Source organism: Argopecten irradians, chromosome 15 (genome assembly GCF_041381155.1).
Source record: "Argopecten irradians isolate NY chromosome 15, Ai_NY, whole genome shotgun sequence".
Taxonomy (NCBI): domain Eukaryota; kingdom Metazoa; phylum Mollusca; class Bivalvia; order Pectinida; family Pectinidae; genus Argopecten; species Argopecten irradians.
In genome coordinates this window covers 16580809-16724987 of record NC_091148.1, presented here as the reverse complement: position 1 = coordinate 16724987, position 144179 = coordinate 16580809, and the positions used below count along the sequence as shown (strand labels likewise).

General features: G+C 35.2%; 4 protein-coding genes across 5 annotated transcripts in view; 2 read left to right on the top strand and 2 right to left on the bottom strand.

Annotated features, from left to right (window-relative positions):
- LOC138308630 (uncharacterized) overlaps positions 1 to 6904 on the top strand; it is an 8224-nt gene extending 1320 nt beyond the window's left edge. The window contains exons 1-12 of the mRNA XM_069249670.1: positions 1 to 1682; positions 1966 to 2301; positions 2509 to 2671; positions 2790 to 2974; positions 3090 to 3243; positions 3477 to 3535; positions 3697 to 3831; positions 4474 to 4594; positions 4853 to 5061; positions 5285 to 5633; positions 6003 to 6202; positions 6501 to 6904. The exon at positions 1 to 1682 is cut by the window's left edge and continues 1320 nt beyond it. Coding sequence (XP_069105771.1) covers positions 1 to 1682; positions 1966 to 2301; positions 2509 to 2671; positions 2790 to 2974; positions 3090 to 3243; positions 3477 to 3535; positions 3697 to 3831; positions 4474 to 4594; positions 4853 to 5061; positions 5285 to 5633; positions 6003 to 6202; positions 6501 to 6791 — 3884 coding nt within the window. The 3' untranslated portion in view covers positions 6792 to 6904. The remainder of the gene's footprint in view (positions 1683 to 1965; positions 2302 to 2508; positions 2672 to 2789; positions 2975 to 3089; positions 3244 to 3476; positions 3536 to 3696; positions 3832 to 4473; positions 4595 to 4852; positions 5062 to 5284; positions 5634 to 6002; positions 6203 to 6500) is intronic.
- Positions 6905 to 25097: 18193 nt separating this feature from the next.
- On the bottom strand, positions 25098 to 43806 carry LOC138309531 (uncharacterized). Its single transcript, XM_069250758.1, has 6 exons — positions 42727 to 43806; positions 32633 to 32787; positions 30194 to 30309; positions 29058 to 29204; positions 28663 to 28724; positions 25098 to 27310 (listed from the first exon to the last, which is right to left on the bottom strand). Exons 1-6 carry the CDS (start codon positions 43506 to 43508, stop codon positions 26569 to 26571), a joined length of 2004 nt encoding a protein of 667 aa, XP_069106859.1. The 5' UTR covers positions 43509 to 43806; the 3' UTR covers positions 25098 to 26568.
- Positions 43807 to 49616: 5810 nt separating this feature from the next.
- On the bottom strand, positions 49617 to 83420 carry LOC138309206 (adenosine deaminase-like). Its single transcript, XM_069250357.1, has 10 exons — positions 83368 to 83420; positions 72563 to 72677; positions 64951 to 65012; positions 59576 to 59728; positions 58879 to 59135; positions 58188 to 58318; positions 57384 to 57455; positions 56506 to 56675; positions 55590 to 55716; positions 49617 to 54822 (listed from the first exon to the last, which is right to left on the bottom strand). Exons 2-10 carry the CDS (start codon positions 72596 to 72598, stop codon positions 54733 to 54735), a joined length of 1098 nt encoding a protein of 365 aa, XP_069106458.1. The 5' UTR covers positions 72599 to 72677; positions 83368 to 83420; the 3' UTR covers positions 49617 to 54732.
- A 14-nt stretch (positions 83421 to 83434) lies between these two features.
- LOC138309205 (uncharacterized) lies at positions 83435 to 124009 on the top strand. 2 transcript variants are annotated; one of them, XM_069250356.1, is made up of 9 exons: positions 83435 to 83501; positions 96906 to 96995; positions 97890 to 98002; positions 98652 to 98741; positions 99526 to 99621; positions 101929 to 101961; positions 103291 to 103343; positions 105427 to 105557; positions 123877 to 124009. In XM_069250356.1, the coding sequence occupies exons 2-8, from the start codon at positions 96929 to 96931 to the stop codon at positions 105524 to 105526; spliced, it is 552 nt and encodes a 183-aa protein (XP_069106457.1). In that variant the 5' UTR covers positions 83435 to 83501; positions 96906 to 96928; the 3' UTR covers positions 105527 to 105557; positions 123877 to 124009. The 2 variants fall into 2 exon arrangements, with proteins under 2 accessions (XP_069106457.1, XP_069106456.1); XM_069250355.1 differs by lacking the exon at positions 123877 to 124009 and adding an exon at positions 106638 to 107998.
- The last annotated feature ends 20170 nt before the right edge of the window (positions 124010 to 144179 follow it).

Sequence of the window (144179 nt, the reverse complement as noted above, 5' to 3'; positions counted from 1 at the left end):
CATTTAGTCACCAAGGACCGATCAACAACTTCAGAACAAACCTAAAGAATAATTTTAACGGCCGTAAATCAGCCTTGAGCGTATCATTCAGAAATGCAGCCTCCATTGATGGATCAATTGTTTTGAAGACACCTTTCAAATCTATCAAAAATGTCGCAGCAACGCTCCAGCACTCCGGAGATCTAAACCAGTTCTCCACCATTGCCAATATGCAACTTACGCCAACCAAAGTAATAGCAGCAAAGGTAGATTTCTTCAAGCACCGTCTTCGTCGTATCAACGCTAATATTGAACTCACCACACCATTTGAAGGTTTGGAATTGACAAAGATCGCATACAGACATACAGTGTCATCTAATGATGTCAAAGTCTTCAGTGATGTGACATACGGATCAAGTAAAGTGAGCGGTTCATTGAAGACATCCAAGTCTCCGTTGTCTTTTGATGTTTCTCTTCAGACACCTTTCACTGATTTCGAAGACGTCGGAGTGAAAGCAAAGTATGCCAGACAAGGTCTCAGTCACGACATCAACATGAATGTAAGATATAACACTGGAAAGGACATTTCTTTCAAGTCGTCGGTCGATCTCGCCGCCAATCCCATTACCCTGACAGCAGATCTCGCAACTCCATTTGCTGGTTACGAACTGACCGAATTAAGGTACACACACACTGGACGTTTCCCCGACTTCAGATGTACCGCTGACTTTTCAGCCTCGTATGTCTCCCCAATCAATGGAGAGTTGGCACTGAGGTTTGGATCTATCAGCGATATGGACATCCTTGTTACGTTTACAAGTCCATTCTTTGAGAACGCCGAAGCAATGAAATTTGTGCTTCGTAATCAGAAAGGAACAAACGATTACCAGTCACACACTGAAGTTGCTTGGTCGCAGACCGATGTCATCGCAGTTGACGGCAGCTTTGCCCACAGTGAAACATGGAATGGAAACACAGGAAATATTGGTCTCAGAATTGCAACTCCATTTTCTTCCCTTCGTTCAGTTGTTGTAACTGTCGGTCATGATTTGGTTTCATCCAAATACACGGAAACAGTCTCCACAGAGTTGAACGGCAACAAAATCCTTGACATGGATGTTGTAATTGGAAAGGACACAGCATACGTAGCAGAATTAACGATGCGGGCACCACGGACAGTTGCATTTTCATCTAATGGTGAAATATCAGACTCTGTCCTCAGAGGAGACGTGAACATGAACTGGGACACGAAAAGCCAGGACAGCAATGTTAGAATGTCAGCTGTTCTCAATGACGGCAGTGACAGATTTACCAAGAGGAAGGATATGTCCGTCACAGTCACACTACCAAGAAAGACAGTCGCCGTCTCCGGTTCCCTCAGTAAGTCATCTGTAGCCGTAAGCTCCAGTGGAAACGTAATAGTTGACGGTGTTACCAAATTTGGAATTGACTATGAAACATCCGCTAAAAATAAGCGCAATAACAAAGAACGACGCAACTCCTTGGCTATTCGACTTCCATCCAGAACTCTTAAAACAACCGGTCTCTTCAGTAACAGCTACGGTACCAAGACCACTGAGGGCGCTATCTTTTGGGATGCCGACAGAGACGAAACAAAGAAAATTGGAGTGAGAACCAGCCTTATTCCTCAGGGACGATCAACAAAGGCTGACTTCTCTGTTAGCTTCCCGAGTATCGGAAAGGTTAGTACTATGCTATATAAATGGTTATAACAATAAGCACATCGCATTTCTTCATCAATGTCATCATTCATTAATGTCAATTTTCGTAATGTCCTTTCATCTGGATAAAGATTCATTTATTAACAAATAGATGAGATTGGATAATTTGTTTTATGGATTGCTAAGATCACAAGGTACTTCAATAAACAAACATGTGTATATCGTATATACATAAACAATAATAAAAGTGTTTGTACCTTCTAATATGTTGTTGCCCTAACCTGTTTCATTTTCACATCTATAGAATGTCAAGCTGGACTCTGAAATGACACTGAACAGCGGAAATATCATCTTTGATGGCAAAACTGAACTCAGCTACTCAGGCGATGCTAGCAAAAACCTCGTGATCCATTCCCGAGTAGAAGACCTATCGTCCGGATTTAGAAAGAACTACAGTTTTATTGTTGGTGTCACTCACCCCGCCACTACCATTGACGTTCAACTCTCATCTCATCTCGGTCACGTGGACAACAAGTTTACCGCCGACGTGGGTCTGGAATACCTAACAGCCCAGCGAAACAGGAAGAACTTCGCCCTAATGGGAGAAATCGATAGCATGAGGAAGCAGATGAAAGTTGAGGTAAAACAAAAATTGTATTTTATATAGCGTTGTTTTAGTATAATTTGTCCATATTTGTCCATGAAAGCCAGTTCTTTACATCAAATGGAGGAATCGATACTATAAGGAAACAGATAAAAGTAGAGGTAAATTTATTTTGTATTTCACTGCGTATTTTGAATAGAACCCGTTCATATAGCATTCAAATTAAACACTGATTTATTTCAGATGGTATCTCCAGTGAAATCTATCATGGTGTCAGGTCAGGTCAGTACCAGTGTTCCATACAGACTTTCAATCAACAACCTGTATGACGAAAGGCCAATAGACGCAGAATTGACCATTGATCCCAGCAATCTCAGCATGGGATTCCATATGAACTACGACATTGGTACGTAATTCTCTGCTTTCATTTAAGTTTTTCATTTCGATTTGTTTCTGTTTTAAGTGTGTAGTTTTTCTTGTGATTTAGGTATCTGTTGTATTAATATTAGTTATTTTGTCTACAGACAACTCAGCCAAGATGCTACATGCTGAGGCTAAATACGTGAATAGTACCGCTATCAGAGCTGAAGTTTTCCGAGAGGAGAATTCACAGAGGATTACCGACACCTTGTTCGCTATGCGCCTTAATAGCTCCAGACTTCTTCACTCCAGGTTACATTGGCGTCCAACCATTGTCCAGGATCTCAAGGTGAGTCTAATCATCTACAGTTCCTATGTTTATGTTCAAGCACGTGCATCCCCAATTGAAGCTCTCTATTGGTAGTTTTAACTTATTTTAAACGCTGATGTTGTTTGTTTCACAGTCATATGGACTCCGACGTATGGCTCGTAACAACAGAGATCTTGTGGAACTCTATGATGAAGTAACATCAGCTGTCAACGAGGAGGTGAACTCCAAGTACAATAACATCAGATCTGCCATTCTGGAAGAATTGAAGACTTTGATAAGAATTTGCTGTCACTAATGTTAAGGGTCTCAGACAGGACGTCTCATCTCTCTCGGAAACAGTTGACTGTGCCATGTTTAATGTCGAGGATTGCTCGTAAGTAGTTCATACTTATACAAATAATTGTAAATAATAAGTAATTATCGCAAACCAATCAGTAAATAGGGGAAATAATTATTCACATTTGGTAATATTCACAACATGTTTAACCAAGTAGTATACAGGGGAAAATATTATTCACAGTTACCAGTATTCGCATTATGCTTCAACCAATCATGATATCTGTGAAATATTTATTCAAGGTTAGTGTTATTCGGAACATTCTAAGACCTAGTATTATAAGGTGAAAACATTATTAAAATAAAAGTGATCAATTGCAATCTGCGCAGCATGGGACAATACCTGTTATCATGAATGTTATTATGTATACATGTTATTTTGTACCTATTGTATTCTTTCACAGACAATACCTCACAGCTGCTCTCCAAATCTCCGAAGCCTTGACCAGTGGATGGAGGCTGCCATCTCTACGCCCGTGTCCTATCCTATGAAGGAGTCTGTAGATGTTTATGTTGTTGGAGGACGCTCACTCTTACAGGTATCTATCGCCCTGATACTGCCAATTATCTACACCAAAACATAAGATTATTCTCACCAAAACACAAGATTCTTCTCACCAAAACATAAAATTATTCTCACCAAAACATAAGATTCTTCTTACCAAAACATAAGATTCTTCTCACCAAAACATAAGATTCTTCTCACCGAAACATAAGATTCTTCTCACCAAAAATAAGATTCATTTCACCAAAACATAAGATTATTCTCACCAAAACATAAGATTCTTCTCATCAAAACATAAGATCCATCTCACCGAAACATAAGATTATTCTCACCAAAAGATAATATTCTTCTCACCAAAACAAACGATTCTTCTCACCGAAACATAAGATTCTTCTCTTCGAAACATGAGATTATTCTCTTCGAAACATCGTACCATTTTCACCGAAATCGTTACATGTTAATGATCGCGATCTATTGACAGTGTTGGGATAATTTGAAAGTACAGTGTTAGCTGTAAAAACCGGTCCATGTATAATTAAACAGTATGTTCCGGTCATATACATTGGAAAACAGAGTTTTCATACATTTATTCACACACGACATTTTTAAGATTTGAAAATATTGTTTAAATAATTTGATGCTAGTGGATTAATTATTATTGTATATCTCTCTTTAGTTAGGAGGACAAGAATCGATGACGAATTACGCTGTCATGATGGATGTCTTGGATGAGAAACTTGGAGAACTTTCGACAGCAGTGCTGAGGACATTCAAAGCCTACCACGATCATTTCACTGGTAAGGTTAAAAATTTCAGGTTTAAATTTGGAATATTTTCTTCGTATTAATACGTTTGTTTGTTCCTGATCCCTTGTAATCACGAATATGTGAACAGTAATAGTTTTAGGCAAATAAGAAGTTCTGGTAAGCAAGATCTTGAAATTGTATCTGTTTCAAATTTTCAACACTTTTTGCTTTCCAAATATAGAAACGACAATGCATATTATTATGTATCAATAGCCTGTTTTATATAACTTAAGTATGTTTATTTTCCAGCTGCTATCGCCCAGCCACTAAACACAGACGCTGTACGTGTCGCTAAAGCCAAGTACAATGAATACCTCACCAAACTGACCAGCCAACTGCCTTCTGTCAGAAACATGGCCCAGCGGTACACGTCATCGATGTACAACACCAGGGAACAGGTCAACTCCGCGCTGTACGGACTGTTGGACAGACCGGAAGTTACGTACGCGAGGTCACAGGTAAGATATCGTAGCTTTTAAGCAGAGATCAGAACAAATGTATGTGAAATAGATATGTTGTACAATTAATAACTGTTGCGTCATTTAGAATGTTATTGGTTATATGAATGTATGATTAACTTGTGTATTTCTATACATTCAATTGCTTCCTTTCATGTCTTGAAGCGAACTTTTGTTTGTACAAAGAAAGTAATTAACCAGCATTATAATTTCTATGCAACAGGCTGCTGCAGCTTACAAATTCTGGGAAGTTGAAAAGAACACAAAAGCCGCCATCCACAGTGTATACAATTACATCATTGAGATAATCGAGGAAGAAATCGAGTCCCTGAAATCTGTGATTACTGACCTTGAGAAGACAAAGATAACAGTATTTGACCCCGTGAACGGCGAGGTTCAGACCGACACCTACCTGATTGTGCCAATGAAATCTCTAAAGTCACTACCCGGCATTGATATGGTCCAACACTACAACAAGATCCGCTCCTACCTACCGGACACCACTCAGTGGACATCCATCTTCGATTATGTCCCCTCCTCAGATGTAGACACCTGGATGCCACCATTTGATGGTAGGTGTAAAAATGGAATCATGCGTGGCATGGAATTTCTTTCCGCTCAGCCTTATTTTGTTTAAATCCTAAATTGTCTTCGATGTAATTAATATCTTTCTCCACGGCGTTCAAATCATAAAAAAATTTTTTTAAATGATAATGGTTCATCATTTTCTTTCATTTAAATATGTGGGAAAATGTTATCAAACGTGTATTCGTAAGTAAGACATCCATGGAAGGTTCTGACTGACCAGCATTCCAAAAATCTCGAAAAGATTTTCCAAGTGGGCTGAGTTCGCCATAGATTCTGCACAGATGCTTATTAGATTATACATGTAATCCAGTTTATGAATGATTATAACTCGTGTTGATTTATTGTCTTTCCAGCTTTCGCCACAGTAGAGGGTAACACATTCACAACATTTGACGGTAAAACCTACCAGTTTGACGGCCGATGTAGCTATGTTTTGGCTGGTGACTATATGGACGGTAACTTCTCTATCATCCTCGATAATATGAGCAAACAGAAGAGGAGGGTTATTATCTCTACCACACAACACACTGTACAACTCCTACCAAAGAACAAGGTGATTATTACACATCTCTGACATTCACTGTAACATTGTTTATCCCCATAGATTGTAATATTTAAATGTGTTGGACCTTTGCATCTTTAATCTTTGAGAGTTATGTATGCTTATAACGTAATTTTACGCACAATCCAGAGACAACAAAATCAGTTGAAAATGGCTATCGCAAGGAGACATAATCATCATAATAAGATAAATCTCATATCAAAGTAATATAACAAATTGACATATACTTCTGTGTTATAAAATCATTCTTAGGGAAACACTAATTAATCCTTTGCTTGTATGTTTACAGCTGAGAATTGATGGAGCCATTGTTGAAATGCCATTCCACGCTCAGGATATATCTGTAATCAATGATGGTGATGACGTCACAGTTAGTGGGCATGGCTTCACCGTTCGCCATAATGTACCACGTGATATGTATGAGATCGGACTGAATGGTTGGTACTACGGCAAAACTGGAGGTTTATTGGGAACCTACGATAATGAACGTCATAACGACATGATGATGTCATCGCGACAAATCACCAGTGACGTCACCACTTTCGCCGACACATGGGAAGTTAAGGACAGATGTCGTTAAAGGACCTTGTGTTGAATTGGAATCTTTTAATCAATATGTGATAATTAAAACATTCGGACTTTGTTCAAAATTGTTGAATGTTTAAATACAATAAAATGATTTATAGCATGCAATATTTGCGTTAGTGTTTCTGTAATGAAAACCGATGTACATTTCACATTTATGAAAATGTTCGTTCAGGCAAGAACGCCGATGCAAAGTCATTATGATTATGAAGAGAAATATAGTTCAGTAGGCCTAATTAACATAATGACGTAAACTTATGAGCTATACAGCTAGCAATATTACTCAAATTAAAATTTATCACATTATCCGCCTGATATCCAGTGATTTCGCCCGTGTAATATTTTTGCATATGTCACTAGTGTAATATGACCGGGAGCGATTTTGATCGGCTGGAAATTCATTGTGACGTCAGACAGAAACAATAAAACGTCAGGGTTACGAGGACGGCGGGACAAAATGGCAGCCTCTGCTGGATTTTTGGAATACATTTTGACGTGAAATTTTTTGTTATGTAGGTATTTGTAGTTAGGTGATAAAAAGTATCTTAAATGTGTTCATTTCATATCAGATTTTATGAAACTCTTCTCGAAGTTTTAGTGTTTGCTCGCCAAGGCTCGCAAAAAATAAAAACTTCTTAGACTCGTTTCATAAAACCTCATATGAAATGAACACTCATGTAAGCTACCATATGAATTTAGTACGTCAATGTTTCCTACTCTTGTGGGTATTACGTCATATAGTCTGTATTTAAGTATGACAGCGTTGCTTGCCCTTACGTGGAGTTACTCATTTTAACGTCATCATCATATGAGTGTAACGTCATATTTTTTTTCAGATAATATCGAAGTATCAAAAAGTAATTACACCACAACCATTACCTACTCGGAAGGGAAAAAACTCTTTAATAAACAAAGACGGTTTTTTGTTGTGTTTTCTTTTTAACAAAATTTAGGTATTTTTCTTACATAATAATTAACGATATAAGGATTAATGCGTGCCCTCAAGCGTAAATAACTCAATTATATGTAATATGCCACGATTGAATAAATATAGGTATGTTAAGGGAATACCGTAAAATAGATATACTGCAGATATTTTGAAATAAAACCTATTTAAGAGATCATCACCATAAAATGTGATAATGCTAATTCTCACACCACCAAAATCTTAGATCTTAATATCAATATTTCTAGCAACAAATAATGACACTGTGGTGTGGTAATTAATGTTTTATTTTATTATTATTATTTTTTTTTTCAATTTCAAATAATCGCATATCTTATTGATGTTAAGCTGTAAAGTTAGTTCAAATGTGTTGTAAATATCTTAATGACAAGTCAAGGTTAAATTAGAACGAATATACATACCCGGCCTACTATACCTTTCGGCCGGGTACGAAATGGTACCTATGTGTCCTAGTGCACGTGGAGAACTACCTCAGGAAATTTCTAGGGCACAATTTTCTATACTTTTGTTTATGTTTCTAATTATTTCATGCGTATACATGCATTTATCTATTATTTTTATCCAGAAGAAACATAACTACCATTCTTAATATCCACCGTACCGCTCACAAGACGTTAAGTTCGCAATTTGTAGACTTGCCATATAATTGCCCTTCGAAAAGACCTCCAAATATATGTGTCAAAATGATGTCTTGTTGCTAATTTTAATATTTCATACGGTTCAGTTTTATTGCCTAGTAGGTAAGCGATATACCATAAGTACGATAAAAAGCATAGAAATGTTTTTTTTAATAATTATTTGCCTAATTATAAGTTCCTGCAGCAGTAATAGGCACCAATTGTAGCTATAAAGACGACACCATTATCTGTATAAAAGTCTTTTGGGCTACAATGATACAGCTTATGTTAAATATGTTATTCGCAAAGAAAACATATCTACACTTTAAGAATAAAAAATACTTAATATGATGATTTCTAAACTTTTTTTTTGTAATTTTAAAAACTCAAATGGGATCTTAAAATACATTTTAGCAGCACTGTCAAACATTTCCATTAGCACCCTCCCTAACTGAGACAAACAGATCCGTTGTAAAGTTAAGATTATGTTTAAAATTAGTGATCTTTCATGTCTAGCATCACTTCTCACGTGAATTTGACGTGAAATAGATAAAAAATGTTCGTGCATTCGTCCTAACCTTAGATACATGTATTACTGTTGACTCGTAGTTTTGTATGTTGTTGGTATATTTTGGTTAAATATGCAAAAAATATATATGCATTTCAGTTCTGCAAGTCCACCAGTTTCACTCTCTATTTCTCTCACCAAAAAACCATGTCATTGCGTTTACTAGTGTGTATAACATGTAGCAACTTGAGCGATGGTTTGACCGGAATTGACTTTTCAAAAGCATACACATCGAGTCTTTTTGACCATGTAAGGAAAATGGTAATGTCGGGAAAAACGGGGTCTTAAACTTTAACATTCTTAGCTTCCTTACCATTGTTAACATTAATATAGTGTTAAGATAATGTTGTCCATTGTCATTCCTTGTCAGTATTGACATTCCATACTGAGGGTACAGGAATCTGCTATATAACTGGTGACTTACGTCGTACGAACACGGCATAAGGGAGGTAACTCGTATTAAATTTACGTAAAATCGACCATTTTTAGCTCGTCTATTCGAAGAATAGGGGGAGCTAATGTTGTCACCCCGGCGTCGGCGTCAGCGTTGGCGTCCCATTTCACGTTAAAGTTTTTGAGCAAGTTTCTGTTTCGTCAATTGTTTAAGCTTAAGTCATCATAAATGTTTATGATTTTATTTTCCTAATACAACCAATTTGGGGCCCTTTAGGGATTTTTTGAGTCTGTTAATTTGTCATATTTCCATGTTAAAGTTTTTGAGCAAGTTTCTATTTTGTCTATTGTTTAAGCTTAAGTCATCATAAATGTTTATGATTTTATTTTCCTAATGTGTATGGATGCTGAACGTGATAATACAACCAATTTGGGGCCCTTTAGGGGGTTTTTGAGTCTGTTAATTTGTCATATTTCCATGTTTAAATAGTAAATACTTGAATATCAACTTCTTCTGAATAGGCGTGCTTTGCTGTTCTCCAATAGCTCTTGTTTAAGCATTAAACTGCCGTCTTTTGCAATTTCTGGTTCTATAATTCTACCAGGATTGCAGACAAATTGAATAGCGTGCGATATATGTCATTATGTTATGACACCGATGGTCAGAACGACGACGTGAAATATGTTCTACTTATTATACACCAACACGAGCATAACAGGAGAATTATGGTCTGATAAATTTTGTTTGGTAAGGTTATTTAGTGTCGGCCCCGAACAAATGGAAATGTTTAACCCATTTTCGATGAAAATACTATATTTATTTGTTGTTTGAATAGGGTTTTCATACCACAAAGAATGATTGTACTATGTTTGTTGTAACAGAAGATTGTTGGTGCAGTTGCATAGCAAATACATTGTGGACAACACACATAATATTTAAACGCTATTCTGATAATATATGCCTGAAACAATATTTTAATTAGTACATATAGTGTCGTATGGTCTTCTCTACGTAACTACAATAGTACAAATGTAGTAAAGAATTTTGTGGAAGGACTTCAAAGGACGATTAGACACTACACAGAAGATTGGGGTATCCTGTTATTTGAAAAAAATTCTGCAGTAATGGGTTCTTCGAAAACCGCGTCTGTTAGTTTGTTTGTTTGTTTGTTTGATTTATTTACGTCCTATTAACAGCTATGGTCATGTAAGGACGGCCTCCCATGTATGCGGTGTGTTGCGTGTATGTTGTGCGAGGTGAGTGTACTGGGAGACTGCGGTATGTTCGTGTTGTGTCTTCTTGTATAGTGGAACTGTTGCCCTTTTTATAGTGCTATATCACTGAAGCATGCCGCCGAAGACACCAAGCAACACACCCCACCCGGTCACATTATACTGACAACGGGCGAACCAGTCGTCCCACTCCCTGTATGCTGAATGCTAAGCAGGAGCAGAAACTACCACTTTTATAGACTTTGGTGTGTCTCGGCCAGGGGACAGAACCCAGAGCCTTCCTCACAGGGGCGAACGCTCAACTCAAGGCCAAAAGTGAGGCGGTGCCAAGGGAGGCATTAGGAAAGATAAAGTCAGTTAGGAAGAAGAGAAAAGATAAGATCCTAAATTTAGTCGCCTTTTACGATCATGCAATAGGGGCAGCAGGTACAATTCTAACGCCCTACCTGCAGGGCCAAACTCGAAGGTTTTGAATGTACTTGAAAACTGCGTGATATATTTAAGGCAAATCCGGTTAGTTCTTTTCCTTACAGCGAAACAAGTCTTAGATGGCTGTTTATAGGACATTAAGACCGATCAATCAAATCGAATGTATCTTAGCCACGATTTCCCCGTTACTATGGTGCACACCCTACGACTAGCATCCTCGATACTTCAGGGGTTACATTTACTGTCGTTATGTCCACCCTGGACTATCTCATTGTAAAACTGACAACAAATAAACGGATATCAAAATAATCAAATAATGGTTCACTGTTGTTGACTGTGTGGCTTTGAAATTGGCATCTTCAAAAGAATCCTCTACAGGCCTGTGATTGGTCAGGTGTTTATCTACTGAACTACCTCCTTTTTCACTGTGACATAGTCCAGTGGTGGTTATAACGACAGTGATAGGAACCCCTTGAGTATCGAGGATGGGCGACTTGGTTACTGTGTGGGACCATTATTTCTCCCATACTTGACAGGGTTATCCCGCGGTTGTTAGGGGAAAGATTTCTCTGTCTTTCAACGGCGCTTTGGAAATATTTCTATATTTCTGTATTTTCATCATATTTAAGTATGAGAGAAAAATAATCAAACATGGGTCTGTCAGGTGGACAGGGATATCTCAAGCCTCGTGAAAGATTTTGACCATCAACCCTCGACAAGCCTCGGGTTGACCAGCCAAAATCTTTCATTCGGTTTGAGATATTCCTGCCCACCTGACAGACCAATGCAAAATTCTTTTACAACTATATTACCTATACATAGGCAGATGTATAAGCGGATATGACTTTCAAATGTGTAATAAATATAGACACTAATAAAGCAGTAAATCCCGCCGTCTCTAAGTTTTTTCTCTCTTCCACCTGTTATTTGACATTACATGTCGTATTTTAAGACAATTTGATATGTGGTAAGGAGGGATAGGTATATTCTATATAAGGAAGCCGGGCCATTCCTACATTGATATGATTTTACAAAATGAAAGCAAAAATATCTTAGATTTTTATGTTTTGATTGCATTTAAGAAAAAAAAAGCATCGACAAATCAAAATGGTCTGCTTGATGATCTTCAAATACTTACAAAACGTAATAATTAGATGTAGAATATTTCTATCATGTGATATATAGTTGTTTTGGGGTTAAAGATTGTCATATCTGGCAAAACTCATGGAATAACAAAATTATTTTTGAAAAATAAAAAATAGAAAATAAATAACATGATTATCAAGATTACTTTTAACTGTCTTGCACCACTTCGCTATATTTGTAGATGACTTAAAAGTCCCGCTACCTTTCAGAAACTTATTTCAGCTTATTCTGTTCAGATATAAATTCTCCAAACATTGTGATCTTCTTGTTGTATTCATTAAGGGACAGGAATTGAAACCTCTTTTGATACGTATAGGTACAGAGACCTGACAGAAGTATCTCTGTATGTAGATATCCATTAAGGCCAAAATTTAAGGGGTATTAGAAAAGCAAATCGGTCATATTTTGAAAAATAATGCGGTGAGGTACATTTTATTGGCTTTTCTTATTGCAAATAGGTCATTCTTCATGGAAATTCCGAAAAATCGATTTTCCTTGAGATCATTTTTCAGGGAAAAAAAACATGACTATTTTAATGCAATTTTTCACTAAAATTGGGTTCGGAATTACTTTTAAAATAACGTTAATTCGTTTTATTGTGGAAAACCCAGCTTATTTGATAGTGTTATGAATTATATATCACCTACTGAAGGTATGAAGATGTTACAAGCATATTCTTTATATGATAACTAATGTTACAAGGAGAAAATATTATTTATTTAAAAATCCTTAAAATCTGGATTATTAAGTCGTTAATACATATATTTAACAACCCTGGAAGAAAAATTAACCCGGTAACATATAATGTTTTTTATGTGGTTTTTGTGATCAGGGTATACCTAAAATCAAAATATCAAGAAATGAACGAAATCTCTGAGAGGAAACTAGAAGGGACGGTCTACCTTAATTTGTCAAATATAAAATTAATATAATTAATGTTTACTATAACATAATATTAACCAAATTAAAATGTCATACTATCTGTTAGATCAACTTAAAATCAATATTTGATTGTGTTTGATGTAAAAATTAATATGTTACTGAACCTCTGAAGAAATGTCCCGATTGTAGAATTTATTTTCCATTAGTTTTCTTTAAAAATATACCAGTTTTGATTTATAAAGACAAAATTTTTTTCTCAGAATAACAACATATGCTACACCTACACCTTAATTTTGAGCTACAAAATGGTCCATTGTCAGCCATTTTTCCAAATTTACCCCATTACAGAAAAAGTTCTGGTATAAACTTTTGTTAATATTTTGCATATAAATTGTATAATTGTTTCTAAATATAAGATATTTTGAAAAGGTGAATTTTTTTTATTACTCTGATTTCATTATATTTCTGAATAAATCGTTTTCTTAACTCTAGAAATTTATAACATTTAAAGGTGCTACATATTTTTTCTCTATAAAAACAGGAGCAGACAAATTGCTATTTCTATTCAATTACAAAAGTTGCTTAAAATTGCGTCCCGAAAAATTACACGGCACTGTGCCCTAAATGAAATGAATTATTCATTGCACATCCTCTAAAAGCTAAATAAATCATTTTTGTACCCTTTGTGTGTTAATTAGATATACATCTATATGAGAAAACACCAATTATTGTTCAAAGTATGATTATCATTTTTGCTATTGAACATGGTTTAATATCAAATGAGAGACATTACACTTCAGGTGATATGATACACCAATCTAATTAAAATTAGACTCCCACTACCGTCGATACTCTACGTTACGCTCCAATATCTAAGCCTAAGGTAGTATTGGAGCGTAACGTTGAGTATCGTAGTGGGAGCGGAATTACAAGTCTAATTTTAATTAGATTGAGTGATATACCTACTCAACACTGAAAAGCTAACATGCACACAGCAAAATAATAATAATAGTAATAATAAACCTTAATTTCACAAGGATTACATATTTATTACAGTACTAATCTTGCATATGGCCCTAACAACAATACAAAGAAACAAACAGTACATTCATTTGGACAGAAATACACATTAAATATTGTAATCTTTAATAAACTATGTTAATTCATATTAAACATACCTGGTATATCACAAAGTGAACATATATATACATAACAATAACTTATCAATCATTTACAAAAAAAACAACAACAGGATAGTACATCTACTAGGGGGCGGTAGCAAGTATGGTGTTAATATATACTAAATGTAAATACTAGTTATGCAAAGAAAATTATGTTTCGTAGTTGTTTGTAAGGTTTCGTTTCACTTCCTTTGGTTACGGTGTAATGTTTATATAACATTTTAAAATAGTGCACTGTAACTCCCGCGGTCGTTTGTTACTTAAGCTCAGTTTAGTGTTTTGAAATGTTTCGTTTCACTTCCTTTGGTTACCGTGTAATGCTTATATAACGTTTTAAAATAGTACACCATAACTCCCGCGGTCGTTTGTTACTTAAGCTCAGTTTTGTTGTATGAAAGGTTTCGTTTCACTCACGTTGGTTGCAGTGTCATGCTTATATAACGTTTTAATTAAAAGTACACCTTGATTTCCTCATTTTGTTTACATATTGTCTTTCAACAAATTATTAATTGAATATTTTACAGAGGGAGATAATTTTACGGACATATATAACTGTTGAATAACAGCTGCCAGCCGTGAATCACAGAAAACGAGTACCATGTAACCATGCCAACACAATATAAATGTACGTACTTCAAATATTGGTATAATTAATTTAACTCCTCTAACAACCAGGGTCATTTACGGAAATGCTAGGTACAGACAGTGTAGGAAAGCTGGAATGTACATCGGGAAAACCCATCGTCTGTCAACTACCTCACATTGTATTCTAACTCGCGAGGTGGAGGAATTATGGCGATATGTCACAACATCTTTTTCCACTCCGCCAATGCTTCATTTTTTCTTTCCATTTTACATATTTCGCTGTTTTCATATATCAACACGGTACAAACCACGGTACCAGTTTCAAAATCTTGAATCATTTATAACGGCACCACAGGAGAACGAGGGCGGGACAGCGAAGTTTGGAATAATATCATCGACAACACAACTTTTCTTCAAACAACTTCTGCAAACATGTGTGTTATCGGTACCTCTTCAGTCCATTGTAAAGCAACTCTAAATCAACAGAAATAGACCCTATGGTGACCTAGTACGATAGTCTTAAATTGTCCTTCGTCGTGCGTCGTCCGTCGTCCGTTAACATTTCCTTATGAACGCGATAACTTGAGTAAATATAAATCGAGCTTAATGAAACTTTGTGTGTGTACTAACATTCGACAGATCTCGAACGACGTCTAGTTTTATCTGTACGGACATTTTAATTAATAGACTAAACAATTATGATCACAAAAAGGGTTCAACCTGTTTACACCTGTATCTATATTTGCGTTGGTTAATTCACGTTAAGATCCGACTGATGTAAAAAAAAAAAACCCAGACCAACCTCGCTCCTACGCAGCTTGCTTGAGGAAATTATGTAGGGAGCGATGACCAAGTCATCCTCGATACTCCAGGGGTTCCGATCACTTACGATCTCTATACCCCTCGACTATATCATAGTTAAACTGGAGGCAACAGAATAGAACAGGTAATTTAATCATTTGATGTATATCAAAAGAGCCGCATAACGGATGGTTGACTGTGTGACTTTGATATTAGGCGTCGCTCTCTCTGTAGTCTTCAAAGGAAGTCTTTGCTAGCCTGTGATTGGTCAAATGTTTTCCGCTGAGCTGCCTTCAATTTCACTATGAGATAGTCCAGGGGTGTAGAGATCGTAAGTGATCGGAAGCCATGGACCAACACAGTCAACCATAATGTACCGTTAGTCGATTCTATTCATCACAAGCTTGTCTCAACTGTTGTCACACACAAAGCCTTTCTGTTTTGCTTTCAGACAGTCTGCAGTTATTTACTTTACACAATTACCATCATCGAAAAGTTGGAGCTTCTTATTTAACTGCAGAATAAATGTATTCAAACTAATTAATTAAATCCCGAAAAATCTCATGACAGTATACCCTAAATGGATTGAGGTACTGAACAAAAAACAAATTATTTATTATGTAATGTTGTGTTAGAAATCAAATATACACGATTAAACTTAAATTAATATCCAAAAAATAAAACTTTTTATGCGCTGTCAACGGTGGTGCATCATTAGGTATAGAACGAAAGTCGTATATCAAATTCTGATTATTTTCTCAAAGTTATAATGTAAGTTATACAGGATATGTTCTTTCCATTTTGATCTTAGGTGGAATTCGAAGTTATGTGTGTCATAACCGGGCGAAAATTTTGACATGTTATCTTATCTTTGGTCACCTATTGAAAACCCTAAAATTTGATGAATGACCGACAAACTTATATGGTGCTTTATAAACATTAGGTGAAACGAAGAATATATGTACTGTAACATTCTTGTTTTTATGACCTATGTATGTTCAGATGGAAAACATACATGTACCTACAGAAATCACTTTACAATTATTAAGAACACTATTCAAATGTGAAATGAAAATCAAAATCAAAGCTTCTCTTCATTCTATGACAGTTCGTACTTGGTTCGCTGCACTGTATACGTAGATGTACATATATAATTACCGTAAATTGGGATATTTTGGTATCGGGAAAATTTGGTGTTTTGTATCAAAATAGAGTACATGTAGTTAAATTTTCGTGCATTTAAATTTGGCGTTTTCTTATGCCATGTAAAATTTTGGCGCATAGCTTGATCTGATAAAAGAAAAATATTGTGAAGATTTATTTTGCCTAAGCACGTAGATCCCGCAACAATGAAAACACGACGTGATTGGCTTTGAGAGCCTTATCGATGCAAAGACAGCCCTTTGAAATATATGTCTTCAACAAAAGTCACACATCTAATTATTTACGTTTGCAGAATAGAAAGACTCGCACAGGTAACATCATTTTTTCCGGTTGACAGCACATAAAATATGTACCTTAAATGTATGTTTATGTCACGTGATCGAGTAATTATCATGAGAGTATGTGTTTGCATACCTAATAAATCACATGTAGATGTATTGATCGTTATATATAAACAAATATATACGTAGTAAAATTTTGGTGTGTTAAATTTTGGCGCTTTCATGCCAAACGCCAAATAAGTCAAAATATGACCACATCCAAAATATCCAAATTTACGTATAATGATTATAGCAGTTCTAGTACTGCCAAAAATCATTTTTAGCTCGTATTTGTATTACTGTATAGCCGGTGATTTACGCGAGTCAAAATTCCCGCGATTTCATGTTAAAACAAAAATAAAAAAACTTTTAGTGGTTTTAGATTTTTGTGTTTAGGCTTTCATCGTGTATATGGCTAAACATTTTCGTGGATAAGGTTTTCGCGATCCTTCCGATATCCCACAAAATTGCGAAAATATAATCCCCGCGTAAATTACCAGCTAAACGTTATATCTAAGTGTTTAGATAATACACAAAATACACAACCACAAATCCTACACAAATCTATTTTTTTATTATCTACCTCATTAGTACGAAAAGATTAACAAGTCAAAATGTTAATACAAATACACGCAACAATAAGAGAAAATTACCTCAATCTTGACGTCAAAGTAAACTGACGCATTATAATCACCGTTTACTGTATGTCTAAATGTTAATTGGCAATGACGTCACAGCAAATTGACGCACTTGGTATCCAGGTAAACATTTACATGCAAGATAACAGGGCAGCTGACAGAGCGGTCATTGATATTTAAGCTGACATTAAAAAGGTGAACACTGATTGCAAGTCATTCGCGAAACCTTTACATAGCAAGTTACTGTAAACAAGCTTTCTTTTGCAAGCTATAAAATTTCGCGATTTCCATTTTCAAAACGAATTCACGAAGATGTACTTCAATCGGCGGATTAAAATAGTAATAGAAATACCTTTACAATGTCTTGAGGTAGATATTGATTATAAAATATTAAACTTTCGCGAATTTTCTTGGATCGCGAAATTCGCGAAAGTAAATCGCACACGAAAGAAAGTCGGTTTACATTTACGAGAAAGAAAAATAGAAAGTAGTATCATTGGGTTGTAAGTAGCAAAGAAATAAATGAGCACTGGATAATATACGACCTAAGCAACATTTTCTCATACTCAATGAAACTTAGATATAGTCTTTCTACAGCAAATCTACTAATAAGTAATTTTCGGCAACCTGCACCTTCTTCAGCCCAAGCTTTGGCCTGTTATGTGTTACAGACTACTCTGAAATCTGGAGTCTGGGTCATATGACCTATGAATTAGTCTTGTGACTGAACCATGCTGGCGTAGAAGGCAATCTCTCCCAGGGTTCCATGTAGTGACCTTTCATTAATAAAGGATTACCATAATGCATTGTGGGAGAGATTGGCATAGAATGGTGGCACGTTTAGTTTTAACATATGTCATTGCCATATTAGCATCATATACATATGATATATGCATTATAAGATGGCTTTATATCTTTGATATTATACCATAACTATTTTCCTTAACCTTCGGTGGTAGCGGGTGTCATGGTTGGCTTTTGTCATTGCTACTTTTTCATACAGGTTTGTTGTTAAACGAAAAATTACCTCTACGGGCTGATGGTGGACTAAAAACTAAATAATAGTTCCAATAAAAGCTTGTTTTACAATGATTTATTTCATGGCAAAATGAATTGACAAGGTTTATTTCTATGGATTATTAAGCCGAAAAAACATTTCACACGACAACATCATCTAGCTATCGGCACGAGGGAGATTGTTTTAACCTGTAATGTTTGCAGTATTACAATGGTTTATTCCAGACGCTTGTTGTCCACCATGTCAGTAATTAGTATGACTAGTCACTATCAAGGCGGTAACTGTCTTTACCTTGCGATATTTAGCTCTACTGATTTACAATATGTGTACTGGGCATGCTTATTGTTGTTGCTGCTTGTTGCCCGCCATATTGAAATACACCGTAAAGCACATGTTCCTTCAGCTTGTTTGTCCCCGAAATACAAATTAATAACACCCTCACCAGGACATATCATAACCCCATAGAATGTTTGTTAAAAGAAAGATTGAATTATATGAACAAGGTATAAACATAACTCTTTGAAATGAGTTTTAAACTCTAACTCGCGCGCATATTGAACTGAAACTTGAATGTGAAAGCAAATAATGAAAATAAAAGCTTTATAATGAACATTTAATAATTTTGAAGTATCGGATTCATAATTGGTGATCTACAAAAATATAATTTGAGTCAATTTTAAAAAAAATCATTCAACTGGAGCAATCAAATTTTTTTTTGTTATATGTTGAAAACCCCATTTATTAAAATTTACCAATCAATTATCATTTTATACCATTCCAACGTATGTTACATGAACCGTTATATATATAGATTCCAAGGCTCTTGAAAAATTACAAAATTACAAGATTAACTTCGGATAAGAATTCAAAAGAGGCGTCTTATATAAAAAAAACAAATGTCCATTAATTAGATATTATACCGGAAACATGTCAAACCATTGTCTCAGCAGTCACAGTTATCTACAACCTGACAGACGGCTAGGCGATCAAACTGATGGATATCGATTATAGTTTGGAATTAACATACGTGTCCTCTTAAAAATTTGGTCTTGTCATGCCGCTCCTTAATGGCCATAGCTATTAATTGGGACGAGGTTACTATAATCAAACTCGGCCCAGCTTCGGAAAATAGACAAATCTAGGGTAACCAGAAACTTGGTATATCCCCCTACTCCATACTTTAACTGTATACAAACCGGCAGTTAATGGGACGTTAGACTGATCGAATCGGTTGTAATGGGACGTTAGAATGATCAAACCGGCTGTTAATGGGACTTTAGAATGATTAAACTGGCTGTTAATGGGACGTTAGATTGATCAAACCGGCAGTTGATGGGACGTTAGACTGATCAAACTAGCTGTTGATGGGAAGTTAGACTGATCAACCCGGCTGTTAATTTGACGTTGACTAACCAAATCGTCTGTTAATGGGGACAAGGTTAGACTGATCAAAATGACTGTTAATGGAACGTTACACTGATCGAACAGGCTGCAATGGGACGTTTAACTGATCAAAACGGCTGTTAATTTGACGTTGACTAACCAAATCGTCTGTTAATTGGGACAATGTTAAACTGATCAAACCGGCTGTTTATGGGACGTAAGACTTATCACACCTGTTGTTCATGGGACGTAAGACTTATCAAACTGGCTGTAAATGGGGACAAGGTCAGACTAATCAAACCGACTGTTAATGAGACGTTAAATTGATCACACCGGCTATTAATGGAACGTTTGACTGATCAAAACGGCTGTTAATGGGACGTTAGATTGATTAAACATGCTGTTAATGGGACGTTAGATTGATCAACTCGATTGTAATGGGACGTTAAACTGGTCAAAAAGGCTGTTAATGGGACGTTTGACTGATCAAAACGGCTGTTAATAGGAAGTTAGGCTGATAAAACCGACTGTTAATGGGATGTTACACTGATCAAACCTGCTGTTATTGGGGACAAGGTTAGACTGATCAACCCAGCCGTTAATTGGACGTTAGACTGATCAAACCGGCTGTTAATGGAGAAATGTTCTATCAATGTAACTGGCTGTTAATAGGGACAAGGCTAGACTGATCAAACCGTCTGTTAATGGGACGTTATAATGATCAAACAGACTGTTAATTGGACGTTAGACTGATCAACCCAGCCGTTAATTGGACGTTAGACTGATCAAACCGGCTGTTAATGGAGAAATGTTCTATCAATGTAACCGGCTGTTAATAGGGAAATGTTCAATTAATGTAACTGGCTATTAATAGGGACAAGGCTAGACTGATCAAACCGGCTGTTAATTGGAAGATTGGCTGATTAAACCGGCTGTTAACAGAAATTTAGACTGATCAAATTGGCTGTTGATATGACGTCAGAATGATCAAAGCTGCTGTTATTTGGACGTAATACTGATCAAACCGGCTGTAAATTGGACATTAGGCTGATAAAATCGACTATTAATGGGACGTTGGTCTGATAAAAGTGGCTGTTGATGGGGCGGTTAATGTTTGTGATACGAAAGGAACACACACATGGCAAGCAGAAAATACGTCGGTATTAAAAAGCATATTATGATATTTATGCGTATTTAAAAATGGAAATATAATGTGATAATCTCCATAGCAGTTATCGATTGTTTATGTTTACATATACAAGTTTGTAATCACCTACGGCGCTTCTCATTGGTCACCTCCTGGCTCTGATTGGCTTTCAACTTCGGAGTACTTTTCCTTAGTACATTTGCTTTCAAATAGTATTACACTTAATGTAAATCAGGGAATGAGTACCTTATTCAAAGTATTAAACAACATAATATTTGCTCTATGTTTCGGCACTATATTTTATGATGGAAAGAAACTTTTATGACACGGTGTGTAGTGGTAATTTTCCCTTAATGTAAACGAGATACATAGAGGTAAAGTTATGAGATGAACAAGTTCCCCAACTCGTGACTGTATTTATCATATATAAGGGTCAAAGAAGAATATCAACAGTATTTTCCAGATGACACGGGATAAATTAAACGTAAGTTGTCGGCATTCGGCTGCCACTTGCTCCATTGTGCTATAGCTTAATATTTGTCTACGTTGTCCCGCATTATGTTCGTATCCTATTATAATCGTGTTCGTTTTGTATGTCTTGAAAAAGGGACAGATCGCCTCGAAAATTTGACATTTGTTTTGTCCACACGGTTGGAATTACTTCTTTGTCCCATACCTATCATATTATAAAACTAGTTAGTTAATTTTCAAATTTTAAAAAGACACTCGCTACTTTTCAAATTTAAAAACAATAAACTAATTCGAGTTTGATAATTATGACACACAGCAGTCAATTGTTTTGTGACCACTATATAACCTGCTGGGGATACTGTTTGTTTCATGTGTGTCTTGGTGAAGGAACAAACCACCTTGAAAATTAATTGGGCAATATGTATCTGTTTACAGGTTAATCATTACTTCTTTATCCACATGTAGCGGCATTATCCAAATGTACATAAAATGAATTTGTTTGACTGACACTAAAGTCTGAAGAGTGCGAACCCAGACAGTCGTGTCGTCCTGATATAGTTTGATATGGCGGTGACGGCAGCCAGGAACCCGTCAAAGAGGACAGTCATATTAGGGACTCGTTTGACAGTTTGATGGACAACTGTAAAACTTATGGTTAACAGATGGACATCCGTACACTAGGGGAAAGCTTTGTATGAGTAGGTGACATGTTCATAAATGATACTGGTATACTTAAACCTAAAACTAACTAGCTATTTTGTACTTATGAATTTCCCGATTTCTGTTTCGAAAACCAGTTGGCGAGAGTGGTTGTAGATTTAGAAATTGCATACTAGGATGTTAATGGCACGTTGATTTTTTTATAGTGTCGACAGCGTTAACTTTTAATATCATCTGCATAAAGCATTTTTGGTCCCCATCTTGTTGCTGACGACATTACAATGATGTTAAGGGCAAATAACGACAAAAATTTACCATTGCCACTGTTTCGGTATCGATAAACTATGTTGGGGCAGATTTGTTTATTCCCCAATAACTTGAGTACAGAACGTGCCCGAATCGGTGCGTATGAATACCTGTAAACATTGGCGGACTTTCTTTTACATTTCACAAAATCACGTGCCAATCTTTACAAATAACGCATGTACGAGACAATCGGAGACATATCGTAAAACACATTTATTTTTAATGTATCATTGCTATTTGACATGAATAAAATAACTGAAATATAAGAACTATTTTTTGTGACGCCATGGAAAATGTCGGGATTAAGCTGTCAGTCGACGGCGCGCTTTTTGAATGGCTCTTGTGCAGAATTTATTTGCAGTCGAGTTTGTGTTTTTTTTAATTCATTTCAAAATGGCGGAAAATCAAAATTGTAAAATTGCAAGAAAACGTCGAGGTGTGAGAGAAAAATACTCTTTCATACTTGGACATGGAGAATAGGGATATTCCACCCTCTGGAAAACAAAATACTATACACCTCTCGGCTTTATATTCTCTCATTCCTACGGGTATACTACTGGTTGGTCTCATGTAATACACTCACGTCACCTGAGGCTGTATCACATGGCTACCAGTGCAATTCAGCCTCGTGACCTCAAAGCGTCAAGAAAATAACTGGTTTTCTCTGTAAAATTTGATTTTTGTAGAAACTAAGCTGTTTTTACTATAAAATATTAAAACAACGGAATTTTCTTTGAAAATATTACGTATGGAAAATTGACTTGCAGTCGTGGTTATTTCAAATAGCGGGATATCGTAGTATTATTGCAATAAAACGTCAAAGTATAAGAGAAAATATTCCTTTCATAGGTTGATATGAGGAATAGGGGTATTCTACCCTCGGCAAGCCTCGAGTTTTATAGCATTTTGTGACACTTGGCTAAAATATCACTTATCTCAATGTAAAATAACATGTAAAAGAGTATAATAATAATATTGCCTGCGCATTGGTCTGTGTAGATACTATGAACTTTGCTGTTTCTTTTGCACAATACAATAACATCCCAGTAAACATTGATAGCGTGCGGATCAAGTATGCCACATCCCTTGGCCCTAGGTACTTGTAATTTAGTACCATTGTAATTCTGACTTCATTAGGCCATGTGTTCTGTAAAAAGATTAAGCACTCTTCCTTCCACTGTATATGAATAACTAGTATTCCTCTGGTTTATCCTGCCATTAAACAGCTCTCACTGTTTCTATTGGCAAAATAGGACAAGTTCACTAGATCATAGTTCAATATAGATTGTTTTTTTAACCACATTGAAAAAAGAAGTCATGTCGCTCATAAATGTTATGCATTAAAGGACAACGTCAGTGGGTCAAAGTTCAAAATCTAATTTTGTGCCAAATGGAGGTCATGTGACTCAAAATAGAATTCACTGTCAATGTATTTGACAAATTTCTCCATACATTTACATTTCCGGTTCTTTCCTTACCAATATAACCTTACCAACTGGGAAAATGCTAACACTTGTGTTTAGTCGGTTATCACACAAGATTACATACACCGGAAAATTGATTTCCCCTAGAAGTGATACTGCGCATGTTATTTGGCCTATATTGATTCTGTATTTTCAATTCTTCAATTAAACAATTTGAATGTTTCAAATTTGAATATAAAGCCGAGAGGTGTATAGTATTTTGTTTTCCAGAGGGTGGAATATCTCTATTCTCCATGTCCAAGTATGAAAGAGTATTTTTCTCTCACACCTCGACGTTTTATTGCAATTTTAAATTATATTTCAGAAAATAAAATATTTGAGAAATATTGCACCAATAGAATGAAAAAGATAGTGTTATTGTGGAACTATATTTTGTGTACTTTTTGAACTTGACATTTCCCGCCGAATTGGAAAAGCGAAGTTTTTTTATCGGAACATTAAATTTAAAACAAAAAGCCGGTTGAAATGTTAATATAAGGAATATTTTTTTTATTTTTTTTTGTTGTTTATTGGCCGTTTAACTGCATTTGTTGGAGATATTTCAACATTACGCGCGTCATTTAAAATATCTGTCCAACAAATGTAGTTTACACATCGGTAAACAACAAAAAAAAAATTAAAAAAATACTCCTTCATATAATTATACATATATTATGGTGTTTTTCCTATATATTTTCATATCATTGAAATATCATCAACGGGCATTCATGTTGTTATTTCAATAAAAACAATTGACACGAACTCTTTTGTTTTGCTTTCTGTAAATCGGCATTTCGATTATATATGTAATTCAACATAAGTCTTATGTTCGATATACCCCTAACAGCTACATGTATTGTGTATTGATGAAAAGAAAATAATAAAATGTCAAATTACTTGCTTTAATTATGAACAAATACAAAGGGTTTTTCTTTCGATTTTCACGCTTTATTCAAATTTAGACAGACCATCAAGAAGTATCTGAAACATCCAAACAATAACTTAAAACGCACATTCATAGACATTTTAATAATTACAAGCGTCATCGGGACGGAGATCCAAACAGATCAGCATAATGCTTGAAATAAATACAATACAATTGAACAATATCTGTAGCATCATGACGAGCGCATTTACCGACCTGTAAATAATGACGGGCTTAGCTATTGATTTCATGAGATAACATTATATTAATAAAGATTTGTTTCGAAGTAGTTCAATTTTTATTCACTCTATTTGAAAATCATCTTCAGATTGACAGAATTATTTCACATCCATATGTAATAAATTCTATACAAACCGAGATAGCACATGTCTTAATTTGATTCATTAACACCTACATGTATATAACAACAATAACAGATATCAAAATCAAAAAAATAAATATCAATATTTCAGTGAAACGGAATATCAACTTTGATCAACAATATGATTTCTTTGGCAAAATGCATGCATCCGCTTACATTAGGATTTTACACATTCTGAACAATACAATATATTTTTACATACGACATTTGACAACGTTTAACGTAAAAATCCAGCGGGTCAGCCATATAATTATTTCGTATCATATTCTGACGTCACGCATTTGTTGCTTGATATCACATCATCATCTTGACGTCATAAAGGATTTTATGTCCGACACAGCCGAACAAAATCGCTTCAGATCATAGTATATTAGGGACATATGAAAAAACAAAATATCACATATGTTAAGTCACATGATATCAGTGGGGAATTATCATCCTCGATACTACAGTGGTTACTATCAATGTCGTTATATCCATTCCTGGATTATACCATAGCAAAACTGAGGGCTCTGTGTGTGACAAAAGCTGCGGTAGGCAATTTGGTCAATTAATGGACATTAATAATAAATAACATTACACAAGTTGGGCTTTGCTATGCTCTCGGTAATCCTCTCTGTAAACCTGTGATTGGTCAGTTTTTTCTCTCCTGAAATGTTATGATATAATCCGGAGGTGGATAGCATGACGGTGATAGAAATCCCTTGAGTATCGAGGATGGTGGATTATGATATAAAAAATAAATAATTTATGCACTAAAGTCACGGTTAAACGAAAAAGTAAAACAGTGATTAGACAATTGATATGTACAATTAAAACAACGTCATTCGATAAATACATATGTATACCGAAATCGAATTTACAATGAATAAATCAATATTCACTCTAACCTTCAATATGTAAAATTTGTTATGATGTTCATTTTCTTAATCATTTCTTAGTGTGTCAGTCACGTTATCCACACCTTTTTATCTGGATTTCGAAATATTTGAACGTCAAACTTTCAAACTGTTGGACAAAATCCAGCGAGGACAGCAATTTAGTTACTCAATTTCCGGTTGTAAATTGACGTCATGTCACTATATGATATGTGCTAGTACACGGCTGAATTTTCTTGTCTGGTCATTCCCTGAAACTGCAATGTATTATAATAATCCGCGTATTGTTCATCTTTCACATCCGTACATTGACTGAACTCACCAAATGTATTGCCGTTCACACAAAGTTCTCTCCGAGAATTACCGTACATCCTGCTAAAATTGTCTGATTCTGGCGTTCCATTCCTCTGCTCATGCGCAGTTTCCGCTATCGAAGCAGATCTGACATTATCGTCATGCGCGTGCTCTGTTGTAATTCTTTGTCTCTTTTTCGGCAACCCGTATTCCTCTCCCTCATTGATATGTGCGTCCTCGGTCATACAATGATTGTTCGGAAAGTCAAAAGACTTTTTCGTCTGCTCTAATGCAAATCTCTGTATATCCGAATTTGGCTCTTTTTTGATATTTTCCGTTTGTTCATCCTCTGTATTTTCCATTTCATACCGTGGGCGTTTCATGTTGACAGCAGGTGTATTGTTATTGAAATACAAATTCCCATCCGTTGTATTTAAATGTGAAGACGACAATTGGTTGTAACTTCCGCTTCCGGTAGGATCGCCAGGAAGTTGTGCTGGCTGAAACGCCATTCTTCCATTTGAGAATTGTTCTGGATGGTAAGGATAGGGTTTGGCGACTTGTAGCATGTGATTTCCGTTTCCGGTTAAACCAGGTTCGCATGCAAGTTGATTCGGCTGAGCGATTGGATATTTGTCTGGGTTGAAGCCTTCGAAGTATCTCCTGTTAGAAATAAAACCATAACTTAATTACTATAAAATATGGTGACAAAATAAATATGATTTAATTGTAACTTTTTTATGTCAGAAAATTGCTGTAAAAAGATGCGTATTCTTAGGTATGACATTAATTCATATCTATTATTTTTATCCATAGAAAATATGTTATCTCATTTTTATGCCGTGGGACTCGATTATTCTTTATGTATCTGAAGGAAATATGTTGATATCATCATTTCTTATATTTTATTGTGTTTTTAACCCCCTCCCATTCCCCTTTCGTACCATTTTATCTTCTATTTTATTCAAAACCTTCTGAATGCCAATCAAAGGAACAAAATATTTAGGAGGCACTTGCCTATTTCTACCCTTAAGTATGTTTTAAAAGCTGTACCAATGCTGATGTTCATAAGGTCATAAATGACAGTGGCTTCCTATAGGCCGTTAAATATAAACAAATAATCATGTTATCTTGTCTTGTACAATGAGTATTCTCGTTATTCCAGCGATAACTACCACTATCGTTATAACCCATCCCTGGACTATGTCATTGAGAACCAAAGGATTTTATTTTTATTTTTTTTTTTTTTGGGGGGGGGGGGAACCTAACTTATCATAGGCCTGAACAGAGAGACTTGTCGTACACTGAGCCTTTCATTTTTTATAATTAATTTTCTTTGCTTCTGGCTTTGGCCTATTCATTTTTTTTCATTTCACGATGAAAAAAAATCCGAGAATGACGCGGAAACCCAACCTTATCGTGACGTCACAATAGAAATATTGACGTTGCGTATTGATTTGGAAAAAATAATCCCTTGTAAAAAATTAATGGAATCGTATGTGTAAACGTATTTCATTTTATAAAGTAACCTGGAAAAGTATTTACATGTTACACCTTTGAAGTCATTATTATTTAACTTCATCAGGTTATGAAATAAATTTTGTTTGCAAACTTTTTTTACAGTTTGCAAACAAAATTTCTTTCATAACCAGATGAAATTAAAAAAATAGTGACTTCAATGCTTAAATGATATAACGACAGAGATAAGATCCCTGACGTATCGCTAATGGAGATGACCACGTTCAGTATTACTCAACTCAGGCACAAGATAGTTATAAAAACTAAATTACGACTTATGTAGCTAAAAAAATCAATGTTTATGAATCCATGAATTGCCACACTGCACAACTTTGTCCCGAAACATCTAGGTTCAATATGGTATCAACAACACACACACTGCCTCCTTCTTGTTGTCGTGTTTCCTAGATTGTGTTTAACAGTTGTTGTATAGTTATGTCTCCTTTCTAAATGTCAGCGCTCAAACAGCATTAGATAACAAAAATGAATTTACTCACCCTTCACAGTTTTCTCGAAATCCTTTCGCAAATGGATTGTGGTCAATCTTCAGTTGGGTAATCTGTAATAACGACGGAAAACTTATGAAACCGAATGTCTAAAATTAAGCTTTAACATATTAGTATCATTAATGATTATTATGATATCTGTTCTGCTCCTGATTAAAACATTATATATGGTCATTAGATACATAAAACAAACAAAAACAGGAAAAAGGAAATTTATCCATGTTATGAAAATTCGCAAAAAACACGCTGTGGTTTGAAAATAATAACAACACAATTTAAAATGGACGTGAATTCCGGTAGAACTTGTATATGCAATTACATAGTCTATGACAGGGGTTAAACTGATTAGAAGACAGAAGAAAACATGATAAATTTTAATAACTTACATCCGTATTTTGATAGGCTGTAACAGAAATGAACTGTGTTTCCGGAAACGCATGCGTCTGAAGATTTTTTTGGTCGTTAAGGCCGCACGCGCCAACTTCAATCACGTGGATACGCGGTTGGTACTTATGCATTGAGTTCAGCACAATCTGAAAATATATAAAAGTCACCTTTGTTACTTAAAGCTCGTTAGTGAATACCGCCAGTTTCCATTGTTTAAGTAAGATTAATTTTATTGTGTCTTTTATTCTTTTGATAGGGTATTCAACTAGCATTATGTCAGCGATATTTGTTACATAAGGGGATTTGTTTGCATTTCTACATAAATGAAAATAGATGTAATGAAAATGAATTTTTCTTTCAAAATAATACTTTCATTTAATTCTTTTTTAAATACACTTTCTATACAAAATACGAGCTCTATCTCCATATCTCGACACTACGTCAACATTTGGAAGATTCAAATCATATATGAAGATAGTAGAAACCATAAAAAAATCCTAGATATAACAAAAAAGTTTGGTTGGTCGATTGATTAGGGTTAACATCTTAGACAATTTAAAGACGGACAAATTGTGTTACATGCGTAAATATTTTGGGAGGCTGCAGTAAAATCCTGAAAATCTTTTTGTGATAGTGTTGCTCTCTCTCCGTTTAAAGTGCTGTCTAACTGCAGCGTGCATTCCAAACAACAACTGGTAGCAAACGTCGGTCTTAAATGACGTGTATACCCTGCATAGGGTTGTTTCAACCCTCGATTTATTTTAATAGTAAAGGGTCTTGACAAAGAAGATAATCATGAAAAAATGGATTCAATAATAATGAAAAAATAGATTCAATAATAATGATGACAAAAATGTTTTTGAGTTTATGTATTAATATTCTATTAAGATTATTTTTAAAATCCTATTATTGATCTTTTACAGTCAGCATTGAACAGTTTGAAAATAATATTATATCTTATAACTAACGATTCCCTGTGTGCTGTTTTGTTGTTGATGCGCTTCAATTACTGAAGACAGTTTAGAAATTATATAATATTGTTTAAATTACGAGCTCCTGTGTGTTGTATTTGTTGATGAGCTTGAGTTTACTGAAGACAGTTTAGAAACTAATTTTATAATATTTTGTAACTTACGAGTCCCTGTGTGTTGTTTTTGTTGTTGGTGAGCTTGAGTTTACTAAACACTATAACTTGCTTCATCCAATGAGCTCCAGAGCTGGGTGAGTCTGGGTGAAGGTATACACGTCCAGCTGTAAAAAGAAAGAATACATTTGCTTGTTACGAGTATTTTCATTGGCTTAAAACACTACTTTATCAGCACTCAAATGATTTGAAACGTCACTTCTTATTTGCTGAAACAAAAGTGTCCCAAACCGTTTTTTAATGGAATATTTATAGGTTAAGTGTAAAGATTGATTTGAATATGTCTTTGATGTTATGGAGATAAAACACCAAAAAATAAAGATAACTCATTATATTAGCGATTTATCTATAGTTTTATAAATTAAAAACAATATATTCAAGTTATTCCTTAATTCAAATCAAGTCACATTTAATTTATATGTCCGTAATGTATCTTTCCAATATTTAGAGCTGTCAAAAATTGAATTTATTTTCATGGTCGCTGAACATGAAATTGTGTATTTTATGTTTATAACAAGTATGCATTTGTCTTATTTCATTGAATCAATTTATCATATTACATATTTTTATCTTATTTTATCGTATCACTTTATCCATTTATATATATATAATTTTAACGTATTAATCTGTCTGTTGATATATTATTTCGTTGTATCAATTCGTCTTTTTATACAATTCTATCATATTTTATCCAATCAATATATTCATTTATACAATATCATTTCATTGTATTATTTTTACAATTGTTTCTTTTTTTATTGTATCAATTTATACAATTTTGTCTTATCTTATTGCTTCAAATTATGCAATTTCATACCATTTTATTTATCAATTTTTACAATTTTATTATCTTATTTTTATCAATTTATATTACTTTATCTTATTCCAGTAATCATTTACTCTTGCTGTCAGACGATGCAATTTGTTGTGATAAAACATTTCTCTACTCTAATTATAAATGCCAAATCACGTGAGCGATTCATGAGGCTATGGATGTCAACTATATTCAATGACGTAATTGGGTCGTTCGATCAATACCGTTCTTTGTCCAAACATCATCTACCTGGTCAAACTGTGCGACAGGTGATTCACAGAAATAAAAAAGGACAGGTGAGGTCCAGCCAATAATGACCAATGGTCAGACGACAATAGCAACAGTCTACCGTTCCTATGACCACTTGACCGCTAATTAACGGCGATGCCGGGGTGAAATTCGAACGCCGTTGTACAAAGTGCTAACAACACTAGAGCGCAATCTAATACTGCAGGGCGTTTCTACGTAAAGCTCTCGTTTCCTGAACTGGCCTGGCTATAATCACCCTAGCTGACTATTATACGGCCAGAATGACCATTATATCAACGACAGCGTGTAGGGTAATTACACTCCGATATTGTAAGGTAATTGAGCTATCTTATCCGGCACAGCATGAACCGAGCTACCCGGAGTTTCGTAACAATACCGATCAAGTAGGCCCTCACAAAAACACTAATCATTTAATCATTGCATCGGTTGAGCTTATGAGACCTCAACAACAAGCATACGGATGTCGTGTTGAAACGTGTCCCCATTTAGATTTATTGTTTTACCGCTTATATAACTTTGCCTTTTACTGTTTTTCCTCGTCCTGTTGTACTGGCAATATGTGTAAATATTAGAAAGACTACATTATACAAAAATATAGTTTTTTCTTTGATGTCATACTTAATCCGACTACGAGGACTCATACAGTTTGCAAAAAAAATTGTTTCATACCTCAATGAAATTAAAAGAAAACATCAATGCTTAAATATACAAATTGATGAAAAAATATATATATGGAAAATAAGAGTCAGTAAACACATTGAAATATGTTATGTCCCTGACATAATTTTGAAAAAAAAATCCAAAGAACACATGACCTCGACTGATGTGTATTTCGCAAATAGTTAAAGCTTCAAAATAATAGCATGTGTGCCGACCTCATTGTGCCTCTATTCCACAACAGTAATCTGTTTCTGAATAAAAACGGGATTAAAGAGACAAGAGAAAGTTGATAGGTCCTCTATCCTCATCGTTAAATAGTTTAGATAAGTAATAATTTAAACCACCATTAATGGCGGTGTAGGATTTTTCGTGGTTGACAAATAATGGGTTATAGACAGGATGTGTTTTGGACTTGATTTTTTTTATTAATTAATAATGCAAATGGGCTACCAAAAGAAAGAAGAAGAAAAGAAAAAAAAATGGAAAAACCAGAAAGGGGAATAACGAGCTACAAATGGGTGGTAAAGTAAATTGTACATGAATTCTGAAATGGAATTAAATATACATAAATTAGCTTCAAATATTTGATGAAATAAAACAAAAAACAATAGAGAAAAGCGTTTTGTAAATGGGTGGTGGAAAAGGCTTATTGAAATGGACCTAAACACATTAAGTGATAGACTTACTTTGGGGGCGAAGTTCCGCTTGTCCACTAGCTACCCACTTGCCCCCTTGGAACTTCCAATGATGGGGGTCTGCTAGGACCATATCAACAAACACATTGTAGTACTTAGAGGGGTTGAGACCAGTGAGGCTGAACTGGAGAGTCGGGAACATCCGGCTGGAAAATTAAAAAAACAATTGTACATATATATATAGAGTTGTAAGGTATTTTTACAAAATAATTTTTTAGCGAATAGTAAGGCCATTTTTATCAAAAGTAAGCTTCAATGAATATTCTTTTTTTCAATTAAAAAAAGTTTTTTAAGAAACAGTTTTAGGGAAAAGTAAGGTTTTTTTTAATGCAAAATATTTCTTCGCTAAAGTAGTTGACGTTTTGGGTAAAGTTGTCCATTTCTTGCACCTTTCTGATATCAATATAACCAGGGAAGGAACACCAACATAGAAGTGGTCAACAAAGTCAGCAATGAAAGATTCTCATTTTACATGCAATACATTTTATCATGTCTTTTTGTTTCACAGCTCAAATTTTGCATGAAATTATCCCGTTTAAGAGGCTGCATAGCCTACAGAGCTTTCACTCATTTAAACATTAATTGGCGTTTAATCATATATATATATATATAAATCTTTAATTAACACGGTAAATAATATCAAATAATTTATTTTGTTTTTGTGCATATGCATCCAGTAGTTCATTCCATATAGGAAATAGTGCCACGGATTTTTTTCGGAATGCAATTAATTATTTGTAATCATTTTCACATTGAAATAATATTGAAGCTCAAACTGTTTAATGGTGGTTATGGTGTTAAGTAAGTAACTTTTCATGTAACTGAAAAAAATACTTATTTGTATGCTCCTAATTTTAATTGAGAAAAAAAACATTTGTCAGTGGTGGAGCAACTTTAAAAAGTTTTTCGAGATCTGCGCTTGAGCAAGTCTACGACAAAATAAATTAGCTATACCATGTTTCCTAATACGATAAAAAGAAAAAAAAGATATTTCGTAGGAAAACGCTATCCCACTCAGCTAACATATCCCTAAAACCATAAAATGCAGCCAGAGAGCTTGCAGCTTAGGGGATACCCAATCACTTATTCTATGGTGGTGAAGATAATATGATTATGTATATTCTATGGCAGCCCGTTATTCTAATTTAGAATTCGTTTGGTTATACTTTTATTCCAAGATGTATGGCAGTCAGAAAGTTTGTTATGTTTGGAATCCCCAACCACCTGTTCTATGATCTGCTTCACATGTTAGCAAGTTTAAACTGTGAAAATAAAAATAAAACTAGAAGGTTATCTTTTGGCACTTGGCACTAACCGCTTGATATTAAACGTTCTGTATCACGTTTTTTAATAATGTAATATATCTGGAAAAGGGACATGTTGGTCTTTTTTATTTTTATTTTTTTTTTTTTATTTTTGAAATCAGTATCATTGTAACAGACATTACAGACAAAGACGACAATTTAACATCATAAATACAAAAAAAAAAGGTATTTCATTTGTATCAATTTTACATGAAATTCAATATTCATACTTTTACACACCTTCATGTACACACACACGCACACACACACACATTTATACCGAAGAGTTTACTTACATTATTATATACATTCAGAGATTTCCATACACCCACATCCATTCAAACATACATGACATTTAGAAGAGATGGAGAAGATAAGTTATGCTGCTCTTTCTTAAACCAACATAACAAATCATATTCATTATTGCTATAATTATACTAAAATATTTAAAAAATGTAAGATAATAACATATTATCATTTTATCTTGATTTTGTTTATATCAGTGTACATCCAACAAATGTTGTAAACAGTAAAATGCATTTGAAACAAAGTGTCGTCGCACTAAGCATAAAAGTGATTTAAGTAAAAAAAAAAGTCGAATTCTGTCTCTAAACAAAAAGCTAAGAATCTCACGTTTTCAAAATGGTCGCGAAATGGGTCACTTAAAAATGTATTCTCATACACATGCAGCAAATCTATCGATAAAAAGTATAATTTTTATATCTCTCAAACAGAATTATTATTGAAATATCACCAAAAATTCTCGTTGATCTCAGTTAATGCGAGATTTAACGAGACTGGATTCTCAGAATGGATAGTCTTTAAGTTTTGTATATTAATCATTCAAGTCACAGTTTCAAGTGTCGTTTTTCCATAATATATCTTGCAATGTTTTCTTTTTTTCCTTTTTTTTTTGCTGTGCGTGAGTTTGTGATTACCAACTAAGAGTTTAGATTAGAAATGGCGTTTGTATAACTGAAATAGAGGGATTGGTTCATCTTATCCGTCGGTCTTCAAATGTCATATTTGTTACACCTTTTGTAACCCCGCTAGCAGAGTTGACATTTTATAGCTAGCGGTTTTGTTTTCACCAACATGAAATTGAATTGTTTATCACATATCACACTGCGCGAACCAGTGGTTAAACGGTCTAGAAACTACGAGTAAATTGTTTTCTTTGTAACTTTTTACTTTTTCTTTGCAAATGCTCATATGATTTTTCCAACAAAGCAATAATACTATTTACTCAGTAATGGTTTTCTACTATATATTGTCTATACTATAAGGCTTTTTCATGTGTGGATATGAAGTATAGGGATATCTACCCGAAAGGTTACAAAATATTGTAACAACGTTTTGTGGTCTCGAGTAGAATTTCCCTATCCTTCATATTCACATATGGAAGAGTATTTTCTCTCATACATCAACGTTTTATTGCAATTTTACTACTACTATTATCTGCCATTTTGAAATAAATTCGAAAAAACTCGACCGCAAGTAAATTCTCAATACATGAAAATTGCGTGATATTTTCAAAGCAAATCCCTTTTTTGCATCTTTTAAAGTTAATCCAGCCTAATTTCAGAAAAAAACGTTAAAATTATACCGGGAAAATAATAATTATATTGACGCTGTGACGTCACAAGGCTGTATTGTATGGGAGTTTCTGACTTCAGTTTGTTTCGAGAAATCGGGACCTGAGCTTCAAAACCTATCCTATTCAGACAGAATCATCGCTCTGGAGATTCAAACGCATGAATATTATTGACGAATCAGAACAGTTCAAGTCCTTTACTTCCTTAAACCTTACAGTTTATAAACATGAACCAGATATGATATTCAAACATACAATTGACGTCTTCTAATAACAAAAGCATTCACAGTAGGCTAATCACAAACGGATGACGGATATTCCGTCTTTGCATATTACACAGTTAGCTTGCGGGTAGATATCGATTGTTACATCATTATTTTGTGAGCGCAATTCACGTCGTTTTCTCCGAAAATTATGACGTTACGCTCGCAAACACACGACGTCACAATCAATACTTACCCGCAAGGGCATATAACTCTGTAATATGCAAATAAAGAATTGGCAGCATCAAATACACTTGCACGTTTCAGCATAACACATAAAAATGTGTTTTTCACTGATTTTTTTTAAAGTTATAAATAAACGTATGATATAATGGTTAGCTGCAATGTTGTAGCTATAAAAAAAACTTCTAGATATATAACGGTGTCGGCTTTATACATAGTAAGAAAGCTTAGACCGGGTACGTATATTCGTTCTAATGTAATGATATATATGCATACGATAATCATCCTCAATACTCCAGGGGTTACTCTCACCGTTGTAATATCGACGACAATGATAGTAATGCCTGTAATATCGAGGAGTCCAAGTGCATTCAGACTGTAACCCGGACTATATGATTCATTTACATAAACTGAATCCAAATTATATATGATTCATTTACATCAATTGAATCCAAATTATATATGATTCATTTACATAAATTAAATCCAAATTAACAACTGCTCTTCTTTGTAGTCCTGAACTGACCTCAGATCAAATTCAATTATTTTCAATCAGTTTATAGATTTATAAAATCTAGTAACAGATTATGACTTTTGAAGATTATTTTCTTGTTGTAACAGGCATTTAGTATATATAATATACATGTAGCTGCTATAGAAAGTGAGATATGGCTAAAAGAAGGGGATTTTGGCGGCCATTAAAAAAGCAATATGGCGTCCGCCAGAGTTCGTGATTTTTTTCTAAAACGTTATGTCTTAAAGAAGTCATATACAAAGTTCCGTATTTTATTCGAAATTCCGACAATTTTTCCTGGCTGGAAATCCGCCATAGCTGCTCCAATAATAAATAAACAAACAAAAGGATATAGATATAAAAGTAGATACCCCCGCTATACTGTCTGTATTTCTTTTGAACATGTATATATTACTCGTCTATGACCCGCTTGGATATGCTATTTATTATATTTATTTACAAAATAGTTACTAATTTTTGTCATTTCCGGACATTGGAAAGGATTTGTATAGGCTTCGCCTGTTGTCCAATCCATTTATTATACTTATTATTTTATGATTTATATTATGATAATGTTTATATTTCTTGTATTACCAATAACATGAGACTCTTTCATATGTGGATATGAAGGATATTCTACCCGAGGGTCACAAAATGTTGTAAAACCCGAGACTTGCCGAGGGTTTTTACAACATTTTGTGATCCCGAAGGTAGAATATCCCTATCCTTCATAGCCATGCAATACCTAGACCAGCCATTATTTTATGTTTAGGTATACTTTGAGAGAAAATATTGAATTACCCCCCTCTCCGTCTCTATCCCCTCCTCCCCGTCACTCTCTCTGACTTTCTTAAAAAAATAATAGTTTACGTATTCTGTTGTGTTTTGTTGTCTTCGTGTGATATTTATATATATTATACTATTCAAAGGATTAAATGAGGCGTTCAATTCTATGTTGTTTAACAAAGAAATACATATAAATTTCTCCATTGTTTATCCTTTTGTAACGCGTAACCGCTCAATCCTAATGTTTCCTTTTCGGAACTCATAAAAAAATACGGACGGCGTTATATACATGTACCATTGAATCATGTAACCATAATAATCACAAAAATCATCCAAAGTGTGTATTATTAATTTCTCCATATCTAATACGTCGATAGAGATGATACTTATATTCATATACCTACAATAAGATCAAACAGGGCCGCTAAAGATATTCTATATATAATGGACGCGTTAGAAAATAATCGATGTGTTTGTTTAATATTTTTGTTCTTGCCAAGTGTTCCATTTACATTAGGGAACTTCTGTACGCTAATCCCAGCACCGGATTAGTGTACTAAATTTGTTTTCACAATATTTTTCACCTCGGAATGAGAAATATTACCCGAGCTATCGATAAATGGATCCTTTTCACTTAATCCTGTCGGTCTAATAGAACAATGGCTACTCGTGCACGTGTCATTGTAACATGATGTTCTACAACCTATGTCGTTGTCAACACAGTAGCCCTTCACAAAATAATTATCATGTGTGTTTTGTTATTGCTTTAATAAATAATAAATATAAACGCATCATTATAGAATCTTAGAAATATGAATGATATGTTTAAGAAGAAATAGCTGATTTTTTAACGACACTTTTTTTGCCATTCTTGGAGAGGGGGGGGGGTATCAGATGTTTTCTGTAAAATTCTGAGTTGTGATATGTTAGAAAAAAAATAAACAAAAAACAAAAGTTAAAGAAGAAATTGGTGTGTTCCCTGTATGTCATACACAGTGAATAGTGTATTAATGTAATTAAAGGAAGGGAAGAAAGAGAAACGGAGAAAGAAGATATTAAGGGTCCGGATGTTCAAAATGTGATCAGCTAAATCTCTTGATTCATTTCTCATTTGCAGCAAAGCTTGTGATTATATGTTCTCTCTAAAACTAGCAAATAGGCAAAGAATAAGATATTAAAAAAATCATAAAAATATCAAGTTTGTTATACAAAAGAAAATGTTTTATTTTGACTTGAGAATTGTTGTTAAACTGTAATTAGCTTAATCATCTTTCATCAGGTCAAAAGTGAATGAATTAATTTCTAATTCAACAACTAATAGATACATGTAAATTACAAACTATACTAGATGTTAGTGTATCGTAAGACTTAATAATATGGGTGTTAATTTTAAATTTGAATATGTTGTACAATTACATTGTTTGTTTTATGTAAGACGACATGTGTTATTTTGATAAAACATATTGTATTATTTTATCTTATTAACGTCTCAAACTCCATTACATTGAAATATAAGGCATCATTACGTGTTGATCCTATAATTTCAATTAGAAGAGCCATTCAATAAATCAATCATTAAGAGTCGATGGAAACCTACAATTAATAAGCTTGTAATTAATTAAATCAATTAGTAAAATTGTATTGTATTTTGTATTTTATAGTGCCATGTAAATAACAGCGGTGAATCAGTGAAAGGCAATCAAATACCAGTAAACACATACAGACAGCAAAATAGATGTTGTGATGATCCAAAGCAATAATTTTTTTTTTATGTTGATTTCAAACTACAGTGCCCGCAGTTGTCGAAAACTAATGATTTTAAGATGAAATGTGAACGCTGAATTATTGACATGTGATATCTTACGGGTATTTTTATTTCGACCTTTCATTTATCTACCCCACCCATACATGATCAGCTTGAGCATGTGATGACGTCAGCACAATACTGACCACTGGTCACTTTGGCACGTGAACAATAATCGTGTTCTATTTCGTGTTGAAGTTTGACATATGCTTGATTTATATCTGAATTAAAGTACACTTAATGACACGGATATATATATCATTTTGATGTCATATAGAATAACTTCCACATTTTCAAGCATTTTTTTCTGTATTTTGTTTTATTATTTAATTACTAATGAAAGTCATGGGATATCTATTTCATTTTGATATCATATCTAATTACTTCCACATTTTCAAGCATTCTTTCTGTAATTTTGCCTTTCTATCATTTATTTAAGATGAGTACAATTAAAGTCACGAGATATTTATATTATTTTGATATTATATGGAATGACTTTTACATTTTCAAATTTTTTTTTTCTGGATGAGGCCGACCGACCAAGCTATTAGTATTGATGTTATTTCGTAAAATTGTCGATCCATTCCTATAAATTTATCAAATGTTTAAGGAATCATTTTGCACCACAGAGGAGGGTGCTTCGAAGGGGTTGGGTGTGACTTTATAAACAGGAAAGACAAAATTGTTCTTTCGGTTAAAATAATTATATAATATGTTTATACATCAACATACATATTCATATTTAGCACCACATGGATAGGGGCGACGAGAGGAATGAGGGGATGGTGGAGGAGTGGCTTTATAAATAGGAAAAACAAAATTATTTTGTGTAAGACTATTCAACTCATAGGTTTTGTATCTTTGTATACATAATCCTATTATTGACATGTAACACAAGCTTTGTACCGCTTCTGGGTCGCAAGTTGAAAATTCATGAGACAATCGCCACGTGCTTAACATTATCATAGGTCGATGTTTTTTCTCCGTGTATATGGACTTTCATAATATAAGAAGACAATACATTGTCATAGTCGCCGTCGGCACCATCATCGACATCGTGAACATGTAGATCGTATTAAACAACCATGGCTATATTATCCATTGTACAATTTGTGAAAAAGGCGACTCGCTGGATATACATGTATTTATATTCATGTGCATAGACAAGACAGCTGTGTGATTGTTGTTCATTATTCAAAAAGATTCAACATACATTAATAAGCAAGAACACATATCTATCAAAGTTACTTCCCTTTGTTTCATTTGCATCAGGAATTTTAAACAGCATTTACGCACATGTACAAGGATAAAAAAAATGTCAAATGATTTCATATAAAAAGATTGTTTATAGGTTTTCCACAGTTCAAACGTGATAATTTCTATATTTTGTATTAAAATTTCTTTAAAAATTGTGTTGCTTTCACCTGCTGTCAAATGCACGTTTCACATCCATAATTAGCATAAAAGTGTATTGGGTTTTTTGCATATATGCACTCCTTAATATTTCATTCCTATAGTGATTCGATATCTAGTACTAATTTTCATGACGGTGTTATTATGTGTTGCTTGCACATGCGGCGTTTTAATTTTCACTATTTAATTAATTGAGAATAAAAACGTATCCTTTTTATCCTTCATTCTGCTCTCGAGAAGATTTTATCAATTATACATTATTTTTCTTTATGTTTAACAATAACACTTCATTAATAAGTAACTCTATACACATATAGCATAAATGCTTTTCTCATCTTTTGGAGTTCTTATACAAGTTTGTAAATGTACTATTCTAAGGTACATCTTATATTTTAGAGCATATGTTATTAAATAGCATTTAATTGATAAATGCTTTTTTTTTTTTTTTTTGACAAAATTAATTTTACCTTGTTGAGTTATTTATGTCTATGACAACAAAAAGAGAACAAAGAGAGAATCTGTCGATATGGTGTTATATTAACTAGCTAAATGTGACGGAATAAGTGTACGTTTGGATCAGATATTAGAACCATACATGTATATGTAATCGGATCCCCTCGGAGGAGGAGGAATTTCTGGTAATCCGAGATGTCGCGATTGATGTAAGACTATAACCACCGTTTCTTAATAATTTAAATGAACGATTGATATGCATGAACACTGTCTTTTAATAATTGAAATTATGATTTTTTATATGTACGGATTTTTATGATAAATACTAGTTGTATTCTGATGCATTGTATGTTTTATACGATTGTAGATTCTGATAAATTGTTAATTAAACAGACATACTAATGCTATCTTTCGCTCATTAAAATCATCCGTCACAATCCGGATATTTAGCATATACTTTGATATCGTTTCACAGCTATACACTATTTTGGACAGTGATATCGACGGATTTATCCATATATATTATTAAACAGAAAATCCTAACGATTGTGCATATCATTTATCAATTCGGGTCGTGAAATGCCCTAAAAGGATTTATCTTTATATATGCATACAATATTTAGATCCGCCGTTTAAACTCCGATAGATCAAATCAATAGTTCATAGTTCAATAAACGAAAAGTGTGAGTTTAACCAATTTGATCTCGAATTTAAACATTCACGGCATGTATTAGATACATCTAGTTGGAAATAATGATTTACCGGCTCAAAAACGCCGACATATATCAAAACGTAAGTCTTTTCATTACCAATTTCGCTAGTAAGTAAAAAAATGACGACCTAAGTCCGTTTTAGCAAGATTTTTTTCGAGAAATAATGTCTTCGGTATAAATGGTAAAAAAGAAAAGATCTGCAGAATAGGGAACGTCATGTTCGCGTTTACAGCTAAAAAAATTAGAATGAGCAATAAGATATTATTTGGACTAGCATACTAAAACTAACATATAAACAAACAAAAAAAAACAGGTTAAAATGAGAACGAATAATGAAAAACCTGTAAATAAAGCTTAAAGGAAAGAAAAATAATGTTCCGATCATATAAGAAATCAAATTTTCCAAAAATAAATCAATTACTGTTTCTAAGGCAATGGATATCTTGTTCTTACTGGTGATATATACATGTACAAATCGGGGATAATTTGAAAGACAGAAAGTTAACTTTTTTATCTTTTTACGACAGAGAAATTTGGTACATCGTATAATTCTACTATGCTAATAAATAATATTTTATTTACAACTTTTGAGATAAGAAAGAAACCTCGGGAAATGATCTTACGGAAGAGCTATTACGCTCTTTTCAAAACGAAAATGAAAGATCCGTTTGTTTTCTATAAAAGACAACTTTGGAAGATACATTTTCTGTCGAGATTGATGAAGGTATTTATGTATACGGGGTGTATGCTAAGATCAGCCGTTAAAGGAAAGTGTTAAAGCGCAAAATTATCTGGAAAATCCCTGTAATGAAAAAGATGTGACACGAGAAAGGAATTAATTCTTTACTCGCAAAATATGTTGATTTGTAAACGAATTTCGAATTTCTATCGAAATGATCTCAGGATAATTCTTTAGCCACTAATCTTTTGTCAAAGAAAATGAGAGACTGAAAAACGACATACGCACGGGGAAAAGCAGCGATAACAACATAGATTTAGAACAATATGGAATGAAAAAAAGAAAAACAAAATGGCGAAAACGAAATAGTTATACTTACCGGCCTTGCTTTGTGATGATCATTTCTGTTGTATGAGCATGAAATTTTGTCCAAAGCTCCCTGTTGCAGAGGTTGACACATGCTTCCTGACCATCATGTGCCTGAGGGGAAAGGTTCTCTCCACTCTGACCCCCGGGAGTCATAGCAATCCCCGGGGACGCACCAAGCAGATTACATGGGGTTTGAACACTTGTCTGTGGATGGGAGGGGGGACTGCTTCCGTAACCCCGGGGGTAAGGATGACTTGGATTGGGCAATGTTTCCGCCTCCCCGTATCCATAATGATAGTTCGAATACTGTTGAATATGATCCGTATGGACTGATTGAGTCGGAATTTCGCGTGGATATTCCGGGTACTGGCCATGAAACTGATGCTGAAAGTTCCCCTGCATTGAGGTGATGCTAGCGGGCTGAAGACACGCATAACTAGCCCCGCTGACGGCATCGATAGAATTCTTTGGAGATAACTGTCCTCTTCCGGGAGACGAATTGTCGGACGTACTCCGGCTATCTTCCTCTACCTCATCCCTGGAATTGATGTCCGGAGACGAATCGGTGTCCAGTAGCACCCGGGACGGCTGATGCGAGTCCGAACTGAAGTACGGATATCCGTAGTAATAAGGTTTACTGCCGTTTGGAATTCCCGAAGAATATTGTTGGTCCAGAGTTTCCACGGACGGGCGGGGGTTTCTGCTTTCATTTTGTGGGGAGTATATAGTCCCGGTGGCTTCCCTATGTCCATTCTCCTCAAACTGTTGTTGATAATTGATATTTTCCGACATTTGTCCTTTTTATGTGTGATAATAACACACAGGTTGACAATTGTCGAGTTTTCCCCCACTGTGTATCTCCGCAAAGTGTAAATTTGCGTTGGTAGTGTTGCGCCTACTATTACCACTTGTCAACTCTCACAATATTCTCGGCTCCGTATACTACTTAGATAGTGTGGTCGCGAATTCGTACCTGTCACACCATTATCTATACGGCGTGACGTCACAAACGTACCGTTAAATTACTCTAGCTGACGAACAGTTCCTTCGCTGTCTGCGTCCTTTCACAAACTAATTTACCTACATCAATGTGTCCAGCTTTTCATATAACGGGTAGCTGATCACGGCACACGGGGGTTTGACAATACTAATTATGACCAGAACGAGAACGACGTACGCTAGTATCGTTTTGTCTCATTAATGCATGTCACCCAAGACCACCTAATACGAATGATTTCATTGGCTAATTTGAAAAAATATGGGCTTGGCGTTGAGGTTGAATCTGGAACTCAGTCGACACCGTGACACTGGCAGTGACAATAGGCGTGACTTAATCGTCCGTGGCGTCGTGATCGGGAACCCTACTCATTCTCCTATCGCAGACGCTCAGGGTCTATACACAGAAAATGCCATATATTTGACAGAACAGTTGTTAGCATTATTTATCGACATCTTTAAGACAAACTTTTTCGAATGTAATTGGATCTTTATCAGTCATTTGTTTATTTAACAAGAACTTTGTTTTTGATTTACTTAATATGAATTAGCATGTATTATGTACAAGAATGTTTTTTGCTTACTTATTAATTAACATACATATACGTGTACGGTACAAAACATATGATACTGGTTGGTATAAATATTATACATGTTTACAACAAGACATTATGATTACATATAATGAGCGATATCAAATTATTATCTTATATATCATATTATATGTAAACGGTATGCAGATGTTTGTGTACTTGAATAACTTGAATAAAACACGTTTTGAAGGGTTCTATCCAATGAAGACTGAAGATAAGCTATTTTTCAATTATGATTTGTTTTTCATATAGTAAGGTCTTATCACCAACTTTGTATAAAATATTCAATATGACCAAGCGAACACGAGTTTTACAATATCACGATTAATGATATGGGTGTATAATCTAATTAACATTCAAGTGCAAACATCGGAACTTTTTAAATTATTTTGAAAAATGAAAATAATGCTTGACCGTAAATTAAATAAAATACTTGATTAGTTGATTGGTTTAAATTAGCATGAACGATGTTTCCAGATATACAATTTATATTGCAACTTAAGAGATACAAGACACAGACACACGAACTATATATCTACCATTACCTCAAAACAGGAATATTATTTTGTATGGCGCTTACAGCCAAGCAGATTCGCATATAAAATGACAATTCTGTATGAAGTATCGTTTGAATAAAGAAGCACAAAGGAATCGAGGCAATTGTTTTAATGATAATATAAAGAGACTATAAAGAGACAAAACGACTCGCCTCTGTATGGGAAAGTGTTTCTGGGTAAAGATCACAGGTTCTGTACATTGTATTTTATTTCTAATAATAATTTGCGATTTCAACGAGTCTTGTTGTAAATGGATTCCCACCTATATTAGTGGGTTTTAACCACAAAACCGGCAAAATTTGATACTGTAATTCTTGTTAACATATCAAATAAATAAAATGGTATGAAATACTACAGAATTACCCCCACAGTCAGCAGTTTTCTCAAGCGCATGTAGTGAAATAAGTATCTTTTAAATTGTGCTGTTTTAAAATATCTAATATTTAATCTGATTACGTCATATTCCTTGCGTTTGGAACAGTCATTTCATCATCGTACTCACTCTCTCTCCCTCTCTCTCTCTCTCTCTCTATCTCCCTCTCTCAGGACATATTCAATTCTCATTCACTCTCCCTTTGTAAATCTTCCTGTGGGGTGTTAATAAAACCGGTCCTAGTTAGCGAATTTTGAATAATTACCAAATTTATATTGATACTGAAAAAGTCAACAATAAAAAAATTAAGGTTCTGTGTGCGATAACTGATGATAAAGACAGTTTGGTCCAAAGAATCGAATAGCGGTGGACATAACGACAGTGATAGTAACCAACGGAATTCGAGGAATGGTTGGGAACCCGTCACAGTAGCGGATCCAGAAAAAACTAGATTCAAATATTCTAGGACGATTTCCATGAATGTGAAAATCAAGAAGAAAAAAATAGCGAATATAATGATTTACGAAGAAAAAATCGGTTGAGTATAGAGGTTACTTTCAGCACCCTCAAGCCAGGATATTGACCTTCTGGATCAGAATCCGGTACAGGACCGTGGGTGGGGATGGATGGTGATCTAGTTGCTAACGCCGCTTGAGGCGTAACAGACTTTACAGTAGTTCCATAAGCAATCCACGCCATCTTTTAGGATAGTCATGGAGAAAGAACGCTTGAATCAGACGCTTGATCCGTGTGTTACAAGCATTGCCTTTTGAAGTAATATTAAAACGAATTAGGGAAACAAACTTGAATCTTTCCGGATTCGGACGTCATCTTTCTGATAAATCATGATCACACAGCGCTTGGATTCGTTCAGATTTTTTTCAGTGTAGAACAAGCATTCGTGGTAAAAGTATTCCAAATAAGGATTATTATATCCAAATATCAGACAATGCATACATGCTTATTGACGGAACATGGATCATACTAAAATGCGGAATGCGGAATGACAGTACATAATAAAAGCGGAATGAAAACGAAATATAGAAAAACACATAAACGTATGAGATAAAGTTCCTATATTTACTTTTTGCTGGGCTTAGCAATCTCTGCATAAAACTAGTGGTAACAAAAGTATAATTAAAACTGTTCGTCTGTACTAGACCTGGCTACCTTGCACTAACACAAGCACACACATTATGAAATGGCTTTCTACAGAACAATTGAAATTGCTAAGAAATATCATCATATCATTGTTTAAATCCCATATTCTTACCAATCAAAGGGTTAAGTTTCCGCGTAGCTCACTTAGCTTTTTAGGAAGCTAATACTTGCTATAATTTAGGTCTGGGGGAGTAGGGCTTTTTCAAACATCGGACTGCACACAAAAATTGCACTGAAAACGATATGATATAGAAAAAAGAAAAGAAATGTCCCATGTTGTTTGAGGCGAAAGAAGTATATTTTTTGCTGAATTCGATAATGCTCTTACGGAGTGTCGGAGTTACCAGTTCTTATATTTGTGTCCATATGTCCAAACATATACTATACCTAGAAAAAATATGACGAAACTACTATTGAACCGAAAAATTATCGATTTTTGCTGTTTATATGCGCTAATTGGAGATGTTTCTTAATTTCTGACCGGTTTATACATGTAATCGTCAGTAAAAACGTAACCCAAACACAATCGGAAATAGTTTACACTGGCGCTCGCATTTTGATAAAGTGTAGCCCCTTGATATAGTGATAATTGAAGAAGCGGAGATTGCATCATTTATAAGTGTTAACAAAACAAAAACAAGAGAAAACATATGATTATATTTTAGTTTTGAGATTATTTCTTCATTGGAATTTAGACCATACGTTTTTTTCTTTGTCCATAAACAGAAAGAAGAAGCAACCCTTTTAATTAATGCAATTTCACAGTGTTAAATTAATATTTTCAGAGCGGAGTAAAGTGTTTCGTTGGATAGTGCTATTTTTAGAACGTCAAAATTATACTCTCCATCTATTTATGTTTTATTGCAGTATCTAGATCTGAGTACAAATGTTCATGTTTCCATCATATGCGAAAGTTTCTCGTCGTTTAGCATTTCATATCGATTTTGAACAGGAAAATAATTGTTGTACCATATATAAATAGTTGTACCATAACACAACTGAACTACATCGTACCATAACACAACTGAACTACATTATACCATAACACAACTGAACTACATTGTACCATAACACAACTGAACTACATCGTACCATAACACAACTGAACTACATCGTACCATAACACAACTGAACTACATTGTACCATAACACAACTGAATTGTACCGTAACACAACTGAACTACATTGTACCATAACACAACTGAACTACATCATACCATAACACAACTGAACTACATTGTACCATAACACAACTGAACTACATTGTACCATAACACAACTGAACTACATTGTACCGTAACACAACTGAACTACATTGTACCATAACACAACTGAACTACATTGTACCATAACACAACTGAACTACATTGTACTATAACACAACTGAACTACATTGTACCATAACACAACTGAACTACATTGTACCATAACACAACTGAACTACATTGTACCATAACACAACTGAACTACATTGTACCATAACACAACTGAACTACATTGTACCATAACACAACTGAACTACATCATACCATAACACAACTGAACTACATCATACCATAACACAACTGAACTACATTGTACCGTAACACAACTGAACTACATTGTACCATAACACAACTGAACTACATCATACCGTAACACAACTGAACTACATTGTACCGTAACACAACTGAACTACATTGTACCGTAACACAACTGAACTACATTGTACCGTAACACAACTGAACTACATTATACCATAACACAACTGAACTACATTGTACTATAACACAACTGAACTACATTGTACCATAACACAACTGAACTACACTGTACCATAACACAACTGAACTACATTGTACCATAACACAACTGAACTACATTGTACCATAACACAACTGAACTACATTATTATTATTATACCATAACACAACTGAACTACATCGTACTATAACACAACTGAACTACATTGTACCATAACACAACTGAACTACATTGTACTATAACACAACTGAACTACATTGTACAGTAACACAACTGAACTACATCGTACCATAACACAACTAAACTACATTGTACCATAACACAACTGAACTACATTATACCATAACACAACTGAACTACATTATACCATTACACAACTGAACTACATTGTACCATAACACTATTGCAGACTCTGTGTGCGACAACAGATGAGACATGAAGTTTGGTCCTTTGATTTTCAATGCCATATAGTGAAACCGAATGTATTTAAAGAAAGGTTACCTACGGAGAAAACACAGACCAATCACAGACCTTTACAGAGCCTTCCTTCGAAATTTACAGAGAGCGACGCCCAACTTCAAAACCATTCATTGTACTAATATTCATTAGTACATCACGTGACAGAATACTGGATTCTGATTGGCTACACACATGGATACTATTTGCAATAGTGCCCGGGCAAGCGGGCACTATTGAAGTGGCGCGAAATTGAACTTGAATGTATTGTGACGTCACCATTACATGACGTCATTATAACGTTGCGCTTCGACCAAGACGTCAAGATGGCGGACAGGCTGTTTTGTGCGGGGATGGAAGCAAATCTTGTTTTTCTATAGATGACTGTTCACTAATGTTCTATATTGATCTACTTTTAATTTTCATGAAGTTGAATCCCGTTTCGAAAAAAAGATAAATAACTGATATTCAACATACATAACCGAGAACACATATACATGCTCTAGTCGAGACAAATTTTCACATAAATGGATTCACTAGATGTAACGAGAGTAATCTATTATGACGTCATCGATGATGATCTATAAGTAAAGTTCGGCCAATAGTTTATAGGGCAATAACCTTCCGGAACTGACAGCTTCGTCATATGTAGACAAGTTAGCAAAACATAAATTAAAAAGGTTACTGACATGGTCCTGTTGATACAATAATCACTTTCGATTACCTTCACAGGAAAGACTTCAAAGACTTTTTTATCAGAATATTTGGGAAAAAATATATGATACAGGCAGTAAATTGACGTCACAAATATGAAAATCATAAACACAGAGTAACCAGTGTTACGTGCAAAATGTAAATCATATCTTAATCTTTAAGTCTCTTGTGATTGGTCAATTGTCTTCTGGTTTCACTGTGATAAATAGTCCAAGCGTGGATATAACGACAGTGACAGTAACCCCTGCAATATCGAGGATGAAAAGACACATGCAGAGTATCTACTGACAAAAAAAAGAAAGCCAAATACCATGAAATATTTTATTTCGTGACGATATTTTCATATTTTTTCAACAGGCGTTTACAAAGGTCTTCAAAGCTAACAATAGAAAATATAAAAATAAAAAGGGCAATGTAATAGAATAATAAAGCGAGGGTGTTTGTTAACAATAGCACACAATATATTAAATCGTATTGTTCTCAGCTCATCGCATATTTCGTCATCCTCGATATTCCGGGGGGTTATTATCACTGCAATAACATTCCTCTCCAGATCATGTCATAGTAAAACTGAAGGCGTTTCAGGAGAAAAAACCTTACCAATCACAGGCATGTAGAGACGCCAACATTAAAAATCTTACGGTCAACAACAGTGCATCGTTATTTGATTCTTTTGATGTACATCAAAAGATAAACAACGTGTTTCACCTGTTGTCGCACACTGAGCCTTCAGTTTTGCTATGACATATTCTAGGGGTGGATATAACGACAGTGATAGTGGAATATCTAGGATGACTGCATTGAACAAAGGCTGCATATTTACAGGGTTGCCAACCTCTAGACATGCAAAGGATGATATATACCACAACAAGATAGTTCGAGAGAGAACTGTTAACAGCGCCATCTTCGTGACCAGAAATATGTTAAGCACTTAATATTATAGCTGTTAATGTGATTAACTAGAGTTAGTTCCCTTCGTTTCACTCTGCCAGCACTGACAGAGGAAACCGAAGGAAAGTAACTCAGGTACACCAGAACTCATAAACGTGAATTCAGATGCCTTAGCGTGAGAATGTGGGAGAAAAATTTCGAAAATCATCAGTTCAATCTGATTTAAGTAAAGATCCTTATAACCACTCCGTTCAATAGAGGATCTGACAACATCCCATTAGGGGTCATGTTCAGATGACCTTTATACCACGTGTACTTAAGATCACATGCATTTTCTACACCTTGCTACATCAATTGAATAGTTTTGTTGTGCTCTTGGGACGAGATGACTAAGTACACAAAAATAATTCTGACAGTTTTTTTTCAAGCTATTTCGTCCCCTGAAATTCACTCGAGATTTTGCAGGCAGAAATTTAATTGGCCATTTCCAAAGGCCACCTGGACATGACCCCTATTTGGATTTTCTCAGATTCTCTTATCAAACGTAGTGATAGTAAGGATCTGTATTTTAATCAGATTGCATGAGGTTGAGAAATTTCGTGAGATTTTGTCTCACGATATGTAAAATACGTCTTCGTGAGAGACAGACACTGATAATCATGATCATAAGTTGGCAACCCTGAATGTTAGAATCAAGGACATATATAAGTTATCATTGGTAAGAATGGAATCAAGTCCATTTGGTACACCGTCCGCCCTAAAATATACAATTATCTCACAGGAAGAAACCCAAATTGTTTATTAAAGAAATATCAACCTTCACGGGTAGGCGTTATTTGTGACGTCATGTGTTCGCGAGTGTAACGTCATATTTCTTTTTCAGAAAAAACGACGTGAGTTTCTATCACAAAATGATGACGTCACAATCGATGCTTTCCCGCAAGGGAGATAACTTTATAACATACAAATCCTTTGACTGACCAGTTGAACAAAAACTGTAAACCAATCGGCGCGGATTACCTGAGGGTACTTGTCTAATGCTGATGGAATGGACGAAAAGGTACTAGTGTACTGTGATGTAAACAATTTGATGATACATGTAAAGAATTAGTAATAACAAAGCTATCAACCCAAACCTGCCTACTACTGCAAAGCAATTTATAGTCATGTGCAGCTAAAATTTGCGTATTACGAGAAGATTACAAACAGCAACGAAAAAATCGCCGCAAAATGTTTTGAACACATATAAAGTTGAACGATAAGATTCTCAATCGCGACATCATAAAAAAGACTTGTATTCTATCTTTGATGACATATTACAACGGGCTTATCGTACAAACCGGGCTACGCTATTTACGCTCGTGGAAACGCTTCTTTTACATAGAAAACTATCGTGTGAGGGTGTGTATGTTATAGATATTTGCTTGGTGTTCAACTGACGGCCAAGAACCCAAATATACAAGTTGCCCACGGAACAGTAGTATAGAGTGTTTCACCAATGGGTAGAAGCAAAATTTATGTTTTATTGTATTATACTTTGTCTTGTATTTCGTGCACAGTATAGCAGGTATATCATATCATGATTGAAAAGTGTGATTTTTGTCAAATATTCAAAGATATGTATATTTCTTAAAGACATACAGAGATAAAACTGGATTCAGTTCATAAAATCATCGCATATTTCAATGATAATGTGACTTTTTCTTGTGAATGTTACTGTTATAACGATATTTTCTAAATTACGCATGCGAAAACGCTGCAGACTGGTATAACTGTACACATAAGAACACTTAAAAAATATACAAGTCAGTGGATATTAGTTCTTAAAATATTATTTCTTCAGTCGAAAGTCATTTCCGTGACAACAGTACGAAGCTAACGTCAAATTGAATACGACGTTCAGTTGGAACGAAACCGATTCGTCTTGTAGGTCTCATTTGAGGGTTTCAAGTTCTAAGACGTTTATCCATCATGATAAATAATTCATGATTAGAATGTGATTGGTTCACAGAATATAAACCAGAATTTTCCCCAAAACTTTAATTTCGCCGTTCACAGTTTAAGCGTTGAATTGTTTTTAGTTGGCTATATTATAAGATTAAGGTGAATTACAATGCGGAAACGTGAATTGAATTTATTCTTTATACACTGTATTTCAGTTCAAAACTATTAATCTTTGCTCATATTCTACTGAAAAATGAGAAAAGATTTAGGAACTATGACGTATCCACTGCCTTGTATGTTGTTTAGTATATACAGGTAAGGCATCCAGTTTACCCTTGACTATGAAGCAGTTTCAGAAGTCAAATAATCATTTTTCAAAAAACTGAAGAGTCAAAGCCTATGACAAATAGACATAAGATTAAAACTGAAGAGTCAAATCTGATTTCTGAGAGTCAAATATAATGTACATACTCTCAGGGGTCTACTGGAAGCCCTGTACCGGTTAGCGTTTTCGCATGCGTAATTTTGAAAATATAGTTATAACAGTAACTTTCAACAAGAAAATGTCACCTAATCATTGAAATCTGTGATAATTTTATGAACTAAATCCGCGATTGTCATCTGTTGGGTCAAAAGGGATCCTACTGCATAGCTGTTTAATTTAGTGGGAAGTAAAATTCGTGATCTCCCCTCTATGATATTTATTCGTGAAAAGGGAAATTCGCGATCTCACCTATACTATTTGTTGGCAAAAATTTGTCTATTTCCAGCGGTAATAAGCTATACGGGGCGCATGTAATATGTTTTTCTATTTTATTCGCGATTATATAAATTATGAAAATAATCTAGACTACGAAGATATAATGCCTCGCAAACAAAAGCAATACTGCAGTAGATTTCCAATACATGTCATTTGAGAAAATAATCCCTTTTGTACTATAAACCACTTAGTTTTTGTATAATTAATTTGTCTTTGTTTTCATACTAAATGTGGCATTCCGATTGGCCGATTCTTTATTTTTCATACCCTAATGAAAGAAAAAATCCGAGAATGGATCGAAATCCCGACGTTATCGTTACGTCACCATAGAAACATTGACGTTGCGTATTGATTTGGAAAAAATAATCCCTCCGAAAATTAATGGAATAGTACGTAAAAATGTATTCTATTTTATCAAGAAGTCTAGAAATTAATCATAAGCATTAATGTCACTTGATTTCGCCAGGATATGAAAGAAATTTGATTTGCAAACTGTGTTAATCCTCTTTTGAATTAAATTTGGTTTGCAAATTTTTGTGAGAATCCGGTAGGCGGATTAAGACAGTTCGCAAAAAAAAAAATCTTTCATACCACGATGAAATTCAGAAATAGTAATATAAATGCTTTGAAAGTATACAATATTTCGCGTCATCACTATTTACAACATGTAAACGTTTTACAATCATTCGCGAAACGTTTAACTTCGCGTTTTGGCTCCCTCGCGTAATGACGCGAAAATTTGTATCTCGCGAAAAGTGGTCTACAACATTTTCTGAAATAATAGCAATAACAATTTTACGAATGGAATAACGGACGGCCGGACAAAGCGATTTGAATGAAAAACCCTGTCGGTCTAAGTGATCTATAGTATTATAACAATAATGCAAAATCTTGTAATTTGAGGTACTTTGTAAAAAAAACTTTCAAATTAAAAAAAAAATAATGCTATACATTTATTTTGAATACATCTTGTTCCAGACTGCGACGTCTGACATTTGACGGACAAAACGAGTAAAAGTCGGTTAAAAAGTCATTTTAAACTTCCTCTTATGAGACATAAATTTTAATTAATGATCAAATATACAGTCTGTACCTATATATACATACTGCAATGTTGCAAAACTTAATACCTTGTTTTCATTAATACATATTGATCAACATAACAATACGTTGATGATATAAACTTACATCTCAATTTTCACATTTATCATGATAGTGATGGAAAATTATTTTAATCTCAATCAACTGATATTATGCTAAAATATACCAAAAAAAATGTATCTTTTTTAATTTAATATAATAAACTTAATATATGTATTCATGGATGGTTTGCTATAATAAATTGTAATCTGCCTAAACTGGAAGTCACCGGGATCAGAACATTTGGTCGATATAGACAGGTTCCGGATTTTACATGTTTAGGTCATATGAATTGAGAAGAAATTGCCATACAATTATGACGGAATACACATGGATCCGGAGTAGACAGTGGTCGCTTTTGACAAGTTTTGTCTTTGAATATTACAGAGTTAGCTTCCTTGTGGGTAGGTAAAAATATGACGTTGTGCTCGAAAACACATGACGTCACAAATAATACCTACCCGCAAGGGCAGATAATTCTGTAATATGCAAATGCAGAATATAACATAACAGATAAAAATTATTCACATGTCCTAAATCTTGTTCACTCGGCCACTCAAGATCCCGTCATCACTTTAAAGGTGAAACAAAATCCGTGTGGAACACATCAAGGAAGTTCCTAAAGAAAACTCATATATTGTAATATTTCATTTCAAGCAATTGATAAACGTCCAAATCTCTATATACTTCAATGTTCACCATACACCTCGACCAAGTCTGCAAGTAGTTTTTTCTTCTGCTCCGCTGTACCAAATGAAGCCCTCGCCGCATTAAATATCTACAATATCAAATGGAATTTAACAGTTAAAATGTGCCACAACTGGTCGATAATTTAAGATAGGTTTTTTTTTTATTTTGTTTGTTTCATTTTAATTTAATTTTGTTTGTTTGTTTTTTTTTTTTTTTTTTTTTTTTGTTTATTGCTTTTTTTGTTGTTGTCTTTGTTTTGTTTTGTTCTATTGAAAAATAAGTGGGTTTTTTTTAAGAATGCAAATGAATATAACAAATCGCAACAAGTCAGGTGATTGTTTCTTTTATTTATTACCATGATCGTTCGATACATATTCTGTTTTGATATGGAATAAATATATACGTTCAATTTGATAACATCTTTTATTGTTCATTTGGAAGCCGTCCATTGTTTACTAGGAAATTTTGTGTAAATTTCATAGTTTACTTTCTTTCTATTAGCAAGATTTTCGACAAGGAACTAAATATTATCTTCTGCGCCTAAGGATTTATCTTTGAGACCCTAATAAATCCATAAACAAAGTTTACCGTGAAATCAAATCAAACGTTAGTATAGGTGATAATGTAAGCATATGTAAATGTATACACAAACTAATCTTAGTGCAGTTAAAATTAAGCGCAAATTCGACAAAATGTAAATTATGATTTATTTTTGATAGCAATTCGGTGTTTCAATACTGGAAATGCCCTTTCACAAAATTTCGCGCTGTATGTGAATTATCCCTTCAACGGCAGCGCGAAAAGCGCTAAAATAAAACTACGTTTTAATAGTGCGTTTACAGTAGTGATACTGACCGACTGAATGATTTGTTCGTCACTGAGTCCCATTTTACCAGCTAGTACGTAGTCGTCATCAAGTGTGTTGTCTAGAATAATAGGATCGTCAGTGTTGAGGGAAAAATTAACACCATCCTCCGCAAACCTGTTGTGTTACAAATAAAATATTATAGTAATTATAAACCAGCCTATAATTTTCGCGTTTTCCAACCAAACTACGAGAATTAATCGCACGCGAAAATTAGTTGAGAGAGTACTGACATTTTCGCGTGCAAAAATATTCCCGTATTTTGTAAGCAAGGAGAAATCGCAAAAATAAACGCCGTACAAAGCTTGACACATAGGCACAGTAGAATATGTTCAATCCCAAACGCAGAATAAAATGTTAAGCATGAAAACGCGAAATCAAGGCATCATGAAAATAAGTCGGTTAACAGTTATCTATTGAATAGCATGGAAAAATTCTTTCATAATTATGATATAAAAGAACCTTTATGCCAAATGCAACATATATAAAAATATATCAAACCGAAAACATATATACAGTGGCCTATGGGGTTGTGCTAATTAACTAAAACAGAAAATAACAGGTTAAAAGCGGTGAAAAGTTAGTGACAACACAAGATATATTGTTCAGTACATCAAAATAAACATTTCTGGTACATCGGACGACGATAGTCCAGAAAACTCTCAATCCGGAAGGACATTTCAGAAAACAGATTTGATTATTAACTTAGTAAACGGAATCCTGTAATGTTCGCAATCCGTGAATAAATATAAAATCTGTATCTTTATCGCGGTCATTTATGTGACTACTTGTTATTTGAAATAATTCGGGACATCACATTCTCAAACATTTCGTTCTGTTTAGAAGTCAACTTAGCAAACTTCATGATTTGCTTCTACCCTATACTGTATATAAATGAGTGCTTACTTGATGAGCGGATGTTTCATAATGTCCACTGGGCATGCGCTAGTCACAATACTTGATGCCGGGCAAACCTCGAAGTGGACTCCATTTTTCTTACATCGACTGTACAGGTCCGGGTCGTCCATCATATGATAGCCGTGCCCAATCCTCTCGGCATACATATGATCTATAGCCTGAAAGATAAAGCTTGTTGTATTTCAATATAAATAACATGTTTATAATTACGTCAAAGAATTTAACGTCATATGATTTATCATACTTCAATAATACTATGTGGCCGAGAGGACTTGACGGTCACCTGAGTTCTTATATAGAATATCAAAAGAAAGTTCAACTATTTTTACTCAACGGACCCATTGGCCTCCTTTATTGTTGGAGAGGGAAATAATTATAAAGCCAATAGCTTGAATACAATCCAAATCTCCTTATAAATATTTATTCTTGACAATGTTTAAATACTGCAGACAGAAATATATTAATTACTTTCTAACTGTCGATTTGGTTGGTTTGGTTTGGTTTAATTAGTTAAACATCCAAGGGTCATGTAAGGACGTGCCAGGTCTGTCGGTGGAGGAAAGCCGGAGAACCAGAGAAAAACCACCGAACAGCGGCAGTGATTTTTCTCCTTATATAACTTGGGTCGGTACAACTTCTTCCCAAAACTGCTCTTTTTGCGATTAAAACTTCCCAATTTGCAACAAAAACTTTTTTCCCAAAATACCTTGAAAAATCACTGAGCGGTAGGTACCATGCAACTGTGGTAATATGTCGTGACATCTTAACCACGCGACCCCTCTTACCGTCAAAGGTAATACGAAATGAGCAAATAATAACAAGCATTCATGCTAAACATAAAAGCATAAACAGCGTAAATAAGCTACCTCTTCTACGCCCTCTGCTGGTCCGTTCTCACCGGCATGGACAGTTCTATGGACGCCGTGGTCGTACGCCTCCTACAAACAACAATTACATAAACTACTGTAAAATTCACTTTTGTCGAACACATCCGAATCGAATACATTGGATGAGTCAAATGTTTCGTTGGGTCCCAATTTGTTCTCCTCTATATCTTACCAAATTACGAATTTACACGGATAAATCGAGCACGGTAGACTCGAATACTGATAATATGTCGAATATATTCCATGGTCTTTTTCTTATAATGTATGTCCATACATAGAAGCAATGTTGAGTCGAACCATCGGATAAATCTAATACTTTGCATGGTCACGTCAACTTCGATTTATGCGTGTATTATTGTAAGTTTTGAAAGTATGGTTCGTAATAAAAAAAAAAAAAAAATACCGAGACTCCATATCATGTGTGTGAGGAAAATCATCATGTCAATCAAGATTCGCGCCAAAACAACATGTACATCAATGTTATTTAATTTACATGCTCATAAAATGTATCTTCAAGCATCTCAACATCATTTCTCATGTATTCCTCCTTTTTAAATTCTAAGATGTATCACAAAACGCTAAAATTAGGACATACAAAAATACAGATTATACGGTATTCTGTCTTTACATATTACATAGTTATCTCCCTTGCGGGTAGGTATCTGTTGTGACGTCATTGTTTTGTGAGCGTAACTGATAATTACGTAGTTTTCTCTGAAAAGTATGAGGTTACGCTCGCAAACACATGACGTCACAATCATGAAAATAGAGAATAGGTTTTACCTTGAACGCCTTTTTGTGCCGACACAGTAGAGGGTCCTTGCCTGGTTTGAAGTCCTGACCTGCAATGTCTAACGCTACCACACCTTTATGCTGAAACTCTTTACATAAAGCTACTACCTCCGCAGACCATTCTGAAGTCAATAACATATTTTCATTACCTCATTTTATTATTTTTATTATTTTATTTCATTATACAGTCGAGTTGGGTATCGATATATGGAATGAACCGCAATTGAACCACCAGAAAGACACGTTAATCCTTAAATAAATAACATGTCTTCATTATTTCAAACCAATTTTACACCTTTACCAAAGTCTCACAAAACACCAAACCATGCAATTCATACACACTACACACCGCATACATGGGAGGCCGTCCTTACATGACCCTGGCGGTTAATGGGACGTTAATTAGTAAAACAAACAAATCATTATTTTAAACTTAATATACACATTTTCCTTATTTCAAACTAAATCTACATCTTTTCATTATTTCAAAATAAATTAATACCTTTTCATTATTTAAAATTAAGTTACACCTTTTCATATTTTTTTTTCACTAAATGAACACCTTTTCATAATTTCTAACTAAATTTCGACTATGATTAATAGAATCTTACATGAGTCTGTCAAGTTGACAGGAATATTAATATCTCAACCCAAGTGAAAGATTTCGGCTAATCAACCCTACCTGGGCGATGTGTCATACAACACAATATAGAGTTGACTGTCACGTTGAAATCTCGACTTCCTCTTTCCAGGGCATCACACACAGTCTCTACCACATCTCTCGGAGAGAAGTTGCCACGCTCCCTGGCAAAGTCCGGTTTATCGAGTGTGTTCGACAACAGATGTGGATTATAACGAACCTCGACATATCTTATACCGGATTTAGAGCAATCCTCACAGAACTCGTAAGCTATCCTGGACACCGCCTCTTTATCACCACTGCAACATCAATAAAACGTCCATGTATATTACATATCACTGCAGCATGCTGCCGAAGACACCAAGCAACACACTCCACCCGAAACAACGGAAGAACCAGTCGTCCTACTCCCTGTATGCTGAGCGCTAAGCAGGAGCAGAAACTACAACTTTTATAGACTTTGGTGTGTCTCGGCCAGGGGACAGAACCCAAAGTCTACCTCACAGGGGCGAGCGCTCAACAGTAGGCAAAAAATGAGGCGGTGTTAAGAGAGACGTTAGAAAGAATATAGTCAGTTAGGAAGAAGGGAAAAGATAAGATCCTAAATTTAGTCGCCTTTTACGATCATGCAATAGAGGGAAGCAGGTACAATTTTAAAGCCCTACCTGCAGGGCCGCAGCTGACAGACGACAGATTTACCACCATGACATAAGCTCACCACTGGTGTCGGTGTACTTACGCTATAATCGGCATGAAAACATTGAATGTATGAAGGAATTCCCTGAGACTGCATGGATGTCTTATTATCACTTCTTTATCCAGCGCCTCTAGATCCGTAATCACCGTCTGTTTCCCATCATCATCGATTGATATTATCGGTCGGTTTTTAGATCTGAAATTCAAAACGTTTCACATTTCAAATATACTATACAGCGGGTTATTTCCGAGGGACACCAGTTTGTTTCGCGATTCTGACATTACTTCCTGTATAATAAACATTCTTGTAGTATCACACCATGGGTCAGCAGTTTGAAATAAACAACCAAAAACTCAAAAAGAGCCATAACTCTAACAACTGAAGTGGAAACCAAATAACTCAGTTCGTGAAACTTTCAACTATGCTTAAGTCTAATGAAACAAAACTCAACAATATAAATGTAAGCCATGTAAATTTAAGTAAAATATATATTTACGACGTGTCATATACCTAACTAAGTAATGAATATCAGTTATTGTGCAAATGTGTCAAATAAAATAATTATAATGGAAATTCCATCTTTCTGTATTTTTAACCGGCCCCGTCGAATTTTGTAACGATGGTATAAATAGTAGTGTTGAACTTTAGTGACCTCCCACAATGCACTGCACAAATGTAAACAAAATGGTGGGTCAAAAACGTGGGTGAAGCGAACACAAACGAATTCTGATAGAAAAAAGTGTACGTCAAGAGTCAGTAACGTGCGCGATTGGGAAAGTAGGTAAATATAAATGGATCGCTGAAATGCAAGAGACGGGAGCAACTCCCCACTTTATACTTGCGTGATGTACATATGTGCAATAAGTCCTCCCTTCGGGTGCCCTGTCGAATGAAAAGTCTCGTTTGACTTTTGACAAATCATTCTTACGCTATAAATACAAATAATTTTATAACATATGGCTTAAATTTCATTTTTCAACCATCGAAAATTAGAAAATAATCTTAAAATGTGGAAAACTAATATTCCTTGTCATGTCAGCAAGTTTGTTATTCAGTATAACCTCGCTTTCGGCCAGCTTTCGTTTTGTGTTCCAAATATAGGATATGACGGTCTATCTTTATCATTTTTGAGGTAGGTATTCCTGTCGTTTTAGATAACCAATCATTGTAATGAAATATTAAGTAAACATCTGAAAGCCATATCTAAGCATACAGAACAAATTATTTAAGGTTCATGTCCCTTTAATACTCAGACAACCACAAATAACGAAGTATACTCCTTACTTATTTGGCATTACAGTATATAGGCCTATGAAATATCGTTGTGCAAAAAACAACGCTCGTACATTATCAACTTATTTTGTTTACAACTATCCAAAATTTCGAGAACAAATACAAAGAAATCCCTAACATCTTTTAAAACACAGTTGTGATGTCATCTATTGTTGTTTCTGTACTTTAACTCCAGGATTATGGGACCATTACCTGTAACTGTCCTATATGTTACCTTTTACTGTCTTATATGTGACTCTAATATAAGGCAGTCACTTATAAGACAGTAAAAGGTAACTTATGGGAGAGTTACACAATGAGGGTGAGTATATGTCTCCGGGCATAATCCCATAATTATGTTAACACACAACACACAACCTGTCGGAATATTCCATAATTTTTAAATCCAAATTACGAATAAAATCCCACACAATGAATATGAAGAGAATTTAATCCTCTATTGATGCAGAATTTAATACATCCACAGAAGTTTTGTATATATCCCATATCGAGTTTTCCTCCTTATTATGACTTCACCATTTAACACTTATCTACAACATTGACTCAAATTTCCGCTTTCTGAAAACCTTGTTTTTGTACACCACTTTTGATTTTAAATTTCCAAATCATCTACACTGTAGTTTTACACTTATTTTGATTTTGTTTCAACAATATTTCAGAATTTCACCTAAATCCCATTGGCTTGTTGAATGAAATTGCACATGGTATAAATAAATCCAAGATTGTCCCTAAAGAGGTCGAAATTTTAAATCCTCTGAATGCATTGTAAGTTCTAGGGGCACCGACTGTTTTGAACTAGCCTGGAAAATCACTACTATATGCGATCATTTTAGCAAGACGCTTTCAAACACACGCCTAAATTGCAGGTCTAGTTTCATATGTCATTTCTTTACCACATCAGACATTGGACAGAAATATTCTGTAGAAATAAAAGTCACTAAAGTCACCTTATCATATCGCTTAAATTAATATAAGAAAGTAATATCCCTCCATCACTGTCGGTAGATATTGTTAAAGTGAATTTACAGATAGTTGTCCAACCCAAAAGCATGCTTCATGCATTTCGTTCATGAATGCTATTCATCACATATAACACAGGCAAAGGTAATTCTATGTTGCCATTGTCTATATTGGATTTGTCATGGTTGAATGCACATTGGTAGAGTTACCTGAGCTCATATTAGAAATAAAAGTGTCCTTTATTAACACAAAGACTTGTTATGTTTTAAGTTAGAGATAAGTCTCAAACTGTACAATATGTTGGAGAGAGAACATATCTCGACCCTGACGGGCCTCGATACAGTTCTTTCTCCAACATGTTGTACAGTTTTCGGCTTATCTCCATAACATACATCCCAACCAATCAAAACAAGTGGTGTTCTGGAAAACATAACTTTATCTCAAGGTGATCAGACCTACCAAATTTGAAAGACATCGGTTAAATATGAAGCAGATCTCCACACATGCTGGATACATGTGGGCGGACAAATAACGTCGAACCAGACAACAAGTGAACATACAATGTATAAGTGTTTGTCTCTGAGTCTCGACTATCCGACAGCTAGAGTAGCAGACTCACACTTTATTCCCTTCTGATCTATCAGAGTTACTTCCCTTCGTTTCACTGACGGATCCGGATTGAAACGAAGGGGAGTAACTCTGATAGCGCAATTACTGAATGAGAAACGAATTGCCTAGCTAGACCAAACTGGTTTTATTTCCAATTAAATATTATTGTATACAATAGTGGATTTTTGCGCCGCAAACAGAAAAAACCAAAACGTATTGGCTGCTTTTGGATGACCTTTGCGAACAAGTGTCATAGGTTAAAGGTCAAGTCAAAGTAGAAATGGCATGATCCGCACGACCAAACATCCAAAATCTCGAGACTTCGGCACTCGCCCGCTAATTTGCGTATTCAATAATTTCCTGTTAGCGACGCTATTGACTATGGATGTGTACAAGGATTATTTGTAATGATATATGAAACAAAATGTATATAAAGTATAGCCTGTGAGTGCGGGGCGCGTTTGGGGTGAAACGTAATAGGGGGTAGGTCCTCAATATCTTGTAACACCCCCCCCATTACGTTTCATCTTCCAACGCTACTGTGGAGTATCGGGGATGCTGATCACAGCTTGTACGAAACTGTCAACATGTTTCAATCAGTCTGAGTCTACAGTAAAATAAATACATATATATATACATAAATATGTATGTGAACAGACAAATAGATATCGCTTCGTTTACTTGATAAATACGTAAATTATTTACACTTAAAACGAACAACAAGTTATTATTTTCGAAGTTGTAAATCGATTTTAATTGTTTAATAACAAAAAATATTCCAATATTAGATTCTTGTTTACGTTAGATCGACACGTGAATATTTGAGAAACTTTGTGTCTACAATTCTAAACCTAAATAGGTCTAATAAACAAATTTACGTACATTTGCCTGGCAAAATGAACTTACGATAGTGATTAAACTTCAAAGTACCGACCAACTAGTAGTGTTGTTTTTTACACGTGTATGAATTCGAAAATGGCGGCAGGTGATGAAGCCATGCGTTCACTGGACCTAAATGTGTTTTGAGAATTCTCTCTGTATTGTTAATCTATACGGCGAATAGCTTGATAACATTTCAGAAATTAATGCATATTCAAGTAGCAATGAAACAACGTCGCAAGTATCTTTTGTATCCTACATACTGTACGAATCTTGCGGTAGTCATTGCACGCCGACTTTGCATGCTTTTATGTCCCGTTCAACGAGACGCTTGATTCGCACATGTCTGTCGTAGTCAACAAGACTGGTTGAACGAGACTACTCATGAATGGCGATTGTTGTAAGGAAACATAGTTTCTCCAACCGATCGCGAACTAAGGTACGTTACGTCAATAAATAAACATATTTGAAAGTGCAAATGCTTTAATTAGATGTTTGAGTCAGTGATTATACTAAAGTTATGATCAACCGCTGCTGATGTAAATTGTAACAGCGTCGAATACCTTTGCAGATTCATGCATAAAATAACAAGCCATAAGATAACGTTAATCTGTCACCATGATGATTTCTAGTAAAAGCGAAGTATCTTGAAACTTATATCGGCGAATTTCGCTAAAAATATATTGCAAAATTGAAAAATATTCGATTTTATTTTTAGAATTTCTCAAATATTTTATTCAAATAACCGGAGGTCATGTAAAAGTCTATGCAAGGTCATGTAAAAGTCTATGCAAATACACGGAGTTGAAAAACAAAGATAAAGAAGGAAAAAATCGGGACCGCAGAATTTTATGCAAATAACCGAAATATTCAAATAACCGTTATTCGATTATGTGGAGTCCTCTGTATTGACTAGACCTGTAAGCGTATGGCTAGCTAACTAATGTCTATTCCAGCTACGCGTGACCTGAGCTCATGCCAACCTGCTGTTTCCCCTTTTCGTTTCCATGAAAATCGTGATTGAAGCACCCGATGTGCCAAGTCATTCCATCTTTGCATCTTACAAAATTAGCTCCCTTGTGGGTAGGTATCCATTGTGCCATCATTATTTTCTTCGAAAAGTATGACTTGACGCTTGCAAAAAGCATGACGTCACAATACACACTTCACACAAGGACAAATATCTCTGTAATATGCAAATACAGAATAAATATTCATGTCACCGGCTTGAACAAATTATATCGTAAAGTTAATAAGATATTAGCCGTTTCCGAAAATCTGCATCCTCGATACTTCAGTGGTTATAATAACTGATGTTATATCCACCCCTGAACTATTTTAAAGTAAACTGGAGGCAACAGATCAGGATATTTAATCCTTTGATATACATCAGAGGAGCCTCTATAGTCTTCGAAGAAAATCTTCGCAGATCTGTGATTGGTTCAGATTTTTTCTCTTGAACTGCCTTCAGTTTTACTATGAGATAGTTCAGTTCATTCCATGTAATCTTCTTTGTCAAGCAGGTCTGGAGATATTGAAAGAAGGGAAAATATCGACCCGGGAGTGTCGAGGATGGTAAAAATTTGTAATGACCTGGTTACCATGGCAACCACAATTTCGACAAAACACATTCTCCTCCGTTCGGACCTTTAAACTAGAAGGGATCTGGTACTTACTTTGAAATATCTAGAATAGTTTCCGATCTGACAGCACCATCAAGATGAATGTGAAGTTCAACCTAGAAAAAATAAAGACAACAGCGGTAAAATCACGGTAGACAAACTCGTGAGGAAAAATATCGAGTGGTACTTCGTAAGCAAAATATATTCGCCTAAAACGTATCGCCTGAAATAGTTTCAATCACATATATGGTAGACAGTATGAATGTAAATTACGAAATCAAATCGCAATGATAAGTAGTTAGGCATAATGACGCGAAATTAAGTCTCCGCAAAAATGATTTGCTTTATCTGTTACACTATACATCATTGATATTTCTACGGGTTCAACACTGGCTGGTCTCATGCAATACACTCATGAATGTCATCTAAGTCTGTATTACATGGCTACCTATGCAACATAACCTCGTGACGTCACTGCGTCAACAACATGACTATATTATCTTGGTAAAAACGTTATTTTCAGCAACTCCTCTGGCTTTATTTTGCACGTTAAAACGTCATGTAGCTTTCACGTATGGAGAATTGACTTGCAGTCGCAGTTTTCTTAGGACTTCTTTCAAAATGGCAGAAAAGGGTTCATGTAAAATTTCAATAAAACGTCGAAATATAACTCAGATAGAAATACTCTTTCATATGTGGATATGAAGAATAGGATTTTCTTTCATACCTACGGGTGTAATACTGGCTGGTCTAGGGCAATATACTCATGCCGCCTGAGGCTGTATGGCATAGCTGCCCATGCCGTAAAGCCTCGTGACGTCACGGCGTCAACAAAATTTCTATTTTCTCGGTAAAATTTTAACATTTTTTTAAAACAAACTTGACTGGTATTACTAAAAAAGATACAAACAACAGAATTTTTGTTCAAAATATCACGTAATTTTTCATGTATGGAAAATTGACTTATAGCCGTGGATTTCTTCGAATTTATTTCAAAATGGTGGGATTTTATAGTTGTAAAATTGCAATAAGGCGTCGTGGTATGAAAGAAATACACTCTCTCATAAGTTCATATGAAGGATAGGGATATTCTACCCTCGGGATCACAAAATGTTGCAAAACACTCGGCAAGCCTCTGGTTTTACTACATGTTGTGACATAGTCAATAGAATATCTTTATCCTTCATATCAACATATAAAAAAGAGTCTTATAGTACAGTAATCAGTTTACTTTCAAAATTAACTTGCAGCTATATAAATGTTTAATTTGACCCAAGTATAGACCACCATTTAACACTTTTTAAATATTTCACCAGTTTGATCTTCATTGAACCTGATAAACAAAGGTATATAGTGTTAACAACAAATTTCACACTGGGAAAAAATCTGGTCGGCATGTCTCTCTTGTGATATACAGAGTGTTCATGCGTTTCACCCCGGTGGTAGAGGTTTATATAATAAACAAAAACTTCGTGTTTGACCTCGGTGGTAGAGGTTTACATAATAAACAAATACCTTGTGTTTGACCCAGGTGGTAAAGGTATATATAAAAAACAAAACTACGTGTTTGACCTCGGTGGTAAAGGTTTATATAAAAAACAAAAACCTTGCGTTTGACCTTGGTGGTAAAGGTTTATATAATAAACAAAAACTTTGTGTTTGAACCCGATAGTAAAGTTTTATATAAAAATCAAAAACCTTGTGTTTGACCTCGGTGGTAAAGCTTTATGTAAAAAACAAAAACCTTGTGTTTGACCCGGGGCTAACCGTGCAAACCGGGCTACGCTATTTACGCTCGTGGAAACGCTTCTTTTACATAGAAAAATGTCGTCTAGAAGTACGTACGTGATAAATATTTGCTCGGTGTTCAACGCACTGCAAAGAATCCAAATTTACAAGTTACCCACGGAACATTAGATTTATTCACCAATTCGTAGAAGCAAAATTTACAGCAATGTGACAGATGCGTTATTGACATTTCAAAGGGTGTACTATAGGTTATGATTGTGTGATGAAAATGAACGGAGCTGTGCAACACACCAACCCATTAAATATATCTATACTATAATAGTTTTCAGTTAAGCAAATAGGATTAATGTTATTTGTTATATTTTCTTGACGTAATTTACCCTAAATGGTCTCATACGAACTATCCTTATGGAAACAACATGTCTGCCTCCTGAAGCCATTTTTGATAGATGTTCGGCTCAAGTTTAGGTCTGTTATTTTAGTATATGGTGTTATCATTAAATTCTAAAAGTTAATACGCTTATAGATTAAAGATATCTTTGGATAATTCTTGATAATTTAGACCATAACACGTTTCTGGAACTTGACTTTGATTAAGTTTTAAATTAAATTGGAATACATATTCATTTTTTGACAATACCATTGTGGTCTTTACTTGATTTTGGAAATATGGTGTGCTGAAAGTTGGAATTCTTAAGTTAAATGTCTCTTTTCAGGTATTCTGCATATACCCCTATACAACTGACATAGTCAAGTCCGATAGCCCTTAAACGTTGCAGTAGAGTACCGGCGGATTTGATTTTACAAGTGTCACAAATATAGATCTATATATAGTAATACGCACCACGCTTTCTCCGACACCACCTGCTTAGTTCGTCTTTGACATTTTATGTTGAATATCTTACACCTAAACTAAAATTACTAAGATTTGTCGTATCCGCTCGTGACAGGATATATAGTTTTTTACATTTACGTGTAGACAAAACCCTGCCTTAGCAAGCATCTCTGTATACAGACCATCTGCTTATAAAGACCACGATTGTAGGGTAACAACTGATGAACACAATTCAACCTGTGTATAAAGACCACCTGCTTAATAAGATCACTTTTCTAGGGTCCCAAATGACCAATTTTGACACGATTCAACCTCTGTATAAAGACCACCATTTAAAAAACAAAAATTTTCAATGGCCCAATACGACCAATTTCAACACAATTCAGCCTCTGTATAAAGACCGCCTGCTTAATAAATCCACTTTTCAAGGTCCCAAATTGCCCAATTTCAACACAATTCAACCTGTGCATAAAGACCGACTGGCTATAAGGACCATTATCCATTTGCCCCTTGAGTGGTCTTTATAGACAGGTTTGACTGTATACATATACCTCCACGTGCACCCTAATTCTGACCAAACCAGAAACGAAGACGGACTTCATCTATAAGTGAACCACCATTCACGTTAAGTGGTTCATCTGTAAGTGAACCACCATTCACGTTAACTGGTTAATCTATAAGTGAACCACCATTCACGTTAACTGGTTCATCTGTAAGTATACTCCAGGGGTTACTATTACTGACGTTAGTATATCATCGATACTCCAGGGGTTACTGTCACTGACGTTAGTACATTATCAATACTCCAGGGGTTACTATCATTGACGTTAGTACATTATCAATACTCCAGGGGTTACTATCACTGACGTTAGTACATTATCAATACTCTAGGGGTTACTATCACTGACGTTAGTACATTATCAATACTCAAGGGGTTACTGTCACTGACGTTAGTACATTATCAATACTCCAGGGGTTACTATCACTGACGTTAGTACATTATCAATACTCCAGGGGTTACTATCACTGACGTTAGTACATTATCAATACTCCAGGGGTTACTATCACTGACGTTAGTACATCATCGATACTCCAGGGGTTACTATCACTGACGTTAGTACATCATCGATACTCCAGGGGTTACTATCACTGACGTTAGTACATTATCAATACTCAAGGGGTTACTGTCATTGACGTTAGTACATTATCAATACTCCAGGGGTTACTATCACTGACGTTAGTACATTATCAATACTCCAGGGGTTACTATCACTGACGTTAGTATATCATCGATACTCCAGGGGTTACTGTCACTGACGTTAGTACATTATCAATACTCCAGGGGTTACTATCACTGACGTTAGTACATTATCAATACTCTAGGGGTTACTATCACTGACGTTAGTACATTATCAATACTCAAAGGGTTACTGTCACTGACGTTAGTACATCATCAATACTCCAGGGGTTACTATCACTGACGTTAGTACATTATCAATACTCCAGGGGTTACTATCACTGACGTTAGTACATTATCAATACTACAGGGGTTACTATCACTGACGTTAGTACATCATCGATACTCCAGGGGTTACTATCACTGACGTTAGTACATTATCAATACTCAAGGGGTTACTGTCACTGACGTTAGTACATTATCAATACTCCAGGGGTTACTATCACTGACGTTAGTACATTATCAATACTCCAGGGGTTACTATCACTGACGTTAGTACATTATCAATACTCCAGGGGTTACTGTCACTGACGTTAGTACATTATCAATACTCCAGGGGTTACTATCACTGACGTTAGTACATTATCAATACTCAAGGGGTTACTATCACTGACGTAAGTACATTATCAATACTCCAGGGGTTACTATCACTGACGTTAGTACATTATCAATACTCTAGGAGTTACTATCACTGACGTTAGTACATTATCAATACTCCAGGGGTTACTATCACTGACGTTAGTACATTATCAATACTCCAGGGGTTACTATCACTGACGTTAGTACATTATCAATACTCCAGGGGTTACTATCACTGACGTTAGTACATTATCAATACTCCAGGGGTTACTATCACTGACGTTAGTACATTATCAATACTCCAGGGGTTACTGTCACTGACGTTAGTACATTATCAATACTCCAGGGGTTACTATCACTGACGTTAGTACGACATCGATATTCCAGGGGTTACTATCACTGACGTTAGTACATCATCAATACTCCAGGGGTTACTATCACTGACGTTTGTACATTATCAATACTCCAGGGGTTACTATCACTGACGTTAGTACATTATCAATACTCCAGGGGTTACTGTTACTGACGTTAGTACATTATCAATACTCCAGGGGTTACTATCACTGACGTTAGTACGACATCGATACTCCAGGGGTTACTGTCACTGACGTTAGTACAATATCAATACTCCAGGGGTTACTATCACTGACGTTAGTACATTATCAATACTCCAGGGGTTACTATCACTGACGTTAGTACATTATCAATACTCCAGGGGTTACTATCACTGACGTTAGTACATTATCAATACTCCAGGGGTTACTATCACTGACGTTAGTACATTATCAATACTCCAGGGGTTACTATCACTGACGTTAGTACATCAACGATACTCCAGAGTTTACTATTGGAGTTTCATGGAAATATCTCTGCTGGTTTTAGAGTTGTGCTCCGGAAACGATTCTTACACAAAAATCTGCCATTTTCAGCAATGTTTCCATGGCAACAGAAAAAAGTACAAAAAGTGAAAACCATAAAATAGCAAAAGGCACTACTAGACCATAAGACTAATGTGCCTATGGAGTTCCGTGCATATATCTCAACCGGTTTTCCAGTTATGCTGCGGAAACGAACCTGGTACAAAAATATGATATTTTCAGCAATGTTTCCATGGTTACAAAAATGCAAAAAAATGAAAACCTAAAAATAGCAAAAGGCACTACTAGACCATAAGAACAATGTGTCTATGAAGTTTCATGAAAATATTTCTGCTGGTTTTAGAGTTATGCTCCGGAAACGATTCTTACACAAAAATCTGCCATTTTCAGCAATGTTTTCATGGTTACAGAAAAAAGTACAAAAAGTGAAAACCTAAAAATAGCAAAAGACACTACTAGACCATAAGACCGATGTGTCTATAAAGTTTCAAGGAAATATCTCTTCTGGTTTTAGAGTTATGCTCCGGAAACAAACCTGAAACAAAAATATGATATTTTCAGCAATGTTTCCATGGTTACGGAAAAAATGCAAAAAAATGAAAACCTAAAAATAGCAAAAGGCACTACTAGACCATAAGACCAATGTGTGTATTAAGTGTCGTGGAAATATCTCTACTGGTTTTAGAGTTATGCTCCGGAAACCATTCGTACGGACGGACGGACAGACGGACGGACGGAACCCATAGTATATCCCCTGCCAACTTCGTTGGGCGGGGGATAATGAACTTGGACCTAAAAAGGATCTCTGCTGATCAGTCAAAAAGGGGAGATTACACTTAAAGGTTTTAGAAAATTTGAAACAGACCATATTTTTTACTCATAATGATAGTATTTTTCACTTTAAAAATTAGAATCTGATAAAGTACATATTGAAACCGATTCCAGGCAAATCGGACCAGTGGTTAAATAGATATAAGCAGTTCAATTTTGAACAATGAAAGGCAGTAGCGGCCATCTTGGATGCTGGTCGGGAAAATGAGACCGGTCAACACATCTGCAGATCACCAAAAATGACTTAAATTTCATGGCGATCTGACTTACAGTTTTCAAGAAAATGGTCGTGCAATATCGCGACAGAAAGGAAAAACAACCCCGTTAGAGGAACTTAATTAACAATTTATTACTGTAAAGAAACGGGAGAAAATATTCCGACGTGCAGTGCTTTCGTTTTTGTTCAAAATGATGGATGTCAAAAGTAAGCATTACCTCTGTGTCTGTTTTCGTCCTACGATCGAGTCTTCGGGATGCATGGGCGTGATACCCCCTGACAGAGGTCAGTTATAAACATATCCTCTTGTCTGTGTGCTTTGAGACTTTAATAATGTGTATTACAAATTATGCACTGCATCCATTCGATAGAAAGTATGGAAGAGTAATCATATCTGATGGTCATTCTTAGGGTCAAATTTCCAAACGATCACCCTATGAAGGACTATCTCAGAAAGACATAACGTACACATTTCGATAAACGAAACCTGTCTGCACTCATTCCACTTAGCTAAGGCGGTGTTATAGACTGCGAATAATCTATTTGATTTTTTCTTTTGCTATCCTTGCTATCCATACTTAATCTCCCCAGATACTGAAGAAGACGAATTAATCTAGTTCCTCTAAAAGTTAAAATACAATTCCATTTCCATCTATTTTAATCATTTTTCAGCAAATCTAGCACTTGACCATTGACTCAAGACCTTCATCCCTCCACATGATTAACAAATAGACACCATAGTTTTTTAACAGAGAGTGCATGGCATGTGAAACAGTTTGCTATATGGTGTCAACATTCATGAGGAAAAGTCCATGGAATGATTCATAAGCAACTGGACTAAAGTGAGAAATAACGCATGCTGATGATGCTGACGGCTATTAGATTTGTGTGACGTCATCACTATCTTCGAATCTCTAGTACTGTCGCAACACATACTACAGCCAATATAATGGTGATCGGTTAGGACCACCTATATAGCTAGCTATCTCGCAACTGCGCACCCCGACCTGCAATTCGAGGTCGCGTGTTTGAGAGATCGAGAGGCGAGGCCGCGAGCTTGAGGTTTTGATGATTGCAACCTCGCGGTCTCGTTGTGATTTCGCAACCTCGACTTCAACTTGGAAGTCGAGATTACGAGATTGCGAGGTTGCCCTAACCGGCCACCATACAATATACATACTCATATATATATACAGTATATGAATACACAGCACACGCTACAGGTGGAGAGGATAGATTATTTCACATATGTAATTATACTAAATACACAAAGGTGTGTTTATTAAACAACTTAACATCTGCATTCATATTCAATCCCTCCCCCAGGGATACAAACTCACCTTGTAGGGAAATTTATTCTTTGTGTCGTTGGACATAACTCTACTCGGGTGCTTGCTGCTCTGTAGATACACACACAGGTTGTAGGGTGATGAGAGTCTGTCTGCACACACAAACCTAAAAATAACAACAACAACAACAGCACATATCACACGTGAGTACAAATGTAGGTAACTAGGCCATATACATGTATATATATACATTTGTACTATGTAGCACTCTTAAAGGCCCACTACCTTACCGAAACAAAAATTTAAATTTTCTTTAAAGGCCCACTACCTTTCCGGAGCAAAATATAAAGATTACTTAAAAACATTAATTACCTCAAAAAATATATACCGATGGCCTAAGACGAGGTTACAACACCAAACATATGCAAGATTTCCTGCGTAATATATGATAAAAATGGAGAGTCATTTCGCTGTTTTACCGTCTGCCGCAGTGATAGTCAACTTATATACCGTGCGGTATTTAGGACGACGGGGGAAATCATAAGACGACCCGCGTTATGAAAATTAACATTTTACTTATTTTAATTAAATTGTTTAGGAGGTGATAATAAGTGTAGTATTAACGTTGAGTTAATAACTTTTGCCACTCGACAAAATTATAAATCTCGTTTTACATTCCCATTTTAAAAATAAAAAACCGTTTCGGAAAGGTAGTGGGCCTTTAAAAAAAATATATATATATATATATAGGAAAATATATATTGGTGACCAGTCTAACATGGGGTTTCCACACCAAACAAATGCTAGATTTCCTGTGAAATATATATAAACAGTACCAATGAAGATTCATTTCGCTTCAATTAACGCGCGGTATTTAGGACGACGGTTGGACCATAAATAAAACGACCCGCGTTATGAAAATTAACATTTAATTTATTCTAAAGTTGAAGGTGATAATAAGTGTAGTATCAACAGTAAACTAATAACTTTTGCGACTCTACACAATTATCAATCTCGTTTTACCTTCGATTTTTGAAACTGAAAACCGTTTCAGAAAGGTACATTGTATAGTGGGCCTGTAACAATTCTAAGCTTTCATTTTGTATGAATTATCGATAAAATAACGGCCACTAACGATGAATATTTGTATATACACGTATATATGTAGTAATATAGAATGCCTATACATAAAAGGTCAAACTTAATACAACAAATGGTGTCATTATTATTTTCCCCAATAACCATCCCGGTCGAGATTCACTTCCCTTTGTTTTACTCTTGCCATTTTTGTTGTTTTGTAAATTTGGACCTAGTCGTTTGTTTATGAACTAATGTCAGATCTGGTGATTTAAATTGAAATTATATTGTTTTCAGACGAGCCTTGACAAATCTCTCAGAGGCTCCTATCAAACCCTGCAGGTCCGCCAGGATTTATTCTTGATGGCTACCATCCCAGGATGGTCTGGGATGGTAGCTTTTATAATTGGTCGCTTTGCCTGCAATGTTGTTGGGATTTCACATGGTTATACATAGTCTGTTCACTTTGATTGGCTGGCCAACACAATTTACGTGTGTTGCTTGGTTACTTGTTGTTGAAGATAGGGGTACCAGTCACATGGATCTGAGAATTAGTTACAGATTATATAATCATGGACCCAACAGAGTACCCTAAGACCATTTTTAGACGTTTAAGAGGTCTAGATTTAAAAAAAACACCTCTTAAACGTCTAAAAATGGTCTTAGGGCACTCTGTTGGGTCCATGATTATATAATCTGTAACTAATTCTCAGATCCCTGTGGTACCAGTGGGGGATCATTGCAAACAAATTATCATTTGAAAAACCCAGAGAAGTCCGAATGTTTTTCTGGTTGTCGAACAGTATTCTCAGAAATCACACAAGGCGGCGCTACACGTACTGAATAGAATATAAGTTCGCAATCGGACCCCTTCAGAGAAATTCGTCCATTTGCCGAGTTTTGCTTTCATTGTCGGGGGTGCGTGGAGCATCTTTATATAGCCTAACTAGTACTGTTAACTAGATGATCATGGCCTACTTGTAAAAACTGTCCGTACATGAGAGATGCTGAAACAAAGTTAGGCTTTACTTAAAGGATATGCGCTACAGTAAAGTACAGTTTTAACCGAAATGTTATGCTTGTTTCTATGCGTATATTATGCATTACACCAACTTGTCCAAGGACATGTACATATATCAGTACAGTGTAGGCCATATCAGACGGAAAACTTGTTAGCATTAGGTAAAGGCCCCTGCACCTTCTGAACAACTTTATTAAAATAAACAAAACGATAATTTTCATTACGCAGGTCGTAATATGTTTCCCGACGTCTTCTTCATAATTACAACGCGCTAGTTGACTATTTCTGCGCCAGACGGCAAAATTTCAACTTGTTTGGTGTTGTAACCTCATCTTTGGCCATATTGTGTTATAGATTGTCTAAAAAAAACTTTTATTTTTTGTTTCGGAAAGGTAGCCTAGTGACCCTTCATGAAGTTGGTTATATTTTACATTGAATGCGAAAGCAACAAGGGCATAGTCATTCAGATCCCCCGCTAATGGAGATATCAAAGCTGAAGTAAGTTTGATTGTGGAGACTTATGCGTATGAAAAAAAACCAGGAAAAAGGAAGTTGAGCTAAAGAAAGATGGAGTATAATTCAAGTAGAAGTTGAGCTAAAGAAAGATGGAGTATAATTCAAGTAGAGCGGGGCTGCAATTGTTGAATCAGGTATACAGCCTTGACATTTATATTAGACTATATACACAAAGATGGGTGGAGTTTTGCAAAGTAACATTTACCATTTACCATGATATTTTCAGCAATGTTTCCATGGTAACGGAAAAAGTGCAAAAAATGAAAACCTAAAAATAGCAAAAGGTACTACTAGACCATAAGACCAATGTGTGTATGAAGTTTCGTGGAAATATCTCTACTTGTTTTAGAGTTATGCTCCGGAAACCATTCGTATGGACGGACAGACGGACGGAACCCATTTGTACATCCCCCGCCAACTTCGTTGGGCGGGGGATAATTAAATTATCATTCTTCAAAAATGAATTGTCATAAGAACTATGGCAGCTAACTGTGAACAGAACAATTCGTCAAGCTTTCCTATTATTGCTCCCCAATAAATAATGCTGTATGGTAGCCTTCTTAGCTTTTTGGAAAGCTAATAATTGTTAATTTATTTACAAACGAAAACGGCCTCGGAGTTACACGAAGGGAAGTAACTCTGATAGACCTTAATGGGATTTATTTGATATTCCCCGACCTTGAGGCTAACCCTAGGCTTCTCCTCCTCGGGTAGAGATTTCTCTGTCTACCCTCAAGGTAGTGAAATTCCTTTTATATGCACTAACCATTCTAAAGGTTGAACGGTATTACTAGTCATTCTAAAGGTTGGGTTCGGTATTGTTTTGTCGTCCTAAAGGTTGGGTGCGGTCTTCTGATTTCCGCCTCAACCTTTCCTCCTATAACTAAAGCGTCTGTCTATAAACCGCCATAGTTGATAATTAAGCACTAAGTAAATAAGTCAAAAGTGTGAACACCCACACCACACACCCACATTCATCCTCAGTTATACAATACTGAATAATAGTTTTGTTTGGTTACTGAAGGCAGGAGAAGAGAACAGGTAATTTAGGCGTTTGATGCACTTAAATGTACAGAGAAATTGAGGGAAAATTGAGTCGTATAACTGTACACTGCAGATACTCTGGCACTGACACCAGACTTGGATATCATGACAGATAGATATGTGGTTTAGGGGCAGAGCGCACTGCTATGTCAAAACGTGGAATAAGCCGACACCGTTTGGTATCGGGCCAGGTCATACCGGTGTTAATTATGTTTCATATTTTTAACTTGAAGTACAATTAGAAGCTCAAGCTTTTCAATGCTGGTAATGATGTACAAGTATACTAAATCGCCAGCTCCTGTTTTTGATAGTGAAAAAAATACCATTTGTCAGCGGTGAAGCATCTTTAACAGCCAAATAGCAAAGGAAGTGTAATAACCGAGTCTTCAAGGGCCTTACAACGATGTACATCATCAGGCTTGGCCTAAATACGTAAAATAATTTATTGTGTGTCATGGAGCGTTGTGGGAGTGCATCGAATACACACACATTCCGCATCAATGCAGGATAGAGTTACCTGCCCTTGATACTGTAGCCACAAGAAAGGCATGTAACGACTTCACCAAAGTCACCCTAAATACCGGTATAATAAGACAGATTTGATTTTACTTCGATTAATGATGATTCACAATAATTTAGTGAAATCATTTACATATATTGTAAACGTGGACATTTTTGCGCGTGTTTCTTTTCGCTATTTGTAAGAGTAAACATTTCGCGTGGATGTTATTTTTGCGATCTACATCTTCGGGTTTTTAGATTATATAGTTTACCATTTTTAGTTCACCATTTTATCCCGAAGTGGACATTTTTATGGTAAAAAGACCTTCGCGTAATTACCGAAAATCTCCCTCGCGGAAATCGCCACCTTAACAGTTAGTTGTTTTTGACAATCCTTGTTGTTGTGTCGAGGAAAACTGACAGATCACACTCTGAAAAGGCAACCAAGCTCGTTATATGATTGGCTATCTGAAAAGGCATCCCAGCTCGTTATGTAATTGGCTATCTGATAAGGTTGTCTTTTATATGTGTTATTTGCGTCATATAATTTAAAAACGCCATTTGCAAGGTCTGTCTCAAAAAGGGCGCAATGTAAATGCTTTATTAAAGCCAATCCCAATCAAATAATGAGGATACCTACGATAGAAATGTTACAGTGATTTGAGGAACGATATCCGAACCAATTGCATTTTTCCATGAATCATACATTTTTCGCATATTTTTTTCAAAATGTATAACCTGTTCGACAAAATGCGCATCTGCATTAAGACCTATGGATAGTCATGATGCATTCCAACTTCTCATTCTCACTCAAGATTCTTAAAGTAATTTATACGTATGAAAAAAATATCACTTAATTCAACAAGGGATAAATTTACAAACTTGATAAATCAAGTTTAGTGTGCTGCATGATTTTGTTAACGAACGAACTCGTATCTCCGAGCAGTGACGGATCCTGAGAACTATCTAGGGATTTCCAGAATCGCTCGGAATGAAAGATGCTGATGAAAACGTATAAGACATATGTCATGTATATTTGTCGAGAACAGTATTCCGTGCTCTGTTAGTCTATTACGTAATAAAACTAGCTTTCCGATTTATGTATGAACCCATGCACGTGTTTATACGTTGCTGGGAGCTGACATAAAATTAAAAATATTATTGCGATCGAACAAGATATTATTGCGTTCGAACGAAGTTTAAGCAACATTACGTGTACGTGTACGGGTACGCGTAGACGGGTAATCCCCGGAATTTAGCGTGTATGACGTCATCATTTTATGTTGCATCGTATCTACTACTCGTAGCCGTAACTTGAAGCGCGGTGATTATTTCGTTTCGCTCCCACCCACCGTATGTTTACGCCACTCTCGGAGCATTCACCTGTACTCGAGGTGTTGCTGTGTCAACGTGATATTATTTACATTTTCACTGCAGTACCACTATGCAACCTTACCAAGCGCAGTTTGTATTCATAGTCTATGAACTCAAGCGCTTATTATGACATCATTGTCATTGTGACGTCACAATTGTCGTGCCAGCGATTACGGAAAACGGCTGTTCAAATGGCTGTTCCATCTATGATGATAACGAATGATTAATTCATTATAGATGCAAAATTCCTTGGGGTATATTCATAAAATTGTAATCAAAAGTAAATATAAGTATTGAACGTCTTTCAGTTGGAATTCAAATGGCTATGAATGCCAACTGAAAGACGTTCAATACTTAAATGACTCAATAAGAGTAGTCACGTGATCAAATGGTACCGTACACGTCAAATTTCAGGCCCACTTCAGGTAACAAGAGGTCCAATGGGCTTGTATCGCTCACATGTTCCAACTATTGGGCCCTGTCCCTCAGGCACCTGGGGATACAGACCCATCATTTATACAATAATAATTAATTTTCTCTTTGTTTCTGGCTTTCAGATTGGCCTATTCATTTTTTTCATTCCACGATGAAAAAAAATATATCCGAAAATGGCGCGGAAACCCGACGTTATCGTGACGTCATAATAGAAACATTGACGTTGTGTATTGATTTGGAAAAAATAATCCATTGGAAAAAATCAATGGAATCGTACGTGTAAACGTATTTAATTTTATAAAGTAGCCTGAAAAATTAATTATAAGCATTGAAGTCACTATTTTTTTTGCACAGTTTGCAAACAAAATTTCTTTCATACCCCGATGAAATTAAACAAAAGTGACTTCAATGCTTAAATGAATAATAAAGAATCATCGTATCAAGTTAGACCAAAATAACAATATGGGAATAACTAAACTATTCAAGAATAGAAACACGTGTTTAAAGTGGAACGGCGCTGCAATATTTCAATTGTGAACTTCAAATGTGGCAATTTAATACCCTTCAGATACATGTTCAATAAGCGGGTATAATGAATGATGTTTACATTTTTTAAACATTAAGACATTGTATCAGTATAATTGGACATATTTGCGACAGATTCAAATTCATTTTACTTCTCTTTCAACATGAAAATGTATAGTGAAAACATATTTACAATGATATATACAATAATTGTAGTGTTCATATAGCACTGTTTCAGAAATATAAATACATGAAAATGAATTAACATTCATATTAAGGAGGAAAAATTATGGTGTTAATTATTCTTATGGAAGTACACAATTTCTTATGTAACCTTACCAAGCGCAGTTGGCAGTCATATAGACAATGAACTTCAAGCGCTATTGTGACGTCATTATCATTGTGACGTCACAATTGTTGTTCCCACAATCACGGAAGACGGCTGTTCAAATGGTTATTCCATACATGACGATAACAAATGATTAATTCATTATAGGCCTAGATGCAATTTTCGTTGGGATTTCATCATGAAATTGTAACCAAATGTAAATAAAAACATTGAACGTCTTTCAGCTTAAATGTCGTCGAATCTCTATGATACACGTTCACGGTTGATTTAGACGATATGTTTTGATAATATGTCGACATTTCATCAGATTATTAACTCGAATCTTTTTCTTTTTTTTTCTCATCATTCATCCCTCCCAGTGACTAACATACAGTGAAGGTCCAATTTCAACAGATCTCATTGATTGTATTACATGTAGCTGCAATAGTGTAGCTCTAAAGACTTTTGACAGATAATGGTGTTGTTTTAGAGCGAAATGCATAATAGGCCGGGTACTTTATTCGTTCTATGATTTTATATACATCTAATAGTAATGGATTGAACACCAGGGTACTACAAAGTCCTTCCCAACTTATAGTTATTAACATATGCACAAAGGATGTTGCCGTCGTGAAATATTAATACATGTACACGGAAACTAATTACATTACATATTTATTAAATATCGAAAATTCATACAGATATTACAACATCTTCGATACTCAAGGGATTAATTTCACTGTGGTTATAACGTCAGTGATAGTAACCTCTGGAGTATCGAGTATGATATTACAAATACCGCGAGCTGTTTCATTCCTGTGGAACGTGTGGTTTATGTACAGGTATATGTACAAGTACCATAATATACAGTTTACAACATCTGTAAATGGTATATGTCAAAACCAATTTATATTTGTATATGCAAGCACACTCGTGTACGTACATGTTCATTTTGTACATATATACATTTACATACATTAAACATCCCATGAAGAGCCGCGTTGGCCGGGTGGTTTAATTGTCTTGACATATTACCACAAGCCCTCTACCTCTGGGTCGCGAGTTCGAATCCCATGTAGGCCAATTGACAGGTACTGACCGCTGGCGGCGGTTTTTCTCCGGGTTCTCCGGCTTTCTTCCGCCAACAAACCTGGTACGTCCTTACATGACCCTGGCTGTACTAACTAAGTCCAAACCAAAACCCAAACCCATAAAGAGCAGCGATAGAGAGCAACGGTAGGTGCGGAAGCGCAAGGGAAGGCAGATTTGTTTTGATATCTGTTCTTTTTCATAGTTTATTCCATCGCAAGGACATATTTCGTTTATTTATTTCATTACATTTACATAGATACATATAGATTTGTTCTGACAACATACATGAAACATGTACAGGATTTATAATCCTATCAGTATGATAGTCAGCTCTCAGAATTATTTTTTTAACTTCATTGTAATAAAAGAATGCTTTTCCAATGTGAATCAAGTTCATGACGCATCATGTACTGGTTAATTTGTATATTGTATTTGTACCTGTTGATTCAATACTTTGAAACACTATTTAGTACTCCATCAGTATGTTTCTAGTATACTAATTTAATTTTTATTATTCCATCAGTCATTATCATCGATATCGGCATCTTCGGAAACACACGGTCGACCGCATTATAGGCTTGTAATACTGTTCAAAGAACGACAACTCTTGCCAATACATAGAGATTGGCAACTTCGCCATTTTTTAGGATAGGTAAGTGCACCTCTCCATGTCCCTAGGGGCTTTTAGATAATCTCTTAAATAGTTAAATACAGCAGAATAACTTTGATATGTTATAAAAGTTAAGTAATTTTCAGATTGTTTGAGTACGATTTTGGAATGAAAAAATAATATTTTAACTTATATGTTAATAAAACAAAATGCACTTCCGGTTTTGAATGCCTGATTTTCGAAAAACCAGGTAAAATTGCTCATTTTCATACTTTCAAAAATCATATTAAATAACATCAATTGGGAAAACTGATCACATCAAACCATGATATAATGCTTAACCTTTGTGTTGATGCAAAAGTATCATGTTTAAAAGAATACACTTAAAAGTTAGCCAAGGGAAAATGCCTATAAACTGGAGGTCCCTCTGCCTGTCAACATAGACAAAGAAGGAGTTTCCAATCTCTATGTATATATGTTTCTGACGTAACTAAGGACGTAAATGATATATTCCATAGAATAACAATGTACATGTACTACATATGTACAAGATTACATGTAGAAAAGTTCATATGTGTGTTAGGCCTACTAATATTCTTCTTCTTCTTGATTTTACGAGACTCCGTCAAAAATGACGATTACGTCCCGGTGATCTGTAGGGGTGCAATGGTGTGAAGGGATTTGTGATTTTTTTAGTATATAGATAAAAGGTGTGTGCCGAACTAATATAATGCTGAGGGCTTCAAGGGCTACGTTGGAAATGTGTGCCTTGAAGTCCTCGAGTGTAGTGCATTGTACTGCTGCTACAGGGAGGAGATTCCATTATGTTATTGTTTGCGGGGAAAATATTTGTGTGTGTCCTTTGTAGCAGAGATTTGTCTGAAGAAGTGTGGACTGGAGTGTCTGGTTCTGTGGTCTACTGGTATGAGTATGGTCTGGTATTCGACGGCAATTATATTGTGTATCACTTTGTAGAAAAGAATTAATCTTATGTGTAGCCGTCGTGTCTGTAATGTTGGCCAGTTGAGTTGATGTATCATGTTTGTAACTGAACTGGTATCGTGATATTTGTTGTGAACGTATCTTGCTGCTCTGCGTTGTGTTTTTTCTATGTGTTGAATTTGGTGTGTGTTGTGGGGATCCCATATGGAAGAGCAGTATTCCAGTTTGGGTCGGACTAGTGCTTTGTATGCGTGTGCTTTTATATGTGGTGAATTAATTTTTAAGTTGCGCTTTAAAAACCCTAGTGATCTGTTAGCGTTTGCGGTGATACTATTTATGTGCATGTCCCATTTTAGGTTTTCTGTAGTGTTAGTCCTAAATATTTACTTGATTTTACTTGCTCGAGTGTGTAATTGTGGAGTGTGTAGTTGTGATGTATTTTGTTGCGTTTTGGTGTAACACTGGTGATGTTGCATTTATCTTGATGAAATTTCATTAGCCAGTCTGTTTCCCATTGTGCCGCTGCGTCCAAATCTTTGTTGTTTATTGTTTTGTATATAATACTGTCGTCTGCGAATAACCTTAGTGTGCTGTGCAGCATGTATTGATGGAAATCGTTAATGTATATGAGCAACAGATTTGGTCCCAAACATGTTCCTTGAGGGACTTCCGAAGATACTTGTATTTATTTGATTGTTTCCCTCAAGTACTACTGTTTGGGTGCGTTTGAGAGAAAGTCTGTGATCCATTTGTGTGTATTGCCTGTTATGCCGTAGTATTTTAATTTGTTTTTTTAAGAGTATGTTAAGAACAGTTGCCATCTTATGGAACCAGACACGTGCTTTATTGCACGATGATTTATGTAAATGTTTTACATGAAAACATATTTACTCACATATCATATGAGTCAAACGAACGACTATGAACATAATCAAAAACCTATCGTAAGGAATTTCAAATTACATACAGTATGTACATGTAACAGTTACATTTTAGTTTCGTTTTGCCTGTATTTATAATAAGCACTTGACGGATATACAATGTACTGTGTTCGTTTATCGGAATTTAACAAAATCTACATAAATCTCCAAAAATGAAACATATGTCACATATTTCGTCTTAAATGTATATTTGAGTCTATATAATATGTGGAAATTGGCAATGACCCAGTTTCTTTCTGACCTTGTACTTCCTGTCATTAAGTAACTGATACATCTTTGATCTTGTACACATGCCTCACGAGAACAAGGATTCAATTCCATTATGATAAAAATTTCTTGTCTGAATTATAAACTGGTCACAGTGGAATATTATACATGAAATCTTAGCATTAGAAAGTACATATTTCAATCGATATGAAGTGAAGTATTGTGCAATGTACATGTACTTACCTTGCAATTGGTAGGAAGGGAGATAATCATCACAATACAAAACAAACGTTGCAGTGACCCCGATTAAGAACCACGTGGTTGCAATACACAAACTTCGGTCGGTCACGGCGTCGACCCAGTTATCGTATTGGGGGCGGTGATACTAATTACAGCCCGGTACCGCCCGGTACTGCCCGGTACCGCCCGGCACAGCCCGGCACCGCCCGGCAAAGCCCGGTACCGCCCGGGGAATCCATATTGACCGCCCGGGCTTTCATTTTCATTCAAACACCATTAAAAGTATAGTATACAGATAGATAACTAACGTATTAATAATTTAGACCAAAAATAGCATGAAAACATTGAAAAACGAAAGAAGTACGGGTTCGCGAAATTCGCGATCTCGCAACCTAACCTCAGTGAAGAGCCGTAATCTTGTTATTTGTAGATATAAGACCGCCCGGGCTTTAATTTGCATACCAACACCAATGCAAATATAGTTTACATGTAATTACCTAACACATGCATAATTTGGCCAAAGAGTAGTGTGAAAATATTGAAAAAAAGAAAGCGGTATGGCTTCGCTAATTTAGCGATCTCGCAAGCAATCCTGATTGTTGTTATTTGTAGATATAAGACCATTTATTTTCATCCAAACTTCGTTGAAAGTATAGTTTACAGATAGATACATTATATATAGATAATTAGCCTAAATATAGTATGGAAACATTAAAAAACGAAAGAGTAGTGGCTTCGCAAAATTTGTGATCTCGCAATCGAGTCGCAACCTCTTGTTATTTGCAAATATAAGACCGCCCGGGGAACATATATCTACCGCCCGGGCATTTACTTGCACTCAAATACCATTAAAAGTTTAGTTAACAGCTAAATAGTTAACATATTAACATTTTGCCAACAAATGGTGTGAAAATATTGAAAAATGAGAGAGTTACGGCTTTGCAAAATTCACGATCTCGCAACCGAGTCGTAATCTTGTTATTTGCAAACATAGGACCGCCCGGGGAACATATATCTACCACCCGGGCATTTACTTGCACTCAAATACCATTAAAAGTGTAGTTAACAGCTAAATAGTTAACATATTAACATTTTGCCAACAAATGGTGTGAAAATATTGAAAAATGAGAGAGTTACGGCTTTGCAAAATTCACGATCTCGCAATCGAGTCGTAATCTTGTTATTTGCAAACATAGGACCGCCCGGGGAACATATATCTACCACCCGGGCATTTACTTGCACTCAAATACCATTAAAAGTGTAGTTAACAGCTAAATAGTTAACATATTAACATTTTGCCAACAAATGGTGTGAAAATATTGAAAAATGAGAGAGTTACGGCTTTGCAAAATTCACGATCTCGCAACCGAGTCGTAATCTTGTTATTTGCAAACATAGGACCGCCCGGGGAACATATTTCTACCGCCCAGTCATTTACTTGCACTCAAATACCAGTACAAATGTAGTTAACATCAAAATACTTAACATATTAACATTTTGCCCAAAAATGATGTGAAAATATTGAAAAATGAGAGAGTTACGGCTTTGCAAAGTTCACGATCTCGCAACCGAGTCGTAATCTTGTTATTTGCAAATATAAGACCGCCCGGGGAACACATATCTACCGCCCGGGCATTTACTTACACTCAAATACCATTTAAAATGTAGTTAACAGCTAAATACTTATCATATTAACATTTTGCCAAAAAGTGGTGTGAAAATATTGAAAAATGAGAGAGTTACGGCTTTGCAAAGTTCACGATCTCGCAACCGAGTCGTAATCTTGTTATTTGCAAATATAAGACCGCCCGGGGAACATATATCTACCGCCCGGGCATTTATTTGCAATCAAATACCATTAAAAGTGTAGTTAACAGCTAAATAGTTAACATATTAACATTTTGCCAACAAATGGTGTGAAAATATTGAAAAATGAGAGAGTTACGGCTTTGCAAAATTCACGATCTCGCAACCGAGTCGTAATCTTGTTATTTGCAAACATATAGGACCGCCCGGGGAACATATTTCTTTTTTCTCACTACTTATGAATTCTGTTAATATTAAAACATTAAGAAATTTATGTAAATTTATCAAGGTTATTTTCCAAAAGAATTTATGATTTGTACATATTTTCTACTTGTCAAATTTTTGAAATTGATATTTATATATTATGTTTCTCTATACAATGTATTTGTCAAAGAGAACTAATAAAGAAACTTGAAACTTGATAGGTTTACCAATATCTGAACAATTGTCTCGGTTGTAACTTCCTTTACATAGGTAGTACACTCTCTGTCCGAGAATTGACATTTACTAGCTCATATATATCAGTTGCACGGAAATAACACATGACCGGGCGGTAGGCAAATAACAATTATAATTCAATTAATTTTTTCAATTTCAGACAGGTTTTTTTTCAGCTTTAGTTTCTTTTAAATTGAAATTACAAATTCTCTCCGTAAACTACGATTTACTAACTCCTGAAATAAAACGGGAAATGTTACCTATATTATATAATTGATCGCTAGTGTATTTGGACGGCAGCAAAATAACAATTATAATTAGATTGAAAATTAAGACATTTATAATTCAATAGTTTTTTTAATATCTGAACAATTATTTCGGTTTTAACTTCCTTTACATAGGTAGTACACTCTCTGTCTGAGAATTGACATTTACTAGCTCATATATATCAGTTGCACGGAAATAACACATGACCGGGCGGTAGGCAAATAACAATTATAACTCAATTAATTGCTTCAATTTCGGACGTTTAAAAATCAATAGTTTTACTAATATCTGAACATTGATTTCGGTTTTAACTTCTTTTACATAGGTAGTACACTCTCTGTCCGAGAAATGACATTTACTAGCTCATATATATCAGTTGCATGGAAATAACACATGACCGGGCGGTAGCCAAATAACAAATATAATTAGATCGAAAATTAAGACATTTATAAATCAATATTTTTACTAATATCTGAACAATTGTCTCGGTTTTAACTTCCTTTACATAGGTAGTACACTCTCTGTCCGAGAATTGACATTTACAAGATCATATATATCAGTTGCACGGAAATAACATATGACCGGGCGGTAGGCAAATAACAATTATAACTCAATTAATTGCTTCAATTTCGGACGTTTAAAAATCAATAGTTTTACTAATATCTGAACATTGATTTCGGTTTTAACTTCTTTTACATAGGTAGTACACTCTCTGTCCGAGAAATGACATTTACTAGCTCATATATATCAGTTGCATGGAAATAACACATGACCGGGCGGTAGCCAAATAACAAATATAATTAGATCGATATTTAAGACTCTTAAATTCAATAGTTTTACTAATATCTGAACAATTGTCTCGATTTTCACTTCCTTTACATAGGTAGTACACTCTCTGTCCGAGAAATGACATTTACTAGCTCATATATATCAGTTGCACGGAAATAACATATGACCGGGCGGTAGCCAAATAACAATTATAATTCAATTAATTGCTTCAATTTCAGAAAGTTTCTTTCAAGTTTAGATTGTTTTACATTTAAATTACACATTCTGTCCGTAAACTACGATTTACTGACTCCCGAAATAAAACGGGAAATATTACCTATATCATATAATTTATCGCTACTGTATTTGGACGGCAGCCAAATAACAAATATAATTAGATCGAAAATTAAGACATTCATAAATCAATATTTTTACTAATATCTGAACAATTGTCTCGATTATCACTTCCTTTACATAGGTAGTACACTCTCTGTCCGAGAATTGACATCTACTAGCTCATATATATCAGTTGCACGGAAATAACATATGACCGGGCGGTAGGCAAATAACAATTATAACTCAATTAATTTCTTCAATTTCAGACAGGTTTTTTCCAGCTTTAGTTTCTTTTAAATTGAAATTACAAAATTCTCTCCGAAAACTACGATTTACTTACTCCTGAAATAAAACGGGAAATATTACCTATATTATATAATTTATCGCTACTGTATTTGGACGGCAGCCAAATAACAATTATAATTAGATTGAAAATTAAGACATTTACAATTCAATAGTTTTTTTAATATCTGAACAATTGTCTCGGTTTTAACTTCCTTTACAAAGGTAGTACACTCTCTGTCCGAGAATTGACAGTTACTAGCTCATATATATCAGTTGCACGGAAATAACACATGACCGGGCGGTAGCCAAATAACAATTATAATTAGATTGAAAATTAAGACATTTATAAATCAATAGTTTTACTAATATCTGAACAATGGTCTCGATTTTCACTTCCTTTACATAGGTAGTACACTCTCTGTCCGAGAATTGACATTTACAAGCTCATATATATCAGTTGCACGGAAATAACACATGACCGGGCGGTAGCCAAATAACAATTATAATTCAATTAATTTCATCAATTTCAGAAAGGTTCTTTCAAGTTTAGATTGTTTTACATTTAAATTACACATTCTGTCCGTAAACTACGATTTACTGACTCCCGAAATAAAACGGGAAATATTACCTATATCATATAATTTATCGCTACTGTATTTGGACGGCAGCCAAATTACAATTATAATTAGATTGAAAATTAAGACATTTATAATGCAATAGTTTTTTTAATATCTGAACAATTGTCTCGGTTTTAACTTCCTTTACATAGGTAGTACACTCTCTGTCCGAGAATTGACATTTACAAGATCATATATATCAGTTGCACGTAAATAACATATGACCGGGCGGTAGCCAAATAACAATTATAATTCAATTAATTTCATCAATTTCAGAAAGGTTCTTTCAAGTTTAGATTGTTTTACATTTAAATTACACATTCTGTCCGTAAACTACGATTTACTGACTCCCGAAATAAAACGGGAAATATTACCTATATCATATAATTTATCGCTACTGTATTTGGACGGCAGCCAAATAACAAATATAATTAGATCGATATTTAAGACACTTCAATTCGATAGTTTTACTAATATCTGAACAATTGTCTCGGTTTTAACTTCCTTTACAAAGGTAGTACACTCTCTGTCCGAGAATTGACAGTTACTAGCTCATATATATATGTTGCACGGAAATAACACATGACCGGGCGGTAGCCAAATAACAATTATAATTAGATCGAAAATTAAGACATTTATAAATCAACAGTTTTACTAATATCTGAACAATTGTCTCGATTTTCACTTCCTTTACATAGGTAATACACTCTCTGTCCGAAAAATGACATTTACTAGCTCATATATATCAGTTGCACGGAAATAACACGTGACCGGGCGGTATGCAAATAACAATTACAATTTAATTAATTTAATCAATTTCACAGAGTTTTTTTTTCCAGATTTATTTTCTTTTACATTTAAATTACACATTTTCTCCGTAAACTACAATTTACTAACTCCTGAAATAGACCGGGCGGTGTTACCTATATTGTATACAATCAAAATTATTTTTATTCAAGACGCTGTAATTCAATGAATTTTACAAATATCTTTGGGTTTTTTCATGTATTTAATAATTTTAATATTATCAACATCAGACTGATTTTTTTTAGTTCCGTTTACATATAAAATACGCATTCTGTCCGTAAGATATGCATGCATTTTCCAAAATTCATGGTACATGTAAATGGATAACTAAAATCATATACTATAAGTAATAGGACAAGTAGTTACCGTAATATAAAATTTCAAAGAATACATGTTTCAAATACATATATACATGCATAATACAAAAATCATATAGTTCAAATTGAGTGGAAAGATACAAGAACAATGACAAAACCGACGAAATTTTCTATATTATATTGATATATTATTACAGAAGAAAATTTTTATATAAAATAAAAAAAATATTCTGAAAGAAAGCGCAGACCCTAATAAATAGCATTGATTTGAGGATACCAATTTCAATTTCAATTTAAAAAAAAAAATAATTGATATAATAAGTCTGACTAAATAAGCGCGCTTTCAAATGAGCTTGGACTTGCTTGCATATTGTACATTTTATCAAATATTCTATAAAGCCCTATTGTAGCTACCAGGGGTACAATTTCTGACCGTTTGATTGACATTCGTTGGAGACTAAAAGGATATTTTTGGTATATAATTATATAACATACCTGGACATCCTCGTGTATTCACAAAATGAATCTTGTACAGGCAATGACAGTAAACCGTCTTGTGAAGAATGATGAGAATGATGATGTCAATGTTGATGCTCAAATAGCTGGTGAATATGAGATTCTGGTGATAACAGGAAATAGGATTCCAGGAAATATAACGTTTCTTCAACCACTAAGACAATGACGAGAAATCTTCTGATGTAGAATGATGCAATCACTCGTGATGCTCTATAGTTGATGAAAATGCTATAGGTAAAAAAGTCTTTCTACGAATTTGTAGTATTGATTGAAATGCCCTTTGTCCGTTTCCGATTGGTTTTCAATTGAAACGCGCAAGTCAGACATATTGGCACCACATCGGACTGACCGACTGGTGACAATAATTGTCATTTCATTATTAATCAGCAACTAACAACTAAAATATCTACTAACTAACATGTCACACAGGACACAAACAACAAGTAAACAATGCATGCCACTATTATCCAATATACGAGCATAAATGTATACACATTTAACACGAACGCAAACATGGCGCTTTAGTTTTAATATAAATCGAATTAAAACACAAAATATGACAATATACATGACAAGTGAAAAATTGCACAAATAATATTTCATTAAGATTACATTAAAATGTAAGACTGTGAAATACCAATGTGAAGTTAGTAAATTGACTCGAGATTTGAGATTTTTATTGGTTGTATTATTTAAACCTAAAAGAACATAGGCGGTATTCTATAATGTATGTAGTTATATATTGAGTTTGTTTTAATATTTTTTTCTGTAATGTCATCAAATAACATATGTTTGCCACTTTGATCTAATAACACCAAAAAGTACCATATAACATATTCAGATATAAGAAAAAAATACATTATATTTTATAAAGAAGGGGCTTTTGTCCAGAGGGGCTTTTATCCTGAGGGGCTTTTGTTCGGAGGGGCTTTTATCCTATACTCATTTTGGGAAATGGGGTATATGAAAATATATTTGTGATAGACATTAGATCAGTTTGTATGGCATGACATGAGGATTAGTATTATAGATGTGATAGTCACCTGAGCTGGAAAAGACCCGTTACTCTAGTATTATAATCATTATCATTATTTATTTGTTTGTATATTTCATATCAAAATACTGATAATCTCTCTTCCCTTCTCTCTCTCTCTCTCTCTTCTCCCCCCTTCTCTTTCTCTCTCTCTCTCTCTAATAACGTTTATCTGCACTGTATAACTTAGGTCATCCATTTGCTTGTATACGTTAAAAAATAACGGGAACGGGCTTAATATAAGTTTTTTAACTAGTGCCCAATCCTTTTTGTATTGTAAAAATTGCAAATAAAATATGTTTAAATAAAAAAAAATTGTTTCCATTCTTTCTTTTGATTTAAAGGTACTAAATCATTATATTTACATACATTTCTTTGGGTTTTTGACTTCCTACAAACGTTCTTATACCTGAAATTACAAAGTTTTCAAAATTACAACATTTTATTTGAACTATTGGCAATGTTTATCAACGTTAAGATATCGCAAAACGCAACCCGAAAGTGTATCTGTCGGCATTGGCTGTTTATAACGGAAAGAGATGAGTGCATTTTTAACTTCGAAATCCATGCATTTTAAACTTTTATTGAAATATAAGATTTTTTGTTCAACAATATTTTTTTAATCAACAAGCACATTTAACAGGTGCAGGTTTTCAATAGTAGAATGATATGTATGAAGAATCAATAATTGTCAAGTTGTATCAGTCGCCGTCTGTATATTGATCACATTGATATATGTCAGTGTCCGAGATACTTTTGTGTCATTGACACATCTGCGACGTGCGGTTACACGGGACTGGCACGTCCATATTATTTTGGCGACGTAGAGTCTGGTGAAATTGTAATTTCATTCGAGGACTTTAGCCAATAAAATCTCCGTAGCTAAAACAGGTATTATAAAACAATCATACCATAATTTAAAAGGTATAGAATTCAAAATCGAAGCATGAAGACTGCTCTAGTACTCGGACACAGCTTTGTCAGAAGACTCAGCGACTGGACCATATCCAATGACTACGCACCCCAAATATGTCATCTACAAATTTATGGAGTCGGCGGAAGAAAGATTAAAGATATCAAGGCTTATGACAGTTCCCTGATCAGACGGATCCAACCCGATGTTGTTTTTTTACAAGTCGGATCCAACGATATATCGCCCACGAGATCTGCAGAAGATATCGCATCAGACCTATACGACCTTGCAGTATATATCAGGAACCTCGGAGTCCGCCACGTGATTATTGGGTCCTTGTTTCCCCGCCTCTACCCCAGAAAGATGACACCAAATCAATACCACAGGAAGAAACAGAAAATAAATTTCCTTCTTAGGTCTTGGAGTGGCAACGGCGTTTACCAACTCTGGCACCATACCTTTATGAAGAAATCGTTGTATGCCACAGATGGGGTCCACCTGAATAGACTGGGAACCAGACGGTTTTGTCACAGTGTGCAGAGAGCCATTAATCGATATCTTTAAAACCCACTCAAACGGCCCTTTTCAGGGCCACCAAATTATCACAAAAAACGTCCATCACGCTCGAAATACGCTTCCCATCTCCCCATATCATATCATCTTCAAGTCTTACAAATATAATACATGTACCCAATAAAGTGTTCACTATATCAAAACAACAAACCCTATCATCCATAATCAATTATATATCTCGAAAATAACATTTTAATGAGTTGCGAGATCGTGAATTTTGCAAAGCCGTAACTCTTTCATTTTTCAATATTTTCACACTAGTTTTTGTCAAAATGTTCATATAATAAGTATTTAGCGGTTAACTACACTTTTAATGGTATTTGAGTGCAAGTAAATGCCCGGGCGGTAGATATATGATCCCCTGGCGGTCTTGTATTTGCAAATAACAAGATTACGAATGGGTTGCGCGATCGTGAATTTTGCAAAGCCGTAACTCTTTCATTTTTCAATATTTTTACACCATTTGTTGGCAAAATGTTAATATGTTAACTATTTACCTGTTAACTACACTTTTATTGGTATTTGAAAGCAAGTAAATGCCCGGGCGGTAAATATATGTTCCCCGGGCGGTCTTATATTTGCAAATAACAAGATTACGAATGGGTTGCGAGATCGTGAATTTTGCAAAGCCGTAACTCTTTCATTTTTCAATATTTTTACACTATTTTTTTGGCAAAATGTTTATATGTTAAGTATTTAGCGGTTAACTACACTTTTAATGGTATTTGAGTGCACGTAAATGCCCGGGCGGTAGATATATGTTCCCCCGGGCGGTCTTACATTTGCAAATAACAAGATTACGAATGGGTTGCGAGATCGTGAATTTTGTAAAGCCGTAACTCTTTCATTTTTCAATATTTTCAAACTATTTTTTTGTCAAAATGTTTATATGTTAAGTATTTAGCGGTTAACTACATTTTTAATGGTATTTGAGTGTAAGTAAATGCCCGGGCGGTAGATATGTGTTCCCCGGGCGGTCTTATATTTGCAAATAACAAGATTACGAACGTGTTGCGAGATCGTGAATTTTGTAAAGCCGTAACTCTTTCATTTTTCAATATTTTCACACTATTTTTTGGCAAAATGTTTATATGTTAAGTATTTAGCGGTTAACTACACTTTTAATGGTATTTGAGTGCAAGTAAATGCCCGGGCGGTAGATATATGTTCCCCGGGCGGTCTTATATTTGCAAATAACAAGATTACAACTCGGTTGCGAGATCGTGAATTTTGCAAAGCCGTAACTCTTTCATTTTTCAATATTTTCACACTATTTTTTGTCAAAATGTTAATATGTTAACTATTTAGCTGTTAACTACACTTTTAATGGTATTTGAGTGTAAGTAAATGCCCGGGCGGTAGATATGTGTTCCCCGGGCGGTCTTATATTTGCAAATAACAAGATTACGAACGTGTTGCGAGATCGTGAATTTTGTAAAGCCGTAACTCTTTCATTTTTCAATATTTTTACACTATTTTTTGGCAAAATGTTTATATGTTAAGTATTTAGCGGTTAACTACACTTTTAATGGTATTTGAGTGCAAGTAAATGTCCGGGCGGTAGATATATGTTCCCCGGGCGGTCTTATATTTGCAAATAACAAGATTACAACTCGGTTGCGAGATCGTGAATTTTGCAAAGCCGTAACTCTTTCATTTTTCAATATTTTCACACTATTTTTTTGTCAAAATGTTTATATGTTAAGTATTTAGCGGTTAACTACATTTTTAATGGTATTTGAGTGTAAGTAAATGCCCGGGCGGTAGATATGTGTTCCCCGGGCGGTCTTATATTTGCAAATAACAAGATTACGAACGTGTTGCGAGATCGTGAATTTTGTAAAGCCGTAACTCTTTCATTTTTCAATATTTTCACACTATTTTTTGGCAAAATGTTTATATGTTAAGTATTTAGCGGTTAACTACACTTTTAATGGTATTTGAGTGCACGTAAATGCCCGGGCGGTAGATATATGTTCCCCGGGCGGTCTTACATTTGCAAATAACAAGATTACGAATGGGTTGCGAGATCGTGAATTTTGTAAAGCCGTAACTCTTTCATTTTTCAATATTTTCAAACTATTTTTTGTCAAAATGTTTATATGTTAAGTATTTAGCGGTTAACTACATTTTTAATGGTATTTGAGTGTAAGTAAATGCCCGGGCGGTAGATATGTGTTCCCCGGGCGGTCTTATATTTGCAAATAACAAGATTACGAACGTGTTGCGAGATCGTGAATTTTGTAAAGCCGTAACTCTTTCATTTTTCAATATTTTCACACTATTTTTTGGCAAAATGTTTATATGTTAAGTATTTAGCGGTTAACTACACTTTTAATGGTATTTGAGTGCAAGTAAATGCCCGGGCGGTAGATATATGTTCCCCGGGCGGTCTTATATTTGCAAATAACAAGATTACAACTCGGTTGCGAGATCGTGAATTTTGCAAAGCCGTAACTCTTTCATTTTTCAATATTTTCACACTATTTTTTGTCAAAATGTTTATATGTTAAGTATTTAGCTGTTAACTACACTTTTAATGGTATTTGAGTGTAAGTAAATGCCCGGGCGGTAGATATGTGTTCCCCGGGCGGTCTTATATTTGCAAATAACAAGATTACGAACGTGTTGCGAGATCGTGAATTTTGTAAAGCCGTAACTCTTTCATTTTTCAATATTTTCACACTATTTTTTGGTAAAATGTTTATATGTTAAGTATTTACCTGTTAACTACACTTTTATTGGTATTTGAATGCAAGTAAATGCCCGGGCGGTAGATATATGTTCCCCGGGCGGTCTTACATTTGCAAATAACAAGATTACGAATGGGTTGCGAGATCGTGAATTTTGTAAAGCCGTAACTCTTTCATTTTTCAATATTTTCAAACTATTTTTTGTCAAAATGTTTATATGTTAAGTATTTACCTATTAACTACACTTTTAATGGTATTTGAGTGTAAGTAAATGCCCGGGCGGTAGATATGTGTTCCCCGGGCGGTCTTATATTTGCAAATAACAAGATTACGAATGGGTTGCGAGATCGTGAATTTGGTAAAGCCGTAACTCTCTCATTTTTCAATATTTTCACACTATTTTTTGTCAAAATGTTTATATGTTAAGTATTTAGCGGTTAACTACATTTTTAATGGTATTTGAGTGCAAGTAAATGCCCGGGCGGTAAATATATGTTCCCCGGGCGGTCTTACATTTGCAAATAACAAGATTACGAATGGGTTGCGAGATCGTGAATTTTGTAAAGCCGTAACTCTTTCATTTTTTCAATATTTTTACACTATTTTTTGTCAAAATGTTTATATGTTAAGTATTTAGCGGTTAACTACATTTTTAATGGTATTTGAGTGCAAGTAAATGCCCGGGCGGTAAATATATGTTCCCCGGGCGGTCTTATATTTGCAAATAACAAGATTACGAATGGGTTGCGAGATCGTGAATTTTGTAAAGCCGTGACTCTTTCGTTAATGAATATTTTCATGCTATTTTTTAGATTAAGTATTTATTCGTTATGTATCTATCTGTAGACTATACTTTCATCGGCGTTTGAATGAAAATAAAAGCACACCGGATTTATACCTACAAATAACAAGATTACGCGCGCGGTTCGGTAGCGAGATCGCTAATTTAACGAAGCCGTACCGATTTCTTTTTTTTTCTATAATTTCACACCTTTTTTTCGACAAAATTATCTATATGCTATGTATCTATATGTAAACTATACTTTTAATGGTATTTGAGTGCAAGTAAATGCCCGGGCGGTAGATATATGTTCCCCGGGCGGTCTTATATTTGCAAATAACAAGATTGCGACTCGATTGCGAGATCGTGAATTTTGCAAAGCCGTAACTCTCTCATTTTTCAATATTTTCACACCATTTGTTGGCAAAATGTTAATATGTTAACTATTTAGCTGTTAACTACACTTTTAATGGTATTTGAGTGCAAGTAAATGCCCGGGTGGTAGATATATGTTCCCCGGGCGGTCCTATGTTTGCAAATAACAAGATTACGACTCGGTTGCGAGATCGTGAATTTTGCAATGCCGTAACTCTCTCATTTTTCAATATTTTCACACCATTTGTTGGCAAAATGTTAATATGTTAACTATTTAGCTGTTAACTACACTTTTAATGGTATTTGAGTGCAAGTAAATGCCCGGGCGGTAGATATATGTTCCCCGGGCGGTCTTATATTTGCAAATAACAAGAGGTTGCGACTCGATTGCGAGATCACAAATTTTGCGAAGCCACTACTCTTTCGTTTTTTAATGTTTCCATACTATATTTAGGCTAATTATCTATATATAATGTATATATCTGTAAACTATACTTTCAACGAAGTTTGGATGAAAATAAATGGTCTTATATCTACAAATAACAACAATCAGGATTGCTTGCGAGATCGCTAAATTAGCGAAGCCATACCGCTTTCTTTTTTCAATATTTTCACACTACTCTTTGGCCAAATTATGCATGTGTTAGGTAATTACATGTAAACTATATTTGCATTGGTGTTGGTATGCAAATTAAAGCCCGGGCGGTCTTATATCTACAAATAACAAGATTACGGCTCTTCACTGAGGTTAGGTTGCGAGATCGCGAATTTCGCGAACCCGTACTTCTTTCGTTTTTCAATGTTTTCATGCTATTTTTGGTCTAAATTATTAATACGTTAGTTATCTATCTGTATACTATACTTTTAATGGTGTTTGAATGAAAATGAAAGCCCGGGCGGTCAATATGGATTCCCCGGGCGGTACCGGGCTTTGCCGGGCGGTGCCGGGCTGTGCCGGGCGGTACCGGGCAGTACCGGGCGGTACCGGGCTGTAATTAGTACGTTCCTATTGGGGGAAATAAATTTCAAGCTTGGCAAAATGGCATTAAGATTTTACCTCCGAGTTTTGGAAAAGTTTCCAATGGCAACGATGTCAGTGACTACAGGTTTGTTATAAATTTTATTTTAATGATGCATGCTTGAGCAGCCATTAATTTGCTAATAAGGTATTGATTCACAAACGTCAGTTCTGAATACGTACATGTGTAACTCGAATTTACAGAGTTCAATCTACGATTATTATTCGTGGGTCCTTTTCAATAGTTTTTGTGAAAACCATGGGTCCCACAGTGTTATAGATACCCATTCCCAGAAATTTCATGGGTCCTTTTAAAATTCTGTGAGTACAGGACTCGGGATGCGCACGTAGATTTATCACTGAATTTATGTTGATCTTAACGATGGAGAGCCATCTCATCACACATGTCATTTGTATAGTAGACTTTCTATCAGTTTATATACAACGTCAGTTGATTGCACATGTATGTTTATGCAATATGCATGTACCACAGGCTGAGTTCAGACATTTTGTCAATATTATAATATAGCAGAAATATATTTAATATCTGTTTTTATATAGTATATAATGGATATTTATGTAACAGGATAGGAGAAAATGTAGCGGCCAGACCAGGACTTGAACCCAGGCCCTCCGAACACTAGCCAAATGCTCTACCACTTGTTAAATGGTGTTGGGAATCGGTTGCATTTTCATGATTGATCATCACTTCCAATATCGCTACTAGTCAGGGTTTTTTTTTTTTTGTTATTTTTGTCTTATTACTCACCTTATCATGAGCAAATGTCATGGTGTTGCGTCCGTCATCCATTTGTCTGTTGTCCTTCCGTCATCTGCCCGTCAACATTTCCTTTAAATAACTACATACAGTTCTACATGGATTATAATCAGATTTGGCCAGAAATATCCCGGGGGGAAGGGGAACAAAGTTTGTATAAATGTTTTGGCTCTGTGTAACACCAGACTTGTTTTGATTGGACAGGAACCCTAATGGCCGCCGGGGATGGTGTAGCCCAATTGGCTGTGGAGAAAAAACAAGAGCCATATGATTTCAAAAGAACCGGACGTTTCCTTGGATTTGGGCTTTTTATTGGTGTAAGACAATTAAATGTGTATTTTTTAAGTTGATTAATGATAATTTAAAAAAAAAAAAATTATAAATGAATAGTTAGGCTATGCAAAACAAATTTGTGTTCCCAATTACCCGACCGACCCCTTAGAATTCTAACTGGTGCTTGTCAAGCAAACAAAAGTTACTTATTTGTTATATCAACATTTTATGTACAGATTCTAGCATTACCAATAGTAATCAAGGTCAGTCTTGATTTCAAGTCAGAGAAAAAGAAAGGACCTTCCTACCGCTCTTCGCTTTAAGGGGTCTTACTGACACACAATATGATTTGATTTGGCCTTATGAAATGTAAGTGACAGTTAATGTGTATGTTAAGTTCCTATGTTCACTCAACGATTTTTATTTTCATTATTTGTACCCTTTACTGTATAATTTGAAAAAACTTTCTTTTTTTTTTGTAGTAAAACCACGATTATAAAAACAAATAGATTTGTTTCTATCTTTTTCCATCTGCTAGCCTTACCACGAATATTTCTATCCATGAAATCTTATCAAATCAAAGCTCCACACCAAAAAGAAAGTCTACAGTATCTTATACAGTTTATGTGTATTTTCATGTGCTTTATTATTGAATAAAATTATATTTAAGAAATAATTTATTTTCCTCTGCAGGGGCCAATGTTTAGACTTTGGTACTTAGGATTAGACAAGGCTTTTAAGGGAACCACTTTAGGACCACTCAAGATGCTAGCCTGTGACCAGGTAAATCAGCTGAAATAAGTGATATATAATTTAAACTAGAGAGTTATCTCCCTTTTCAGCTCATGACTTTGTCTCTGATATATGTTGCCCTTTGTACCATCTACAAGTTTTGCATCTCTATTTATTACTTCATCATTTAACTCATTCCGCCCTGAAAAATTCATAATGGACCGCTCACTTATGATCTCTACACCTCAGGACTATCTCTTAGTAAAACTGGAAGCAATATAAAAGGTAATTTAGTCCTTTGATGTACAGCAAAAGAGCTGAATAATGTGGTTGACTGTAGTTGGGCATCTCTCTCTCTTTCTCGAGTCTTCAAAGGATAAATTTGCTGGCCTGTGATTTGTTCAGATTTTTTCCATGGAGCTGCCTTCAGTTTTACTATGAGATAGTCCAGGGATTTAGAGATCTTAGTGATCGGAACTCATGGATTTTCAAGGATGGGTGCAATCAAAAGTTGTTTATGACACTGCTGTCTTGTACAAATCGATCCTAAATGTGGTTTGGTATTCAGTTAATCAATAATTTCTGTACTTTTTGAATTGGGAGAAAACAACATTTCATCTTTCTTGAAACATGTGTCATTTTTAGAGAGTTTTTGTTTATTTTGGAAAACTGGGAAAATACCAAATGTACCTAAAAATCACTGGAATTTATTACATGGTACATTTGTATTTCGTAATTAAATTAGAATTTATGATACTGTATTTCGTAATTGTATTGAAGTTTATACTACTGTATTTCATAATTGAAATGACAGTTCACACGTATCAATTTCTAGCTGCTTTGGGCACCATCCTTCCTGACATTTTTCCTCGGGACGATGGGAGCTTTGCGTGGAGACTCTACACAGCAGATTAAAGAGAAGATTTCAAACGTAAGTCAGTCAGCATAAACGTATTTTACTAAAATCAAGAGAGAGTATGACATTACCAGTCAAGGGTGGAAACCGTTAAGAGCAATAGTGTGATACTATACTGATACCGAGGATACCAATACTGATACTTTTCAAGAAATTCAAACTTTTGGAGAAAAAAAAATCAAATACCAACCTTAATTACAGATGATATACTCTGTCTTTGATGTTACATTGTTATCTCCCTTGTGGTTAGGTATCAATTGTGACATCCTTATTTTTCAGTGAAATAACTGAAATTCATGCAGTTGTCTCTAAAAAGTATGATGTTACACCTATCTTCAAGGGCAGATAACTCTGCAATATGCAAAACGAGAATGTTACAAGCAAATATTTACATTTACCTGTCACTTCTTCTATATAAACTAACCAAGGCAAAGTTAAGGATATGACGGTATAACTGACACCCAAAACGTGACCATTATGACATCACTAATGTTGACGGGGTGACGTCAACTGATCGCCATTGAATTAACTGTTCCATCTAGTGGATTAAATTGTTGTTGATAAACGCTTTTCCTGGCCTAGCTTAATTAAACAATATTAAGAAAGAGACCCTAAAATGAGTTGATAATATAAATATAAGCATTAAACTATCTTCCTATGGCATCTATGGTCTATATAGATACCAGAGCTTTGCAGACAATCGTCTCATAATGCGCACTAAGATTGTCTGCAAAGCTCTGGCATCTTTATAGGCCATAGGAAGATAGTTTAATGCTTAAATAACACACAATTTATAGAATATCATTGGTATGTTTCTCCACACTAGAAATTGTACCTGAGCCTTCTCATGCAAACCTCACGCCCTGCAGGTAGAGCTTTAGAATTGTACCTGCTGCCCCTATTGCATGATCGTAAAAGGCGTCTAAATTTAGGATCTTATCTTTTCTCTTCTTGCTAACTGACTTTATCTTTCCTTATGCATCCCTTGGCACCGCCTCACTTTTGGCCTTGAGTTGAGCGTTTGCCCCTGTGAGGAAGGCTCAGGGTTCTGTCCCCTGGCCGAGACACACCAAAGTCTATAAAAGTGGTAGTTTCTGCTCCTGCTTAGCGCTCAGCATACAGGGAGTGGGACGACTGGTTTGCCTGTTGTCAGTATAATGTGACCGGGTGGGGTGTGTTGCTTGGTGTCTTCAGCAGCATGCTTCAGTGATACAGCACTATAAAAAGGGCAACATTTCCACTATACAAGAAGACACAACATGAATAAACCCCAGTCTCCCAAAACACGCACCATGCAGAACATACACGCATCACACTGCATACATGGGAGGCTGTCCTTACATGACCCTGGCTGTTAATAGGACGTTAAAATAATCAAACAAACAAAGCAAACCTCACAAGATTGAATAGAAATTAAAATATTGAAATTCAATGTTTCACTTTTACTATTTCCTCTTTCCTTTCTCATACAAGGTCGCACCATTACAAAATTAGTCATATGATGTTAACTTAATACAATATACAGTTAAATATGGTTGTAATGAACCTCTGGGGACCAAAGAAATCCCTTCATTATAAATATAGTCAGGGATCAATCTAGCTCTGATTTATTACCGTTTATGGGTAAATTTCCCCTCAAGGAATGAATTCCCCTCAAGCCTAAAATTCCCCTGAAGATTTAAAAATTCCCCGTTTGAAGCTAAAAAATTACCGTTTTTGTAACACAATTTCCCCTGTTACTTATTTTTCATTACTTTTTTATACCTTTGTTCGCAAATTTCTTCATATTTATCATACAGCTACTGGATATTTTATGATAAACTCAAATATTTTCATTATTGAGTCTAAAATTTTGCTTTAATAAATCTAAAAATAAATTAGTTGTTTTACAGTACTTTTTCGTCAAAATGAGTATATATAATTTTGGACATTAAAAAGAAGATTCAAATTCCCCTATATTTCCCAAAACTTTTCCCCTATTTTGAAAAAGGGTAGTTTCCCCCAAAACCTAGATTGATCCCTGATAGTTCGTTATACACACAGTACAGATCTACTGTAGGAACATTAACGTAAATCGCTTCTATATAACCATAGATTTATTAATGTAAACATGTTTTACTGTATAACAAATACAAAAGAATAACTTTGATTTTCGATACAATACTACAGTGTATACATATTTTTTATAACAAAGTTTGGATATTTAGTAATAATGTAGAGGAATTGGACTGAACCAATCATCGAGCCCCAGTCTGGCCGCTACTTTTAATCCTCTCTTGATTACATTAAAATCTACATTTTGATACCTATTTTATGTTACAGGATATATGGCCAGTTTTAGTAACCAACTGGAAGGTAAGTAGTTACATTTCAGACACAGTTTTCTCCCATACATGACAGGGTTATCCTGCGTTTGCTAGGGAAAAAATAGCTCTGTCTTTTACAAGGGGTACGTAGGGAAAAGACAGCTCACACCCACTTGACAATGACATCATCCATACAGGCGGAGATTTTTGTCGAGGATGCCATTAATTGTCAACTTTATCAAAATAATTCCTAATTTGAAATTTTTTTTTTCATAATGGGAGAAAAAATATCTTACATAGGTCTGTCAAGTGGACAGGGATATATCAACCCTCATGAAAGATATTGGCCACCAACCCTTGGCAAACCTCGAGTTGATAGCCAAAATCTTTCACTCGGGTTGAGATATTCCTGTTCACTTGACAGACCCATGAAAGATTCTATTAAACACATACATCCCACCTCAGATAATAATCTTGTTGAAATGACGTCACGTGATATCCAAGATATAGTTGTATTAGGTCAGTAGAAATTGTATTAAGTTTGTTGATAGAATTATTGTTCTTTGCTCCTAACATCATTAGCAACAAGATACCAGTCAAATAATGCTTTGCAACGGCATCACTCAGAGAAATGGAAACAAAACATTTGAATAACACTGGTGACTACAATGTTCTTTCAAAAGCAAAACAAAATCGGCAATACTGAATATTTAAGATTATTTAACAGAAATGGACCATGATAATACATTTGAGTCATGCCATAAGGTGAAAATTACTTAAGTTCTGAGTCATTTTGGTTTCCATACATAATGTGTTTTGCAGTTATTTAATTGAAAGGACGCGCCGGTCTTGACAAATTCGATACAGGTTGATAGTGCCCTAATATGGAAAAACATTTGGTCTAAAATAAACAGGTATTAGCTAGGCTTCGCCTCGCCCGATACAGGTTTATTTTAGACCCAATACTTTTCTGTATTAGGTCAAACTGTGTAACTAATAATATCACATCACCTGAGGTTGACTCAGTACCATTCTCATTCCGGACTTAGAGACCGAATGGTCATCGTTTCAAGATGGCAGAGCAGATTTTTTTCCTTTAGAAAATTACATTTATTTTGCTAGAAAATGTGCAGTAACATGAAAAAAGCAAAAGTCACAGTCGCTAGGTACTTTGTCCATATTATGTTTTTTTTGATAATAAGATTTAAGACCTTGTTTAAACTAGTGATATTTTGTATTCTTATATATCACTTCTTAGGTATCATAAATTATTAATATATTAATGGTATTAATTAATAATTAACCATGATTATGAAATTCTGTATGAAAGGAATTTAATTATATATATGCAGGTTTACATGTACTTCTCTTTCAATAGATATGGCCAGCCGTACAGCTAGTAAACTTTTACCTCGTACCTTTACAACATAGGTGAGTTACACACATTTTACCCTAAAAATTTCTGATTATACTCATCCTTGATGGGTTACTATCACTGTCGTAATATCCACCCCTGGAACATGTCATAGCAAAATTGAAGGTCATTTGTGTACAATAGATGAGACGAGTAGATACAGTTTGTACATCACGAGTCTTCCATCTTTACACTCGGAATGTCTCTGAAATTCTGAATATTTGTATCTCTTTATTAGCCAAAATTTGACTGCACCTATCTAAAACACCAAATTTTTTACCAGCCTGTCGAGTGGTCACTTAATACTGGCTTGTAATGCAGAAATCAGTTCTAATGAAAGTTAGGATGTAGTTATCATCACTGTCATATGGCCAGCAATATATCCTGGGAATTTATAGCATAACAAAAGTTAGCACCGTTTGTTGCTTCAAGCTATATCCTACTGTATGATACTGTCATCCTCGAAACTCCAGGGGTTCCGATCACTTACGATTACTACACCCCTAGACTATTGCACAGTCTGCGACTTTAAGCTCTAATCCGATGCACATGACTAGTGATTTCACAGCATGACTAGTGCCAATTTTAATGAACTAGTCTGATTGGACTAGTGGCTCCCCATTCAATTTATATTGTTAAATGCTAAATTTACAAGAGCAGTGGTCAGTTGCATTTTGAGTTCATTCTTTAAGCAGTTATTTCAGTCCGGATGCATCATTTTGTGAGAATTTGTCTTCATATAAGCATACAGACTACAATTCGGGTAAAAAAATTGTAAACTGATCATGACTTAATTTGAAGTGTTGAAACAAAACAGCGGTATATATATATTTAAATTGGACTAGTGATTAAATAATCGGACTAGTAAAATTATGGGGTTTACCACTTCCAAATGACTAGCAGCGAAAAAAAATTAGCATCACAGACTGATTGCATAGTAAAACTGAAGGCAACTCAGAAGAAAAAAACTGAATCAATCACAGACCAGCAAAAATTTCCTTTGAAGACTACAGAGAGGGCGATGCCTAACATTAAAGCCACAACAGTGTACTGTTATACGGCCCTTTTAATGTACATCAAAGGACTAAATATCCTGTTCTGTTATGTTGCACCAGTTTCACTATCAGATAGTCCGGGGTGTAGAGAATGTAAGTGATAGGAATCCCTGGAGTATCAAGGATGTGTTACTGTCAGCTGTCGTCTCTCAGCTGTCTTCTCTATATTCCACACTAAAATTGTCCTGCCCATTACCTTTACTACACTGACATTTTCTATGTTATAGGGTGTAACTGTCAGCTGTCGTCTCTCGGCTGTCTTCTCTATATTCCACACTAAAATTGTCCTGCCCATTACCTTTACTACACTGACAATTTCTATATGTTATAGGGTGTTACTGTCAGCTGTCGTCTCTCGGCTGTCTTCTCTATATTCCACACTAAAATTGTCCTGCCCATTACCTTTACTACACTGACCTTTTCTATGTTATAGGGTGTAACTGTCAGCTGTCGTCTCTCAGCTGTCTTCTCTATATTCCACACTAAAATTGTCCTGCCCATTACCTTTACTACACTGACCTTTTCTATGTTATAGGGCGTTACTGTCAGCTGTCGTCTCTCAGCTGTCTTCTCTATATTCCACACTAAAATTGTCCTGCCCATTACCTTTACTACACTGACACATTTTCTATGTTATAGGTGTTACTGTCAGCTGTCGTCTCTCAGCTGTCTTCTCTATATTCCACACTAAAATTGTCCTGCCCATTACCTTTACTACACTGACTTTTCTATGTTATAGGGTGTTACTGTCAGCTGTCGTCTCTCAGCTGTCTTCTCTATATTCCACACTAAAATTGTCCTGCCCATTACCTTTACTACACTGACATTTTCTATGTTATAGGGTGTTACTGTCAGCTGTCGTCTCTCAGCTGTCTTCTCTATATTCCACACTAAAATTGTCCTGCCCATTACCTTTACTACACTGACATTTTCTATGTTATAGGGTGTTACTGTCAGCTGTCGTCTCTCAGCTGTCTTCTCTATATTCCACACTAAAATTGGCCTGCCCATTACCTTTACTACACTGACCTTTTCTATGTTACAGGGTGTTAGTTGTTAACTTTGTTGCTCTTGGTTGGAACACTTACATGGCGTGGGTATCAGAGAAAGAACTCACTGAAGGGGACCAGGAGACGACTCACTGACGAGAGGATTCAACTAGACTACTGCTTTATGGTAACTACATTGTATACTGTACTATATAAAGATCTGAATGAATGGTACGGTGACACAAAACATGATTCTCCCATACTAACAGGGTTATCCCGCGGTTGCTAGGGAAAAGATAACTTTGTCTATTACCGGGATAGTCAAAAGACAACTCACACACGCTAGACAATGACATGACGTCATCATTACATACGGTGCCTATCGTCGACAACATCATTGATTTTGATGCATTGCAACGTTTCTATGATGGCGATACTGTACTGGAAATGTTTTGATATAACTGTATTTTCATAATGTTTCATTTAAGTATGGGAGAAAAAGAATCTTAAATGGGTCTGTCAGGTGGACAGGGATATCTCAACCCTTGTTAAAGATTTTGGCCATCAACCCTCTGCAAGCCTCGGGTTCACCAGCAAAAATCTTTCAGTCGGGTTGAGATATCCCTGTCCACATGACAGACACATGTAAGATTCTATTATTCTTGAACTACATCCTAACACAAACCATTAAATACAATGAATAGATAATGTATAACTAAATCGGAAAGAACTTAAATAGGCGTAACGTTAGCCTGATGTCCAATCTATTTGATGAATATCATATCAATAAAATCTTAAAGGCCTACTACCCTTCTTGAGCAAAATCTAAGGTTTCTTAAAAACATAAATAACATAAGAAAATATATAATGATGGCCTTTGATGAGGTTACAACACCAAACATATGCAAGATTTCCTGCATAATATATGCTAACTGTGGAGATTCTTTTGCTGTTTTGCCGTCTAGCGCACTAATATCCACGGTATTTAGGAAGACGGTGGATAATATTAAACGACTTGCGTATTGAAAATAAACATTTTATGTATTTTAATCAAACTGTTCAGAAGGTGATGATAAGTGTGTTGGTAACAGCAAGTTAATAACTTTACGACTCTACAAAATTATCGATCTTGTTTTACATTCCCATTTTAAAGATTAAAAGCCGTTTCGAAAAGGTAGTGAGCCTTTAATGAAATTGAAAGAACTTTTATTATATTCCACACTATTCAAAATTTGTTTATTATTTTCTACTATTATATCTTTAATAGGAGTTTATCCAAGGATTCAGATACACAGCTATAGGAATCCACTTGATAAGAAATGAACGAGAAAGGAGATCCTCGATATCCCAGGGGTCACTATCACTTACGTTATAGATAACTGAAGGCTCTATGCATGTCAATAGATCGAAAGAAAAGAATAACGGTACAATGTGTGGCATTGAAGTTGTGTGCTGCTCTCTGTATTCGTCAAAGTATGTCTCTGAATGCAGGCATGTGATTGGTCACTATGAGATAGTCCAGAGGTGCATATGAAGACAGTGATAATATTCCCTGGAATATCAAGGATGCATAGTAGCATCACCTGGAGCAAGCTGCACAAGAAGAAAAAGAAAAGTCAGGTGAACAAACAAATGCAATGGATAAGACTGCATTTTTATGGTGCTATAAATAGGAACTTTAATATTTTAACCTAATCCCCCTGGAATTACATAATGGAATGTTCCAGTATTTGAACTAAGAGAATCCAAATGTGTGTTTTCAGGGCTTTGTATCTCTTATGCTTTTAGATGCTCATCCATTTATTAGATGGAAGATGTTAAAGGCCCACTACCTTTCCGGAGCAAAATATAAATGTTTCTTAAAAAGCATTAATAACATCAGAAAATACATATCTATTGCCTATAATGAGGTTATAACACCAAACATATGCAAGATTTCCTGCGTAATATATGAAAACAATGGAGAGTCATTCACTGTTTTGCCGTCTGGTGCAGTGTTAGTCACTTACCACGCTGTACTTAGGACGACGGCGGGAAACATAAGACCACCTGTGTTATGAAAACTAACATTTCCTTTATTTTAATTCAATTGTTCAGAAGGTGATGATAAATGTAGTATTAATGGTAATTTAATAATTTTCGTGAGACTACAAAATTATCGATCTTGTTTTACATTCCCATTTTAAAAATCAAAAGCCGTTTCGGAAATGAAGTGGGCCTTTAAGAAAAAATACTATGAGAGCCATAATGACTATGACAAAACTTAGAAGAGAGTATGACGAGTTACACAGGTATAATATTTTCAAGTAAATTCAGATGAAACTTTTCAGGTCAAATTTACCTGAAAACAGCAAAACACGTCATTTCAGGTCAAAACCTTGACCTGGAATGAACCTGAAATTCATAAGAAATTGACCTGAATTTCACAGGAAGAAATTTTCAGGTGATCATATGAAGATTTTGATATAAATTCACTTGACCTCAACTTTTCTTCATGTGAAATTGACTTCAATTTCAGCAAAATTTCAGGTCAAGATTTGTTCAGGTCAACAAATTGGAAGATATAGCCGCGGAGGTGAATAAATTAATGGGAGACAACTCCTCTTCTACACAATAAATGATTTTTTTCAAACGTTTTAGTTTGATTATATTTATAATTTTTGATATTTGTGTTTGATTTCTACTTGATATTATTGTTATGTATTATGTATCAAATATAAATGTTAGTTATTTTTATTAGATTGTTTTTAATCAAACCAGTATTAATATTTTGAATAGAGTATACATGTATATGTTTTGTATTTCTTGCTCTGTTTTCCACAGTTACAGTAGCTGAGTGGTTACTTTTTTAACATCAGTCCTACACTTCTGTGTGTACAAAACTCATGCAAGGAAGTTGTGAGGTACTGACGGCAGATTTGTGGTTTTTTCTCCGAATACTCCAGCTTTCCGCCCCCACCTAAGCTTGCCTTCAAACCAACAACACATAAACCCGATATTTTCTTCAAAATTATGGAAGTTGGCTCCTTATGTTGTGACCACAGTCAACTACCTGGATGTCCTCAACTTTGCATTTCATTGATTTGATACTAGTTTTCCAATTCTTTACTTCACACTCCAGATCAATATGTTATAAGCCAACTTATATATACTTATATTCAAAGGCATACACATTGAGTCCTTTTTTGATCACAGGGACCCAACACAATTTTTTTTACCAACAGTATAAATGTATTATAGTATCAAGGGAATGAACTCTAAAGGAGATTGTGGATCAACAAAACAAGTTACATCACTTGATGGACATCGGCACTGTACTACTGTTAACCTGTACTACAGATCGCAATAGTTCGGAGACTACATGTTAAAAATCAACATTAAAATTTAATTGTTTAATAGCTTTGCGAATACGAACTTTACAAAAGTCAGTTAATGTGGAAAGATAAAAACTTTGAGAGGCAGAGAAACATATGTAGAATACTTTTAAAAATACTTTTTCTATGCCAAAAATTTGAAGAAACTTTTATTTTTTGTTTCGATCGTAAAGGTAGTTGGCCTTTAACCAGTTTTCTTTTTTAATTAAATCAGGCTTTCACCAATACATGTGTTCTTTAACATTTGTCTTTGAAAGTTTATTGAGTATGCCATGCTACTATGTATTCCCTTAATGTCTCTTGAAGTTTTAGTTTTATCTTTATTTGAGTGTATTTGTGTTCTTTTTCTCGTTAAGGGGGAGAATTGCCTTGAAAAAAACATTTGTTAGAATTAGTTCTTTGTCCCATTTTTACGAGCATAAGTAATTTGTATCTTACAGACACACAAATACAACAGTTAAAATCTAGCATTGATTTTACTTCTCTGCCCAATGTTTACTACTCCAAGTAATTTGTACTCTACAGACATATGTTTATAAGGATCCAGTTTTATCTGAAAACTCTTGCTATTACTTCTTTGATCCATATTGTTATACATAATACATGTATAGGTTTATAATTATATTTTTTATATTATTTAAGAAATGTGTGGAATCAACTACTCATAAATGTATAATGGTATATCTTATTCGACTCCATTAAAGGCCCACTACCTTTCCAGAGCAAACCATAAATGTTTCTTAAAAACATTAATAACACCAGAAAATATATACCGATGGCCTAAGCTGAGGTTACAACACCAAACATATGCACGATTTCCTGCGTAATATATGATAACAGAGGAAAGACATTTCGCTGTTTTGCAGTCTGTCGCAGTGATAGTCAACTACCGCGCGGTATTTAGTATGACGGCGGAAAACATAAGACGACCCGCGTTATGAAAATTAACATTTTATTTATTTTCATCAAATTGTTCAGATGGTGATGATACATGTAGTATTAACGGTAAGTTAATAACTTTTGCGACTCTTCAAAATTATCGATCTCGTTTTACATTCCCATTTTAAAAATTAAAAGCTGTTCCAGAAAGGTAGTGGCCCTTTAAGTGCCCATGCAGGTTGGTTAAAAAAAATTGGAAAATAAAAGAGCATTTAATATGACCGAATTTGGGCCATCTGTCACAAAATTATTTCACAGCATAAGCTGTTAATCAATTTACAAAAAAAAAAAAAAATCGTGAAACATATACTGCACACGGTTTTCACATAAAGTTTCATTGGATATTGTATGTACCTAAAACAACTTTGGTGTGGGACGCTTATTAAGTTGAATATGGTATACATATTTATTCAAAGGTAAAGAAACCTGATATGTGCTTATAACACCAGAGATTTATATTGTATACTACCTTATTCGACCCAATAAGCGCCAATGTCCAGATTCCAGACCCCCCCCCCCCCCCCCCCCCCCTTTTGAGGCCTCAATTTTAATTGCCCGGGCATCAATAAATACCAAAACAGGTTTGTAATAATTTTGTATTATTAAGCACCTTTTCATTTTTAAATGCCCTGGGAGCTTATTTGGGTTGACTACGGTATTTAAATCTCTGATAACACCAACATTCCTGATCATAACCAAGGACGTATATATCACTTATAAATCCTTGTCAAAACCTAATAAACAAAACCAATCAGTGTTGCCATCTATTTCAATTACAGTATAACCGGTTATTTTTTGCGGGGATGATATTTTCGTAATTTCCCTGCACATTGCTATGATTGCGAAAATTTATCAGCGAAATATTGAGATAATGTTGAACAATATATACAATGTACCCGTAATTCCACATCGCGAAAATTTTAAACCACTAAAATTGGATTTTCTCCATTTTGCATCAGATCGAAAAAAAAGTGTTGGTCCGCGAAAATAATAGGCTATACAGTATGTCATTTTATGATGTTAAATTAGGAAACTGCTCTCACTTTTTTCAATTTCAACAATATTTTATTGATATTATGTACATCAATAGGATTGGACATCAGGCTACGCCTATTTAAGTCCTCTCCAGATCATATTTAAAGTATAAACATGAATTCATTCTGCAATTCATTATTACATATATTTATATATACAAATAATTTGAATTAGTTACAGTATAGTGATAATAATATTAATAATTACTAGTTAAAGGGGGATAACTCCAATTTTATTTTTAATAGAAGATGTTTCAGAACAAGTTTAGTTATTTGGATTTCATATTCTTAATGATTGTAGTTTTTGGATAGGGATAAGAATCATGCTCATTTATTGACAGCTCTCACTTAATGGTTATAATATTATTTCTGTATTAATTAATATGAAATTAAGAAAATGTTGCTATGTGCTAATAACATATGTTTGTATACAGAATAAGGTTGAGAATTTGTGCCAATTATCAAGTCTCAAATACATGAAGATCCATCATATATATGTAATATAATATATCATCCTCGATACTCCATCGGTTACTATCACTGTCATAATCCCTACACCATGAATATGTTATAGTAAAACTTATGGCAGTTCAGGAAAATAAAACTGACCAATCACAGGCCTACAAAAACTCTAAAGCCACACTGTCAATCATATTTCTTTGATTTTTTTATATACATATAAGGATCAAGCTATACCTGTCTCAACTGTAGTCACACACTGAGCCTTCAGTTTTTGCTATAATATAGTCCATGGGTGGATATAACGACAGTGATAGTAACCCCTGGATTATCAGGGGTTTATAAAATATATAGTCAGTGGCCATAATACATCACGCAAGTGACAATTTTGCTGTATATTGATAGCAATTTAACATATATTTAGTCGTTATTCCTAAAGATATTTTCCGTGCAATATTTATCGAGAAATCAATCTTAATTATAGACATGTAATTTTCATGAAACCATTTTACTAATGACAAAGAAGGAAATGGCAGCGTCTTCAAACTTTGTTTGGATAGAATCACTCACAACTCAGAGATATTGAAGAACATTTTCATTATTTCAAAACAAACGTTAGGAAACTAGCTTTTATGTTGTCAACTTTGAAGTTTTTACATTAAACTCTGCAATTGATATCTGGAGAGTAGTTTTAAAAAATGTAAAATTACTAAGAATATACATTTATATAGTAAGAAATAATGGGTACCGTATTGATACCATTGTGGCCACTGACTGTAGGTTTGTAACTAATTTCATGTTTGTACAATATGTTTGATATGTTCTATTTATCCTCGATACTCATGGGTTCCAATCACATACAATCTCTACATGTGGATAAAAAAAAGTCAGTGATAGTAACCCCTGGAATGTCGAGGACGCATGTTTAATGTTCCATTCATCCTCGATACTCATGGGGTTCCGATCACATACAATCTCTATACATGTGGATAAAAAAAGTCAGTGATAGTAACCTCTGGAATGTCGAGGGCGTATGTTTAATGTTTTATTCATCCTCGATACTCATGGGTTCCGATCACATACAATCTCAACACGTGGATAAAAAAAGTCAGTGATAGTAACCCCTGGAATGTCGAGGACGTATGTTTAATGTTTTATTCATCCTCGATACTCATGGGTTCCGATCACATACGTTCTCTACACGTGGATAAAAGTGTCAGTGATAGTAATCCCTGGAATGTCGAGGACGTATGTTTAATGACGTATGTTTAATGTTTTATTCATCCTCGATACTCATGGGTTCCAATCACATACGTTCTCTACGCGTGGATATAACATCAGTGATAGTAACCCCTGAAATGTCAAGGACGTATGTTTGTACGTTTTATTCATCCTCGATACTCATGGGTTCCAATCACATACGTTCTCTACGCATGGATATAACATCAGTGATAGTAACCCCTAGAATGTCAAGGATGTATATTTTTTATGTTTAAAGTTTATTCAGCTATAGTCAAATTAAAAAATGTGTGGTTTATTTAATTCTCCTTGATTTACATGTTTCATTTTATAGTTGTATTAGATATGTATGCGTTGTATTTAGATGATAGCGGTGTTAATATTTTAATTATGTTGAATAAACACATGCCATATCGGACACATTAATATATTCTCCTACATCTGGTGGTACTCATTTATCTTGTGTTGCATGAGGGGTTACTATCAATAACATTATATCCACCCCTAGACTATTTCAGAACAGGTAATTTAGTCCTTTGACGTGGTCCAAACATGGCAAGTTTACCTATAAGGAATGATCTATAATATTTAACTGTGACAGAAATAAAAATCCACAGACCTTGTCGGGAACAGAATGGAGGCAAGGCATAATTACGGGACGTTTAAAAGCATTCATAAAATATGTTCAAGTGAAGAGTAGACAGGTTCCCGATTGTACAGGTTTAAAGTACTATAATTAATCAAGTTTCCAGTTTGTACATGGTCCGACCAAGACAAGTTACGCTGTATATAAAAGAGACGTATATCGGTACTGTTTGGTTGACTGTGTACATATGTATATATGTTTCTGCTTTGAAGTTGGGCGTTGCTCTCTCTGTAGTTTTTGAAAGGAAATCTTTGCAGGGCGTGATTGGTTCAAATTTTTAGCCACCATCATCAGATGGTGGACTATTCAAATCGCCTTTTGCCATCGTCCGTCCTTCCTTCCTTCCGTCCGTCCGTCCGTCCGTTAACAATTCTTGTTATCGCTATTTCTCAGAAAGTGCTGTTACATATACCCTAGGGACCTAGGTATGCATATTGCATTTTTGGGTCAATCGGTTAACAAGATGGCCGCCAGGCAGTCATCTTTGATTTTGATAGCTAAAGTTTGTTATCGCTATTTCTCAGAAAGTGCTGAAGGGATCTTTCTCAAATTTCATATGTAGGGTACCCGAGGGCCCTAGTGTGCATATTCCATTTTGAGACCAATCGGTCTACAAAATGGCCGACAGGCATACCGTGGAGAAGGTTAACGGAATCGGGGTGCACAGGGGGTGCGTACATGTACCTCTGACTTAGTGGGCGCTGAGGCGGCATTGGGGGGAGCTCGAAGAATGGCCGACGGTAGTTGTTCACATTTTTTTAATGCGATCAGTCGGTTTTACTGTGACATGCTAGAAAAGCCCATGGTGGTGAAATGCGTGTGGGACTTTCAAACTCGCTCCTGTCCGCCATTACACAATGTGGTCGAACATCTTGTATGCCGAACCATGTCCCTTGCTCGTAGAGTAATGCAACTTTTGTCTAGAACTGCTCAAATCGCTCTGACAGTAGTGATTTACACCTTATTAGGTGAATAGTCTTGCCTAAAAATCATTTTATTAGCTCACCTGGTCCGAAGGACTGAGGTGAGCTTATGGGATACTGCACCGTCCGGCGTCCGACAACAATCGACAATCGCTAATCCCCCAGGGGCCTGAGGGGCGGGGTCAAAAGGGGTCAATTTGGCTATTTCCATATAAACGACTTCTTCTCTGAAACCAAGCATGGGATAGCACCCATAATGCAATGGTAGCATCCTTATAGGGTGAGGATTCAAAGTTGTACAAATGATGGGGCTGACCTCCCGGGGGCCTGAGGGGCGGGGTCAAAATGGGTCAATTTGGCTTTTTCCATATAAATGACTTCTTCTCTGCAACTAAGTGTGGTATAGCACCCATAATGCAATGGTAGCATCCTTATAGGGTGGGGATTCCAAATTGTGCAAATGATGGGGCTGACCCCCCGGGGGCCTGAGGGGCGGGGTCAAAAGGGGCCAATTTGGCTATTTCCATATAAACGACTTCTTCTCTGAAACTAAGCATGGTATAGCACCCATAAATACAATGGTAGCATCCTTATAGGGTGGGGATTCAAAATTGTGCAAATGATAGGGCTGACCCCCCAGGGGCCTAAGGGGCGGGGTCAAAAGGGGCCAATTTGGCTATTTCCAAATAAATGACTTCTTCTCTGCAACTAAGCATGGTATAGCTACCATAATGCAATGGTAGCATCCTTATAGGGTGGGGATTCCAAATTGTGCAAATGATAGGGCTGACCCCCGGGGGCCCGAGGGGCGGGGTCAAAAGTGGTCAATTTCCATATAAATGACTTTTTCTCTACAGCTTAACATGGGATTACGCTCATAATGCAATGGTTACATCCTTATAGGGTTTGGATTCAAAATTTTGCAACTGATGGGGCTGACCCCCCGGGGGCCTGAAGGGTGGGGTCAAAAGGGGTTAATTTAGCTATTTCCATATAAACGACTTCTTCTCTGCAAATAAGAATGGAAGAGCACTTATAATGCAATGGTAGCATCCTTATAGGGTTGGGATTTGAAATTGTGCAAATGATAGGGCTGACCCCCGGGGCCTTAGACGGCAATAGATGCGAGGTCAAAAAGGTCAATTAGGCTACTACTTTCATTTAAATTACTTTGTCTCTGAACCTATGTATTGGATAGCATATTTGTATGGTATCAATAGCATCATTGTATGGTTGTGATTCAAAATTAAACTTTGGGAGTCAAATTTGCTTATTTTTCTAATTGTCAGAGTCTTGTGATAATTACTAACAAAAAACCAGGTGAGCGATACAGGCCCCCTTGTTTAACTTGCGTGACTTGCTGGGGTATGGGTACAGAGTTCATACTGTACCTGCTTAATCGTATTGATCAACTATTTGTAATTACAACGGTATCAATTAAAATACTAAACAATGATGTGGAATTTGTCAATACATTGAGTTAAATGTTTCATAAGAAATGTAGAACAATACAGTTATGCCATATTTTGCTTCTTGGTTATGTAAAAGAATTAGCCTGAGTGAATTGTCCCTAGTTTGTTGTCGCCATTTCTCAGAAAGTGCTAAAGGGATTGTTTTCAAGTTAGATTTGTAGGTTCCCCTTGAATCCTAATTATGCATTTTGAATATTGGGACCAATCAGTCAACAAGATGGCAGCCAGGCAGCCATCGTTGATTTGGTTGTTAAAGTTTGTAAAGTAGAGAAAAGATCCATCTGACTCTTGTCAGACATAGATCAGTCTTTGGTGGGCGCCAAGATTCCTCTGTGATCTCTTGTTTTCTCCTTAGCTGCCTTCAGTAGTCCAGGGGGTGGATATATCGTCAATTATAGTAACCCCTGGATTATCAATGATGCCTGGTGTACTACGTAGATAAAAGTTTTAGCAGAAATCAAATTGCTGTTTTACTATACATGGGTCCGATCCATGTGGGAAAACAAAGTTAAAACAATTTTTAGGCTATCGTTCTAGCTGCTGTTTGTTGTTCTTTTATATATTTCGTCTGCATGCTATTAGGAGCACAGATAAATCACAGGGATCTGAGAATTAGTTACTGATTATATAATTACTATTACGAGAAGGATGGAAAGCTCATAGACTCAAAATTTCTAACCCGCCTACCTTTAGCGGCTATCTAGTACCATGTAGAGAATGATTTTTAACGATTTTTTTTATCTAGACAGCTAAAACACCTAAAAATGGTCTTAGGGCACGCTGGTGAGTCCAAAATTATATAATCTGTAACGAATTCTCAGATTCCTGTGAGATAAATGTGTTGTATCTCTTACTGGACCTCAGAATTAAGGCTTACTTATTGCCCTCTACACCTTTCCAAACAATGATAAAATGTATATCGATGGGGTAAAGGGTCACCACCTTTACAAAACGGCTTTTTATTTTTAAAATGGCAATGCAAAACGAGATAGATAATTGTGTGAAGTCACATAAGTTATTAATTTAACGTTTAGACTACGCACATCATCACTTTCTTAATAATGTAATTAAAATATTAAATTTCATAACGCGGTTCGTATTGTGATTCCCGCCGTCGACGGCGACAAACCTAACACGACCCGCGTTATGAAAATTAACATTTAACTCATTTCTTTGTTTTAATTGATCAGAAGGCAATGATGAGTGTAGCAATAACGGTAAGCTTATATTTTTTGCGACACTACAAATTATCAATTCTGTTTTACATTCCCATTTTGAAAATTAAAAGCCGTTTCGGGAAGGTAGTGGGTCTATAAACACCTCCAGATATTACACATATAGTTGTGTTTTCGACAAAGTGGTCAAATATATAAAGCCAAAAATAAAATATGTCTGTTTAGGGTTACAGTGGCCAAAAAAAAAATAGGGTCGGTAGGATGTGTGTGTGTGTGTCTCTCTCTCTCTCTCTCTCTCTCTCTCTCTCTCTCTCTCTCTCTCTCTCTCTCTCTCTCTCTCTCTCTCTCTCTCTCTCTCTCTCTCTCTCTCTCTCTCTCTCTCTCTCTCTTTTTTTTCCACTCTAAAATAATGGCCGGAACCGGAGTTTAAGATCGAAATCCCGACTTTTTATATATATATTTTTCGTAGAAAAGTGGGAGAAAAAATAAGGGTTGGGGTTATAAAATTAGGGTCGGTCGGGTAATCCTGAACAGACATATTTTTTTTTTTTTTTTCTATTTCTTTATTTTTTTTATTTTTTGGCCTAATATGGATGCGCTTCTTTAAGTCAATCTAATCAAATGTTGGAGCGTATCGTAGAACATCGTTGTACAAGTCTAATTTTAATTAGTTTGTTCTCTTAGTATAATGAAATGTATTGAATAGGATGTACAAATTTGTACCTGTTTCAATGCCTTAAAACTTTCCATAAGTTCTAAAATTTTAATTCAAACGAGAGAACCGAAAGAAAACTGTGGTCTTCTATTAGACCATCGTCGGAGACCCACTGGTAATCGCACTACACTTATAATTATCACAGTAGCGTGTAGTGTAGTGCCTTTTAGTTATACATTACAAGATTGTACAGGCGTATAGACATATTGTCCTACTTGTACCCTCAGTTACCTGTGCGTGACAATAATTCTCCGTCCTATCTTCACTTCTTACGTAACGTCTAACGTCATCCAGTAGAGATCACGACACGTTCGGATTACGTCACTCGTCCTACATAGATATACACAAACTCCCAGAGCCACTGTACTTATAATCCACAGAACTTCCGATCCAATGGACACCATGTTTCTGGCTTTGTTGGTTTGCACAGCGTTAGGGGTAGCTTCGGCTTTCCCCGGCTACCTACAGTATATCCCTAACGGCAGGGGCGTCCCAAACCCGTGCCCCCATGGCAAACACACGTGGGCGGGGGTAGGACACTTGACCGCGCAAGGATCTGGTGCTAGGAACCTGTTTGGACTGGTTGGTACATTTTTAAAACTTTTGATATATATTCATTTACAGATAATGTTAAAGTTATATGTGCCGTATTTTTCATAGTCACGAATCAAGATGAGCTTTTAATATGTTATTCAACTCCAACAGTTACCAACATTTTGAGAATTACAATACTTTTCAATGCATTGGTTTAAATTTTACAACTACAAAAAAGAGTTAAAAATTATTTTTGGCAGTACTGCCAAAAATCATTACATTAACGTCTTCAGTGTAGTTCACATTTTTGCAGTATTAGTAATTGTAAAGTGATTTCTGAAGGTATGTTTCCATCTAAATATGTGTAAGGCATAAAAACAAGAATTTCACAGTGCATAACCTATTTGTTCTAATTAACGTTTATAAGGCATTATATATGTTTGTCTGGCCATTTGAATGATTTTCACCGCTTTTTTTTCTTTAAATCTTATGGTTTTAAATAGATAATTGAAGAAAAAATAGCATGTCCAAATTTTCGGCCAGTTACGGCACATATAATTTGAACTAAACATATTAGTTTATACTTTCGCCGATGATATATTTACAGCCCAACTTATATCTGATAGAGACATTTGAGCCGACAGTGTACCTTCTGATGGTTGGAAAGAGAAAGTTTGTAACCAATTCAAAATTGTTTTGTTAATTGTTGTCGTTATTTCTTTAGGTTAGTGTGAAAGTTGGGGAAGGGAATGGATGGGAGCTAGAAAGTCCATACTATGGGTAAAAGTCATATTTGTTTAAATTAATTTTAATTCCCTAATAAACAAGAAGAGTTGATTTTTAACAAAATCTAAACTTGAAAATTGACAGCTTAACATACGAAAGAAAAAAATAGCGGAATAAAGCGGATTCAGCATGTAATTTCGCAAACCTTTCGCTTAATGCTAAGTATTTGCGTTATTTTCTTAAATTTACTTTTAACAATTAGTTGAGCTTTGTTTTGATATCTGAATACTTTTGCTAAAAATCATATATCAACTTTAAAAACTACTTATAGGGGGTTACTTGTTTTACAAACTCTAATAATGATTGGGACATTGGAAAAGACTTCTTGTTTCTACATAGATAAAAACTCTTTAGAGCCTTAATTTTATTTTGAAATCGTAGTTGTACATGTATGATATCTTTTATTGTAAAGGTTTGGTTTATTTTCGTTTTACGTCTTATAAACAACCAGGGTAATTAATTTTCGTTTTACGTCTTATAAACAACCAGGGTAATTAAAGGACGTGCCAAGTTTAGTTAGTTGAAAACCGGAGAATCCGTAGAAAAACCACCGACCTACGGCCAGTATCTTGCAACTGCCCCACGTGAGATACGCGACCAAAACGTAGAGGGCTAGTGGTAGAACGTTCTATCCACTCCACCTCCGCGGCCCCTAAGTTACGGTAAAAGGAATGATATCTTGATATGAAAACTTTACTGGCAAACTTGTAGACTAAACTTTAAACGTTAATTAAGAATCATTAACATGAGATCTAGATAGCTCTGTTCACTCATTCTTCACCGCTTTAGTCCATTTAGCCTGTTAGGTCACCCTAAGTGAAAGCCAGCCTAAAGCCAAGTGTAAAATGTACAGTTATTATTACTAAATGACATTAATAAGTTTGGAAATTATTATCAACTACCACATTATAAATCATGAAATGTTTACAATATATGAATCCATCAGTCTTATTTTGTTACACCATACATTCGCACTATGTCGCACATAATCACACCTGTGGGGCTCAAAAATATATATATAAAATAGATATCTATACCTAGCCTTCATTTGCTATTAAGTGATCTAACAAGATCTATATATCCTTGTAAGTTAAAGATGCTCCACCGCCGACAAATGGTATTTTTTCAATATCAAAAACAGGATCAGACGATTTAGTATTTCTCTTCAATTACAAAAGTTACTTACATTACACCATTACCACCATTGAAAAGTTTGAGGTTCTCATTTTATTTTTAGTTAAAAATGTAAAAAATAATTAATTGCATCCCGAAATAATTTTGTGGCACTATATCCTATATGGAATGAAGTACTGATTGCCCATGCACCAAAGGCAATTTTTTTCATTATTTTTTGTGTTAATTAGACATGATTATATATTATCAATCATATATACATGATTAAACACCAATTATTTTTCAAATGATGAACATCATTTATACTCTGTCGGCGGTGGAGCAACTTTAACCGATATAAAGCGTAAATATCACTTAATAACTCGGGAAATAAATTCTTGTCCTTACTTTAATAACTGCAACCGACTTTCGTAGATCAGAAACTTTCCGGTGACCTCATTTGTAATTTATAAATACATGTTATATTCAGTGGCGTAGGAAGATGAAATGTAATGGGGGGGGGGGGGGGGGGGCAAAGGTCCTGAATATTTCGTAACAACCCCCCCCCCCCCCCCCTCGGGCGCCCCGCACCCACCGTAGGTGATTGATATACTTTTTTCATCTATCATTACATATAATCCTTGTACACTTCTATAGACAGTGGCGTCGCTAACAGGAAATTAATGAATACGCAAATAAAGGATATCCCCTGGAAAATTTTATGATAAAGAATGACTGAGATGAGTTTTACGATGGAATTATTTGAGGTGTTTGGGGCGGTCCGGGGTCTGCCAGGAGAAAAAAAAATACGATTTAGAATGGCTGAGATGAGTTTTATGATGTATTTGATGAATTTGTGAGTACCGGTCTTAACACGGTAATTTTTCGACTTAAAGTTACCTACATTTAGAAATGATAATTGTGAGTTTGTCATACCATTATGCAAGCCAGCTCGATTTGAATATCCCCGATTCACACCATCGGCACATTGTTGTGTAACTCAAAATAATAATGAATTGAAGACATATAAGCAAATTAATCTTTTAAGAAGCATTTTTTTAAATAGTATAATCCCTTAATGGACATTTTTAGTCTCGTTTGGTTTGAACATTACGTGCTTGAACGTTTTAGGAAACGCGCCGCGCAGTGGAAAATTTTCTAAAATGAAGTACAAAAATGTGCATGAATACCCCTTTTTTTCTTCCAAATGTGCATTTTTTAGAACATTTTACTGGGCGAAAATGGGGGGGGGGCAAAAAGACATGTTTGCCCCCCCCCCCTCCCCCGCTTCCTACGCCCCTGATATTTTCGTTGAGGTTGGACATGCACATTTCAAATAATAGTTACATTTTATGAACGTTAACATAAACAATATACATTTTTGTCTTTTGATTTATTTTTCTGCATGTGTACTTTGTGAAGTTAAAACATCTTGACCATGTTAATGTCAGTCAATCGATGGTAAATATGTAATGTTTAGTTTGACCGCCTTTACATTTCTCCACTTATTTGCTTCATGATATCGTAACAAAATCGATGAAAATGAACAAAAATGAACATTGGCCATTGAAAATAATTATCTTGAATTTTGATATTCATTTTTTGATCATTTTTTTCCAAAGTTAGATCGAGTCATTGGGAAAATGTTTGTCGATATCTAGTTTGTATAGCGTTTGGTTTCGTAATGATAAACCAGTTCTTATGGGGTCACTTTTCAACGGGTCGGTGTAAAAGGTGCCCTAAAGGTCATTTTTCAATGTTGAAAAATGACCCGTGGTCAGTTTTCAACGGGGGTCCATTATCAACCTTACACCGGCTCTTTTCGTGTGAATGATATTTTCGCAAATTCGCATTTCATTGACGCGATCGCAAAATTTTGATCCATGATATATTCATCCTCGATACTCCAGGGGTTATTATCACTGACATTATATCCACCCCTGGACTATCTCATAGTAAAACTGAATATAATGTTAGTGATTGCAGTGGAGCCGCTAGCGGGAAATTAATGTGCACGCAAAGTGGAGTCCGAGCGCCGAAGGCGCGAGAAAACCGTTGTTTGGGGGGTGGATCCGTGGTGTTCGGCCCCCGGGAAAAAATACTATAAATTTAGAATGGCTGAGATGAGTTTTACGAAGTATTTTTAAGCGTTCTTAACGTGGTAAAGTTGCGAAGAAAAAATAACAATGAAACGGATTAATTCATATTGCAGATTGAAAATTACCTATATTTAGAAATTCTAATTGTAAATATCGCCAAAGGCGTGAGAATTTTTGTGTTTTGGGGGGTCCCCACAGGAAAAAGAACTATTTAGAATGGCTGAGATGAGTTTTAAGAAGTATTTTTACGATTTTAAAGCGTTTTTAGCGTGGTAATTAAAAAACACACTGAAAACGGATTAATTCATATTGCAGATTGAAAATTACCTATATTTAGAAATTCTAATTGTAAATGTCGCCATATCTGTATGCAGACATATGTTTACATTCTATTTTTGCCATGTCTTTGTTGATTTTCCTACTACACTGCGATTAAATGGTAGAGCAATTTTGATAATTTTGTAAGAAAACAGAGTTTTAATAGACAGTCAAAGTTAGTACATGTAAGTGGTGATACTCCATTGGATCATTTGTATACATAAAATTGCTAAGGACCAAATGAAAATTGAATGTATAAATGTATTCCTGATTTGCACACTTATTTTATTGTGATAGCAACGAAGACTAGTCACTTATCAAAGTTCATTGTAACAATCATCCTCCTGGTTGTTTGCCAATCGAAAATGTCAATGACGATATCGACGTCTAAGGGCATGTTGGGGTGGATATGTAATAGAGGGTGGAAACGGAACGGAAATATAATTTTCCGAAAAAAAGCAAACCTAAAATTAAAAAGCGATCCGGATAACAAATTTAATAATGTTAGTGTCGGTTTCTACGTGTTCTGATTTTGGAAAAAAAAAATGTGCACGCAGTTGCGTTTTTGCGTCAATGGTAGCTACGCCACTGGATTGTAACCCTTGGAGTAATGGAAGATGTGAAACATTAAGTTGAGGATATGTATACCTTAAAAGACGAATAGCTGAAATTCAATTACCATAGTTTTTTTATTCAAATCACAAGCATGCTGGCCCGCTAAAATAGCAGGCTATACAGTATTAAATAAAAGGAAATACATGGATCATGAAATCTTATTTACAGATTATATAATCATGGACCCACTCGACATTAAAATATAGGAATGATGTTACCGTTTTTTTATCTAGACTTAAACGTCTAAAATTGCTTTTAGGGCAATCTGGTGGGCCCATGATTATATAAACTGTACATAATTAATTCTCAAATCCCTGTGAACTGGACCACTAATTATATAAGGATCTTGATTTATAGAAGCTACACCGCTGACAACTAAATGACATTTTTCTCTTATCAAAAACAGCAGCTTTTCGGCTACAAAAGTTACTTACTTTACACCATGGATGGTCAAGGTCATTCGTATTAACAAACTTGGCACCCCTATATCAAAGCATATCATAGGTCCAACATCGCGTCTTTAGACCTTTCATAACTTCACAAGAAGTTGTTTGAAAATGTTGTTGTTTTTGTGCCATTCACTTGACCAAACTTGGTAGCCCAGGACATTTAGCTCAGCGTGTTATGTGGCCAGTAACAGGTCTTTAGGCCTTCTAGAATTTGAGATGAAGATCTTTTAATGATTTCTTTTTCGAAAAATTGTACTTTTGAACTTTGACTCTTATTTCCAACCTGAAGTTGACGTTTTACAGAAAAGTCTTTCATTAGTTGTGCGTTTGTTTCATTTTTTTTAAATTCTACATAACATATCCGAAATAGAAAGAAATTCACGTTTAATCTAGTGACTTTTAATGATTTGATCTTTAAAAGATGGTCTTTACACAGAGGTGGTCGCTACGGTAGTTTTTACTATGAACAAGCATACAAATCTCTAATATCCGACATACACGGGGTAAATTACATGTACAGGTCACGGTGTCAGTTATATCTCATTTTGGGGGTTTTCATACATAAAGGTATTAAAAGAACTAATTACTTACCGCAGATTTGTTTAATATTTTTAAGGACTTTGCCTCGTCTGCGCATGTCTGGACCAGGGATTTATGCATGGCTGACTCAGATTTAGATGGTGTATCAAACGGAGTTGAATTAGGGGATCCGAATTGTGTCTGGTCAAGTGGTCAAACACCAGCGGGTCCGGCCACTGGTCATCCAGGTAAAAGACAACTTTTGTCTCGATCTCATAAGTCCCTTCCCTCGTTTTACTCAATCAGTTGCCATGACATAACAGGGAATGTCGACACCCCTCCTCCCCAATAGCCTCAGAAACGTATAAACTCTACTGGCCATAACGTTATTCCTTTGAATTGTTACTTGTCATAAAGTTCTAAATGAATATCAACCAAATTCGATCGCGGAAATCTTGAAGGTGACTTTGAACAATCTATATATAAGTCAAGAAAAAGCAGGTATCCGTGTAGAGTTGAATATACATGTGTATGACAATTAAAGCTCAATGACCTTTCTCTAGTACTTTCGCCATTTCTGAATGGCTCTTCAGGAAAATAAATATTTACATAAATATTATGAACATTTATATTCCTTAAGAGAGCCATCAAGAAATAGCTTAAGAACTGGAGGAAGGTCGTTGAGTTTTTAGGTCATCTGACCCGAAGGGTCAGAATGACCTATAGTCGTCATGTTTCGTCGGTCGTCGTCCGCCGTGCGCCGTCCGCCGTGCGTTAACTATTCACATTTTGAACTTCTCAAGTTCTATCAGTGCGATTTAGCTGAAACTTACATGAAATGATCCTGACATTGTCCCGACCAAGTATTGTTGCTTTTCAGGTCGATCCAGAATCCAAGATGGCCGCCACAGCCACCATCTTAAAAACATATTTTGAACTTCTTCTCAAGTTCTACCGGTGCGATTTGGCTGAAACTTGCATGAAACGATTCAGACATGGTCCCGACAAAGTGTTGTTATTTTTTCAGTTGATTCGAAATCCAAGATGGCCGCCACAGCCAACATCTTAAAAACATATTTTGAACTTCTTCTCAAGTTCTACCGGTGCGATTTGGCTGAAACTTGCATGAAACGATTCAGACATGGTCCCGACAAAGTGTTGTTATTTTTTCAGTTGATTCGAAATCCAAGATGGCCGCCACAGCAGCCTTCTTGAAAACACATTTTGAACTTCTTCTTAGTTCTACTGGACCAATTGTACCCGGCCGAAAGGTATAGCAGGCCGGGTACGTATATTCGTTCTAGAAATGATCCTGACATGGTCCCGACAAAGTGTTGTTACATGTATGGGTGATCACAAATCGAAGATGGCTACAATGACACTTTATCTAGTTAATTTCCTATACGATCATTGCCAAGGTAGTCAGATGACCGTTAAGGCCCTTTGGCCTCTTGTTGTTATATATATATATAGAGAGAGAGGGGGAAATTTTAGGATTTTAGCGTATAAATTTACACTGAGAATCTTGTAATTGTTTGGTGCTATAACTTCGTCTTAGACTATCGAGATAGCATCCTTGATACTTCAGGGGTTACTATAACTTTCGTTATGTTCACCTCTGGCCTATCTATTAGTAAAACTGAAGGCACTACAGGAGAAAAGAACTGACCGATCACGGAGAACACCGACCAACTTCAAAGACAAACATTGTGCCGTTCCTAAATTCTTCAGTTTTACTATATGAGGTAGTCCAGGGGTGGATGTAATGTCAGCGATAGAAACCCCTGGAGTATCGAGGATGGATTGTATACAACGACAGTTATAGTAACCCCAAGGAATATCAATGATGGGGTTGATATAATGGCATTGATAGTAACCCCTGGAGTATCCAGGACAGGGATGAGAGAATACGTGTCATTGCTGTTGGGTATTTGATCTTTTTATTAATTATAAGTCCCCTGCCGGCAGCATATGAGAAAATATAGGTTGAGATTGAATTAAAGGTCGAAAGGTCAACTTCAATTAAAGGTCATGTTACTGAAAAAAAGGAACTTTTCCGCAAATTAGTTTCCGAATGATAACTTGATATCATCAAAAGAATTTATTCAAACTTCATACAATGATAGCATAAGAGGTGATGCAGCTTGGGATTTGATTTGGGATCAAAAGGTCATCTACAAAAGTCACTGCGATTAAAAATTTATTGTTTTACAAATTTTAGTTTCCGGACGATAAGTTGAGAACACATCAATAGAATTTGTTCAAACTTCACACAATGATAGAACAAAGTTAGCTTTAGTAATAACTTGCCATAGATTAGAAAATTTAGTTGACGGCAGGGGACATGTGTTGTTAGCTTACTGCGAGTTTGTCTCTTTCAGGAATCTGCGAGCCAATGACTGATCCAAAATGTCTCTCAGTGAATGCTAATATTGTGTGTTGATTTTAATAAAAAATAATATTTGTTGTAATGCGCATGCTTGTTTTCAATCTACAAATTTACCCCTTGTTTATAATTATGAATTAACAAGAAACTCTAATCTCGAGATCATGGCGCAGACCACTGAATTATCTTTGCTGGTCAAAGAAAAGAGAGTGGTTTTCACCACAGGGACCTGGCACGAAAATGTTTAACCAACAGTATACATACTATAATATACTATACTATAATATATATCTGTATACTGTTAGTTACAAAAAATCGTGCCAGGTCCCTGTGGTTTTCACTGCTATTCCCTTTCAAATTCTCTCCCTCTTCTTTTGAAGCATTTGATGATTGATAAGCACATGGATACTACCATCCTCGATTATCCATGGGTTACTATCACTGACGCTATGTACACCCCTGGACTATCTCGTAGTAAAACAGGGGGCAACAGAACAGGTAATTAAATATAAGTCCGTATAACGGTACTCTAAGGTTGACTCTGTGTCTTAAGCTGGGCATCGCTCTCTATGTAATCTGCGAAGGAAGTCGTTACAGGGCTGTGTTCAGATTCAATTTTTTTTTTTTTTTGCCTGAGCTGACTCAAGTTTTACTATGAGATAGTCCAGGGGTGGATATAGTGCCAATGATAGTAACCCATGGAGTATCGAGGATAGGAGACTACATATGAAATCAACATAGCCAGCATTTCAAATTAAGAACCTTCAGTAATTGAAGTCTGGGAAATAGCGATATCGCTTAAATCCAAAATGGTTGCCTTTCGGCCACTTCGTTTTCAGATCGATTTCAAAATTCAATCTGCATAACTAGTCGCCAAGTGTGTCCGAACCCACAGCGGTTGAGAAAGCTGAAATCGTTCGTTCTACAGAAGCGCATTTACCTTTTAAGCTCAGTTAGTCCAAACGTCGTCAAATGCGAATATTTTGGATCGTATGCTGATTGTTCTTCCTAAAGTCTCTCTTGACATCGCCACACTCTTGGCTCTGAGTTAAGAATGTGAGGTAGGCTCTGTTTTTGTCTCCTGGCCGAGACATGTCATAGTTCGTAAAAGTGGTAGTCCCTGTTCTTGCTTAGCATAAACGAAGCGAAACGACTGACATGACTGTTATCAGTTTGTTTTTGGGTTAGATGTGTTTTCCGTGTCTCAGTCTCCCAAAGCATACAAATGTTCATGCATAGACAATGAATTGCATATATTCCAAACAGAGGTGAGCATTTTTCAATGACATTTAGCTGTTATAATACTAATAGATCGATTTTACTAAAGTACAGATCATTCACTACGTAACGTACTCTATAATGGTGATCTGTATTTTAATCATATTGCTAATAGATCTATATTAAGATCTAGAAGATATTATCGGAACAGGTTTGGCTTGTACTTTCAGTAACCTTTCAACTCAGTAATTTAAATGCCGTTGACCTATGACATGCTAATTTAAATGCCGTTAACCAGCTAATTTAAATGCCGGTGACCTATACTGTGTACTAAATGCTGTTGATCTATACTGTGTACTACATCTCAATCCTGTCTCCCCCCCCCCCCCCTCCTACTCCCCCTGTGCCTGCATGTGTATAATGGCACTTAATACACAGCTAGGCTAGTACCTTAGCTTGTCCACACAATCTATACACACTGGTGACTCCCCCATCTAACTTGAACACATAATCTCTGTTACTGATCTTGCTATCTAAGTCTCATATACCTAAAAGTTATAATTAAAAAAAGTAAATTAATCAAACTTTCTTTCTGTGTACATTAAATAATGCTTTTGAAAACAGACCTGAGGTTAAAGACAATATAAGGCCGCCATTATGTGTGCATGGTTTTACTTGCATACATAAGTGAGCAACACAAGAGTGTAGTACAAATAACTTTTTTTAATGAATATAAGACTTTTGCTTTCTTTATTTTAAAATCTTTTTTTTATAAGAATTTTTATAAAGAAAAATGTCAAATAAGCATATATATGGTTTTTCTGTGATCAGTTGAATATTGTTGAAATAATCGATATCAAAGTCAGGCACAAGACATTTGACTGCTGATAGATACACAAAGCTTTGAATTAAGCTTAATTTTCATATAACACACAGTATCTGTTTTTTGGGGAATAGAAATCTGCCTAACAGCTTAATGTTTTTATAATGAATAAGTCATATATTTACCATTTATTTTTTTTACTATAATGATAATTGTAAAAACAGAATGGTTTATCTTACACCATAGTAATGTCATATAATCAACATAAATTAAAACTAAAAATCATTTTGAATTATATTAGCATTTGTGGCAGTATTGCAAAAAATATTACATTTACATTTATAGTTATAAGTGAAACAAGTACATACATTAAATTCAGACCATGAAGTCAAATTATGGTTTACAATTTCATTTCTTCTAACATTTATGTAAACTAATGTTCAAAATGAAATATGTTGTTTGCATCTCGCTAGCTTAACAAAGATTCAACTTTGGAGGTGCCACTAAAATCATGAAATCCATACATATACTTGTGCGGCATGATCATTTCTGTGATTTATGTAATGGCCTTGAAATCATCTTTTTGCCTTTTCCTCAAATACATATGAAAATCATATATGAATAAAAAAAAAACCCACAGAAACTGTATTTTCAGTACATCAGAATGAAATCACTGAATTTAACGAGACACTGCTTGATACCTTAAATTATTATTATTCAAATTATGATTGCAGAATTTACTCTTTGTGTTTATTCCCCATAATGCATGCTTCTTAGATTAAAACCACGATCTATTTTTCATAAAACAGACTGAATTCCATCATTATGATAAAAACGGACACAAACAGTGTTAAATTAACATACTTATTTTGAAATAAAATACCTAACAAAAGCTTCTATAACCTAATGATGGCTTGAAAAGTATACATGAAAATTAAAATATATTTTGATATTTTTAACATTTACAAAATAATTTGAAATATAGGTGGCTTATGATATTGTGTAAAATACAGATAACCTTGAGAGAGTTTCAGGTTGTAAATATTGATATAAGCATTGGCTTTCAGTTGGCATTATGAATACCAACTGGAGGGAGGCAAATTTCATTATGCGCTCTAGCTTTATTGACATTGCTAATGATACAAAAAAGCCTTTCGATCAATATCGATTAAATATGCAGGAATGAAAGAAATGATATGCATATGCACAAAGAAGTTATATATAGAATACTATCCAATTGATGTTGTCAGAGTAAATTGAAGATTGCCATAAAGGGATTTAAAGGATATGGTAAATATAAGGTACACATAATAACAAAATCTTGTAGTGGCAAATGACATTTTTTTGCGATTTTCTCAAAAGAAAGAGAGAAGGAAATATTCATAAATCATTGACTCATGGTCGACCCTACTTTGTGATTTGCTATTTGTTTATCAATAATGAAATAAATTGTCATCTTATGTTAGAGTGCTTGCATTTATAATACAAAACTTTTACCTGGAATTTATAGTTGTCCAACTGGGAATTTACATGATGTGTATGATATGATGTTCACCAATATCAAATTGATTTATCTAAGGAACTGCAATATTTTTGGATTATTGTATTGCATAACGCATGTTTTTTGTTTTGAGTAGAAGGAAATAGAAAATTAACTCTAAAAAAGTATATAAAAAAACTTCTTTTCTGCGGCGGCCATTTAAAAAAAAAACACCAACAAGATGACTGATATATCACCTGGAACCAAAAATGCATTGTTCTTAGTAATCCGCATGTAGCTCCTTTTTAATTCTTAGCATTTACAATATATATATTCAAGTATATTAAAGCACTGATTATGTTTAGTTAATAATTTTCTATATTCAATTTAATTCTTTTTATTATCATAGGTCATTTAGCCTATCGGCTACAAACAAGCATATACATTTACACAATAACACCAATTCTAAAGAATACATTTGACAAAATACTAAAGCGGTGCGTATTTTCCAAAAAAAGTAATCATATGAATTAAATACATACAATGTAAACAGAATAACCAATATATAATACTTTGAATTAGATATTGCACCTAGAGTTACAATATTGAGTTATATGTACTAAAATTACACCTGTACAAATGACAAAAAAGGAACTTGCGGACGAATGGACTGATTAAAGGACACGAAAATATCGGATAGAGAGCAGCACTTAGAAGACAAAAACATTTCAGTAATAATGTAATTACACAATTCTACTATAAATCTTCCCAACAAATTCAATTCTTTCTGACTCTTTGAGTTTAATAATTCGATAACTTTATGAACTGATGGCTTTTGCCAATAATATTTCTTTATATATTTCATCCTAATATCAGAGTAAAAGTGACAGAGAAGAAGAAAATGATATTCATCTTCAACATCTAATAAATTACAATATTGACAATATCTGTAACATCTTTCTACATTCCTGTATCTCCCGGATTCTACAGCTAAATTATGAGCAGAAAGACGAAATTTCGTAATCATAATTCTTCGTTAATTTGGCAATGATTTAGTCAAATAGAATTGCAAAGTCACTTTATCAACCATATGCCTATAAAGATCACATTTACTTGAGACTTATATCAAATTAAATAAATTTTGATTGGCCTGATCTTCAATTCTCTGTTTAATTAGAGACAAAAGAGAGATATCGCTGGAAGTCTGTCTCGTCCAAACATAACTAAAACCTAGCTCAAATAATTTACGCTTAAGAAATACTAACCAATTTTGCTTAGGATGTTCCTTCTCCGTTTCCATGTAAAGAAAGTTATATACCTCAGATAAGATACAATTATCTGATTTTAATAATTTAAACCAATACATATTGCATGCATATAATGTTACTTATGATACTGAAATACAGGTAAATCTCAGATAATTGCCTTCCTATTGTTTCCTAAAACAATACCTACCTATTGTTGTTAAATATGTTGGCATTCAGAGGGCACCCAAATCACAATAGACCTTCTTGGATATCAGCTACACGTATTGAGGTACATACACGTGTAAAATTAGTGACATTTATCAGAAAATCCACTTTCAACATATTTACAAAAAAAAAATTATGGTAATAATTATGTAATCATACAGTTATGTTAACGCCTCTTTTAATTAGAAATCACCTTCGTGTCAATTCTACTGAAATATTTATACCGCAATATATCGTCATTTTTAGGAATGCGGTTGAGCCAATTTGCCGAAAAAAATTGTACTTTTACGTTCATAATTTGACATGTTCGAGTTATCCGAAATATGATCTATTATAAAAAAATCGGTGTTCGAACTATCACTGGCTAAACAATTATCTCAATAACATTCACATTCTCTCAAACAATTTTCAATCTGCAGAAGTCTATATTCTGTAGAAATGCTTAGGTTTTTATGGTGTGATAAGAGGGATGCGCATTACACAATACACATGTATATATACACGACCAAATTACTTGTCAAATCATGCAAAGTCAAATGCAATTGCAAGTTTTGCGGGTTACACTTTCGCTAATACAATGTAACATTTAAAACAAAAGATATCTCAATGAATCCAAATATTACATGTTGACTAAAAAGTATATTTAATTTATTGTATTTAGTAATTATATCAGGTTTGATATTTTAGCGACCATCTGGATTTTTCCAAAAAATATCACTTGATGAAAAATATCTTGATTTTCTCAATGCCTAACATGCCAAATATATATACAGTATGTTAGACTTTCTTGTCACTGTAGAATTGGAATTTCGGGACATCAGTACAGTTATATATATATATATATATTGTACAACTGTATATGGTATAATTAATTAGATACAAGTTCAAGATAAATTTGTATCTACATGTACATTTATATTGTTACATGTATCATCCTATAGAAATAAACAGTATCTTATGCTATATTCTCTATATCGATCTGTAGCTACATAACTAACATAAGTGCACATGCCAACATGTATTTATTACAAGCATTATTGTCTTGAAAAAGTCTATATAATAATGATAGTGGAATATGTGTATTACTAAATATCACATATTTGTTTTTAACTAATTTTTGAAATTGCAACAGTTTGTTAAAAAAAATTCTGACACCTAATTCTTCTAAAACTTGGACGCAAGTTTGTTCTTAAATTCACCATTCTAATGGCGAAATTTATAAAGATGTAACATATAAAATATTATTTGCATTTGTCTGTAAAAATGCACAGTATTATATAGTGCTGTATACATGCATGCATATTGGTATCTCTCTATTTCCCCATTTTTGACAAACTAAAGGTAGCTCAGGTAAACGAACACAGTTAAGCACAGGTAAAAATTAATATGGAACTGACTATAACTGGTTTTCCATTGTTCTCCTACACCAACGCTTTTCTTTGTTCTCTGGGCAAATGGAGAACACACCATTCAGAGAACACTCCCACATATGCATACAGCAACTTGAAAATAAAGGTATTAAACAAACATTATGATTATATATCAGTTAGTTTTCAAATTATTATAATATTCTATATTTATTAGTTTCCAAGATATTAGAATTTAAACATTTCTATGTCGGCCATTTTGAAAAACAAGATGGCCTATCAGTTATTAAAATATGGCTATGATGTCATCTCTTGTTGTCCCAAGTTTCAACTAATCTACAGTTCCAGGTAAACTAATGTACATAAGTACATTGAAAGGTAGAGTGACACTACATACAGCATTGGAAAATTGGACAGATAAATAAAAAATAAATGTAATCAAATTCAACATAAATGTAATAGAAAACTTCAATAATACATACTATTACATATTTTCTGTTTTATATATAGGTTCGTGGACATCGGCATAAATCCAATCACATCAACCACAACGCATAAGATTACCCCTTGTGTTGAAAATCAAGACTCTTTAGTATTTCGACAGCACATGCATTCCTACAATGATGTTTTGATTATAAATAGAAATGTGTACTTTCTTTCTTTGAAAATTGAATGAATGCTTTTGGTATATTTCCCAATAATTTCACTGTTAATTGCTTCATTTCTTGAATGCATACACGTCACACATAAATCCACGTTTTCCAATTTGAATAATTTCGGTATAATTCCTTATCCAAGAATCACACAAAGCCTAATGAACAAATTTGAAATTTTAAGCTTTCTTTTCATCACTTTGCCGTTTTCACTGAATTTCAATCTGGTTTCCTTTAGAATCCACTAAATCTTGATATCATGATTTAGGACCAATCATATTTTTCATTTCATAACGTAGAGCGGTATATTCATGATTTATATATTCATATTTATTTGATGAAGAGAACACAAACTCACAAAAAAATCTCTGTTAATAACATTGGTATGGAATTTCATGAAAAATTCATGCAATGCATGTACGACCAGAGCAGACATATAACAACAATTACTGTGCTGACATGTTCAGTGTCAAAGACGGTTGAAGGCCTTACCTGTAGCTGTAGATTAGTTACACAATAGTCATAGTTAGCATTGTACATCAGAGTGCCATGTTTTAAGTAAGAGTTTGAGGTGTTTCTCCTATACTTAAAGGCTTGTTCAACAGATTGAGATATGTGAGACCAGGTGATAACTGGAGAATTCGGAGGTCTATAAAAAGTACCATGCAAAACATTTACTGTGCCAAAAACTATTTCCAACCACACACATTCTATGGTTGGTAATTCAAGATCTTGCCTACGCTTTGCAGGTACAGTATCTTTAACATAGAAAGATATACCACCGCCAGTACGATCAGGCCTACAGTAACAGAATGGGTCAGAGTAAACAGGCAGACTGAGTTCTGGAGAGATATCTGTGACATTTAGCCAGGTCTCGGTAAACGATAAAATAGTGCATTTGTTAAGTTCGGTATAAAGTATATCGATTTTTTTATTTAGACATTGAACTTTGAGATGGACGAATGAAAAAAATATGCTCAAGGTCAAACTGTTCACTTATATTAGAAAAAAAGTGATGATGAAGATGAATTCAGAGATGAAGGACCGGGATTTATTTCAATATCAGACATAGATAGTTACCACTGGATAAGCGAGAAAAGAAGGAAAAAGGTAAAAAAATGTCTACTGTAGAAAAAATGATGTTAATAACCTTACCAAGACAACTATTACGAAAAGAATGGATTTGAGACCTAACAAATGACAAATACATTAATGAAATCAGAAGTAATAACCCAACAAAAAGTGACTTAAGGATACCAAAATAGATGATCTTTTCCCTGCTTTTCAAACTTTTTCAAACATACTACAAATAAAATTTCAAACAGATCGCTTAAGTACTTTCTTAGAAATAGCGGTAACAAACTTAAACCTTGAAATCCAAGATGGCGACCGGTTGGCCATCTTGTTGACCGATTTGTCCCAAAAGGCATTATGCACAACTAGGGCCTAGGGGAACCTACACATGAAATTTCAGGAAGATCCCTTTAGTACTTTTTGAGAAATAGCTATAACAAACTTTAACTATCAAACTCCAAGATGGCTGCCTGGCGGCCATCTTGTTGACCGATCGGTCACAAAACGCAATATGCACAACTAGTGCCCTAGGAGAACCTACATATGAAATTTGAGAAAGATCCCTTTGGTCATTTCTGAGAAATAGCGGTAACTTCGGTAACAAAAATTAATTATCAAATTCCAAGAAGGTGGCCTATCGCCCATCATGTTGACTGATCGGTCCAAAATGCAGTAGGCACATCTAGACCGTAGTGGAACCTGCAGATGAAATAGGAGACAGATCCCTTTAGTATTTTCTGAAAAATAGTGGTAACAAGCTTCAACTATCAAAATCCAAGATGGCGGCCAGTCGGCCATCTTGTTCATCGATCGGTCCCATAATGCAATATACACAACTAGACCCCTATAGCTAGGGGAACCTGCACATGCAATTTGAGACAGATCCCTTCAGTACGTTCTGAGAAATAGCGGTAACAAACTTCAATTGTCCTGTCGGCCATCTTGTTCACTGATCGGTACTAAAATGCAATATGCATAACCAGGGACATAAGGTAATCCCAAAATGCTATACGCACAAGAAGTTCCCTAGGGGGGAACCTGTACATGCAATTTGAGATTTGTACAATCCAAACATTGAAAATGTTACCCACAGCATCGGGTAAATGGTCTATCGGAAGTTAGAGGTTAGACACGACGTAATGTTCCAAAAGTGTCTCGTCATGCTATACCTCTAACATTGTTGGAGTATCTTCCATGAAAGTTTGTCTTAGGATGTCGTAGAATGTACATTCAGAACAAAGATGAACTGCAGCGTTGTCAAAAGTCAGAAAGCAGAGCGGACACTGGTTACCGGCAAACACTCTCGGTACTGCCAAAACTTTACATAAACAGTAGATGGTCTTAATATCGGACAAAGATTCAACAGCAAGCCACAGTATATATGGGTGGTATGAGGAATGTACAGTTTTTAAAAAGGATAAGTCATTATCGTTTGCCATACGATCCTCGAGCGCCGAATTTTCACGTGATCTGATATTGGAATTTATTATACGTTTCCATTGGATCTTGGAAGGAAAAATGTAAGATCGCAGATAAGACTCCAAATAAGCAAGAAGGTTGTATTTCTGGAGTACCTTAACTATATCAGGGAAATATCCCTTCTCGTGGTTAACCGTGGGTCTCTTTGAAATATACAAATGAAGACGAATTGTAAAAATTTGCTTTGGCAAGTAACGTTGGTCCATAGCGATAATTTTTTGCAGAAACAGTAGTTTCCTCCGGTCGATCTGTGCTGAAATTCTACGTTTTAAAGGTCTAAATCTTACATTTGTATTATACATGTACACCATGTAGAGTATGATTCCAGCCGACTTATTATATAAAATATACAACGACTGAAAATGGTTATACATGTATATAAACTAACTAATTTGCAGATGCCTTTGAGCTCCAACGTTCGGACGAGGACAATTGTACAATTTTAAAATTGAACGAATCCATGTACAGGTTGATGTTAAGAAACAAACAATATATTGTGTCCATTTAATACTAGATTATTATACATGTATTTCACCACTATATGAAGACGGACCATGTTACAACTCATTTAAATATTACTAATGTAAGTATTTTCATATATACAGATCAGCATACATACACTGATTATACATGTAACAAAAATTGTGAAAAAGTAGCCAAAACAAATCGATTTATTGTGATAATCAATCAACTATCATTTGTAAAATAATGAGAAACATTTGTGTAGCATTAGTCAGCGTGTATACATGTTTTTTTTTTATTAAAGTCAACAATAAATCCATGGAAAATATCCCGTTTGACATAAAAACCAACAACATATACCTTTTCGAAACACCTTTTAATTTAAAAAAAAAAATAGGAATATAAAACGAGACTGATAATTTTGTAGAGTTGCAAAAGTTACAGGCCAAGTACCAAGATTTAGTATCAGACTACCAGCAACGAGGATGGAGAATGTGGTGTCTTCCTGTGGGGGTTGGTTGTCGTGGTTTCGTTGGGCAGTCTATGTGGAGGGCCCTGCGGATCATCGGCATCACTGGCATAGGAGAAGAAGATTGATAGGGCGGCTCTGTAGAGAGGCTGAGGTGGCATCAATGTGGGCTGTGGAAGAAGAGAGGAACAGTGGAGAGGGCAACACCAGTAACATCAAGTTGTTTATGAACATTTACTATCAGAACAACAGTGTTGCTCATACTAGCGGACAGCTGAGTGGTTCCGGGCTGAGACCTGATCACCCCAGTCGGCGCACCTCCGGAGGTTGTAGTGAACAGCGCCGAAACAACCAAGGAAGGAGGATTCACCTGACGACGGGACCATGACGCATCAGTACCATCCAAGATGTATATAGGTAATATTAACACTACACTTATCATCATCTTCTGAACATTTTCAATAAAATGTTCACCTTCATAACGCGGGTCGCCTTGTGCTTTCCGCCTCGTGCTAATCATCGTGCGTTAGTTGACTATCAATGCGTCAGACGACAAAACAGCTCAATGAATCTTTTCTTCACATGTAGTTTTAAAGAAACGTTTTTTTTTAGAATGGAAATGTTTATTGGTCTTTAGGGCCGCGGTGGCCGAGTGTTAAGATGTCCCGACATATTACCACAAGCCCTTCACCTCTGGGATGCGGGTTCGAATCCCATGTGGGGCAGTTGCCAGGTACTGGCCGCTGGTCGGTGGTTTTTCTCCGGGTACTCCGCTTTCCTCCACCAACAAACCTGGCACGTCCTTACATGACCTGGCTGTTAATAGGACGTAAAAATAAATAAACTAAACTTTGATCCGATTAGTGACAGTCGTGCGATGTCTTTCACCTTTGAGTTCGAAACCTATGTGGAGTGAGGCAGTTGTCAGGATTTTGAAACATATCGATGTTTTTCTCCCAATACTCTGGCTTTATTTTATCTCTCGATAAGACTCGTCCTTACATAGCCCTGTCTGATCTTATCCTTGATCACCAGACGAGCGTGACATTATTTTAAGGACAATTAATAATATGGTTCACTGATCAATGTCAGGTTTAAGATAGAGCCATTTTAGCATCACATTGAAACTCCGTCAACTTGTATTCTTCTTAAAAACTTTGGTATCGTTTTACCAACAGTATGTCGTCTCTCCGTTGAGTTACACCAATAATATTTGACTACTTTTTCGCGTAATGGAAGCACGTGTCTTTGTTTTTGAATTGCCGCCAACTGGAATATCAAGTAGAAATTGTCTATTAGATGAAGTACATATACACATGCATTGTGTATATTTTTTAAATATTACTCTTTACTCTGTGATCTAGTTATTTAAAAGTTAACATCAACTTCTAAGCATAGCAAATTCGATTTACATGTACTTATAACAGGTCGTTTACTTCATACTCACAAATTGAAAATAATCAATAATCTCGAAGGCATCAATTAAAAAGCACATTAAACGTTTTGTAAGATACATGTTTATATGTCTCCATTGTATTATCCATTAATTAAAACTGTAGATTTCCTTACCTCATGTTGCCGCCGTGCCCTCTATAATCAATTGACTCGAAAGTAGTCGATGGTTCAATGTTCTATGTACACGTCACGGTTTGATAACAGATCATTAGTAAACCGTGCGGACGGATTGACAAATCGTGCGGACAGATTCACAAACCGTGTGCACGGATTGATAAACCGTGCAAACGGATTCACAAACCGTGTGCACAGATTTGTAAACCGTGCAAACGGATTCACAAACCGTGCGAACGGATTGACAAACCGTGTGCACGGATTGGTAAACCGTGCAAACGGTTTCACAAACCGTGCGAACGGATTAACAAACCATGTGCACGGATTAGTAAACAGTGCGGACGGATTGCCAAACCGTGTGCACGGATTGGTAAACCGTGCGAACGGATTCAAAAACCGTGTCCACGGATTAGTAATCCGTGCGAACGGATTGACGAACCGTGCGGACAGATTCACAAACCGTGTGCACGGATTGATAAACCGTGCGATCGGATTCACAAACCGTGTGCACGGATTAATGAATATATTTCCATGTCCCTTCGCGGGCTCCGTAGTAGTTTATTTAGCCTGCCATGCTTGTTTTCTTCTGATATTCAACGAATTTAACAACTTCTTCACTGACCTTTGTTGGTTTCATGATAGGCCGAACACGTGGAAGCAGGGAACCATGCTGTTCCTCGTACAACTTTGCGATGTTTCGACAGGTGGATTTACAAACGCCGACCGCTTTAGATATATTTCCATATGACACCCCCATCATTTTCACTACCCTTTCGCGTACTTTTAGATCGGTTCGTGGCTTTGACATGTCGACATATGATCGGTTGAACCGCTTCTAATTTTGGCTGTGATCGGTTGAACCGCTTCTAATTTTGGCGCAATTTTAGCGAGAGATTAAAATAGTAACGTAACGTTACACATATGTACTGGTAACTTATAAATGCACGCGTAGACAGCTTGGCGATCGACGATTTTTAGTACTTCCACACTTTATTATTCAGTAAAAAGTTCAAATTAAGAATTAAAATTAACATTTTAAATATACATTACTATAATTTTGAAACTGAACAGTTACACGTTTTAGCAGATACTTTCTTCTTGGCCTTCATTAACGGTACCAGTATTATTATGTTTAAATCAATATTATGTATTCTTCTACAGCTAGTATAAACCTGATTGTGTTATCTCTTTCCATGTTTGATTTTTTTCCTTATCATATTATTTATACTCTGTCAGTCATGTTCGTCACAAGTGCTAGGTGTACTACGGAAAAAACACCCCGGATCAAAACAATCATGTATATTACAGCGCGAATTCTATATATCAGCGTTATTTATTTTTTACGGCATAATACTTGTATTTTGCAAATATTAATTTTTCAGATGTTTATCTATTTGAACATTTGTAATTGTTTCGACGTACTTTGAACGTCCCGCGGATGTACAATTCAATCGGAACTCCTCGGGCATTCTTGTTTTCCGTGCTTGCGGGAAAGGAATCGATACACTAGTACTGTAACACAATCGTGCAATCTTATGATAGAACGGCAGTAACGCGCGGTCAAGGTCGTGGTGGTTTACAAACTTGGCTATGATGTTGCGTGGTTTTCCATCCCGTCGCGGACGTAGACGGTGCTTATTTTGGAACGCTATGTCTCCAGCACTTACTACCTCCAGCCGCTGATCGATAAAGGTTTTGAGAACCTCCTCTGTGTTCTCCTCGTCAACATTGCTTCACCTGCGATTCCCGAAAATATTAAATTATATTTCATGGAGTGAGTTTGGAGTCGCAGAAATTGCTCCCTGAGCTCGTAGTTCTCCCGTTCGAGATCATTATTCATCGATTCAATGTATGAAACACGATCATCCATTTCATGGTGATGGGCCTCTTCCTTCGCTAGAATGTCGTTATGTCGCTTTACTTTAGAGGCAATATTTGCGAGTTCATTCTTCAATGAACACATACTGGTGTCAAGGGTTTCAAATTTGGTATTTATATCATCAAGGATATCAAGCTATGAAGGCGGCTAGGTGGGAGGAGGGCTGAGTAGGAGGCGACCGAGAAGGAGGAGGCAGTATGGGTGGAGACGTCGATGTGATAAACTGGGGAAATGGTGGCGGGGGCCTGTTCAATGGGGACAACCTACGTCACCGGAAGTGATATCGGACACACAAAAACAATGAAAAAACGCCCTCTTCAAGATAAAAATCGGCTGAAATTATGACATAAAAGCAATGCATTTTCTAAATCTATCGTGCGTCAAAGACAGTGTATTGTTAGAGATTCTATGAAGCTATTAAATATCGTCAAACTAGCTCAGATAATGCAAACACCTCAACACAATATTTTTCGACAGCAGGGATATCGGTCACATTTTATTCAATAAAACGTTAAAAGTTGTAAATAAATAAAATTTGCTGTCACAAAACCGTCCCGTTTACTAATATGTAATATATGACTTGAAAGAAAATATTTCATTCATTACATCTGCTAGTGGAGAAACATAGACGGTGCTTAATTAGAAATTATGAAAGTGATATCGGTCACACTTAGAACTTTAGGGGTAACGGTCACATCCAAAGTTACGAAAACTGAATATTACAGCATTGTACATGTAGTCGTTATTTACGCATTCATGCAACTCCAATGGATACCCCGCCAAAATACTTTTATTTAATTGATTTTTCTAACCCACCATCAGCAAATGGTTGTCAAGCTATAAAAAATAGCCTTCCCCTCATTGCTCGTCATCCGTTCGTCTTTTATATCTGTTATTTCTCTGAAAGTACTGGAGGGGTTTCATAATCCAGTTATGTATAACAGATTTCGGAATCAATCCGAAATCGATTTATTTCGATACCGCTACATGTATTTGCCAGAGGGTACAAAGTCTCTTTTTTAAATTTCATGTTTAGAAAGTCATCTTTCTTGATTCTTATAGATGGACTTGTTGCTATGGTTCAAATTCAACATGTGAGCTTAATACTTAATGAACCTTTCTGGAATTTTATAAGTACTACATATGCACCAATGGGAAAACGCGGTAGTCGATAACTTGAAGCTCGTTACCATGTAAACATACAATTATCAAATATCTTGTTCGATATAGATATTTTGATAATCATTTTTAACATAGGATTGTATTTATTAATGCTCATTTTTGAGACAGATAAGATTACAAAATAATGAATATTTGGTTATCTTGAAATTATTTGACGACCACGATGCTTTAAAGCATTCATATACATATAATTACTTTTTCACTGCAACCCTTATATGTAAACTTACCAAGCGCATTTGATTTGCTTTATTAATTTGTTTGCATATGATCATTTGTGCTATTGTTTTTAAGATATATTTTAAGTATATTTTCAATCGTTACTGTGTGTTAAATCTGTGGAGAAGTTATTAGTGAACTGACATGTAGAACTGTACTAACGCTATCAGCTAAACAGCTAAAAAACCCTCAGTGATCCTGTCTATCATGTATTCACGTATATTCTGTAGCTTATAGATCAGTGTGTTTTTCCTTTTGTTTACATCGGATGCCTTTACATCTTAAGTTTTATGTAGTTTCTTGTATATTGTCACTGCGAAGTTTTTAGATTATAATTACTTTAACACAGAAACGTACTTCAAAGGAGTACAATGGTACTCCATGGAAATGTAGTTCCACGCAAAGACAATGCATGAACAAAGGGTGTGTACAAATACATGTACAAACAAAAACGAAACAACATACAGTGTACGAATAACCAAAGTATTCAGAAAAAAAAAGTTACGATAATAGTTAATGATGTATCATGTATCTCGGTAGTATTTCCTCTTTACCTGAATGATTAGTTAGGGAAAACAACGCTGCAATATTTCAGCAATCTTTACGAAGCGACAAACCATTTCAAAATCTTGACATATTTTCGGTGAATAAAATGTGACCAATAGCCACGCAGTGGAAAAAAAAGACGGACGGATGGAGAGCAATAGACGAAAAGCGATTTCAATAGCTCGCTTTACCATTTGCTGATAGGGGTTAAAATATCGTCTACCAAGATCAGATAAATTCAACAAAAGTATTTTGGCGTCTTATCCACAGTTTTTCGTAACTTTGGATGTGACCGTTACCCCTAAAGTTCTAAGTGTGACCGATATCACTTTCATAATTTCTAATTAAGCATCGTATATGATTCTCCACTATCAGATATAATGAATGAAATATTTTCTTTCAACAGTCATATAATACATATTAGTAAACGGAACAGTTTTGTGGCAGCAAAATTTATTTATTTGCAATTTATAACGTTTTAGTGATTAAAATGTGACCGATATCCCTGCTGTCGAAAAATATTGTGTCGAGGTGTTTGCATAATCTGAGCTAGTTTGACGATATCTAATAATTTCCCAGAGTCTCTAACAATACACTGTCTTTGACGCACGATAGATTTAGAAGATGCATTGCTTTTATGTCATAATTTCAGCCGATTTTCATCTTGAAGCGGGCGTTTTTTTCCATTGTTTTTGTGTGGGCCCGATATCACTTCCGGTGACGTATAGGTTGTCCCCATTGCTGTTAGCTATAGGCTGGCCATTCACTATGGAGTGCACATCAGGTTGAAAATAAGGTGTACTGTGCGCTACATGTATATGTTCACGTGCCGGTTCGCATGACTGACTATGAACGGCGTGAACTATAGGCACGGGGCATCGAGTTTGAACTGTTGACCGTTTGAAAATGTTCATTAAAAGTTACATATCCGGGTGGGAGAGAATTCTCAGTCATTTGAGGACCAAACAATGACCCGTGGGCATCGGACAAAACTTGAGAAGTCTGTAGGTTACCAGTTGGTATACAGGAACCCGACATACCTGACATAGCCACAGGGACTTGAAACGTAGGTTGTGAGAAAGTCTGTTGTGTATACATGTGTACTAGGCCTATATACTATATAAAAGGACCAAGGGAACCAGCGGTTCGCTTGGAAGAGGTACGCCTGCCTCTACAAAAGTCGCCCGTATTCCGTCAAACATGGATAAATATGTACATATATAATACCAATACATTCTTAAATAAATTTTCGACATGGAAAACACAACTTCAATCACGAAATAATATATTAACATAAACCTTTATTTCACTATATTTACACTTGCTAGGCTTGATCACTATACGTAAGTACAAGCCGATTTTTTACCATAACTGCATGTAACATTGAACTTTGAACTTGCGTATGAAAATATTCTATGCAACGTAAAGGGGCTACTTTTTTTTTAAAGAAACACATGGCTTTGTTTACATTTTGACGTAACATTACGTGTATATTGCTGTTTTTCATAGAATTTGGGGAAAATGTAAACAATACATATATGTTTTATATTTTATATATGATACAAACATTTTTAGAATTAACAATTGTATAAAGAAACGGGAAAAATATCCCGACCGGGGCGACGTGCAGCGCTTTCATTTTTGTTAAAAATGATGGATGTCAAATGTAAACATTACCTCTGTGTCTGTGTCCTACGATCGAGTCTTTTGGGTTGACGGGCGTGAGACCCACTGACAGAGATAGGTCAGTTATAAACATATTCTCTTGTCTTTGTTCTTTGAGAATTTATCATGTGTATTATAAAACATGCACCGCTTGTAATCCACGTGTTGACAGTCACACGTCACCACAAATACATTGTATCCATCGAACACAAGTGAATGTTACAAGCAGGAATAACAGAAATGAGAAACCAGCAGCTAAATTCAAAACACAATTTAATTATATATAAAATATTATACAGAGATGGTTTACAATATCTAAAGTAATTGGTGGTGGTACAAGAGTAATACGATGATTTAAAGTGTTACTTATCTGTATGCGAATGTCCTGGTATAGTCCTTGATCCTTCCAGTTTTCAAAATAAACAATAATCACAAATCCACGAGGAAAATGAATGTCCAC

Coding starts and splice junctions, on each gene's coding strand:
- LOC138309206 (XM_069250357.1), bottom strand. CDS start 72,598: ATGTCCAACGACACAAAGAATAAATTTCCCTACAAG. Junction 65,013..72,562: donor AGAATAAATTTCCCTACAAG/GTGAGTTTGTAT, acceptor TATTTTTTCTAG/GTTGAACTTCACATTCATCT. Junction 54,823..55,589: donor ACGAACAAATCATTCAGTCG/GTCAGTATCACT, acceptor TTGATATTGTAG/ATATTTAATGCGGCGAGGGC.
- LOC138309531 (XM_069250758.1), bottom strand. CDS start 43,508: ATGTCGGAAAATATCAATTATCAACAACAGTTTGAGGAGAATGGACAT. Junction 32,788..42,726: donor ATCATCACAAAGCAAGGCCG/GTAAGTATAACT, acceptor TTAATTTTCCAG/CCGGATGTTCCCGACTCTCC. Junction 28,725..29,057: donor CAGCCTATCAAAATACGGAT/GTAAGTTATTAA, acceptor TCGTTATTACAG/ATTACCCAACTGAAGATTGA.
- LOC138309205 (XM_069250356.1), top strand. CDS start 96,929: ATGGCATTAAGATTTTACCTCCGAGTTTTGGAAAAGTTTCCAATGGCA. Junction 96,996..97,889: donor AACGATGTCAGTGACTACAG/GTTTGTTATAAA, acceptor TTGATTGGACAG/GAACCCTAATGGCCGCCGGG. Junction 103,344..105,426: donor CTCGTACCTTTACAACATAG/GTGAGTTACACA, acceptor TCTATGTTACAG/GGTGTTAGTTGTTAACTTTG.